This window comes from Xenopus tropicalis, chromosome 3, assembly GCF_000004195.4.
Source record: "Xenopus tropicalis strain Nigerian chromosome 3, UCB_Xtro_10.0, whole genome shotgun sequence".
NCBI classification, from domain to species: Eukaryota; Metazoa; Chordata; class Amphibia; order Anura; family Pipidae; genus Xenopus; species Xenopus tropicalis.
In genome coordinates, this window is record NC_030679.2 from 37,513,842 (window position 1) to 37,626,250 (window position 112,409).

A 112,409-nucleotide genomic window follows, 5' to 3' on the forward strand; every position below is an offset into this window, starting at 1 on the left:
TGCTTGTGGTGCGTGAGCCGGTGGTGGTGGTGGTGGGGGGGGGGGGGGCGGGTGCTTGTGTGCGTGAGCCGGAGTGGGGGGACGGGTGTCTTGTGTGCGTGAGGCGCGGGTGGGGGGCGGGTGCTTGTGTGCGTGAGCCGGGGTGGGGGGCGGGTGCTTGTGTGCGTGAGCCGGGTGGGGGGGCGGTGCTTGTGTGGGTGAGCCGGTGGGGGGCGGGTGCTTGTGTGCGTGAGCCGGGTGGGGGGCGGGTGTGTGTGCGTGAGCCGGGTGGGGGGGCGGTGCTTGTGTGCGTGAGCCGGGTGGGGGGCGGGGTGCTTGTGTGCGTGGCCGGGTGGGGGGGCGGGTGCTTTGTGTGCGTGAGCCGGGTGGGGGGCGGGTGCTTGTGTGGCGTGAGCGGGGTGGGGGGGCGGGTGTTGTGTGCGTGAGCGGGGTGGGGGGGGCGGGTGCTTGTGTGCGTGAGCGGGGTGGGGGCGGGGCTGTGTGGTGAGCGGGGTGGGCGGGTGCTTGTGTGGCGTGAGCGGGGTGGGGGGGCGGGATGCCTTGTGTGCGTGGAGCGGGGTGGGGGGCGGATGCTTGTGTGCGTGAGCGGGGTGGGGGGGGGGTGCGTATGTCGGTGAGTTGGCTGGAGGGTGCGTTGTGTCGGCGAGTGTGGGTGGGAGGGCGGGTGCGTGTTGTGCCCGTGAGTGGGGTGAGAGGGCGGGTGCGTTTGTGCCTGAGTGGGGTGGGAGGCGGGTTGCGTTTTGCTTGAGTGGGGTGGGAGGCGGGTGCGTTTGTGCTTGATGGGGGGAGGCTGTGGTAGTGGGAGGAGTGGTGCGTTGGTGCTTAGTGGGGTGGGAGGGTGGGGTGCGTTTGTGCTTGAGTGGGGTGGGAGGGTGGGTGCGTTTGTGCTTTGAAGTGGGGTGGGAGTGGTGGGTGCGTTTGTGCTTGAGTGGGGTGGGAGCGTTTTGTGCTTGTAGTGGGTGTGGGAGGGTGGGTGCGTTTGTGCTTGAGTGGGGTGGGAGGGTGGGTGCGTTTGTGCTTGAGTGGGGTGGGAGGGTGGGTGCGTTTGTGGCTGAGTGGGGTGGGAGGGTGGGTGCGTTTGTGCTTGAGTGGGGTGGGAGGGTGGGTGGCGTTTGTGCTTGAGTGGGGTGGGAGGGTGGGTGCGTTTGTGCTTGAGGGGGTGGGAGGTGGGTGCGTTTGTGCTTGAGCGCGGGTGGGAGGTGCTTGTGGTGCGTGAGCCGGTGGTGGGGTGGTGGGGCGGGGGGGGGGCGGGTGCTTGTGTGCGTGAGCCGGGTGGGGGGACGGGTGTCTTGTGTGCGTGAGCGCGGGTGGGGGGCGGGTGCTTGTGTGCGTGAGCGGGGTGGGGGGGGGCGGGTGCTTGTGTGCGTGAGCCGGGTGGGGGGCGGTGGCTTGTGTGCGGTGAGCCGGGTGGGGGGCGGGTGCTTGTGTGCGTGAGCCGGGTGGGGGGGGCGGGTGTGTGTGCGTGGGAGCCGGGTGGGGGGGCGGGTGCTTGTGGTGCGTGAGCCGGGTGGGGGGCGGGTGCTTGTGTGCGTGAGCGGGTGGGGGGGCGGGTGCTTTGTGTGCGTGAGCGGGTGGGGGGCGGGTGCTTGTGTGGGTGAGCGGGGTGGGGGGGCGGGTGCTTGTGTGCGTGAGCGGGGTGGGGGGGGCGGGTGCTTGTGTGCGTGAGCGGGGTGGGGGGCGGGTGCTTGTGTGGTGAGCGGGGTGGGGGCGGGTGCTTGTGTGGTGAGCGGGGTGGGGGGGCGGGATGCCTTGTGTGCGTGAGCGGGGTGGGGGGCGGTGCTTGTGTGCGTGAGCGGGGTGGGGGGCGGGTGGTATGTCGGTGAGTGGCTGGGAGGGTGCTTGTGTCGGCGAGTGTGGGTGGGAGGGCGGGTGCGTGTGTGCCCGTGAGTGGGGTGAGAGGGCGGGTGCGTTTGTGCTGAGTGGGGGTGGGAGGCGGGTGGCGTTTGTGCTTGAGTGGGGTGGGAGGCGGGTGCGTTTGTGCTTGAGTGGGGTGGAGGGGTGCTTGTGTGAGTGGGTGGGAGGGTGGTGCGTTTGTGCTTATGGGGTGGGAGGGTGGGTGCTTTGTGCTTGAGTGGGGTGGGAGGGTGGGTGCGTTTGTGCTTTGAAGTGGGGTGGGAGGGTGGTGCGTTTGTGCTTGAGAGTGGGGTGGGAGCGTTTGTGCTTGAGTGGGTGTGGGAGGGTGGGTGCGTTTGTGCTTGAGTGGGGTGGGAGGGTGGGTGCGTTTGTGCTTGAGTGGGGTGGGAGGGTGGGTGCGTTGTGCTGAGTGGGGGTGGGAGGGTGGGTGCGTTTGTGCTTGAGTGGGGTGGGAGGGTGGGTGGCGTTTGTGCTTGAGTGGGGTGGGAGGGTGGGTGCGTTTGTGTTGAGTGGGGTGGGAGGTGGGTGCGTTTGTGCTTGAGTGCGCGGGTGGGAGGCCCACCCCAGTCACTCACACAAGCACCCACCCTCCCACCCCAGTCACTCACACAAGCACCCACCCTCCCACCCCAGTCACTCACACAAGCACCACCCTCCCACCCCAGTCACTCACACAAGCACCCACCCTCCCACCCCAGTCACTCACACAAGCACCACCCTCACCCCAGTCACTCACACAAGCACCCACCCTCCCACCCCCAGTCACTCACACAAGCACCCACCCTCCCACCCCAGTCACTCACACAAGCACCCCTCCCCCCCAGTCACTCACACAAGCACCCACCCTCCCACCCCAGTCACTCACACAAGCACCCACCCTCCCACCCCAGTCACTCACACAAGCACCCACCCTCCCACCCCAGTCACTCACACAAGCACCCACCCTCCCACCCCAGTCACTCACACAAGCACCCACCCTCCCACCCCAGTCACTCACACAAGCACCCACCCTCCCACCCCAGTCACTCACACAAGCACCCACCCTCCCACCCCAGTCACTCACACAAGCACCCACCCTCCCACCCCAGTCACTCACACAAGCACCCACCCTCCCACCCCAGTCACTCACACAAGCACCCACCCTCCCACCCCAGTCACTCACACAAGCACCCACCCTCCCACCCCAGTCACTCACACAAGCACCCACCCTCCCACCCCAGTCACTCACACAAGCACCCACCCTCCCACCCCAGTCACTCACACAAGCACCCACCCTCCCACCCCAGTCACTCACACAAGCACCCACCCTCCCACCCCAGTCACTCACACAAGCACCCACCCTCCCACCCCAGTCACTCACACAAGCACCCACCCTCCCACCCCAGTCACTCACACAAGCACCCACCCTCCCACCCCAGTCACTCACACAAGCACCCACCCTCCCACCCCAGTCACTCACACAAGCACCCACCCTCCCACCCCAGTCACTCACACAAGCACCCACCCTCCCACCCCAGTCACTCACACAAGCACCCACCCTCCCACCCCAGTCACTCACACAAGCACCCACCCTCCCACCCCAGTCACTCACACAAGCACCCACCCTCCCACCCCAGTCACTCACACAAGCACCCACCCTCCCACCCCAGTCACTCACACAAGCACCCACCCTCCCACCCCAGTCACTCACACAAGCACCCACCCTCCCACCCCAGTCACTCACACAAGCACCCACCCTCCCACCCCAGTCACTCACACAAGCACCCACCCTCCCACCCCAGTCACTCACACAAGCACCCACCCTCCCACCCCAGTCACTCACACAAGCACCCACCCTCCCACCCCAGTCACTCACACAAGCACCCACCCTCCCACCCCAGTCACTCACACAAGCACCCCCCTCCCACCCCAGTCACTCACACAAGCACCCACCCTCCCACCCCAGTCACTCACACAAGCACCCACCCTCCCACCCCAGTCACTCACACAAGCACCCACCCTCCCACCCCAGTCACTCACACAAGCACCCACCCTCCCACCCCAGTCACTCACACAAGCACCCACCCTCCCACCCCAGTCACTCACACAAGCACCCACCCTCCACCCCAGTCACTCACACAAGCACCCACCCTCCCCACCCCAGTCACTCACACAAGCACCCACCCTCCCACCCCAGTCACTCACACAAGCACCCACCCTCCCACCCAGTCACTCACACAAGCACCCACCCTCCCACCCCTAGTCACTCACACAAGCACCCACCCTCCCACCCCAGTCACTCACACAAGCACCCACCCTCCCACCCAGTCACTCACACAAGCACCCACCCTCCCACCCCAGTCACTCACACAAGCACCCACCCTCCCACCCCAGTCACTCACACAAGCACCCACCCTCCCACCCCAGTCACTCACACAAGCACCCACCCTCCCACCCCAGTCACTCACACAAGCACCCACCCTCCCACCCCAGTCACTCACACAAGCACCCACCCTCCCACCCCAGTCATTCACACAAAGCACCCACCCTCCCACCCAGTCATCACACAAGCACCCACCCTCCCACCCCAGTATTCACACAAGCACCCACCCTCCACCCAGTCACTCACACAAGCACCCACCCTCCCCACCCCTAGTCACTCACACAGCACCACCCTCCCACCCTAGTCACTCAACAAGCACCAACCTCCCACCCACTCACTCACACAGCACCACCCTCCCAGTCACTCACACAAGCACCCACCCTCCCACCCAGTCACTCACACAAGCACCCACCCTCCACCCAGTCACTCACACAAGCACCCACCCTCCCACCCCAGTCACTCACACAAGCACCACCCTCCCACCCCAAGTCACTCACACAAGCACCCACCCTCCACCCAGTCACTCACACAAGCACCCACCTCCCACCCAGTCACTCACACAAGCACCCACCCTCCCACCCCAGTCACTCACACAAGCACTCACACAGCACCCACCTCCACCCAGTCACTCACACAAGCACCCACCCTCCCACCCCAGTCACTCACACAAGCACCCACCCTCCCACCCCAGTCACTCACACAAGCACCCACCCTCCCACCCCAGTCACTCACACAAGCACCCACCCTCCCACCCCAGTCACTCACACAAGCACCCACCCTCCCACCCCAGTCACTCACACAAGCACCCACCCTCCCACCCCAGTCACTCACACAAGCACCCACCCTCCCACCCCAGTCACTCACACAAGCACCCACCCTCCCCAGTCACTCACACAAGCACCCTCCCTCCCACCCCAGTCACTCACACAAGCACCCGCCCTCCCACCCCAGTCACTCACACAAGCACCCGCCCTCCCACCCCAGTCACTCACACAAGCACCCGCCCTCCCACCCCAGTCCACTCACTCAAGCACCCGCCCTCCCACCCCAGTCACTCACACAAGCACCCGCTCTCCCATCCCAGTCACTCACACAAGCACCCGCCCTCCCACCCCAGTCACTCACACAAGCACCCGCCCTCCCACCCCAGTCACTCACACAAGCACCCGCCCTCCCACCCAGTCACTCACACAAGCACCCGCCCTCCCACCCCAGTCACTCACACAAGCACCCGCCCCTCCCACCCCAGTCACTCACACAAGCACCCGCCCTCCCACCCCAGTCACTCACACAAGCCACCCGCCCTCCCACCCCAGTCACTCACACAAGCACCCGCCCTCCCACCCCAGTCACTCACACAAGCACCCGCCCTCCCACCCCAGTCACTCACACAAGCACCCGCCCTCCCACCCCAGTCACTCACACAAGCACCCGCCCCTCCCACCCAGTCACTCACACAAGCACCCGCCCTCCCACCCCAGTCACTCACACAAGCACCCGCCCTCCCACCCCAGTCACTCACACAAGCACCCGCCCTCCCACCCCAGTCACTCACACAAGCACCCGCCCTCCCACCCCAGTCACTCACACAAGCACCCGCCCTCCCACCCCAGTCACTCACACAAGCACCCGCTCTCCCATCCCAGTCACTCACACAAGCACCCGCCCTCCCACCCCAGTCACTCACACAAGCACCCGCCCTCCCACCCCAGTCACTCACACAAGTGACACCCTTCTAGCTCTCTTTATAATATAATAATAATGTTACCTAATGAATATTAAGATTGAGTGTCTAAAAAGAGTTTACGCTCTCATACAAAACTACAGACTAACCACATATAATATTTTTAGTTTCTTATATTACAAAACATAAATTTAAAACTAGTAAAATAGACTAGAGTTTTATATATAATACATTTTCCAGCAAAGCAAATAAAGCAAAAGTCAAAGGACTTAGTTTCTTTATGGATTATGATAAGTTCTAATTTGGAGCACAAGTGATATCTCTACAGTTCCAATTTGTGTCTGTTATGTCCGGATTCCCACCCAGTATAAGACTTCTATGAGGCAACTAATACTGTACCAGCAGGTGACCTAGACACACGATTAGTTATTGGGGGATTAGCAGGTTTCCCTTCCCATATACAGAATAAAATTAGGTGGCTAATGTAATGAAATGACGAGATCCCAAGTGAACTGTTAAGGTTATATGGATATATATATATATTAATTAAACTATATAGAGCAATTTTAATACTATGTTATTCTTTCATTGTGTAAAATCAATATTTCTGAACTAGGCTGAATCACAACATGACATTCTTAATCAGGGGTCCCCAACCACCGGGCCGGGGACCAGTGCCGGGCCGTGGGCTGTGCTGAACTGGGCCACCTCTGGTCCAAAATACCTGTTATCTCAATTCTCCAATGTATTACACAGCCATGACAACAGCAATTCGAATCCCAGGAAGCTTTCTACTTATTGCGACAAGGCCCAAAGTACTTAAAGTTCCATACTAAGCATCAGAGGATGTCACCCCTTAGGTGCGAGTAAGAAAAGCAAGGGTGCTGGGCGCATCTAGTTGCAGGGAAACAAGCTTAGGTCCCCCAATGAGTTTGAATTATGATGAGCTGTATTATATTGTATGATATAATAATAATAAAATAAAGTGCAATAATAATTACATTTACATCATATATGTAATAATTCAATTATATACTATGCATTGGCTGCGCCACCCCCCCAACCACAACCCCGGTCCTTGGAAAAAATGCCTTGCTTGAAACCGGTCCGTGGTGCAAAAAAGGTTGGGGACCACTGTTCTAAATGACATTTTTGTAAAGTTAAGTAAATAGTAATGTTTGAATTAACTATTGATTTAAGATGTACTGCCAAAACTTGTAATTAGGGGATAAGTCATTTTTGGTTTCATGATGAGTAGTCCTAAAAACTTATACGTGTCTAAAACGTGCTTTAATCTGATTGGTAAGCCAGCTAGGACCACCTTATACATCATGTAAGAACAATCAATATAAATAAAGATCTGCCCACCAATCAGGTAGGACAGAACAACTAGGCTACGTGTCTGCGTCTGTTATCTTGCATGCATACAGCTGACAATCCTTTGGCTTCATATTCTACATTTGACCTTAACAGAACAAATGACACTATTATATTAAAAAAAATTGTCCCATCCGGGAACTTAATTGCCTGTGGGTAGCCTCTCTCTCTGCCATTCCTAACCGCGCAGTTGTATTGGGTCGTCTGACGTCACGCGCCTCAAAAGACTACAGGTCCCCACGGCGGACAAGCTTAGTATCTGCAGAGGACATGGTCAATTCTTTCAGCTCTTCCCTTTGTTCCTGAAATATAAAAGAAAGCAGAAATGTGAGAAATTAATCTATACATTTTTTTTCTCTTGGAATTAGACCTATAAGGGAAGGAATGGAAAGTAAGTTGTATCCACAAAGAGGAGATGTGTCCAGTGAAGGGTCTGTTATTGTTGGACATTTTTTATAGTTTAGCCGAGCAGTATCAGTGCTGTAAGTGTGTGATAGTTGTTGATAGTAAGGAAGGCATACTGTGCAGAACTGAACTACTCTGTACTTCAGTCTTAATACACAGAAGTTTTCACTACCATAGAGCTGCCATATTTTTGATAGCCTGTTGGTTGCTATATAGTCACAAAGGCAAATAGTATGGCAGCTCCCACCTATATGTATGAATGGTAGTGACAGAAGTTGGATGCTATGCAGACAGACAGAGATGCTTTGTACAAATGAAACCAATGAATTTCATTAAGTGACAACATTCTCATCCCACTCATTGGCCTAAAGGCACAGTCAGTGACTCTCAAAATATTAAAATTCATTTTTTGAAATATTTTTAGCTTTAATGCTACTGAGTGAACACCCTAAGATTTACCTTCTCCAATAGTTAAAAATAATAAATCAGGCCCTGTGTCCATAGTAAGTAAAAGTGCCTGTTGGAGGCAAAAAAGAGAAAATACAGTTGGACTCATTTATCATCTGCTCAGTAACCCATAGCAACCAGTTAGTGATTAGGTCTGGTCAGCTAACTGATTGCAGCAAAAATTTGATTGATCACCTTGGATTACTTTCCAGCGTTAATAATTGCCTCCCTGCCATACAAAATATTTAATGCGGGGCAGAGAGATAGAAAAACAGGCCAAATGCAAAATACAATTTGTTATGGGGCTGATAGCATAAGTAATGGGACAAATGGCCACTAAGTGCTCAAGGGGCAACTAGGCCATAGGGCTGTATTACTGGTAAAAAATTAGCAATACATTGTTTTAGTCCATACTGCGTCTCCCAATCCCTGAGTATGGGGCGCCCGACTGAAATAAAAGTGTCTATTTACATACCCAAATCCTGGCTCTGCGTCTCCCAATCCCTGAGTATGGGGTGCCCGACTGAAATAAAAGTGTATATTTACATGCCCAAATCCTGGCTCTGCGTCTCCCAATCCCTGAGTATGGGGCGCCCGACTGAAATAAAAGTGTATATTTACATGCCCAAATCCTGGCTCTGCGTCTCCCAATCCCTGAGTATGGGGCGCCCGTTTGAAATAAAAGTGTCTATTTACATACCCAAATCCTGGCTCTGCGTCTCCCAATCCCTGAGTATGGGGCGCCCGACTGAAATAAAAGTGTCTATTTACATACCCAAATCCTGGCTCTGTGTCTCCCAATCCCTGAGTATGGGGCGCCCGACTGAAATAAAAGTGTCTATTTACATACCCAAATCCTGGCTCTGTGTCTCCCAATCCCTGAGTATGGGGCGCCCGACTGAAATAAAAGTGTCTATTTACATACCCAAATCCTGGCTCTGCGTCTCCCAATCCCTGAGTATGGGGCGCCCGACTGAAATAAAAGTGTCTATTTACATACCCAAATCCTGGCTCTGCGTCTCCCAATCCCTGAGTATGGGGCGCCCGACTGAAATAAAAGTGTCTATTTACATACCCAAATCCTGGCTCTGCGTCTCCCAATCCCTGAGTATGGGGCGCCCGACTGAAATAAAAGTGTATATTTACATGCCCAAATCCTGGCTCTGCGTCTCCCAATCCCTGAGTATGGGGCGCCCGTTTGAAATAAAAGTGTATATTTACATACCCAAATCCTGGCCTGTGTCTCCCAATCCCTGAGTATGGGGCGCCCGACTGAAATAAAAGTGTATATTTACATACCCAAATCCTGGCTCTGCGTCTCCCAATCCCTGAGTATGGGGCGCCCGACTGAAATAAAAGTGTCTATTTACATGCCCAAATCCTGGCTCTGCGTCTCCCAATCCCTGAGTATGGGGCGCCCGACTGAAATAAAAGTGTCTATTTACATACCCAAATCCTGGCTCTGCGTCTCCCAATCCCTGAGTATGGGGCGCCCGACTGAAATAAAAGTGTCTATTTACATACCCAAATCCTGGCTCTGCGTCTCCCAATCCCTGAGTATGGGGCGCCCGACTGAAATAAAAGTGTCTATTTACATGCCCAAATCCTGGCTCTGCGTCTCCCAATCCCTGAGTATGGGGCGCCCGTTTGAAATAAAAGTGTATATTTACATACCCAAATCCTGGCCTGTGTCTCCCAATCCCTGAGTATGGGGCGCCCGACTGAAATAAAAGTGTCTATTTACATACCCAAATCCTGGCTCTGCGTCTCCCAATCCCTGAGTATGGGGCGCCCGACTGAAATAAAAGTGTCTATTTACATACCCAAATCCTGGCTCTGCGTCTCCCAATCCCTGAGTATGGGGCGCCCGACTGAAATAAAAGTGTCTATTTACATACCCAAATCCTGGCTCTGCGTCTCCCAATCCCTGAGTATGGGGCGCCCGACTGAAATAAAAGTGTCTATTTACATACCCAAATCCTGGCTCTGCGTCTCCCAATCCCTGAGTATGGGGCGCCCGACTGAAATAAAAGTGTATATTTACATGCCCAAATCCTGGCTCTGCGTCTCCCAATCCCTGAGTATGGGGCGCCCGACTGAAATAAAAGTGTATATTTACATGCCCAAATCCTGGCTCTGCGTCTCCCAATCCCTGAGTATGGGGCGCCCGTTTGAAATAAAAGTGTCTATTTACATACCCAAATCCTGGCTCTGCGTCTCCCAATCCCTGAGTATGGGGCGCCCGACTGAAATAAAAGTGTCTATTTACATACCCAAATCCTGGCTCTGCGTCTCCCAATCCCTGAGTATGGGGCGCCCGACTGAAATAAAAGTGTCTATTTACATACCCAAATCCTGGCTCTGCGTCTCCCAATCCCTGAGTATGGGGCGCCCGACTGAAATAAAAGTGTCTATTTACATACCCAAATCCTGGCTCTGCGTCTCCCAATCCCTGAGTATGGGGCGCCCGACTGAAATAAAAGTGTCTATTTACATGCCCAAATCCTGGCTCTGCGTCTCCCAATCCCTGAGTATGGGGCGCCCGACTGAAATAAAAGTGTCTATTTACATACCCAAATCCTGGCTCTGTGTCTCCCAATCCCTGAGTATGGGGCGCCCGACTGAAATAAAAGTGTCTATTTACATACCCAAATCCTGGCTCTGCGTCTCCCAATCCCTGAGTATGGGGCGCCCGACTGAAATAAAAGTGTCTATTTACATACCCAAATCCTGGCTCTGTGTCTCCAACCAGCGCTAAGTTTAAAGTCTTCTCCAAAGCCGATTTTAGGGGAAAATTCTCCAAATTCGCTAAAATTAGTGAGAGGATCAACATCTGCTAGTCTGGGGGGGTCGTCATCCAAATATTTCCAGTCTTTTTACAGCTAAAATAAGGTTTATCTGCCAATAAATCTCTCAGAGGGTCTCTGCTCTTAGCTTTCACTGCAATGACAACCAACCGACTCAACCAACCGACAAAACCAACCGACTCAACCAACTGCCACTTCCATTGTGACATGACAAGTGCTGCCATTAAAGAGGCAGTGTACCCTGTTGATGAGAGAGGTTAATATGGCATTTATTTGCCTTTAGATGTACAGTACATACATAGCATTGCTTTGTATGTGTGGCTTTTTGATTAAGTGCAGTTACTATGCTGCCATATGTGTTGGGAATAGTGGGTTCACAACTGAAATAAAAGTGTATATTTACATACCCAAATCCTGCTCTTAGCTTTCACTGCTATGACAACCAACGGACTCAACCAACTGCCACTTCCCTAGGAGTGAAGTCCCCTCTCATCACATGACAAGTGCTGCCATTAAAGAGGAAGTGTACCCTGTTGATGAGAGAGGTTAATATGGCGTTTATTTGCCTTTAGATGTACAGTACATACATAGCTTATTCTTTACAAAGAGCACTGCTTTGTAAGTGTAAGCTTATAGTAAATTAGCCCTTCTATTACCACAAGCTACACTGTATTTTACCCAGGATGAGACTGTATACTTCAGGGGTGAGCCCTCGCTTTATATGGAGGCCAGGTAGATGTGTGTTATATTTCTTAATAAATGGATGCCAGTGGTTCTTAACCTTGAAACCATGAACTGCCCCAGCCCGGGGTACCTGCAGCGCTTCGTCATTCCGACTTTAACAGAGAAGTCGGCTTCTCACTCTACTGCGCATGCGCCTATTGTGTTAGTCTTAGCGAAACGAAGCCGGAAGGAGGAAGCGCATCGCTACAGGTACCCCGGGCTGGTGCGGTTTTCTCCTAACAGGGGCAGCCTGGGGTAAACATTTTGGCACCCCCAAGTGACTTAGCATTTCCTTGTCCTTTAAACGGATTAACATGATCAGAACAAGTTTTTTTAATGCTTTTTATATTTGACCGTGGGACTGTATTTTCTGATATTTTTCTTTTGAATTCCTTCCACCTATGGAACTTGAGCTCTATTATAGCAAATGAGTCCAAAGTTTTAGGCACAAATATGGATCCTCTGTATGGAAGGAAAATTACAGAAAACTGCAACCAGGGAACCATACACAATATGATTGAATGGATCAAAAAATGGCTACAGGGCAAATTTACCTTCACCTGTTACTTTTTCTTTGGAAAATTAATAACTGACCTAAATATATATAGTTATAGTTACATTTAATATATATAGTTATTGTCAGTGTAAATTCCTGTTCCATAGTCGGCTGTAGAACCCATATAAGCTGCGTCTTTGCTTTGCCTCCTCCAGAGATGAAGTGGTAGAATCATGGCTTTTATACCATTCCCTTGTCTGCTTCTGTCTCTCATCTCTCATGCATGCTCTTCTTAATTTATTTATTTCCTTTATTTTAATTTCCTAGTATTCTCAAGCAATATTGTTCATAAATTAAAAAGAAATAAGAATGAAATACCACACAATCACTCACTGCTGCAGCCTGCAGTATACAGTACTGTATTTGGAATTGAGTTTTATGTACCTATACCGTATTTTGTAAAGCAGGATTTAATATATTGTGGTCACCTAAATCAGCCCATATATTATTTGTTCATCTATACTGAAGAAATTATCTATCTAACCAGGTCTGGACTAGGGGGCAAAATAGGCTGGTATCTTGAGTACACAGAGACCCAAACAGGCCCCCACAGGTCCGTCGTTAATGCCCTACACGGGCCGATAAGCTGCCGAATCGGTCTAAGGGGCCGATATCGGCAGCTAGAATCAGCCCGTGTATGACCACCTTTAAACATGTAATGGTATCTGGGCCTAGTGTAACTTTGCACTGTGTTTTTAAATACAGCGTTAAAAACAGGGTCCTGTAATTTTTATACTATGTCTATATTTTTATGGGAATTGACCCTGGATATCAAGTTATCTGCTAGGCCCTAGGAGATCTAGCAAACACTTAATAATTAGTATTTACAAATAGGTTTCAAGGCTGATTAGAGAGCTTCTTTCACATAACATTTTTCCATGTTAACCATGTTGTTGTAGTTGTTGTGCACAGCAAAGTGATAACTCCTGGTGGAATCAGCCACTCAGACCTGATAAGTAACTTACAACAAAACAGTTTGTGAAATGAATTTAATATCTTCTAGTGGAGTTTATAATAGTAACCATTCCCCATTAAGGTTAGTTGGGTGATGTTTGAGCACCTAAGTTTTCAAACAGATTCTCAGTCGCATTAAGATCTGGGCTTTTAATTGGTTTTTATACGACATTCAACTTTTTGTTCTTAAATTACATTATTCATGGTACTTTGCATTTTTGCTTTTGTATTTTTAAAAGACGGGCAGAGGTTCATTTGTAGGTTCTCATTTTAACAATATTTTAATATGGCTGAAGACAGGGAGCCTTACAACATTATGCAAAAAAGACCATAGGTATTGTAGGTATTGTGCAGGTTTCTATTTGCACCACACATATTGCTTTGGACGTTGGTGTATATTTACTCCAGTCTGGATTACATAACTCTGTAGCTCCTTTAGTATGATTGTGGCTTTTAAATTTACTTATTGATTGCTCAGAGATTTTTGATGAAGATTTTTTCTGGGCAATGTCTGGGTGGCTTAATGGAACTTCCGCTTTCTCATAATTGAGCCAACAGTGCCCACTAAGACTCCAAAAATGTAAATATTGGTTTGCACTATTTTTTTCTAGTTTTTTTAGGATCCTTTTTATTTTAGCTTCAGCAAATATATCCTTCAGATTTACAACTCTGCCAATTCTGTAAAGCATTGGTTTACAAAATATTAGCAACACCCCTCTGCCGAAAAGTACCACGAGACAGAAAACTTCAATAATCTCTCCTGTATCCTATGCTTTATTATTTATATGTTGCCATTTGCTGTTAGCAGTAGTTAACAGACAAAATTGCTCTCCCTCACTCCCTTTTTTCTTATGAGGTTATTTATTGTGAATCTACCGTTGTCTCAACTTTTTCTAATTTCATGATTTTTCAGGCAATTGCCTGGAAAATACTGTACTGTATGGGGAGCTAAGCAGGGCTGGGAGTCAGTGCTTCTCGCTGCTCCAGGAGACTCCTAAGTGGGTGTGTTCATTCCTGTGACAGAAACTGCAGTTGCCATATTTTGTTTATTTATGGAATAACATTTTCAGTAAAAGTTGTGGCCGTTAACTTCTCTGACTTGAAAGGCTTGTTTGGCCCCAGGTTATTAAAACTGCTTTTCTATACGTTCATGTAGAAGCAGTGGAAATCACTACATTTACCAGATTTTTTCAGGCCTATTATTCAGATTTTTTGTGCATATAAAATGAAGAAGTATTTATATAGAATTAGCCCTCAGATGCTTCAGTAAGACAGTTCGTTCTGAGTTTGCTGTGTAAGTCACACCTGAGCGGGTTCATACATTCAGCTTTTGTTTGGTATAAAAACACTAAATCATTGTATGCACCTTTCTGTAAATGAAAACTGTGGAGCAATTTTCAAAAGCCCAAATTATCTAAACTGACACCAGGATGATGTTGTTGTAACACCTTAAAATCTAATAAAGTAAATAAAAAGCCTTTTAAAAATTAATTGATTATGCATAAATTATTTTCCTGGGCATCTCTACAATTTCTGCATTGCACAACCTGCATTGCACACAGTTTTTGTATTGAAAAATGCATAAATATATATTACTACTTGTAGTACAGTTTCTCTGTGCAGTTTGTCTATATCAGAGAATATGCTGTGCAATGTGCCCAGATATGTTCTGTGGTACACACAACTTGTTTAAAAAATGTACTGATGATGATTAAGTTAATTACACAATGTGAAGTTATTTGCATGGAGATAAATGAATGCTGTCATATTTAATATCACAGCCTTGAATGGAGAGTTGAACAAACCTCACATATTGCAGCGGCGAGGGCTAATTCAGTTAGCCGGGGCCATTCAGTGTGGAACTGGTCGATGCGCTGTGCATTACATTGGATACGGGTGCCTCTGTGGACTGGGAGGACAAGGAGTGCCAAAAGATAACACCGGTTGGTATGTAGCTTTAAACAGTATGTGATTATAGTTAATAATGACTGAGCTTTCCATTTATGTGACTGGTTATGTTTTCAACTGGTAAAAGGTTAAGGGCATAAAACATATACATAGGTAGACACAATCTAAGCACAGCCCCAGTCCCTGATTCAGGTGAATCCAAAGTGATTTCAAACTCTAAGCTGTAGCAAATCTGACTGTACGCCATAACATTTCTTAGTTTTTATTATTTCAGCTAGTGATATTTGGGTTGACAAGAAGTTGGCCCGCACTGAACCAGCCCTGACCCACCTGCTCTGAGCACTAACTGACCCACCAAGCCATCACTATTTATGTACCCGTGCCCTAACCAGCCATCTGTGATGTCACTGAATGGGGTGGGGTAATATTGCCACAAGCATGTAAATAGCGATGGGCAGAGGTGGGAACAGGGCATAATGATATCATGGGTGGGGTGGGCCAAGGGCTGCCTCCTTTCCTTTCTCTGACCTCTCTTGCTTCTTCTTTCTCTGACTCAGCGAATGGCTACCTGGCCAGGGCCTCCTTGCCCTTCTTGTTCTCTCTTATACTTTATTTTCCTGCAGTTCTACAAAATTCTTTTAGTTAACCTCTGTTTGTTTTTTTGTTATTTCAGATGTTACAGCAATAGCAAGGTTGTGGTCCTTGCTAGCATGGAGTTGAATAGTGTCTTTCAAAATTTAGTACTTAATAGCAAGGATGGTTATTTACTATGCTTAATAAAGCTGCGGGCGACCCTTACCCACTACAAATTGCTGCTGGTGTAATATATTTGTGGGTAGTGTGGTCTGGATGGAAGCATTTAGGGTTCTCAAAGGGGGGATGCATCGCCACAGTCTGAAAGATCCATTTAGTTGGAAAGGTCAGCAAAACTATTCCTGAGTTAGGCACCCAGTCAAGGCTCAGAGCAAATAGATAAAGAATAGTTTCACACAACTTCCTTTTCATTAAATCATTATTACATCTATTTTCAATAAATAATTATTACATCTATTTTTAATAAATAATCATGTCCTTTCTTCACCTGTTCTTTTTTGCTTTAATTATTTTCATATGCTTTATTCCAATAGAGGAGGTGGCATCTTGGGTGCATCTTGTGCATGCCCCCTGTCTTTTTTGTATTTATGTTACCATATGCAAACATGATTAGTCAGGATAAGTAAACATAAAATGTTCCCACCAATCACTTTAAAGATGAAGGAAAGGCTAATAAAGAGTTAATCTCAAGCTGTAGGCCGCCTTCAGTTGTCTCAATAGTGCCCTTAAGTCTCCCCATATTTCACTTGTTCAGATGGTCAGAAGCCAAACAGGAAGAAAAAACGCTGAGCTGTGTAAAGAAAGTTCCCATAATGCCTCACTCCTGCACAGTCACTCAGACCAAGTGAACATGCTCAGTGTGTAAGAATATGAGTCAGCTTCCTGCTGATTGGCTCAGATCCACATTCCTAAGGGGGGGGCACAACTGGCACAGCAATTACAGACACAAAAAATCTTTTCACAGAGAAGTCAGTGCAGCATTTCTGTGAGTGCTTATGGCTGTATTTACATAGACCTTTCTGATAAAGCTTACCTTTCCTTCTCCTTTAGGTCTAATGTTCCATGGAGAGACTAGTCGCCCGTGATAGATCTCTGCTACAGCGGTTGACTAATCTTTCATTCGGCAATAGAGGGTGGTGGAATCACTGGTGGAAAGGCCTGTGCATTCTTTCAGTTTTCCAAAGTCGTATCAAGAGAATAGCCGCTCGCTGTAGCAGAGATCTATCGCGGGCAACTGATCTCTCCGTGGGACATTAGCCTAAAGGAAAAGGAAAGCCTTATCCACTTGGGGGGGGGGGGGTGCCAAAATGTTAGTCGAATTTTTATCACTGTTGATAAGATATGAATCTGAAATGAGTAAATTGGATCTCTCAGTCACTCTTTGGTGCTATATCTAATTTGTTTACACAAATTATTTTACTGCCTAGAATTGTTCTTTTAAATGGCATTCAAGCTTGACATTTGATTAAGAACAACCAACAGCAAATTATTATGGGAAAAATAATTCACTGAAAATGGAAGTTTAATTTACTTCATGTCATAAACTCCTTGTCTTCCTAGATCCTACATGTCAGTACACTTAGGGACACATTTATCAAAGTACAATTTTCGTACCTTTAAAAAGCACGATACAAAAAAATCTTATCAAATACAATTTTTTTGTATTGTGCTTTTTAAAGTATGAAAAATTCGTATTTGAAAATACGAAAAAAATCGATTTTAATCGTATAATGGCCGAAAAATATGATTGTTTCGTATTTTACGATTGTAAAATGCAGGAAAACCTTTCTGACTTTGATCCTTGTGTGCATGATTTTGGAAGTCTCCCATAGGACTCAATGGCACTCTGCAGCTCCAACCCGGCCCAAGGAAAGTCTCCCATAGGGCTCAATGGCACTCTGCAGCTCCAACCTGGCCCAAGGAAAGTCTCCCATAGGGCTCAATGGCACTCTGCAGCTCCAACCTGGCCCAAGGAAAGTCTCCCATAGGGCTCAATGGCACTCTGAAGCTCCAACCTGGCCCAAGGAAAGCCTCCCATAGGGCTCAATGGCACTCTGAAGCTCCAACCCGGCCCAAGGAAAGTCTCCCATAGGGCTCAATGGCACTCTGCAGCTCCAACCCGGCCCAAGGAAAGTCTCCCATAGGGCTCAATGGCACTCTGCAGCTCCAACCTGGCCCAAGGAAAGTCTCCCATAGGGCTCAATGGCACTCTGCAGCTCCAACCTGGCCCAAGGAAAGTCTCCCATAGGGCTCAATGGCACTCTGCAGCTCCAATCCCACCCAAGTAAAGTCTCCCATAGGGCTCAATGGCACTCTGCAGCCCCAACCCGGCCCAAGGAAAGTCTCCCATAGGGCTCAATGGCACTCTGCAGCTCCAACCCGGCCCAAGTAAAGTCACCCATTGGGCTCAATGGCACTCTGCAGCTCCAACCTGGCCCAAGGAAAGCCTCCCATAGGGCTCAATGGCACTCTGAAGCTCCAACCTGGCCCAAGGAAAGCCTCCCATAGGGCTCAATGGCACTCTGAAGCTCCAACCCGGCCCAAGGAAAGTCTCCCATAGGGCTCAATGGCACTCTGAAGCTCCAACCTGGCCCAAGGAAAGCCTCCCATAGGGCTCAATGGCACTCTGCAGCTCCAACCTGGCCCAAGGAAAGTCTCCCATAGGGCTCAATGGCACTCTGCAGCTCCAACCTGGCCCAAGGAAAGTCTCCCATAGGGCTCAATGGCACTCTGCAGCTCCAACCTGGCCCAAGGAAAGTCTCCCATAGGGCTCAATGGCACTCTGCAGCTCCAACCCGACCCAAGGAAAGTCTCCCATAGGGCTCAATGGCACTCTGCAGCTCCAACCCGACCCAAGGAAAGTCTCCCATAGGGCTCAATGGCACTCTGCAGCTCCAACCCGACCCAAGGAAAGTCTCCCATAGGGCTCAATGGCACTCTGCAGCTCCAACCCGACCCAAGTAAAGTCAGGATAATGAAGCTTAAATGAATCCGAAACTTTCGTACTTGGCACAACAATACGATTTTGATGCAATTTTTGTTGCAAAGTATGAAAAAGTCGTGCAAATGAACTAAAAAGTCACAGAAAATACGAAAAAGTTGTAACCTTTAAAAAAAATACGAATTTTTTGTATTTGGACCAGTCATACTTTGATGAATGTGCCCCATATTCATGACCTATGAGACCACTTGCCTCCCTCATCACTGCTGTTATACATTTGTTATTTAGGCTTCATAATTACCAGCTCATATGTATCCACCTGGCACATAAACCCTTAATACATATATCATATAATCCTCTTATAGCAAGTTTAAATCCTCCATGGAGCTGCAGAACTACAGAAGCAGAAGGGCTATCAGGCTAGGCATTGAAAGTACCTATGTCTGCATTTATTTCAAGACCTGCTTACCCCATAAATACTGCGCTGCCTGATTTTGGTTTTTTTTAGTTCTGTCTGACGAGGCGACCAATGTCCAAGGTTTTTTCTGATATCGGTCAACTCATCTCCCACCAAACACACACCGATTATATATGGTGTGTTATATATGCTGTGTATGGTCACCTTTAGTGCTCTAGCCATTGCGTTTAGGGCTTGGTGAATTACCTCTTTTATATCAAGTATGATGAATTAAACAATATCTTCAAAGGTGAATACAGGTATTTAAGTGAAAAACAAATAGATATGCCAAGCACAAAAGACTATTTACCAGCAATATATTTTAATACTAGTGTGTGCCCATTTGTTCATATCAAGGCAGCGTCATTAAAAAAAACCAGGAATGATTGTAAATACAGGTATGTACAACCAATGAAGGCAGGCACGACTGTTGCTATGAATTTGCCGGAAAATATGGGTGCAAAACCAAATTGGGACAATACAGCTGGACTTGTAAAGACAACACTGTAAAATGTGGTAGGTATAATACATGGACCACTAAGAGCTGGCAAAGAATCCAAACAAAATATATAACAACAGTGCAATCCAAAGTGGCTCCAGTGCAGTTTCAAAGAGTCATAGCTTCCTTGTAGTAAACATTGCTGTTCTCGAGATTTCTCAATGCCACATATGAAGAAAGAGACTACAGTTTTTTTTTAACCAAGCTGACCTTCTAGTACAATTAAATTAAAGCCTGAGATTCTACTGAACTGTGTTTAGCTTCCGCTGGTCAGACCTACAACAGCCAATTTGAAGGCTTTGGGAAGGAAGTCAGTTGCAGTAATTACAATGAATTAATTCCAGGAACAGCCGGTGTCTCCTGAAAGATGGTTACTCTAGTTACACGAGTTATCTGTGCTTTATATTTGGTAAACATGCATTTCAGGCACATTTACAGTAGTACATATATCTCTATACTGTATATACTAAATTATTTTTCTATTCAGCTTTCTGAAGACTCCATGAATAAGTAGGACAATAAACAATGTTGTAACATGCTGTAACAATGTTAGCACATTCATTTTACTAAGTGCTATAAAAATACAGAATTCACCTTCAAAATCCTGACCTTGGAGGATGAAAACTGGCCAAGCATGTACAGTACATGCTAATTATATTGTCGAAAAAAGTCATTTTAGAGTATTATTGGTACGTGTACGCTGGCCCACTCATATGTATGCACTAGGAATATTGCTCTGTCATGCCAGTGCATGGTTGGTGCAGATGCAGCTTCTCTCCCTGCTGTTCTAGTTGTTGGGTCCAATGGTGTCTGCTGCGCAGTTCAATTTTCCTTACCCTTTCCTGCCTGTGTTAGTAGTAAACTGCATGTATACATGGGTGGTGGTGGCTTAAGTCCTGAATTATCTTTCTGTGGGGCGCACACTGGAGGCACATTGTACCACGGGATTGTACCACGGGATTGCACCTTGGGTTCAGGCTCTTTGTGCAAACAATTAGAACAATAGGAAGGTGGCCTTATGATGCGTCGCCCTTGTATGCCCTCCAAGGCCTCCATCTGTTTGGCCCATGGGCCAATTGGTCAGAGAGCAAGCTATATCAAAGTATATATGGCCACTAAGTTTACTGGTTGTGGCTTTGGCAGAGTCAATTACAGAAATGTAAAAGTTGTTTTGATTGGCATAAAAACAAAAAAAAACATAGGCATGTGATTGATGGAATATCTGATTCATGGCATCTGGACTGCAATGGCTGCACTCCTGTGGATGTTAAAACACTATAATAGGGATCTGGGGCCCTTGTCCTGTTTAAAACAAAAGGTCCAAGTCATGGTCCCCCCATATATCAGGGTACAGATTATTTATTTTCCAGAAGGAAATAGAAAATGTGTGTCATTTAGATTTATAGATAAAGCTGGGTACATATGGGCCAGTAAAAGCTGCCAATTTGGCCCCCCGTGTATGGAGGGCTTGGTCCTGCCTTCCTGCGACAGGCAAGGACTGCATCATCACAACCATAAGGTCCTCACCCAATGTGTCACTGTACTCCTGCAGGGGCCAACAATCATATCAGTATGATTTGGCCCTGCCCATGGATGGTCAACTAGGAAGGACATCAGCTTGTCTTGGTGAGATCGAAAGCCAGTAGAGGACATATCCATCAATGTTACACATTGGGTCAGCAGGGGTGTCAAGCACTGCAGCCATGGACCCCAGATCACCTCAGACATCTTTGGGCAGCCCTGGGACAGGTATGTCAGTACTGACTGGGAGGGTATAATTCACCAATTATTGCCAAAAGATGAGAAATGGAGGAGCTGTAGACTTCAAGTAAAGTAATATAGCATTTTGTAGCGTTATAGAGGAGTTCAAGTCCCAGGTTATGGGGCATAATCAGTAAGCATACCAGTGGGGACTTGTTACATAGAACATTCAGGGTATAGGAGGTATATTACAGCACTTCTCCCTAGAAACATTGAATGAGGGAACAGTCCTAGAATACATGACTGTAACAGCCCACATCTTGACAACACTTTACAAACTGATCAGAGGTCAGTGGGTACAACTTCAAAAGTCTATACAGTGTAAGATACACTCGATAAAGAAACTTTACTTGTATGTACCTGTGTCGGACTGACATGGTTATAGCAGGAACCTGCTTTTCAATCTCTACCAACAGTTCCTCATCAAGATCCGGTATATCTCCAATCTATTTTTCTCATGATTTGGCCATAAGATGATATAAAACCAGGACATCGGTTTGCTGAGGTCCTCAATTCATAAATATAAATCAAGGGTAGAGTCCACTACTTCATTTGGCCTAGTTGGAAATTAAGTTCTAAAGGCATGCCGTTGAAGATACCGGTACCAGAAAAACATAGACTGAGGTAGGTGGTGACTATCTCTGAGGGTCTGAAACTGCTGTATATCCCCTTTTCAGCTATGTCATGTAGAATTTAGATTTCCTGGGTGGCCCAACAGTTAGTACCTGGTAACACATTAAAATGTTGAATAGACCCATTTCCCCACAGTGACATCCAAAGGGACCGTACGGGTTGCACCTTTTGCAAACGCTTAAGGGTCTTTAAATGCTTGGGCAACTGTGACCATTGTGGTTGTGGTCATAAAAAATGAGGAGGTTCCGCCAAGGCTTCCATTGAGCACTGCACTGTGGCCTTATAATGATGCCCCCACATGTGGATCCACTCCCCTGGCTCTACATACCAGTATGCTGATCAGAATGCTCTACACTACAATGGGAACCCCCAACTGTGATACTGCTCCTACTTTTTATGTAAATGTGTAATTAGCTCACTTTCAACTAGAACTAGTTTTCCAAAGGACTCTACAACTGACACTAGGTTGTTGGCAAGGTATATTGACTCCATGATTAGTTTAACATCTCCTATAGGCTAGACTTGCCTTCAGTGCATGTCCCCATCTTGCTTGGGATAAATGTTATCAAACATGTTGCTTTTTCTAAGCTTCTGCTGAATTATTTGTAGTGAATGGAGCAAATAAAACAATATGATATTGTCACTAACATTCATCATTCACCATATTTGCAGAAGCTTACGGATAAAAGGGCTGTGGTTTATTTGCCATTTATTTTCCACTAAACAGGCACTGAGGTATAAGGGTACTTTTCTGCATTTCTCTCATCATATTGTTTGTGTCCGTTTAAGGGAAAACACTCTTTAACAATGTGCCAATAACAGCGCATCCTCCTATGCACTGATGGTTAGTGTTCATGTTTCGGGCTCTGCCCTATCTTCTTTCCACATCCTGCAAAACAATTAAAAAATAAAATATATTAGTAGCTACTATCAATCTATCTACGATCTATCTATCTATCTATCTATCTATCTATCTATCTATCTATCGAGCACATTGGTTGTAGATATCCTGTCAGACTGACACAGTCATAACCGTTTATCCTGCAAATGATGTGCCCTGTTTCACATAAGCACTACCACAGATGCAGATCCGGTCTGGATATAACGTACAAAAGTTTTATAGAAGCTGCACAGGACTAAGAGGAAGCAGGTACTGTGCTCCCAAAAAAAGAGTACAAAAACTGGTTTATAAAAAGAGTTTTTTTTCATCAGAGATTTCAATATATATTTACATATTCACTTTATCTTTTTCTTTCATTTTATTCTGGAAGCAGTCTGCCAAAGTGCCTTAGCCTACATTATGTACTCTTGTGTTACAGCGAATTAATACACAGGTTTATCAGTACATATTATACATTATAGCATTATCCAAAAGAAACCTTTGTGCACTTACTGATTGAAGCAGCCTGATGAAATATCTTTGAAATGATCGTACGGGTTTTCTGTGGACAGTACAGCAAAGCACAGCCAACAGAAGTATTTGTTACATTTTCTACAAATCATCTTGTTGCAGCCGCCATCTTTCTGTAGAAGTAAACATGCAGTGGGTACTTCTTTATGGTTTATAGGTTGCGCCAGTTTAATAAAACAATTGCAGGCAGTAACACAATGCTCCCAGGGACTTGTAATCCACTGGAAGGTTTGATGCAACTGATTTGTATGCACACATACTGTATAACTAACTATTATTCTTTAACAAAAAATGGAGAGTCGGGCAAGGACTTAGTGCTAAAGGTTGCAGTTTGTTCCTTGACTTGCCTGGATACTGGCATTGCAGTTTGGGCACTGCTGGGTATTTGTCTCCAGCCATTCAGTAGATTTTCTTTCCACTGCTTTTAGTATCATATGCTTGCCATAGCGCTTCTCCAGTAACTTCTTACCAGCCGCATCTGCCTCCAGGTATTCCTCATGCACTAAAATGAGCTTTTCTGGGGTGAACACTGCAAAAAAACAAATGAAATGAATTGCTTTTACATAGGCTGAAAAAAGAGTTTGACCTTTTATATCTAAGTGAAATCTGCTCCATTTGAAGCCTCATGAATTTGCCTCAGAGAGGGAAAAATTCCATTCAGACTCCAAAGTGACAAATGGACTAGTCTCTGGATCACCTTTCTACTAAGAGCTATTTTCAGTAGCCCTGTATTTTCTGGTTTGCTAAAAAGCCATCCAAACTCTGAAGCTATCTACTGTAATACATAGTAACATAGTAAGTTGGGTTGAAAAAAGACATACGTCCATCAAGTTCAACCATAATGCCTATATATATAGGCTACATACCGTATATACTCGAGTATAAGCCGATCCGAATATAAGCCGAGGTACCTAATTTTACCTAAGAAAACTGGAAAAACCTAATGACTCGAGTATAAGCCTAGAGTGGAAAATGCAGCAGCTACGGCTAAGTTTCAATAATAAAAATAAATTCCAATAAAAGTAGGATCTATCAATCTTACTGAACAAATATGTACAGGGAATGAGTATGCGAGATGCCAGGCTCTCCCCTACTGCCTCCCACAGGCTTAACAGCATGATCACCTGGAGAAGGAATCACTCACTAATACCCGTGTTGCTATTGAACCACCCCTCCCCGATTCCCACAAAATGCACAAGGTTGCCGGGGGGCTAATGGAAATTCCCTTCCCTCTCCCCCCTCCCCATTAGACACATAGAAAGACATTCAGGCATCGCTGTCCTTAAACACAGACCCAACGCAGACCTCGTTGTCTATTCCTGCTGCTTCCCAACCTCAGGTTTTCCAACAAACCTCTGCACAGTGGTATCAATGTTAATGCTGCTCCATTCCAATCAATGCAGACTGTTTTCAATATGAATGCACCTGTCCCTCCTGAGAATGAGCCAGAAACACTGGAACAGAACCAGTACCCGGCCAGTTACAACCAGACCTTCCCTGGCCAACCTCATCAAGTGGAACAAACAGAACTTCAACCAGAGCAGCTATAAACAGTTGTAAACACTTACCATGGCAACATCAGACCAGATCCATCAAGCGTCCTCGGGGCACCAGCAGCCCGCACAGCAAAACACTGGGTTCCCACGGAACAGCCAGCCTTTCTACAACAACCGAGGGATGGCCCAAGGAGGTCAGCGAGGTATCCAGGGCATGATGAATGGCTACATGCTTTCCCCAACACTTCAAACAGCGTTTACCCCCAGGCACAGTTTAATGCTGCACATGACTACAGCAACAACTATCAGCGGGACGGATGCCAAAAAAAAAAGTGCGGTGCTGGACAGGGAGATCCTCGGGTCGCATTCTGCTCACCACAACTTCCTAACTCCTTGCGCTGCCCCCAGCATGACGTCACACCTCGTGGGGCGACCCGAGGATCTCCCTGTCCAGCACCGCACTTTTTTTTTTGGCATCCGTCCCGCTGATAGTTGTTGCTGTAGTCATGTGCAGCATTAAACTGTGCCTGGGGGTAAACGCTGTTTGAAGTGTTGGGGAAAGCAGTACGGTAGCCATCATATCCTCCTGTAAAGCTCTCTTCTGCTCGCCGCAACTTCCTAACTCCTTGCGCTGCCCCGGCATTACATCACACCTCGAGGGGCGACCCGAGGATCTCCCTGTCCAGCACCGCACTTAAAGTTTTGTTGGCATTCGTCCCGCTGATAGTTGTTGCTGTAGTCGCGTGGAGCATTAAACTGTGCCTGGGGGTCAGGGAATCAGGTAACAGAGGGTGCAAGCTGTAGGGACTCGAGTATAAGCCGAGGGTTAATTTTTCAGCACATTTTGGGTGCTGAAAAACTCGGCTTATACTCGAGTATATACGGTATATAGCCTATATATAACCTGCCTAACTACTAGTTGATCCAGAGGAAGGCAAAATGGTAATGTATCAGCCAGTGTGAATTCCACAACTTCATAACTCAGTGTAAAAAGCCCTTTCTGAATATTTAGATGGAACCTCCTCATGTTGTGATGACCCCCAACCATAAAATTATTCCTAAGACCATTGGAAATATGTGTTTTCCCATAGTCTTAGGCTACCCCAGTGAAAGGGTCATTCGACCCCCAAAGGGGTTGCGACCCACAGGTTGAGAACCACTGCTTTAAGCTCTTTTGAGCAGGTGTATAAAGCTACTTATTCTACAGTGCTGTAGAATATGTTGGCCCTTTGTAAAACATGTTAATAATAATAATAATAATAATAATAATAATAATGAAGTCATAAGTCATTTCTTTTGGAATCACATTGTTGCCATAGCTCTTTTTCAGTAACTTCTTACCATCCTGGTCCTCCTCCAAGTCTTCCTCAACCAGCTTTTCTGGGGACAATATGAAATGAAAGCCAAGTGAAAATTACTGCTTTTCTTCATCAAGTTCAATAAACTATATATTATATATATTACACACACAAGCATATATATGCAATATAGCAGGACCAGCACTCCATTTGTAAAAAAAAGGGGATTTTAGACTTACCGGAAAATTCCTTTCTAGTAGGCCCGGACTGTTAGTGCACACGTAGAGGTTTTGTATTTTTTTCACCTCTTGAGGCAGGTCAGAAGAACAAGGCTCTTGACTCCTCTTTCCCAATATATGTGCTGGCTGTGCCACTACTTACCAAATCAATGTGAAGCTCAGACAGGTGGAGACAGCACAGTAGAAATATGAGTAATAGCAGAAAAAATAGTGAAAAAGAAAGTTGTTTTGTATGGTCAATATGTGGAATCTTGCATAGGATCTTCTAGCGAATTGACTAACAGACTGGTCCAGCCTATGCTTTTTCCTTTGAGCTTGAAAAGTACTTTTCCACCCATGATGTCCATGATCATTTGCTTAAGGTCGGGGCCAAAAAGAGACACCCTTGTGAATTTAAGGGCAAGTAACCTGTGATGTAGCCAAAGAGCACGTTGTGCCATGACTAAGCTGGCTGCGGCATTTACCACTAGTCTGCCAATGTCCATAACAGCATTTGAGAGGATGGTCAGGTGCAGTTCAAGTTCAGATGTAAGATGATGTGAGGAGGAGGGAGGTTTGCAGGCCAGTTCTTGAGCCCAATGTCTCACAGTGCAAGCAAGATCTGTAAAAATGACTGCTGGCCTAAGAATTGATGCCGTCTTAGTAAAGGACTTTTTTAGAATGGTTTCCATCCTCTTGTCCATTGGGTCCTGAAATGCAGCCTCTTCAGCTTGCAAGATATACCATCTTGCAAGCTGAAGGGGCTGCATTTCAGGACCTTGGACCAGCTTGGATAGTCTGGCCAAGGATGAATCAGTTTTCCCAGTAGGTGTTTTGAGGTTCCCGGTCTGGCCAATGAAGTATGGTCCTCTTCACTGTCCTCTAAGGAGCTAGAATGAGGAGAGTTATTCTGAGTCAAAGAGAGGCTCTGGATCTAAGTTGGAGAGCTGGCCCTCCTCTGAGTTGGAGGATGTAAGTAGGGAGCATGGTTCCCTGTGCTTCTTAAGTGGTGCAGTATTAGTGAGGGAGGATTTAATAGGATGTTTGATACAGTCCAAAAGGCTACCAAGCTGAGGTGACATCGGTGAGGTGGATGATAGAGGGATCTGAGAGTTCTGTGATAGGATGCACAGGGGTCTCCTCAGTAGCTGTAGTGTGAATAGGAGTAGCACAAACAGTTGCAGGGGCTGGATGTGGAGATAATATAGGAGCCTTAGGTGCTTTGGGCTTGCAGTTAGAGCAGAAGTCATTCTTAACTTCCTTAGAGTGCGTTTACTCTTTTTTCACCTAGAAGGCTCTTCAGACTTTTTTAGCTTCTTTGCACTGGCACATGCAACTGGGTGAAGATCCTTCACTAATTCATTAAGAGACTGGTAGCAAGAAATGATACTGACGCGGGTAAGGGAGATAAGGTTGTTTAGTGATGTCTCGATGTGTCTGGAAAAAAGAAACTGGAAAGTAGAGATGGAGCCAGCCTATGTATGTGGAAGAAGGAGTCAGGAATCTTGTAAACTGTAAACCTACCAAGACAAGGCCGTCCACCTAAACTCACAGGCCGAACAAGGAGAGCGCTGATCAGAAATGCAGCCAAGAGGCCCATGGTGACTCTGGACGAGCTGCAGAGATCTACAGCTCAGGTGGGGGAATCTGTCCATAGGACAACTATTAGTCGTGCACTGCACAAAGTTGGCTTTTATGGAAGAGTGGCAAGAAGAAAGCCATTGTTAACAGAAAACCATAAGAAGTCCCGTTTGCAGTTTGCCACAAGCCATGTGGGGGACACAGCAAACATGTGGAAGAAGGTGCTCTGGTCAGATGAGACCAAAATGGAACTTTTTGGCCAAAATGCAAAATGCTATGTGTGGCGGAAATCTAACACTGCACATCACTCTGAACACACCATCCCCACTGTCAAATATGGTGGTGGCAGCATCATGCTCTGGGGGTGCTTCTCTTCAGCAGGGACAGGGAAGCTTGTCAGAGTTGATGGGAAGATGGATGGAGCCAAATACAGGGCAATCTTGGAAGAAAACCTCTTGGAGTCTGCAAAAGACTTGAGACTGGGGCGGAGGTTCACCTTCCAGCAGGACAACAACCCTAAACATAAAGCCAGGGCAACAATGGAATGGTTTAAAACAAAACATATCCATGTGTTAGAATGGCCCAGTCACAGTCCAGATCTAAATCCAATGGAGAATCTGTGGCAAGATCTGAAAACTGCTGTTCACAAACACTGTCCTTCTAATCTGACTGAGCTGGAGCTGTTTTGCAAAGAAGAATGGGCAAGGATTTCAGTCTGTAGATGTGCAAAGCTGGTAGAGACATACCCTAAAAGACTCGCAGCTGGAATTGCAGCTAAAGGTGGTTCTACAAAGTATTGACTCAGGGGGCTGAATAATTACACACACCCCACTTTGCAGTTATTTATTTGTAAAAAATGTTTGGAATCATGTATGATTTTCCTTCCACTTCTCATGTGTACACCACTTTGTATTGGTCTTTCACGTGGAATTCCAATAAAATTGATTCATGTTTGTGACTGTAATGTGACAATATGTGGAAAAGTTCAAGGGGGCCGAATACTTTTGCAAGCCACTGTATATATAGTCTACATTTCACTATAATAAAAAAGGGCAATCCAACTAAGATGCTTTATTCGAGATTATTTTATGCTTTATTCAGAGCTATTCAGACCATTGATATAAATGACTGGAAAAACACTATAAAGTCCTTATTTATCTAATACTTTGCCAATGGACACGCAGTGCCAGTTTTTGAAAAGATGCTAATTTACTTCAATAAGTTTACAGAATGGAGCACCTTTTACTCCAATTTGTGAAACAAATACCACAGTTTAGAGTACACCTTTCTAAATATCCCTTTGAATGCCCTGCCATTCACTTTCCTGGTCCAATATTATCAACTTTAAGCACCAGCACCAATACTTTTAAGAAATTTCGGACAAGATTCTGGCTAATTTGACTTCACACCTCTTGGCCAGAGTTCCAAAATATCTCCTGGTGTACCAAGGCCCTAGTGAGGCAATTCCCATTATCCCTTTTCTTTCTACCCCCAAACCATTTAGCATAACAGCTATTTAACTGTAGGTTTATCTGATACTTAGCAAGAAACATTGCTGATTTTCAATGTAATATCCTTTTCTTATTCCCTGCTCTAGCCACCTTCCCCAAACTTTTTTCTCTCCTGTCTTCTAACACATTATCCCTGCCTTCCCTGATCTCAATATAATCTACATTTCTGGGTTCCTGTTTATTCACTGTGTTAATTTGGTCAGCATGTAATGGGCTAATATCTAATGTCTCCCAACTTAGCTACATGCTATAAAGATACACCATTAATGAATGTACACATACACACAAGAATAAAGAGCACTGTTTATGGGTTACCTGTGCAGGTGTAGCAACAGAAGAGCACTTTGGCTCAGGACAGTTAAGAGCCTGGACCTGCCCATCCTGTATCTGAACTGTATAATAATCCTTGAGGCAGGCGTTGCAGTAGACATGCTGACAATCTTTAAAGTGAGTGCACTCGCTGCCCAGCTTTTCTAAGAAGCAAATGTTGCACATATACGATTTACTATCAAAGCATTTCTTCTGCTGAGCCTCATTAAAGTCCAAGATGCAGTCAATAAGGGTAGTGACAGATTCCACATCCTGGATAACGCGTTTGTCCCAAATCACTGCTTCTGCTGGGCCTGTGGCACTACAGGAATCAGATATCCCCGAGTTATTCTTTATGCACTGAGATCCAAACTCACAAACTTGTATTTCATATGGTGAGTTAATCTTTAAGTACTCCAGAGTCCCCTCCTTGAGAAACTGCATCCAAGCAAACAAAACAACTTCTCCTGCGTATTCCTCCCATAGGTCATCCAAGCGCTGACACAGCAGGACAAGCTGGGATAAACAGAAATACAGAAATATTTATGGCTAAAAGAAAGTTGCGAATCATGTTTGTTTTTAATTTGCAACTGCATTTTCATTTTTCCAACAGCTTTTGTCGCCACAACAAAATGTAATTGCAACCAACCCATACAATATTTTTCATTATAAAAATCATGTTTTGTTGCTATTATGTGAGTATATTTAATAAAAATGCATGGTGCAAGGTTACATTCTGGATAGTGGCACGGTACTTACACACAAAGTACCACTGGCCAGTGGGGGTGCTTAACAAACTCCATGCACCAGTGAATTACACTTTACCTAACCTATAAATGTATCTGTTCATACATGAGATGCTGCTATACACAAGCACTAACATGATCTAATTGTGTCCTGTTCTAGTAACAACAGGGAGCAATAAGCAAGTAACTCTCACAATCTAGTTCAGACAGAAATCTAAATTAATTAACCAGGGGTTACTTTAAATTCAAATCAATATACAATGGCCCTCTACTACCCTTACTCATTGGATACACTGAATGACATTATATATATAATATGAACTCTGGAAGCAGTCTGTGTGTGAGCTGACAGGCAAACCCTACCTGCTAGTACACAGAAGAAAGTGTATCTGATGTGTGTGCCATTAGCTTTAAGCTTTAGGAAGTAGTACATTTCACAATAATAAATAATTAATTGAACTAGAATTTAATAGGCATCTATAAAGCTGTAATAAAGCTCTATAATGCATTTGTTAAGATGTTACTGGATTCTGTTCCTGTTTCATCTCTGAAGTCACCTATGTGTAGAAGTTGTGAGGAGCCTGCAAGGTGTGTACTTTTGTTTATCTTTTTTTGTTTTACCTGACTTGGAGAAAGCCACTTGCAGCTAAGTGTGAAGGCTGGAGGGTCAGTGGATGGGTATCCTGGAGGCAGTTCAAAGTTCAGTATAATAGGAGGTAGGAAAGAGACAATACTCTCAAAGCTTCCCATGTATTCATTAGATGCACAGTCACCTTGGGTAAGCACAGAGTACAAAGACATTCAATATAAATAAACATTAATAAACCAAGCTACTACACAATGGGAATCCTCGTGCCCAAAAATAATTTCATAGGAACCTTCAAATCTGTGACAAAAAGAAAAAAGCAGCTTAATTTGTCCTTGGCCAAAAAATGTATCTATTTTAATCTATTTTAAAAAAGACAATTGCTTGTATTAAGATGAGAAATGTTTCACCATGAGCTTGATAATGAAGAGTAACTGCATTAAATGTCTCCTCCTCACACAGTTTCTCTAAAGAACCAGAAAGTTGCAATATGAAGGAGCTTTCTGTTTGTGCGCCCTTACATGCAATAAATAATAAAAATCATATATATTTCTTAATTAAAGTAATGGAGAGGTATGATTATTGCAAGCCCTATTCTTTGAATTCATAAAGGAGTATACTGACTCTGTAAAATATAATATGTCTTCCCAAGAACAGAACCAGAAATATAGTATTGATCAGAAAAAAGGAAATGTTTTTACATTCAGTATCTCAGTGTTTTTTAACCTTTTTTGGGCTAAGGCACACTTGTTTCATGAAAAAAATCACGAGGCACACCACCATTAGAAAATGTTAAAAAATGTAACTCTGTGCCCAGCAGCAGTGCCCCCCTAGTACATTGGTGCCAAGAGCAGTGCCCCCCTAGTACACTGGTGCCCAGCAGCAGTGCCCCCCTAGTACATTGGTGCCAAGAGCAGTGCCCCCCTAGTACATTGGTGCCCAGCAGCGTTTAGCATAGCTGTGCAGTTTGCCAGTTTGGACTAAAAGACATTTGCCTATTTTGGATTTACCAGAATGTTTACTTTAAAAATATATACGGCTTTATGGGGTCTTCCTACTGTTATGGGATCTGGGATGGCAAACTGCACTGCTATGCTAAACGCTGCTGGGCACCAATGTACTAGGGGGGCACTGCTCTTGGCACCAATGTACTAGGGGGGCACTGCTGCTGGGCACCAGTGTACTAGGGGGGCACTGCTCTTGGCACCAATGTACTAGGGGGGCACTTATAGAGAAAATATGCCTAAATATGACTGCTAGAGGGCATTTCAATAGCTTTTTGCCTGTTATGCATAGTATAGCATGTAAGGACCCTAAAATCAAAATATTCTATATGAATTTCCTTTCATACCAGTTCAACATCTGAAAAAAAAAAAATCAAATTTGTGTCATAACACTATCTAAAGTAAGAAGATCCCAGAACACATTTGCTGTTAAAGAGGAATATAAAATTTGCTAATATATTTTTCAAGTCAGACAACATGCCTGCAGGAAAAAACTTCTTGCAACTTCAGAAAACTGAAACAATGCATAGGGCTTTCCACCGGCGATTCCCTTTGTTCTCTTTGTTTAGGTGGAAAGGCATTTCTGAGATCTGTCACAGGTAACTAATCTCTATGTAGGACATTACCCTTAAACTGTGCAAATTAAAATTAATGTCCAAAAAAAAGCTAACAATGTGTGTAAATGCATGTCTACCTTTTTTTTCCTGAAAAGAAAGGACAATGGCATCAATGGGGGGTTGCTATTGAATGCCAGCATAACAGCAGACACATGATTGTCACATGCCTGGTGTTTCCTGTGATGATCCTGACAACCCCCTTAGCTTGTTGCCAAGAGGCTTGTCATTTTCCCCTGAACCTTGTTTACATCATCCCTGGCTCCTTGTGTTTTCACCCTTGAAAGCTCTACAGAGAATGTAGCTACTATGTTTTTGGCCTAATAAAAAGTAAAACATACTAAAGTATATGGCCATTAAGCACACATGGACTAGAGCAGTCCAAAACTTGCAGCCTGCGGGTATACCTTGTGCAGCCCGACCTCTCCCTCTTTGCCACTACAGTCCCTCCCTGCCCTGTTCCACTCCTGGGCAAGGAAAGTGCTTAAATTCTCCTTGCCTTTAAGACAGGGTTATTTATAACATAATGCCACCATTGGCATCTCATTGTGCTTCTCCTTGCATCTAATTAAAATGTAAAAATGTATATTGCTTTCATGCAGTATACATTTCATAACATCAATGCATGTTACTTTAATGCTACTTTACAATTACATGTTGGGCAGTCAGTGCCATATGATGACAGATGTTACTGTACAATTTAATGTTGGGTGGTCAGTCTCTAGTAGTTTGGCCTTAAAGGTGGTTGTGGTAATGTGGGCATGGCTTAAAGTAGGTATTGTTTAAAGACTAGACATGGTCAACACTGATGTCCATTATCAGCCCTCCTACACGTAGGTCAGAAATATTCTGGCCCTTGGTACACAAAAAGTTGGACAGCACTGGACTAGAGAAACCTTCAGCATGTTAGGGCACTGAAGTGGTTACCTGAATATCAGACTCACCTTTTATGGCTACGCTAAAGTTTGGAGGAAGATCTAGACAGACACATATTTCCCCTCCTGGCGCAGTCTCCGATCTCTTGAATTCATCTTCAGAGTATATACTAGCGAGTGCTAGCAGTTCATCCTCCTGCGCTTCCTTGTCTTCTCTTGCCATTGGTTGTCTGTGCAAATCTGTAATATATTACATCCGTTAAAAAAGAGCAGATATGTCTTTTGCCATTATGGTGGGTTAAAAAGAGTAATTCATAGGAATCAATACAGTGGCTGTCTCTTATCAAAGGAGAGCTAAACCCCAAATAATACATTTATGCTAACTTATTGTGCCTCTGTGCTTATTTACAGTTTACATTTATTTTCCATTTTAAGTGGTTCTGAGATATTCGCAGTTTTAAACTGTTAATATAAGACTAGGATCACTGATATTCTAGGCATTTAAAAACCTGTTAGCAGTTTAAAACCCCTAATATATAATAAACCACTAAAAATAGAAAAGTGCTAAGAGAAGCAATCTGAGTAAGTTTACATTATTTCATTTTTGGAGGTTTAGGTCCCCTTTATGATATAAGCTGTGATGTTGGTAAATAAGCTGAACACGATAGTCAGAAAATGTTTCAGAAGAAAAGGAACCCAATATGGGCCAACATGAAAGACTAATTTACAATTTACAAATACACTGATGGTTAAGCACTTGGCTAAGGGCAGTGGCACACTGGGTGTTGTAGCACCTGATTCATCATCATTAGTTGCTTATTGTGTGCCCTCTATTTATTGTGTTGTTTCCAATAGTAATACTGCCTTCCCACAGGGCACAGGGTGCTACCCCGGTTACTTTTTTTTGGTGTACTTTGTATTTCTAAATTACACTGTTTACATAGCAAATAATTCACTCTTCCATTTAAAATTTTATTCATGAACCAATATTGGTGTGTAGGCAGCCATCTCAGTGCATTGTGCCTGAGTCTGAGCTTTCAGAAGGAGCCAGCGCTACACATTAGAATGGCTTTCTGGTAACCTATTGTTTCTCCTACTCCCATGTAACTGGAGGAGTCCCAAGCCGGACTTGGATTTGTTACTATTGAGTGCTATTCTGATACCTACTAGGAGCTGCTATCTTGCTCCCTTCCCGTTGTTCTGCTGATCGGCTGCTGGGAGGGGGGTGAAATCTCTCCAACCTGGAGCTCAGCAATAAAGTGTGACTGAAGTTTATCAGGACACTTTTATATTTAATTAAATATATTTAAAAAATCTGTGTTTTTGAAAAACAGATTTCAATGCAGGATTCTGCTGGAGAAGCTCTATTAACTGATGTTAATCAGTTAAATATATGTTATGTTAAATATATTTTCCCATGACAGTATTCCTTTAAGTAGTTCAGGAGGCAGCACCAAACAGTCCCTGTTACCTGAAAGCATTCCTGTGAGCCCTTGTCATGTAATTGTCTCTTGGAAATATGGCAGTCCAAAGTGCAATCACCTGACAAGCACTGGCACAACATGTATGTATGTATATCTTTATTTATGAAGTGATACGTATGTACGCAGCGCTGTACAGTAGAACAGATTAATACAAACCGGTGGTTATTAAAATAATAATAGATAAATACAACATATAACAATAAATACAAATAAATACAAGGTACAGTTGCAATAAGTTAAGAATCAAAGAGACAAGAGGATGGAGGTCCCTGCTCCATAGAACTTACAATCTAAACAGGCACAAAAATTAAATCCCCAGCGTCATTAACCCTTAAAATCATCTTGTTTTAAACACAGACTTCCAAAAGGTTTATTTAAACAGTACTTGCTAATAGAATATTTAAGTATGTAGTGGAATTACGTCTAAAGCAACTGGACTTTTTGAGTTTGTTGCAAAAGACTGGTAGGGCATTTCCCCACATGTAAACCCTTTAATTAAAAGGTGAACTAACCCTTTGAAATGAGGTAATAGGTGTGAAATGTATTTGCCCTTCCTGCGGCGCTTCCGCATTATAACCCGTCCCTCAGCTGCGCTTCCCAATGCTTGGGATATAAATGCTCACTCACTGTAATACACACCCTCTGGCCAGGGGGAATTTACAGTACAGTTGAACTACTCTGACTGCTCCATTATTACTCACTGTAACGCTGATAATTAAATCTACCTGGTGCTGCACCGTGTGGGCAACTCTGTCCCCGTCCCACCAACCTGTGTAAATGTTACCGTATCAGCCGCTTTCCGTGTACATGTATTCATGTATGGACTGCACTGTCAAGGCAACACTGCGGGAAACACTGCCACCTGCTGGCTCATCATTTGTTGAGAAGGAAAGTAGTTAAGTAACGCAGCGTTTTTCAACCACTGTGCTGACTGGTGTGCCGTAGGCAGGGCCGCAATTTTTACTTTCAAAGGGGGCCCGGCGATGCTACAGTTTTTCTTAGTAGCTCGGGCCCCCTTTAATAAAATCCGGGCCCTGTCATTGGTTGCGCCCCGTGTGTACGGGTGACGTCAGTACGCACGGGGCGCAACGTTATAAAAGGGCCTGTGTGCGGTCGCGTGTAGGCAGAAGTGAAGAGGCGGCGCGCCTGAGGGATACGAAGATGCTGCTGAAGCCACCGGAGAAGCCGCCGAAGAGCAGAAGTAAAATGCTGCTGGGCACCAATGTATTAGGGGGGGCCACGTGGCACACTGACTTATGGGGGCACTGCTGCTGGGCACCAATGTACTAGGGGGGCTGGCTCTTGGCACCAATGTACTAGGGGGGCACTGCTCTTGGCACCAATGTACTAGGGGGGCACTGCTCTTGGCACCAATGTACTAGGGGGGCACTGCTGCTGGGCACCAATGTACTAGGGGGGCACTGCTCTTGGCACCAATGTACTAGGGGGGCACTGCTGCTGGGCACAGAGTTAAATCTTTTAACATTTTCTAATGGTGGTGTGCCTCGTGATTTTTTTCATGAAACAAGTGTGCCTTGGCCCAAAAAAGGTTGAAAAACACTGCCATAGAGTTAACATGTCCCTATGGCTTTAAACCCTACAACTTCCTAGTTTGTGCTGTTACTGGGCGAAGACCTATGTATCAGTTTATAATTTTGCATTTGTGTCTTATTGGTTAACAGGGAGACCACTCCCTTGGCACTCTGAAATAGTGCTTAGCAGGGGTGGGGGGGGGGCTGCCTCTTTGGCTGCCTCTGTGTCTCAGGTGGGAGTTCCTCTGAGCCTCGGATCAACAGGGCCCCAGTAAAGCCAGCCTACCCTAGAGAATCCATCTTATCTCTAGAGAAGTCGGGATAGGGACCCTGTGAATGAGGAATAGCAAGCATAGAAGAACCTTAATAGCACTCTATAGGAGAGAGGAGGCGCTATACACAGGTACTATACACAGGTAAAATACACAGGCACTATACACGGGTACTATACATGGGTACTATACACAGGTACTATACATGGGTACTATACACAGGTACTATACACAGGTACTATACACAGGTAGTATACACAAGTACTATACGCAGGTACAATACACAGGTACTATACGCAGGTACTATACATGGGTACTATACACAAGTACTATACGCAGGTACAATACACAGGCACTATACACAGGTACTATACACAGGTACTATACACAGGTACTATACACAGGCACTATACACAAGTACTATACACAGGTACTATACACAGGCACTATACACAAGTACTATACGCAGGTACAATACACAGGCACTATACACGGGTACTATACACAGGTACTATACATGGGTACTATACACAGGTACTATACATGGGTACTATACACAGGTACTATACACGGGTACTATACACAAGTACTATACGCAGGTACAATACACAGGCACTATACACAGGTACTATACACAGGTACTATACACAGGCGCTATACACGGGTACTATACACAGGTACTATACATGGGTACTATACACAGGCACTATACATAAGTACTATACGCAGGTACAATACACAGGCACTATACACGGGTACTATACACAGGTACTATACATGGGTACTATACACAGGTACTATACATGGGTACTATACACAGGTACTATACACGGGTACTATACACAGGTACTATACACAAGAACTATACGCAGGTACAATACACAGGCACTATACACAGGCACTATACATAAGTACTATACGCAGGTACAATACACAGGCACTATACACGGGTACTATACACAGGTACTATACATGGGTACTATACACAGGTACTATACATGGGTACTATACACAGGTACTATACACGGGTACTATACACAGGTACTATACACAAGAACTATACGCAGGTACAATACACAGGCACTATACACAGGTACTATACACAGGCACTATACACAAGTACTATACACAGGCACTATACGCAGGTACTATACACAGGTACTATACACGGGTACTATACACGGGTACTATACACGGGTACTATACACAGGTACTATACATGGGTACTATACATAGGCGCTATACACAGGTACTATACATGGGTACTATACGCAGTTACTATACACAGGTACTATACACAGTTAGTATACACAGGCGCTATATACAGGTACTATACACAGGTACTATACATGGGTACTATACACAGGTACTATACATGGGTACTATACACAGGTACTATACACGGGTACTATACACAGGTACTATACACAAGAACTATACGCAGGTACAATACACAGGCACTATACACAGGCACTATACATAAGTACTATACGCAGGTACAATACACAGGCACTATACACAGGCGCTATACACAGGTACTATACACAGGCGCTATACACAGGTACTATACACAGGTGCTATACACAGGCATTATACACAGGTACTATACACAGGTACTATACACAGGCACTATACACAGGTACTATACACAGGCACTATACACGGGTACTATACACAGGTACTATACACGGGTGCTATATACAGGTACTATACACAGGTACTATACACAGGCACTATACACAGGTACTATACACAGGCACTATACACGGGTACTATACACAGGTACTATACACGGGAGCTATATACAGGTACTATACACAAGCACTATACACAGGTACTATAGACAGGTACTATACACGGGCACTAAACAAGGTACTATACACAGGAGCTATATGCAGAAACTATACACAGATACTATACGCATGTATTATACAGAGGTACTATACACAGGTACTATACACAGGCACTATACACAGGTACTATAGACAGGTACTATACACGGGCACTAAACAAGGTACTATACACAGGAGCTATAAGCAGAAACTATACACTGATACTATACGCAGAAACTATACACAGGTACTATACATGGGTACTATACACGGGTACTATACACAGGTACTATACGCAGGTACCATACACAGGTACTATACACAGAAACTATACACGAGTACTTTACACAGGTACTATACATGGATACTATACACAGGCGCTATACCGAGTACTATACACAGGTACTATACACATGTACTATTAGCAGGTACTATACACTGGCGCTATACGCAGAAACTATACACGGGCGCTATACGCAGAAACTATACACAGGTACTATTCACGGGTACTATACGCAGGTACTATACACAGGCGCTATACGCAGAAAGTATACACAGGTACTATACACGGGTACTATACACAGGCGCTATACGCAGAAACTATATACGGGTAGTATACACAGATACTATACACGGGTACTATACGCAGAAATTATACACAGATACTATACACAGGCACTATACGCAGAAACTATACACAGGTACAATACACGGGTGCTATACACAGGTACTATACACAGGCACTATACACAGGTACTATACAGTTCTAAAGGCTGAAACACTAGCTGAAATTAAATTATTTTTTTGTCACCTGACATCTGTAATATCTCTATCACCTACCTTAACAGATGGATGCGGGGTCGGACCCTGTGGGCCCCAGTGTCCCAGACCCAACCCTATTGCTGCTTCCTATGGCCTCCGATGTCCTCAGGTGCATGGCGGGGGCCCCCTGCGGGGTACCTAGCCAGAGGAGGCACCTTGGGTGTTGTGGGGCGATAGCCCTGGTGGGCCCTGCACCCCACCCCCCGGTCCAACCCTGGATGGATGGATGGTAATGGAGGGACCCATAGAGTTAACATGTCCCTATGGCTTTAAACCCTACAACTTCCTAGTTTGTGCTGTTACTGGGCAAAGACCCATGTATCAGTTTATAGTTTTGCATTTGTGTCTTATTGGTTATCAGGGAGACCACTCCCTTGGCACTCTGATATAGTGCTTAGCAGGGGGGGGGGCTGCCTCTTTGGCTGCCTCTGTGTCTCAGGTGGGAGTTCCTCTGAGCCTCGGATCAACAGGGCCCCAGTAAAGCCAGCCTACCCCTGGGGTGTGGTCACAAAATGGGCATTGTCAAAATAAAAGTTTATACTGGGGTGTGGTCACAAAATGGGCATTGCCAAAAAGAATTTTGCCATGCTATTTTTGTCTCTTTCCATTTTTTCCCCCCAAAAGTTGGGAGGTTTGTTATTTGTTATTAAAGAAACTTTTACTAGCCATGTTACTAAAATACTGGCCAGGTGACAACCCCCCCCACCTCCCTGCAGTTAAGGGGTCCTGCTCCCTCTTTTACAACTTAGTTGTTCGAAGGCAACACCATGACAAAAATAAATGTCAAAAAAATGTTTCAAATGCTCTGTTTCAAAAGGTTAATAGTCATAGTGGGTAGAGATAACCATTCAGAGCAAATTGTGAAAATTAATTTGTGGTCATAATTTAATTTTAATACATTTGTGCAGTTGGTCATTACAAATCTACCATAGCCCCTGCATGGATGGGAAGCAAAAGTCAAGGACTCAAATACCGCCCTAAAAATCAGTATATACGGGCAGCTGGGTACAGTTGAACACTCATTCAATGCTTGAAGCTCTGCTGTAGTTGAGTCTAGCACTTGATTATTCTGCAAACGTCTTATCTTACACCAAAGCGAATTAGTCGCTTGGCCACCATGTTGGTTAAGGGCATGCTAGGCACACCCTAGAAGCGCTCACATTGGCTTCTCTAACCAGCTCTCTCAGCTAGTGCGTCTGGCTCAGCCCCTATTGGCTAGTAGGCTGGATTGTGAGAGGACTGCTGATGTGATTGGCTATCAGGCTGGCCCCTTTTCATTTTTTTGCGGGAGAGGAAGATCCAGTATTTGTATATATATATACTGGGGTATTGCTGGGGGAGCGGTTAGGCCACTGAGGTAATTTTGCATGGCAACGGTTGTTGATATGGAATGCAGGTCTTGCTTCTTTTTCAGTTTTTCGCTGTTAAAGTTCCTCTTACTAATTTTATGGCTGATTGTATGCGGACGGGCAGGTCTCTTAAAGCGATATCATTTATATATTTCCTGCAGTCTATTTAACCCAAGAAGTGAAAAGCCTCACTCAAAATTGCCTCCCTGATGCAGGCAGCTTTGGGCAGATTTAGAAATGCGATTGGTGTGCAGCCCACAAAAATATATTTATAAATATAAATATATATTTATTTAAATGGTGCTCCACTGTGGTAAAATGAATTTGAAAATTTTACATCTATTTTTTTTACTGCAACTGACCAATCAAAGCTTATTATGGAGTGCTATGGGTTACTGCCAGTGAGTTAGTTTACTTTAATTCTGTAAAATAGTGATGTGTGGGCCACACCAAAACCCACAGATTTGAGCCAGAAACCACAAATCCGTGGCAAGCTACGTCATTAGCCCTTCCTGCGGGTAAAGTCATTATGTTCAGCCTCAAGCAGTCACTATTTATATAGTCATTACGGCTTCAACGTTCCCCCATAGTGATGTCATAGGATGGGTGGTCGGGGACGTGTATTTAAGTCAGGGATCCTCAAGCTACGGCTTGCAGGCTGGATCCATCCCCCCAGGGTAATTTACTCAGCCCCCTCAGGGGGAGAGGGATGACAGATGGAGCCGTGAGGAGCTGGAAGAGGGAAGACTCAGCGGGCAGCGGGAGGGAGGAACTGGGAGAGGGAGGACTCAGCGGGCAGCAGGAGGACTGGTAGAGGGAGGACTCAGTGGGCAGAGAGAGGGAGGAACTGGGAGGGGGAGGACTCAGCGGGCAGCAGGAGGACTGGTAGAGGGAGGACTCAGCGGGCAGAGGGAGGAATCGGGAGGGGGAGGACTCAGCGGGCAGCGGGAGGGACTGGTAGAGGGAGCACTCAGCGGGCAGCGGGAGGGAGGGACTGGGAGAGGGAGGACTCAGCGGGCAGGGGGAGGGAGGGACTGGGAGAGGGATTGACCCAGTCAATCCGTCCAAAATTCAGGCTGTTTGGTTTAAAAATAGACAGGTGGAAACCCTAAAGGTCCTTTAGAGCTTTATCTGCCCATGAATGGGCAACACCGACGGGCCTCCCCGACCGACATCTGGCCTGAAATCAGCCAGATCTCAATCAGGCAGGTTTGATTTTTCCATCGGATTGGGGACTGTTTAGGCTCGTTGATGCAGTCCCTGAACCGATGGTGCCTATGCCCGGGGATGTTCTTTTTCTCCCATAAAAAGAATTGGTGCACCAGAGGCCCCCCCTTTAGATTAGAGGAACGTAACTTTCAACGTCAGTGTATAGATAGGTCAGTATGGGTCTGTATGTGAGTGTATAGATAGGTCAGTATGGGTCTGTATGTGAATGTATAGATAGGTCAGTATGGGTCTGTATGTGAGTGTATAGATAGGTCAGTATGGGTCTGTATGTGAGTGTATAGATAGGTCAGTATGGGTCTGTATGTGAATGTATAGATAGGTCAGTATGGGTCTGTATGTGAGGGTATAGATAGGTCAGTATGGGTCTGTATGTGAGTGTATAGATAGGTCAGTATGGGTCTGTATGTTAGTGTATAGATAGGTCAGTATGGATCTGTATGTGAGTGGATAGATAGGTCAGTATGGGTCTGTATGTGAGTGTATAGATAGGTCAGTATGGGTCTGTATGTGAGTGGATTGATAGGTCAGTATGGGTCTGTATGTAAGTGGATAGATAGGTCAGTATGGGTCTGTATGTGAGTGGATAGGTAGGTCCGTATGGGTCTGTATGTGAGTGGATAGATAGGTCAGTATGGGTCTGTATGTGAGTGTATAGATAGGTCAGTATGGGTCTGTATGTGAGTGGATAGATAGGTCAGTATGGGCCTGTATGTTAGTGTATAGATAGGTCAGTATGGGTCTGTGAAAACTTGCTTTTGCCACCTATTTTGCAGGTGATCAGTTTATTGTTTATATCATCTGGTTGCTAAAATAAGTAGAGGAGGCTGAAACATTGGGCAAATAGGCTATGGTTTTTTAAAATCTACATGCCACACATTTTGATAATCCTATGCAAACTGGACATCAAACTGTTGATGCCCCCCCGTGTAATAAAAACACTTCTATTGGCCCTCCTGTTAGTACAGACGTAGACGTTTTATCTTCCTTCACCTCTGGAGGCAGAACAGAAGAACAAGATTCATGACTCCTTCTTCCACATTTATGGGCTGGCTCCATCTCTACTTCCCAGTTTCTTTTTTCCAGACACATCGAGACATCACTAAACAACCTTAGGGCTGATTCCCCCCCCCCCCCCCAGTGCGAACGTGCGACAACACCCCCCCCCCCCCAAACGGAGCAGTGGGGAGAGGTCCGACTGCTCCGTATGGGAGCCAAACTTAAATTTTTTTTTGCGGCATGCCGCCCTAGGCCCGGGCCTTTGTGGCCTCTCCACAAATCCGGGCCTGCTTAGATACCATGGATGACTCCTGCTCTACCCTTATGTCTGCACTGACAGGAGGGCCAACTAGAGAAAAGGGGATTTTAGACTAACCGGTTAGTCTCACCGGTCCCAGGCTGTTTTCAGTACATGGTCTTGGGTCTATTCCTTTTTCGCTATCATTTCTGCCATTGTCTCTTGCTCATCTTTCTACTGTGCTGTCTCCACCTGTCTGAGCTTTATATTGATTCGGTAAGTAGTGGCACAGCCAGCACATATATTGGTAAAGAGGAGTCTTGTTCTTCTAACTGCCTCAAGAGGTGAAAGAAAGACAAAACCTCTACATGTGCACTAACATTCCGGAATTTTCCGGTAAGTCTAAAATCCCCTATTTTTACCAAGGGAGTTTTGGTCCTGCTATATTGCATATATATGCTTGTGTGTGTAATGTATCATATATATAGTTTCTTGAACTTGATGAAGAAACAGTCATTTTCACTTGGCTTTCATTTCATATTGTCCCCAGAAAAGCTGGTTGAGGAAGACCTGGAGGAGGACCAGGATGGTAAGAAGTTACTGAAAAAGAGCTACGGCAACAATGTGATTCTAAAAGAAATGACTTATGACTTTTTTATTATTATTATTATTAACATGTATTTACAAAGGGCCAACATATTCTGCAGCACTGTAGAATAAGGGGCTTTATACACCTGCTCAAAAGAGCTTAAAGCAGTGGTTCTCAACCTGTGGGTCGCGACCCCTTTGGGGGCGAAAACACATATTTCCAATGGTCTTAGGAATAATTTTATGGTTTGGGGTCACCACAACATGAGGAACTGTATTAAAGGGTCGCAGAGCGCTAGTCGAGCCCCCATCTAGAATATGCAGTGCAGTTTTGGTCTCCAGTGCTCAAGTGGGATATTATAGAATCAAAGAGTGTCCAACTAAGGGCAACTAAGCTGGTAAAGGGTATGGAATGTCTCAGTTATGAATAAAGACTGGCCAGGTTGGGGTTTTTTACGCTGGCACTTAGGGGATATGATAACTATGTAGAAATATATAAAGGGACCGTATAATAATCTGCCTAATGCTTTATTTACCAATAGGTCCTAGCAGACACAAGGGCATCCATTCTAGTTAAAAGAAAGGAGGTTCCATCTAAATATTCAGAAAGGGCTTTTTACACTGAGAGTTATGAAGTTGTGGAATTCTCTCTCTGAATCAGTCACACTGGCTGATACAGTAGATAGCTTCAGGGGTTGGATGGCTTTTTAGCAAACCAGAAAATACAGGGCTACTGAAAATAGCTCTTAGCATAAAGGTGATCCAGGGACTAGTTCATTTGTCACTTTGGAGTCTGAATGGAAATTTTCCCTCTCTGAGGCAAATTCATAAGGCTTCAAATGGAGCTTTTTGCCTTCTTCTGAATTAACTAGCTGTTAGGAAGATTTCACTTAGATATAAAAGGTCAAACTCTTTTTTCAACCTATGTAAAAGCAATTCATTCAATTTGGCTTTTTGCAGTGTTCACCCCAGAAAAGCTAATTTTAGTGCGTGATGAATACCTGGAGGCAGATGCGGCTGGTAAGAAGTTACTGGAGAAGCGCTATGGCAAGCATATGATACTAAAAGCAGTGGAAAGAAAATCTACTGAATGGCTGGAGACAAATACCCAGCAGTGCCCAAACTGCAATGCCAGTATCCAGGCAAGTCAAGGAACAAACTGCAACCGTTAGCACTAAGTCCTTGCCCGACTATCCATTTTTTAACAAACAATATTTGTTAGTAATAAAGTATGTGTGCATACAAATCACTTGCACTGAACCTTTCTGTGGATTACAAGTCCCTGGGAGCATTGTGTTACTGCCTGCAATTGTTTTATTAAACAGGCGCAACCTATAAACCATACATTTCTTAATAGTACTCAGGGCCGGAACTAGGGGTAGGCAGAAGAGGCAGCTGCCTAGGGCGCAACGTTTGAGGGGCGCCAGGCAGGAGCCTCTCCTGCCTACCCCTAGTGCTACTTTGTCATTACCTCCGCCGCTTGTCATTAGCGGCGGAGGCAATGACCGATCTAATCGCCCCGCCCCCCCTGCAAGAGTACATAATGTAGGCTAAGGCACTTTGGCAGACTGCTTCCAGAATAAAATGAAAGAAAAAGATAAAGTTAATATGTAATTATATATTGAAATCTCTGATGAAAAAAACTCTTTAGAAACCAGTTTTTGTAAATGATAACATTTATCCCAAGCAAGATGGGGACATGCACTGAAGGCAAGTCTAGCCTATAGAAGATGTTAAACTACCGTATATACTTGAGTATAAGCCGACCCGAATATAAGCCGAGGTACCTAATTTTACCCAAGAAAACTGGAAAAACGTATTGACTCGAGTATAAGCCTAGGGTGGGAAATACAGCCGCTACTGCTAAGTTTCAATAATCAAAATAAATACAAATAAAATGACAGCTCCCCTCAGCGTCCTCCCCAACATCCTCCAGCTCTCCTCAGCGTCCTCCCCACCATACTCCAGCTCCCCCCAGCATCCTCCCCACCATACTCCAGCTCCCCCCAGCATCCTCCCCACCATACTCCAGCTCCCCCCATCATCCTCCCCAGCATCATCCAACTCCCCCCAGCGTTCTTCCCAACATCCCCCGGCTTTCTCTCCAACATTCTCCAGCTCCCCCCAGCATCCACCCCAACATCATCCAGCTCTCCCCAACATCCCCCAGCGTTCTCCTCAACATCCTCCAGCTCCCCCCAGCATTCTCCCTGCTGTTTCCCCCGTGTCTTTCTAATTTTGCAGCTCAGTTCTTTTATTAGGTTGCGCCCCATGCGTGCTGACGTCACAGGTACGCACGGGGCGCAACCAATAAAATTACCCGCTGACCACCAATGAGCCAACGGAGTGTAACTCTTTAAAGGGGCCTCCTTTAAATCCACGATCTTTTGGGCCTGGGGCAACTGTGCCCCCCTGGAATATTAATCGCGATTGCAGGCAAGTGAGACCTCTCTGAAAATCTGCTTCGGGAAATCGCCCCTCCGCGTCTGCCATCCCGCCGGCGACTTACATGTTCGCCGGTGGGATGGCAGAGGGAAGGCAACTCGGGGAGATTAGTCGCCCGCGAGCAGGGAGTTTTGCCGCGGGCGACTAATCTCCCCGTGTACCAGAGCCCTTAGCCGAGGGTGAATTTTTCAGCACATTTTTGGTGCTGAAAAACTCGGCTTATACTCGAGTATATACGGTAATCATGGAGTCAATATACCTTGCCAACAGTCCTTTGGAAAACTAGTTCTAGTTGAAAGTGAGCTAATTACACATTTACATAAAAAGTAGGAGCAGTATCACAGTTGGGGGTTCCCATTGTAGTGTAGAGCTTTCTTATCAGCATACTGGTATGTAGAGCCAGGAGAGTGGATCCACATGTGGGGGCATCATTATAAGGCCACAGTGCTGTACTCCATGGAAGCCTTGGTGGAACCTCCTTATTTTTTATGACCACAAGCACAATGATCACAGTTGCCCAAGCATTTAAATACCCTTAAGCGTTTGCAAAAGGTTCAACCCATTTGGTCCCTTTGGATGCCACTGTGGGGAATTGGGTCTATTCCACATTCTAATGTGTTACCAGGTACTAACTGTTGGGCCACCCAGGAAATCTAAATTCTACATGACATAGCTGAAAAGGGGATATACAGCAGTTTCAGACCCTCAGGGATAGTCACCACCTACCTCATTCTATGTTTTTCAGGTATCTCCAACTTTGGCATGCCTTTAGAACTTAATTTCCAACTAGGCCAATTGAAGTAGTGGACTCTACCCTTGATTTATATTTATGTATTGAGGACCTCAGCAATCCGATGTCCTGGCTTTACATCATCTTATGGCAAGCCTGCCTGATCTTCTGGCCAAAGCACGAGAAAAATAGATCGGAGATATACCGGATCTTGATGAGGAACTGTTGGTAGACATTGAAAAGCAGGTTCCTGCTGTAACCATGTAAGTCCGGCACAGGTACATACAAGTAAATTTTCTTTATCGGGTGTAACTTACACTGTTTAGACTTTTGAAGTTGTACCCACTGACCTCTGATCAGTTTGTAAAGTGTTGTCAAGATGTGGGCTCTTACAGTCATGTATTCTAGGACTGTTCCCTCATTCAATGTTTCTAGGGAGAAGTGCTGTAATATACCTCCTATACCCTGAATGTTCTATGTAACAAGTCCCCATTGGTATGCTTACTGATTATGCCTACTGATTATGCCCCATGACCTGGGACTTGAGCTCCTCCATTTCTCGTCTTTTGGCGATCATTGGTGAATTATACGCTCCCAGTCAGGACTGACGTACCAAAGATGTCTGAGGTGATCTGGGGTCCATGGCTGCAGTGCTTGACACCCCTGCTGACCCAATGTGTAACATTGATGGATATGTCCTCTACTGGCTTTCGATCTCACCAAGACAAGCTGATGTCCTTCCTAGTTGACCATCCATGGGCAGGGCCAAATCATACTGATATGATTGTTGGCCCCTGCAGGAGTACAGTGACACATTGGGTGAGGACCTTATGGATGTGTTGATGCAGTCCTTGCCTGTCGCAGGAAGGCAGGACCAAGCCCTCCATACACGGGGGGCCAAATTGGCAGCTTTTACTGGCCCATATGTACCCAGCTTTATCTACAAATCTAAATGACACACATTTTCTATTATTTCCTTCTGGATAATAAATAATCTCTACCCTGATATATGGGGGGGGGGGGGGATCATGACTTGGACTTTCTGTTTTAAACAGGACAAGGGCCCCAGATCCCTATTATAGTGTTTTAACATCCACAGGAGTGCAGCCATTGCTGATTCTCTTTTTATTATGATTATATTTCTATATGGAGTGTTGGATGGGCCAATTCCCAAAGAATTTGTGGAAAACTCAACATATGTTCAAATCCCAACAGGGACATAAATAGGGATATTTTACTGCAGGGGAGACAGACTCTAGAACAGGTGCTGCCCACTTGATCCGGTACCAGTAACTTGACATTGCTCTACTGTTACAGAAGGGCCATTATTAATTTATTGGTATTTGGATGGTTCAAGGTTTTGACTTTTAACCATGGCTGGCAACCCAGCTAAAACGTTTGTCAGTGAACCAAATTTTTTGATCACTTTGGGTACATTATACTTTGGATATTATCAGGTTTTCCAGATATACTTGGTTCCAAAAACAGAATACCGTATAAATTCCAGGGGGCTTTTCTGATGCTCAGAATGCATAGAAAGGATCAGTTCAGTATAAAAATGAAACTGGGCAAAATGGATAGCCTGCACAAAATAAAAGATATTTGTAATGTAGTTAGTTAGGCAAACATGTAATCCATAAAGGCTGGAGTGAGCAGATGTCTAACATTATAGCCAGAACTTTACTTCCTGCTTTCAGACCTCTTAGTTAGTCAGTGACTTTAGGGGGGCCACATGGGACATAAATGTTCAGTTAGTTTGTGAGCATGCAGGTCAGATTCAAATGCAAACTAACTGAACAGTTACTGTATATACTCGAGTATAAGCCGATCCGAGTATAAGCCAAGGTACCTAATTTTACCTAAGAAAACTGAAAAAACATATTGACTCAAGTATAAGCCTATTAGCACCACAATATGAACGGTAATGCATAGGAGACAGTATAGGCAGCAATATCACAATGCATCCTTATCCAACCGGCACATCAAATACAATAATTTGATTCTATTCTTATAAAATTTGAGCCATCACCAGTATCCTATATCCAAGCCTTGTGGCTTTCACACTCACACCAAAGTTGCAATATAACCTATATTATACCTGGAAGAGGCCATGATGGTGAACCACTGACAAAGTGCATGAAAAGTTAACTGCAGATTCAGCTATTTATTGTATGTTGCTGCCTTCGACCTACTGGTGCTGATGACAATCAGTTCTGCATTCTGTCTCCATATCACCATGCAGCCTTGTACATCCCATAGTCACAGCGCACGCACACCTCCTGTAACTCATTTCAATAGAAACTGCCTGTAACCAGGGTCGGACTGGGTTGGTTGGACACTGGACAAAAAAACCCGATGGTGTGGTGTCACCATTGCAACAGACAATTTTAAACCCCAATATGCTCAAATATGTATTTTGTGCCAAAAGTGCCTGTTACAAGTGGCAATAGATGTCTTCCATTCACATGGGTGTATCAGGAGCTTCTCAGCAGAATTAAATATTTAGTCTATGCCATATTCTACGTAAGCCATAAGCCTTACGCCTCCATTACATGTCCTAAAACGATTATAATGGAACAGAACATAATGTGGTTCTATGTGGATCACAATAGTGCCTCCAAGGGAGGATTTGCATTTAACGTAGAATATGGCATTGACTAAATATTTCATTCTGCTGAGAAGCTCCTGATACCCCCATGTGAATGGAAGACATCTATTGCCACTTGTAACAGGCACTTTTGAGCCTATTGGGGTTTACAATTGGTTTAAAATAAAAGGAATATGCCATTTTACTCACTGTATTGGATACATCTCTGTTTTGTTGGCACGCACACCACCCCCCCATGAGCCACCTAGCACACACACGCATGGTGTTCTTGCAAGACGCGACGTGTGTACATGCTGACGCGGCGCATGGAGGGGGGTTGTAGTAGGGTGCGCACGTCCTCCTGAGGGCAGTGGGGGATGAGAGCGAGCGCAAACGTACCTCAAGGGGTGGAGAGTGCAAGCGAGCGCACGCCCGCTCGCGAGCACGAACATACTGCACCGGTGGGGGGGCGCACGCTCGCGGTTAGCACATACGTCAACAGGGGAGGGGTGGGAGCGCAGAACGCAAACTACCATATATATGCGAGTATACGCCAAAGGTTCCTTTTTCAGCACATTATTGGGGTTGAAAAACTCGGCTTATACTCGAGTATATATGGTATGTCACATATGGTCCCCCTCAAGTCACTGATTGACTACTGACTGCTAACAGCCCATTTTCATTTTTACACTGAACTGCTCCTTTAAGGTGGATTGATTCTGCAGCTTATCTGGTATCGATATACATAAATTGGCCAGATCCCGATCGAGCAGGTTTGATTTTCCGTCGGATCGGGGACCGCACTGGCTCGTTATTAGCCCAATATCACCCACCTTTAGGTGGGCATATCTGGAGAAGATCCACTCACTTGGCAACCTTGCCAAACGAGTAAATATTCCAGTGTATTGCCACCTTTAGCAAGAAAGGTGGCATGTAGAAACCACAAGATGACACTTTGGGTGCTGCAAAACAAATGCAGTGCTTCATTTTAAAAAAGTGATAAAAGACTTGAGACCTGGGAAACCTTATTTTTTGGGGGGAAAGTACATATTTAGAACAATCTAAAATGGGTTAATATGTCGTTCTACTCCAATTAACCAAGCTGCAAAGCTTTGCTAAGGGCTCTGGCACACGGGGAGATTAGTCGCCCGCGACAAATCTCCCTGTTCGTGGGCGACTAATCTCCCCGAAATGCCATCCCACCAGCCATCCCCCTGAAATCGCGGAAGTTGCCTTGAACAGGGAGATTAGCAAAAGTTTAAAGATTTAGCAAAAGTTAACCCTATTATATAAATATATAATTGGTCAGTACCCTGCCAGCTCACATCGGCAGCTGCATAATAGCACCCTTTCCCTTTTATTGTACATTATAGAGGTAATCTACAGACAGCATACTGTAAGGAGAATAATTTATTATAATTTAATAAATTATATTTATTTTTTAAGAATTTTTTAAAAATAAAAAAACAGCATTTTTACTTAACATTAAGGTGAGTACTCTGGTAAAACAACTCAGATTATTCAGTATGGCTGTACTTTCTTTCCTTTTAAAGGAGATCTAATGAGCCCCCTCCCTGTTCCCTCTGTTTCACTTTGCACTCAGAGCTGTTATGTGCAATTCTTTCTGTCTATAGTATGGAGTTCAAAGAGTAGTGCCCCACAGTGACTACCATGCTGGGGAGCTCCAGTTCTGTGTGGGAGGAACATAGAAAACTTTTTGTACACCCTTTCCTTGCATGTGATTCACCCAGAGCAGGAAAGGAGCATCAGGGGATGCAATATGGCAAAAATGTGCCTGCTGCACACACCCTCCTACATAACATTCTTCTTGGCCTCTTATGTGTGGGTTCTTGTTTCATGGGAACAGGCCAAGCATAAATCATATAATTAAAAATATATAGTTCTGAAACAGATACTGCCCAGGATGTTAGTAGAATATCAGAACAGTGTTACAGTGGGGATAAAGCAGAACCATTTAATTCACTTATTTAAAGGGCAAGATGATACTACATATTTATAATATATTTATATTATAAATATGTAGGATCATCTTGCATTTCCTTTCCACAAACAAAAGGTACTTTTAAATTTATCTATATTGTATTTGACTATCCAGGGAAGAAGGAGCAACAAATAATACAAAGTGTGGAATGGTACTGATATACAGTATGCAATGACTCCAACAGGGTTCAACTGGGGTGTCCCTGCCACGGCCCCCACACCAACCCAGGCCCCCCCCCCCCCCACAGCCTGATCAAACCCCTCTCCCATCGGTATGCTTACAATATACTTTTTTTACCGCAAGTATCACTTTAAAATTTCCTTTTCAGCATACTTCGTATTTACACCTAGGATCCTCATACTGTTTGCTTTGCCTCAGCAAAATCAGAATCTTCTCCTCACAGGTAAATAAAGCAAAATCTGCAACTATGTGTACATTATACAGGCCTTGTTGCTAAAGTTATGCATGGAGACTGTTCTATTGTACCCCAGATAAGGAAACCAATATTATGGATCCCACTTATTTGCACAAATGCAAACAGATATATATCCTATGTTAATAAAAATCAGAACAAAATCTTTAAAAGTACCAATCATAAACAATTTATAAATAAATGTATAAATAAACAATTTCTCTTAGGGAAAATACATGCAATATATAGGTGCCAATAACAGTGCCATTTCTGGAAATTTAAGTACTGCTCCTCAGTCTTCATTCCATGGTTTCCCTGTCCACTTCTGCGCCACATGACAATCTACAACAAAATTAATAGAAAATTATATATAGATAATCAGCCTTGGTTCCTTTTGACTGTCTGACAGATGTCCTGTCAGCCATAAGTGTTTATCCTGCAAATTATGGGCCCTTAAAGTATCCTGTTATAACAAAATCTAAACACACAAATGAAAATCTAGAGCACTTACTGATCAAATCAGCATAATGAAGGGTTACATGAATGACTGTGCGGGTCTCCTCTGGACAGTACAACCGAGCAATTCCAACAAAAGTTCTCCTTACATGCTGTACAAAACATCACAAAGCAGCCACCCGATTTCTGTAGAAGTTAATGTACAGTGGTTACTATTAGTAAATGTATGTTTTCATAAAAACAAACAATCTCAGGTAGGAACAATATCCACCCAGTGAGCTGGAATCCTGCACTAAAGGGTTCATTGCATAACTTTAACCAAACAGAATAGTACTAGTATCATTCAGGCAAGCATGGCTCCTGCTTAGTGTTTATGACCTTGCAGTTTGTCCCTGCACTTGCCTCGATATTGACTCTGCAGTTTGGGCAACGCTTGGAATTCTTCTCCACCCATTCAAAAGACTTCATCTCCACTGCTTTAACTATCACATTCTTGCCATAGCGCTTCTCCAGTAACTTCTTACCAGCCTCATCTGCCTCCAGGTATTCCTCACGCACTAACAGAAGCTTTTCTGGGGACAGAATCAAAAGAAAAACACGTGAAATGTACTGCTTTTCTTTATCAAGTAAAAGAAATTTCCATATTGAATTGAAAAATTCTAAATGTCATGTTTATCATTATAAAAGAAACATATCAGATACATATTTTATCACAAGCGCAACAATAAAACAACAGAAAAATAATCCAAGATGGCAAATCTTCTGTCTTCTAAACAGTATGGGTGCCATATATTCATAGAGTTACCAAAACATGTGACATGTAAAGACCCCCAAATTAAAATAGTGCATACAAACATACTCAGACTGGGATTAGAAATAGGCCCTGGCATTTCAAGTGCACAAAGCCCAAACAGACCACTAAATAGTGACTGTCTATGGGATCTTACAGCAGCCCCTCTGGCATTTGCCAGAACCCACAGATTGCCAGTCTGGGCCTGCATTTTCATGGCTGTGATGGCATGGAAGCAGCTACTGCAGTTTGGCTTTTGCAAAATGCAGTTTATGTATCAGAAGAGGCAGCAGGCCACCATACATTTTTGGAAAGTGCACCTTCAGATGAATCCAGAATGGGATTATTTCTTTCTAGTCTAAACTACCAAACTGCTAAATTCAGAGGCTTTTATCAAAAGCCTTTTTAAAACATGTAATCTGAAAGTTTCAATTCATGTCCCACACGGCAAAGAGTTAAAACATCTTAAATATGAATGCCAGGGGTCTTCCAAGCAGTTTGATGCCCAGTATACAAATAATTACCTACCTATTTGACAAACACAGACCCCTAAATAACGACAGTTCATACAAATTTTTATAGTTTACAGCTACTGGGCCATTTGCAAACACAACTGAAAGTGCATAGTGCTAGTTTGGACACAAAACTGAGTGTGAATTGGCACTATTTACAAAAGGTTCTTGCAACCATACATTCTCCTAGTGACTTGGGGGCTGGGGGAGCCAATTTGACTTTCCAATCTTATTTGAGATAGTTACTTATTGCTGAATTTATTTTATGGAATACATATTGATTGTATATTTATTGCCAAGACTACAATTACAATTATTTAAAGTAGTTGGGCTAGGAAAGGGTTACTAGCATAAGCACAAAGTTCTAGGAAATGGTTAATGGGTCAAGCCTCATTTCTATGGCATGGTGTATATAGGTAGGTTACATGGCAGCCAGGCTCATTTGCCAGAAGAAGCAAATTGTTTCCACAAAACATATTGGAAAGGAAGAGTTGTATTCTATGGTGTGCTCTGGAGGTTAGTGTATTCCATTAAGTACATCTCTTATAAATAAAGTATATTTTTACATTTGCTACACTTTGAGCCAGCTTTCATGTTGCTTTTATAGTGCAAAAAGGCCAGTCTTTCCCACTTAGAAGGTATGCAAGTATCTCAGCAAACACTGTAAGATGAAAGCCAAAGTTAAATGGATCTGTTTGGTAGAGGTATAAATACTGTTCAAGTGCCTGGTCCTTTCTATACGACCATGGTTTAAGGATGGTGCCAGAAGAAAAATCATTTGTTCTGGAGGTTTTACACTCCGGTTGTACTGAGGAAGTATCCAGTAGTATGCCTTTGCAACATCTCATTCTCAAACCAAGGGTATTAATATGAAGTTGAACATGGAAATTTCACATGGGGCTAACCATATTCTTCATTTCCCAGGGTGCCACAGCCATATGACCTATGTTTTTATAAACTTTAGTCACACTTTACTGCTGTGCTGCAAGTTGAAGTGATATCACCCACCTCCAAGAAGCCGATCAGCAGAACAATGGGAAGGTAGCAAGATAGCAGCTTCCAGTAGATATCAGAATAGCACTCAATAGTAAGAAATACAAGTCTGGCTTGGGACTTGTAGCGCTGGCTCCTTCTGAAAGCTCAGACTCAGGCACAATGCACTAAGATGGCGCCTACACACCAAAATTACAGCTAAAAAAATACATTTGTTGGTTCAAGAATAAAATTTTAAATGGTAGAGTGAATTATTTGCTATGTAAACAGTGTAATTTAGAAGTTAAAAGTACACCATAAAAAAGCCCCATTTTGTCTAATTAATCAATACTTTGCTTTCATAGGGGTTTTTGGTTTATGTCTAGCAGGCCCATTTTTAATCTTTTAGCTCGAATCAAGTAGGAACTATGCATGACTATTTATGTCTTGTACTTAGTGAACCACTTTATATTTTAGGCTTTGTAAGTGCCCAACCCTTATCTGATTCCACTAACCTTGTGTTATATTACAATATGCGACTGCATGGTAGGCCAGTTTGCAGAGGGTACAGAAAGCGTACTTGCAGCTAGAACAAATGCCCATTTTGGCCCCAGGTTCCAGAATAAATGGAGTTCGGCAGTTTGGACGTGGGCAGTAGACCACATCTGCCATCAGATCCAGGCTGGACTGCAGCAGGAGACGGTCATAGCGGCTGAAAAATTCTTCCCCAACCAGCAACTTCACCTGGAAAGAAAGTGATATTCAGCTAAAGTCTAGTCACAAATTTCCATCCTGCAGCCTCCTTTATCCTTGGGTATCACATGATTATATACTAATATTTATGTTTGTCACCACACTCTTGGAAGAAGGTTGGAACATATTTATTAGGGCTCTGGCACTCGGGGAGATTGGTCGCCCTGACAAAACTCCGTTCGTGGGCGACTCGAGAGGAAACTTGCACGATTTCACTGAAATCACGCCGCCACGTATGCCATCCCACCGGCGATTTATATTTTCGTCGGTGGGATGGCATTTCGGGGAGATTAGTCGCCCGAGACACAGGAGATTTGTCGCGGGCAACTAAGAGCCCCTATTGTAATGTCAAACACAATTGCAATGCTGGTTAGCACAGATGTTTTACTTGCACCAGAAAAAGCTTTGCAACTGCTTCAATATTCTGTCAGGCCCCTAATAATTTAGTGCCCCATGTCAGTAACAGCGACACATTGCAACAAAGTGCAATAAGCATGGCATACAGTCGTTTGTGATTATGATGAAAACAAGACACAAGACAGAGTGCTATTGTAATTGCAATTTGTACAGTTAGTTTAAAGAAGGATTAAAGGACAAGGAAAGGCAAAGTCACTTGGGGGTGCTAAAATGTTAGGCACCCCAAGTGACTTAAATCGCCTACCTTTTACCCCGGGCTGGCCAAACTGCCGAAGTCTACTGCGCATGCGCCGGTCCCGGGTGCTGTTTTCTCCTAACAGGGGTACTAGGTAAGCGATTAAAGTCACTTGCAGGTGCCTAACATTTTGGCAACCCCAAGTGACTTAGCCTTTCCTTCTCCTTTAAACCTCAACAATGAATTGAGTTAGAAATGCAACACCTAGGCTCTGGGGTTCTCTTCCAGCCCAAGGCTGCCACAGTGCTTTAGCAGTAGCAGTGAAGGAGCGCAGTGTGCACAGAACACACTGAGCATGTTTGACACTCAAAAGATGGCAGAATAACATCAGAAGATTAAAAGTTGCTTCAGACAATTAAAAAGTTGAATTCAAACATTTCAGAAGGCATGGATTGTTACTGTTACAGGGCTGCTGAATCTCTGGACTGGTATAGTATATAAAATAATAGCTATATTTTTATTTATATGATTTTATTATTTATATTTGTTTTCTCCTTTAAATAGAGATAATGAGCTCTGTATAAAGGAAACCACCCTATCCTCAGCTACAGGGAGACGTTTTTTGCTAATTTGTTACAAAACAGAACAACACCAGCTGTTTATAAAACTAACTATGAGTATATCTAGCAGCAAAGTTGTATGCAGGTAATCCAGGAAATCAGCAAAGTGTTCAAGATTAATTCATCACAATTGAGCTGCAAACATACTTTATAAACACAGAATTACCGAATGTACACATACACACAAGAACAAAGAGCACTGTATATTGGTTACCTGTGCAGGTGTAGCAACAGAAGAGCACTTTGGCTCAGGACAGTTAAGAGCCTGGACCTGCCCATCCTGTATCTGAACTGTATAATAATCCTTAAGGCAGGCGTTGCAGTAGATATGCTCACACTTCTTAAAGTGAGTGCACTCGCTGCCCACCTTTTCTAAGAAGCAAATGTTGCACATATACCATTTGCTATCAAAGCACTTCTTCTGCTGAGCCTCATTAAAGTCCAAGATGCACTCAATAAGGGCAGAGACAGATTTCATATCCTGGATAGCACGTGTGTCCCAAATCACTGCTTCTGCTGGGCCTGTGGCACTACAGGAATCAGATATCCCCGAGTTATTCTTTATGCACTGTGGTCCAAACTCACAAACTTGTATTTCATATGGTGAGTTAATCTTTAGGTACTCCAGAGTCCCCTCCTTCAGAAACTGCATCCAAGCAAACAAAACAACTCCTCCTGCATATTTCTCCCATAGGTCGTCCAAGCGCTGACACAGCAGGGCAAGCTGGGATAAACAGAAATACAGAGAATTATTCATGGCTTATTGTCTATTACTTATCATCTCCATGTACCTGCAACTAGGCAACATCTAATTATAAAATTAGTTGAACTCAAACAGAGCAATCGTAACTGATTAAAAAAATGCAAAAGCACTTTTTTTTTAAAGGACAATTAATGTGCAATTAGTGGGGGTGGCAATTTGTTAGGCATTCCTCCAGTGAATATAAAAGCTAATATTGGACCCCAGTGCTTCTTATAGTGTTTCTGAAGCAAACACACATCTTTTACCAGTGCAGGACAATAGTATGTTTTTTAGTGCTTCTCTGTCAAAAACACATCAGCAAAGGCTACTTTACAAGGGAGTGATATGCCACCTAAATTATCTAAAGATTCATTGCAACTTTCTATGACCTCCTTAGGGAGTACATGGGAACAATGGGGGAAAATCCATGGCGCAACTCATAGACATGGGTGACCAGGTTACTGAAACCGAGTATAATCAAAGCTTAATCCAGTCCATCTTAAAACCAACAATGCATGACACATGTCATACCTTCTGGCTACTTCAAGGAACAGTAACATCAAAAAATGAAAATGTATCAAAGTAATTAATATAAAACGTACTATTGTCCTGCACTGGTAAAAGATGTGTGTTTGCTTCAGATAGACTATTATAGTTTATATAAAGAAAGCTGCTGTGTAGCCAGGGGGGCAGCCATTCAAGCTGAAAAAAGAAGAAAAAGGCACAGGTTACAAAGAAGATAACAGATAAGTAAAAGACCATTGTATTCTATAGGGCTTATCTGTTATCTGCTATGTACTCTGTGCCTTTTCTCCTTTTTCCAGCTTGAATAACAGCCAACATGGCAACACAACAGTTAATCTATATAAACTCTAATAGTGTTTCTGAAGCAACCACACCAATTTTACCAGTGCAGGGCAGCAGTACCTACACTTTTTTGTGTTACTGTTCCTTTAAATCACAAGGAAAGCCACCCCAAAGCACTGATGACTGCAAGGTAAGTAAATGGCAGCACAGTTTTTCCATGGATTTGTGCAGTTTATTCTAAAAAGGAGCACCAGTTAGGGCACCCCTTAGTGAAATAGGCTTCCCTTGTCCTTTATTGATAGGAATCAATAAAACTTTGATTTAACTACTTCATTTCCAGTTCTCTCTCTGAACTTCCCTATGTTTAGGAGTTGTGAGAAGCCTGCAAGGTGTGTACTTAGTTTCAATTTGTATTATCCTAGTCTTTCTGTGATTGCTGAAGCTATTTTTTTTTACCTGACTTGGAGAAAGCCACTTGCAGCTAAGTGTGAAGGCTGGAGGGTCAGTGGATGGGTATCCTGGAGGCAGTTCAAAGTTCAGTATGATAGGAGGTAGGAAAGAGACAATATACTCAAAGCTTTTTGCGTATTCATCAGATACACAGTCACCTTGGGTAAGAACAAAGTACAAAAATAATTAAAAAAACAAATATATACATATATATATCTCAAAATTTCATTAACCAAGCTAGCACAACTACAAAGTAGAAACCCTTACGCCAAAAAAATAATTGATAGGAATCCTTCTACAGCACAGATACAGCCTATACAGAGTGCCCCCAGATTAATGCTATAACCTGGACATCAATTCAATCAGCAATACAAAGTAAATAACTCTGACAGCAACTTAGACCTGTTTACATTCTGAAGTTACAGGCATGAGATCCCTTACCTGGAAACAAATTATCCCAAAATCTCCAGCTTCCCTGTGTTGCTTCTCCATAAATTCACTCACACTATTAACACCTAGCTTGAACTAACTACATATTGCTTCATTTCTACCTCCAGCCATTCATGCTTTAAAAACTAACTTGTATATTCCCCAACACCCTAGATGGACTATTGTGCATATTATAACTGGTTATATGTTGAATGAATTGTCCTTTGATTAACTGGAATGTTTATGACCACTGGAAAGTTTGTGCCACTGTTTTGTTAATCTTCCTCTCACAATAATTTTGCTGCACTTTGTCCTTATTGGTCACAGAGAGCCCGATGAACAGTAAAACATTCTGAAGTTACAGGCATGAGATCCCTTATCTGGAAACAAATTATCCAAAAATCTCCAAATTACTGGAAAGCCATCTCCCCTGAAGTCCATTTTAAGCAAATAATTTCCATTTTTAAAAATGATAAAATAGTGACTAATTGGTGACTAATTGGTGACTAAGCTGCACAATCCAATTGGGTTTATTTAATGTTTAAATGATTTTAAAAGACTTAAGGTCTGATGATCCAAATTATGAAAAGATCCCAAGCATTCCAGATTATAGATCCGATGCCTTTATTTGGCCATTAAGCACACATGGACTAGAGAAACCTCTAGCACAGTGCTGTCCAACTGGTGGCCCGCAGGCCGCATGCGGCCCGCGACCCCCCTCTGTGTGGCCCCCCACCTGTCTGGCTGCTTTGATGGCTTACCTTTGTGTAAACTTTAAATAGTATCAGTATTGGGATTAACTGGCCCCCTGCATGGTTCTCACCTCAGATTCAATCTGTAATCCCTCTGTATTGTTTAAACATTTAATCCACTGTTTTTTTCACAACTTTTAGTTTCTGCATTGTTCACCCCCTGCAGTGTTCACACCTCAGGCTCAGCCTGTAATCATCCACATTGTTCCCCTGTTCACACCTCAGACATTGTATGTAGTGCCTGGACTATGCTGCCTGTGTATATGGCACACACAGACAGCATAGGGTAGGCAAAGTAAGGCACATAGACAGTATAGGGCAGGGAGGGTATAGAACACACAGGCAGCATAGGGTAAGCATTGTATGGCACATAGGCAGTATAGGGCAGGCAGGGTATGGCACACACAGACAGCATAGGGTAGGCAAAGTATGGCACATAGGCAGTATAGGGCAGGGAGGGTATAGAACACACAGGTAGCAGCATAGGGTAGGCATAGTATGGCACATAGGCAGTATAGGGCAGGCAGAGTATGACACACACAGACAGCATAAGGGAGGCAGAGTGCTGCCTGTGTGTGCCATACTTTGCCTGCCCTATGCTGCCTGTGAGAGGTGAACCTGGCAGGGGTTTGTTCTGGGAGTTTGTTAGTAGTTGGAAACAGCCATTAAATGGTCCCTAAGGTGTGTAATTATGTTGCTGGGGGTTGCTGTGCTATCCACAGGGGAGGAGGAGGCATATGGATTTAAGGGTATGTCTTAATATGACATAATATAATTCTTTCATATATGAATAACTGTTGATATCCCCGCAGCGAGGACCAAGCATTTGGGTTTTTGCTGCACTACCACCATTGTGATAAAATAGGTGTGGTTTGAAGTGGGTGTGGTTCAAAAAAGGGGAGTGACCAAAACTGGCTTCCATTAGCGGCCCTCCACCATGTATGCTAGAGAAATTCCGGCCCTCGGCACCACAGAAGTTGGACAGCACTGCTCTAGCATGTTAGGGCACTGAAGTGGTTACCTGAATATCTGACTCACCTTTTATGGCTACGCTAAAGTTTGGAGGAAGATCTAGACAGACACATATTTTCCCTCCTAGCGCAGTCTCTGATCTCTTGAATTCATCTTCAGAGTATATACTAGCGAGTGCTAGCAGTTCATCTTCCTGCGCTTCCTTGTCTTCTTTTGCCATTGGTTGTCTGTGCAAATCTGTAAAATATTAAGCACAACATGAGCTTCCATCATCAACAGCCTCAAGAGCAAATATGTCTCCTACTATTATGGTGAGTGTAAAAGCAATTCACAGGAATTAAAAATTAAAAATATATTTTTAAAAGGGAACTAAACCCACAAAAGGACTTTATGTAAACTTAGCAAAGGTGCTTTTTTACGCTCATTTACAGTTTACATCCATTTTGCTAATAGTGGACTTCAGCATTAAATGCAGAGGCAGTTACGATGACTGATAGTCTATGTCAGTTATCCCCAAGCAAAGGCTCGTAAGCAGGATATTGCTCATTACCCCCTTTGATGTTGCTCCCAGTAGCCACAAAGTATGTGCTTATTTTTAAATCTCTAACTTGGAGACAAGTTTAAAACGCACAGAGACACAGTTTTAAAAATATATTTTTAAAAGGGAACTAAACCCACAAAAGGACTTTATGTAAACTTAGTAAAGGTGCTTTTTTATGCTCATTTACAGTTTACATCCATTTTTAAATCTCTAACTTGGAGGCAAGTTTAAGAAGCACAGAGACACAGTTTTACTCCAAGCACTTCTGCAGGCTAGCATTCCATGTGGGACTACCAAACAGCCAATCACAGCCCTTACTTGGCATCCCCAAAGAACTTTCATCATGTTTCTGTGGCTCACCAACACGTTCTACATTTGAGTGTGGCTCACAATTAAAAAAGGTTGGGAGATCCTTGCTCTAGATCTTTAAAAGCTGTTAGCAGTCTAAAAATGCTTATCTCAGAAGCCATGAAAAATAGAAAAATAATGTAAATTTAATTGCTCAGTAAGTTTCAGCAATTCATTTCTTTTAAAGCATTAGCATGGAAGTTAAATAAGCAGAACAATTTTCTCAGAAAAATCTTTCAGCCAAAAAGGAACCCAATATTGGAGACTAATTTACAAATTCACCAATGGCTATTTACAGTATTTGAGTATAACAAGAAAAACCAGTTAGCATAGCACATCGCTAAGGGCAGTGGCAAACAGGGTGACTGTGGACACTTTGGAGGCAGGCCCGGACTGGCCTCTGCCTGGGGCAGATGTTAGGGCAAATGCCCGATGGGCCTCTCTGTTTTCTCTTAAAGTGTGCTGCTCAAATCTACGATCTGTGGATAAAGGGAATGAAGTGGATAAAGCAGGCATCCGCAAACTACAGCCCGCAGGCCAGATACAGCAACCCCCACTATGATCTGATGTGAGGACACAGTGGGGAGCCAGAGCACAAAGCGGGGAGCCAGAGAATACAGGGGGGAGCGGGGAGACGCAGGGGGGGAGCCGGAGGATGCAGGGGGAGCTTGAGAACGCAGTAGAAAGATGTATTTACCCATTTTTGTTTCATTAGAATGTGTTCTTTTGGATGTGAAAATTCATATGCACTATTGGGTATTCATTTGGGTGCCTCAGTAGGCACATCGTTTGGTAAATCCATGCATATTTGGTATCAAACTGTTTAGCTTTATGGAGACATATTTGTTTGGTGAAAATGTAATGTTAGGTGATATTTATGTAACCCCTATTTGGCTATAAAATAGTCCAACCCAGGCTAGTATAGGTTTAGAATATGGAGTACATGCGACTCTCTTACACAGGATGGACCTTCGCTAGATGGAAGTGACCTGCAGAGCTACGGGGGTAGTGAAACTACAACTCACTCTAGCTGTGTGCAATGCAAATTAGCAAAGATGGATGCCAGAAGGTTCTTACAGTTGAACTATAGACAGATTTATTGTCAGAGACAAATCAATATGCAGGATTATACTCAAAATGCAGATACAGATGTTAAATGATAGTAGTAGGACAGCAAAGAGAGGATGCACACTGGTTTATCCCACCTCCTTTTAGAGTCTGGGCAGGGTAAATGCACCTGGTCAGCTTGACACCCCTTTGGAAGCAGTCAGGATAGATACCTCAGTCCTCACGTTGATAACCTCTAGCTTTAAGAGTCCTACAGCCGACTGTGGATCAGGGTTTAGATACTGCCTGTCTCCTATGTCTTAACCGTGGTCTGAGGCAACATTGACTGTATGGAAGGATACTTCCAGCTACTTTCCTTGGTGGACACGAAACTGCTCTTGCTTCCTTCCCTCTCTATCTCACTCTCCTAGAGAGTGCTCTTACAAGAGTATCTATCTAACTCAGGGATCCCCAACCTTTTCTACCTCTGAGCAACATTCAAATGTAAAATGATTTAAGGAGCAACACAAGCATGAAAAATGTTCCTGGGGTTACAAATAAGGGCTCTGATTCATGATTTGGCAGCCGCTATGTGGACTGGCAGCCTACATGAGGCTCTGTTTGGCAGTACAACTGGTTTTTATGCAACCAAAACTTGCCCAAAAGCCAGGAATTCAAAAATAAGCTCCTGCTTTGAGGCCACTGGGAGCAACATTCAAGGGACTGGGGAGCAACATGTTGCTCACGAGCCACTGGTTGGGGATCACTGATCTAACTGGTCCTTGGGGCCCTGTCCCCGACTTCTCTAGAGCAGATGGTGACTCTAGGGCAATAATGGCTTTACTGGGGCCTGTTCTGATCCCAGGCTCAGTGACCTGTTCCTGAGACATGGAGGCAGCCAAAGAGTAAGCCACACCTCCTTGCTAAACGCTATATTGGAGTGCAAGAGGTGTGGTCAACCCAAATAAACTATTAAGGCATAAGATAAGGGTGAACTACATACATGGGACTTTGCCCAATAACAGTGGAAAAAAGGAAGTAGTAGGGTTTAAAGCCATAGGGGCAGATTAACCCTATGGGTCCCTACATTTATAAGAGTAGAAGACCGCTGTGTGGTTATATGCAGTGGCGATCCTGGGGCTGCTGCCTTCTCTCCAGCTCCGAGCTTACAACTTTAGTGTTCTGCTATTGTGTTCTCTGCACTAGCAGAGCCCAATGCAAAAAATGAAATTTTACCACCCCTGGTAACTGGCTGCTCACTGCCGCCTGAAGCAACTTATTTATATATATATATATATTTTTTTTTTTTTATTTATATATATATTTTTTTGCCAGGACTGCTTTGTACTCCAGCCCAGTTTGGTGGCCACAATTCTGAGTAGATCAGGAGAGAGCACCAAACAGTCCTGGTGCCTGGAGGCATTTGTGTGAGCCCTTATCAGGTAACTTGTCTCTTGGAAATGTGGCGGTCGCACCCAGGGCGCAGGGCGTTACACTCGCATACGGAGTAGTGGGGGAGAGGTCCCCATTGCCCTGTATGGGAGAAAAAGTTTAACGTTTTGGTGCGGCGGAGCGGCATGCTGCCCCCAAATTTGTGGCGCTCTAGGCCCGGCCCTTTGTGGCCTTTCCACAAATCCGGGGCTGGGTCCAAGCTTTCAAGCAGCAGCCATGTGACCAGCACTGGTACAATATGTGCAAAATTGGGCAGTTTGGTGCTGCTCCCTTGATAATAATCACAGGCACAAAAATGACCAAATCCCCCGTTTGTCAATAACCCTTTAAAACTGTGTTTTGTTTCAATCCCAAACTCCCCGCAAAATTTTTGAACAATGATTTCCAAAGGAATATTATAGTATATTAAAATATTCTACCCCGTCAAAGATAAAATAATAAAATAAAATCTGCTCACTCAGTACCACACACCTTGATTAAAATGAACTTACTGTACAGTCAGTAACTACCCTACTGCCCCAATTCCAAAATGCCGTTATTCTCACCATTAAAAGAAAGCAACTGGTGGGGGCTGCACCATGAATAAATATCTTTCACAGTCCCACCAACCTGCGCAAATGTTTCTGTAGCAACTTCCCTTCCGGGTACAAAGACCAGCCGCACTGTCATTTCTGCGGGCTGTCAGAGAGCAACACTGCGGGATAACACTGCCACCTGCTGGCTGAGCCACTCATTTTATTTGTTGCCAAGGGAAGTAGAACAGGTATTTGTTGTGTGTTCACTGACCCGTTGTCTCTTCATTCACAGTATAAAGTATTTGCAGGTCTGAAATGTATAATGTGGGCGCTTTTCTCAGTATTTTGGGGGTGTTGGGGAAGCTTATTGTGTGCTGTGAGTTTTATATAGGTGTTGCCTGCTAAGAACTGTATGGGAGGTTGGGGAGTCATACTGGCTGATGCATTATATACTGTAGCTCCAAGAAGGGGTTGGATGGCTTTTTAGCAAGTGAGGAAATACAGGGGTATGAAAGATAGCTGGTAGTTGATGCAGGGACTATTGCCATCTTGGAATTTTCCCTCTCAGAGGCAAATTAGAGAGGGGTCAGAAACATGCTTTGCCTTCCTCTGGATCAACTAGCAGTTAGGCAGGTTATATATAGGCATAAAAAGGTCGAACTTGATTAAAGTGTGCCTTTTTCAACCTAATTTACTATATTACTATGAGAACTGTATGGGGGAATTGTTGAGAGCTGTAGCAGGTGTTGACTGCTGTATCTGGTTGGTTCCCACTGCTGTGTCAGGGGAATGCTGAGAGCTGTATCAGGGGGCCCCTTGGTATGTCTATGACCTTGGGGCAGGGTGTATGTTCCTTATATACACTGTATGTCTGACTGTGGGGCAGTGCTAGTGGGTCTATATAGACTTATGGCTGCAAAGACATGTGGGACTGAGTGTGATGGGGGCAGAATGTGGGGCCCTTGGAGGTAGCTGGAGGATGCTGGGGGGAGCTGGAGGATGCTGCAGTGGGGAGCAGCCCATAGTATGGGGACACTAGGGGTGGATCAGCAATGTTTCAGGGGGCCCTGGGCTGGCTAGCAGTGTTTTAGGGGGTCCCTGCCCTGGCGCCAATACAAAACATAACACCTGGCTACTAATGTTTTAGGAGGGCCCTGGCTACCAATGTCTGTGTGTCCTTTGTACTAATGGGAGGGGCCACTGGGGGAGGGGCCATTGGGGGACAGGGCATAGGAGGAGCCCAGAAAATTTTGTTGTGAGGGGCCCGTGATTTCTGATGGCGGCCCAGGGCTCAGTTCTCCTGCTCCAGCTATTGCTTTTAAGTATTTATACCTTAAATCTTTCATCAAGCACTGCAAATTTCTTATCTTGAATGGAGCATCTGGGAGAACTAAGGGAGGATGTAGGGGTAATAAGGCCGAGGAAAGGGGGCTTGATAAAATGCTAAGAAAAAACAGTGTAGGAAGGTGCTTGAAGAAAGATTTACACCGTTGAAAGTGGAGGGAGGGGGCATAAACACTAAAAAGGAATGGCAGGACCCAGCCAGAGGATTGACCTCAGGGGGGTTGTCAAAAAGCTGAGGGGGGAGTGCATAGGGAAAAGCAGTATGGGCAAGGAAGAGGTGCAGAAGCTGAGGGTCAATATGTAGCATGGGATGCTTGTGCTACACTGAGTCTGTCATGATATACAGGTGCCACAGTGCGTAATGAAATCCTTAGGGCCACTGTGTCTGTCTCCTGGCACACATTGTGCATGTTATGCTTTTCATGTGTGGTTTTGTAAAATGGGCCTGTTTTGGGGGCGTGGCAATAAAGTGGGCACAGTCTGAAAAAAAATTTTTGCGGTATTTTGGCAGGGTGGGTGTTGTAAAATTAATTTCTAATATTTGTTAATATGTTTGCCATCTTGAAGTGGCTTTTCTTGGGTAAAGGCAATTGTTGTAGCTGCTAGTAGGAGCCATTTTCAGTTGCTAATATGCATCAGGATCATGGTGTAAGGTGGCCACTTTGGGGTAATAGTCCGCTGGGCCTGCTCAGTGAATAAAATTACCCCATGTTTTCCCCTGGATGGTGGCCAGGTAAAAATCAAATGAAGTGCCTGTCACTGTCTTACTTACCCTTCCCAGGCCCCTAGTGCAGACTTTTGCATGTCGGGTAGCCAAATGTCGGGATTTTACTGTACTGCACATGAGCCAGGGTAAGTCTGCAGTTTTAACCTGTCGCAAGATGCAGTGTGCAGCCATTGCCAGTGTGGCACTGGGACCCTCCACAAAAAAAACTTCAGAGAGGCCCAGTACGCACAGCAACCCCTACCTACTTTCCCACCCAGCAGATGTGCGAAATTTCAGGTAGGAGAGCAGTTGGGGAAAAGGTATTTCTACAGTAGCCGCTGCAGTCTGGGCTTCCCCCTGTGACCACAGGGCCTGCTTCCTCTATAGTTCCACTGGCAATATTGACCCCTGCTTCCAGCAATCAGTATATATGTGGGATAAGCACCCTTGTGTGTACAAGTATGGGACCTGTTATCCAGAATGCTTGTGACCTGGGGTTCTCCAGATAAGGGATCTTTCCATAATTTGGATCTCCATAACTTTAGTCTGCTAAAAATCATTTAAATTTTGAATAAACCAAAATAGATTTTTTTTGCCTCCAATAAGGATCAATTATATCTTAGTTAGAATCAAGTACAAGGTACTGTTTTATAATTACAGAAAAAAAGGAAATCATTTTTAAAAATTAGAATTATTTGCTTACAATGGAGTCTATGAGAGACGGCCTTTCCATAATTCTGAACTTTCTGGATAACGGGTTTCCAGATAAGGGATCCCATACCTGTACCTGTTATTGTGAATTAGCTCTAGCTTTTCTGCTAGGGGAACTTGATAGGTGATTTTGTAATGTAGCATATAGAACTATCAAAGATGCCTCTAGTAACTATAAAATGTGGTGTGTTCCTGTCACATATAATAAAACTGCTTAGGTCGATTGTAAAACATTTTTACACAGTACTTATGCGCGATACAGTACTCTGGGCAAAGTATCTATTCAATATGGTAGCTATCTATTTGGTATACTGAGCGAGAAAAAGATTACTGGGAAATTGTTAAAGCAATTGTATTTTGAAAGAGAATAAAACAAACACACACCTTTGGCGCTCACAGAATTTTATTAAGGGCCACTCAGTGGCAATACTCTAGAACATTCTTGGATTTATGGGACAAGAGTGTAACTCAGTGCTGATAAGAATGGCTGAATTTAACCCAAACTGAATTAAAATGTGCAGAGCTGAGAGAAACCTGGAGCTGGAGGAGGCATCTAGCATGGAAGGGAGGCACAAGGGTGGAATATAGGCATAACCTTCACATGTCCCTTGTTTGCTCATCATTAACCCAAAGCAAGAGAGGAACACCAGGGAATGGAAGGCACATCCAATGTGGCACTTAGTGCTGTCCTGGATCTTCCATCCAGTGCACAAAGGGTAGGTAGTGGAGGATGTTTCAGTTCAGTGTTAGCATGCTATATGAACCCTAAAATAGATTCTGTAAGTGAGATATACCAATAGAGCTATATATGACAAGCACTGGTGGTATAATGGGGGTCACTGAATTGTTAGTGGGGCTAAAACAGATGAATACATATCATTTAAAGGAAAAGTAACACTAAAATATTTTAAGTAAAAAAGCTATTCTACCCTGCACCAATAATTGCCCTATCTTGCAAACCACTTAGTATTTTAAATGCTTTAAGCCAAGTTTTAGCAGGTATTTTCTATTAAAATACTAAGTGGTTTGCAGGATAGGGCAGTTATTGGTGCAGGGTAGAATAGCTTTTTTACTTAAAAAGTTTTAGTGTTACATTTCCTTTGAACAGCACCATTATAGTGTTATGGTGGAGGTGAGGCACCAGGTATATCATCACCATCCCATTCCTTTCAAACGGAAAAATGTAAGTGAGTGTGATTATCTTGCATTTGCTTTCCTTAAACATACAATAACTAATAAATAAGGTATATTGTACCTGACTGTCAGTCAGTATATGGTACCTGACTCTACTCCCCACCCCCAAAATATAATTATAATTATATAATAAACTCTACAACTGACATCAGGTTGTATGTAAGCCACTGGTTCTAAAGGAGAGAGTGATCCTCTTCCTTCTTCTGTCTTCGTGACACATGCGCAGTAGAGTGAAAAGCCGAACTTTAACAAGAAAGTCGGCATGTGTCAGCCCCAGGATTTGGAAGAACAAAGACAGACGGAAGAGGATTGCTTGTTTGCAGCTACCCCGGGCCACTGCAATTACAATCACTGGGGGGTGCCTAACATTTGGCACCCACCAGTGATTTTACCTTTCCTTCTCCTTTAAAGGTGAACAAAATATTCCATCACTGCAAAGTTCCAATTAGTTAGGAACTCCCACAGTGACTTTAATTAATAACCTCTTATCCCAGGCTTGTTTGACTCTTCTTTAAAAGAAACAGACACAGTGTATTTCCTGCAGAGTGCGTCACTAGGCCTTAGATGCTGATGGTAGTGGCAACTAGTGCAGGAAGGTTCCCAGGCTGTTTAAGAATATAAAAAATTGAGGCTAGGTCTGCCTCATGTTTGTTTCTGCTCTAAGCACTGAATGTAAGGTTTTGTAAAAGGGCGCGCCCATCACTTGCAGCAACTGTTTTATTGTACCTCTGATTAGGCAACCAACATGATGGTTCACACCAGTGTGCAAAAAGGTGTATCCAATGAAGGCAAAGAATGGACTTTAAAGGAACAGTTCAGTGTAAAAATGACACTGGGTAAAATGGATAGACTGTGCAAAATAAAAAATATTTGCAATAAAGTTAAAAAATGCAATCTATAAAGGCTGGAGTGAGCAGATATCAAACATAATAGCTAGAATACTACTTCCTGCTTTCAGCTCTCTAAGGTCTTAGTTAGTCACTGACTTTAGGGAGGGCCACATGGGACATAACTGTTCAGTTAGTTTGTGAGCATGCAGGTCAGATTTAAAGGGGAACTATCATGAAATTAATAATCTCTAAAATTAATAATCACAACAAATGTTTAAATTCTCCAAATATAATGTATTACAAATTCTAAATAGTTTTCAAGATATATGAGTTGTTATACAGTCCCCCCCTTGCAGCTGCACTTCTCCTACCCGGCTTCTGGCCAGCTCTGAAGTCGGAGTCGGGTACATTTGCATGACAAGTCTGCCCTCAACCTCATTGGTTGTTGGGCTGTCAATCAAACCCTCCCTATTCACAGCCTTTCTTCTTAGTTTTCTGAGCGCACAAAAATCTCCTGCTCTCTCCCCTTTGATGCCCCCCTTCTCTCAAGAATGAGATGTGTAAAGTCAGTCAGTAGTAAAGTTACTTTTAAAGCTTCTTTCTCCCTCTGCCGATGCACTGATAACTCCTGCTCTTAAACTCCGCCCCCCCACTTCCTTTTACTCGGCTTGCTGCTTTATCAAACCCTTCCCCCTGCACAAGCACCACCTGAGAGTCTCAGCATAAGTACTAGGGAATGTGCTGCAGAGAACAGTGAAGGAAGGCAGTGAGCTACTGATTTTCTATGTCTTTCTTGGGGTAGGGGGAGAGTAGGAGTTTGGTTTTCTTTAGGATGCTTTTAAACTTCCTTCATTACAGATACTGCTGGCTTTCCACTTTAGGGGGCAAAGAAGGAAATGTGTGTGTAGGAACAAGGATAAGATAGTAAAGTAAACTATAGTTTAGTACTTAGCTTAATTGTAGAAAAATAAAATAGATAAACTATATTACTATTAAAATGAAAGTATACTCCATAAAAGTGCCAAAACTATTTTTGATGCAGAGAATTATAGTTCTACAATAGTTTAAACACTAGGTACCTCTCCAGCAGAGCATGTTAACAGCAATAAATGATGATATGATGTCAGAAAACTCATTCTGTTATAGAAGCATTTGGACTGTAGTGTTTAAACTACCACAGAACTATAAGTCTCTGAACCTAAAATTAGCTTCTTGGCAAACTATTTGGTAAACTATGCCTTATTCATTATAGAGTTTTCATATTTTATTTTTCCACAGTTATTATCACATTTTATAGTGTTTTCTTTCCTATCTCCTCCTTGCTCATATTGACCACTAGTTTTTTTTGCAAGTCCATCTTGTTGAACTTTAACCCTTTAAGTGCTGCAGAACTTTCTGTGGATCAAATTCTCTAGGTACCACATAGCCCCTAGGCAATGGGCTTAATCAGGGAACAAGTGGGTCTTTGGGCATAATCATAATCATGCAGTTGCCCTAGACAGCAGCAGACATGTGGAAGCTGTACTTCCTGTGGCCCCTATTTTGGATTTGGCCAAATGTGTACTTTTGGGGTTCTCGTGCCATAAAATGCAGAAACCACACACCACCATTAGAATGAGATTCCAGTGCCTGCAGCTGTTGGGAGGATGCATTGCATTCAGCATAGTGGGAGGGCGGGACATTGCTACTGGTTTTATGACATCACAGCAAGGTGTTGCCACTCCCATTCAGCGATCACTTGAACTGGCTCTCAGGGAAAGGCTCTTGACAGTCTGTAATATTATTCCTTTTATTTTAAAAAGTAAGCATTTTTGGTAAACAAATACATTTGAGAATATTATTATTTTCACCATATCTGTCCATTTAGACAATTTATTTTTCATGATAGTTCCCCTTTAAAAGCAAACTAACTGAACAGTTAGGTCCTATATGCCCTCCCACAAGTCACTGATTGGTTACTGACTGCTAACAGCTTAGAGAGCTGTAAAAGAGGAAGGAAGTAGTTCTCTGGCTATTATTGTAGACATCCGCTCACTCCAGCACATTCTATCTATTTTGCCCATTTTTACACTGAACTGTTCCTTAAAAATAGCAACCCTAAACAACAAACACCTTCTGGGAAAGGAAAACAAATACAAGATAAAGCCTCTTCAGAGAAAGTTGACAGTTACTGTGCTATTTCAGTATATCTTTGCTAGGATCCTGTGTACTGATGGTCAGTGTTGCTCATCTTCAATCAAAGGTATCCCATCCACCTCCATGCCAAGGAACAATCTGCAAAGCAATTCATGCAAAATATATATAAGCAGTCATTAGAGGTATACATATAGTCTGTCAATGGCTCATAGCAAATTGTGTGCTCCCTTTTTCTAATTATCACTGGCAAACGCTTCTGAACCAGTATATTTTCAGCCCTAATAAAAATCACATGGAAGTGAAGGAAGTGAGTCCTTTTAGGCCAAATATTCTCTGGTCTCCAGGCTAAAAAGTGCTCACAGCTGCACTTCTGGATGGCTACACGCACTTTTGAGCTGGATGAAATAATGTTACTGATAAGTGCTGCAAGTGCAACTGGCCTAAACACAAGAAAGGCACATATCAATTTGACATTTCTCAGACCTACAGTCTCAAGTTTGGTCAAGCATTACCATTATTGTAATACTGTAAGTCTCATAAGCGGAACCATTATTACTCCAGAGGAACTTAATGGGGTGGTCCACCTGTAGGTTAATTTTAAATATGTTATAGAATGCTCAGTTCTTAGCAACTTTTCAATTGGTAATTTTTTACAGGTTTTGGATTATTTGCCTTCTTCTGCCTTCCTTCCAGCTTTCAAATGGGGGTCACTGACCCTGGTAGCCAAATAGCTATTGCTTTGTGAGGCTACAATTATATTGTTACTTTTCATTAAATATCTTTCTATTTAGGCCTTCTCAATTCATAATCCTGTCTATTTTTCAAATCAATGCCTGGTTGCTAGGTTAAATTGGACCCTAGCAACCAGATAGCTGCTGACATTTCAAACTGAAGAGCTGCTAACAAAATGCTAAATAATTCAAAACCTGCAAATAATAAAAAATGAAGACCATCAGTAGTAGGAAAGCTTTTGGAAGGGGTAAGATATTTGAATACTTTGCAAATCACAATACTGTTAGTTTGTGCCAGCATGGGTTTATGGGTAACAGCTTTAATTCTCTTTTATGAGGAGGTGAGCAGGAACCTCAATGCTGGAATGGTTCTATTTTTGCTGATGATAATAAATTGTGCAAAGCTATAAGTTCCATGCAGGATGCTGCCACTTTGCAGAGCGATTTGACTGAATAGGACAACTGGGCAGCAAACTGGCAAATGAGATTCAATGTTAAAAAGTGCAACGTTATGTGCTTTGGTAGAAATAATATAAATGTGTGTTATAGCGTTATACACTAAGGGGCTGATTTACTAACCCACGAATCCGACCCGAATTGGAAAAGTTCCGACTTGAAAACGAACATTTTGCGACTTTTTCGTATGTTTTGCGATTTTTTCGGATTCTGTACGAATTTTTCGTTACCAATACGATTTTTGCGTAAAAACGCGAGTTTTTCGTATCCATTACGAAAGTTGCGTAAAAAGTTGCGCATTTTTCGTAGCGTTAAAACTTACGCGAAAAGTTGCGCATTTTTCGTAGCGTTAAAACTTAACGCTACGAAAAATGCGCAACTTTTCGCGTAAGTTTCTTACGCAAAATACCGATCATTACGAAAAAAACGCAATCGGACTCCATTCGACCCGTTCGTGGGTAAGTAAATCAGCCCCTAAATGTGCTGTCGTATAAAAAATGGTAATGGCTCAGGGAACATATAAGAACATAATTTTGCCTCTTTATAGATCTCTGGTAAGGCCTCATTATAGGCAGATAGGGGGTGATTTTTTTCCCAATAAAAACAATCAGCGCACCAGAGGCCCCCCCTTTAGATTGGAGAAATTGAACTTTCATTTGAAGCAGTGTAGGTGTTTTTTACAGTGAGGGCAGTGAGGTTGGGGAATGCCCTTCCTATTGATATTGTTTTTGCAGATTCTGTTAATTCTGAGTTGTTTTGATGATCTCTTGAACAAGCATAATATCCAAGGCTATTGTGATACAAAAATCTACAATAAATACAGATATTAGTATATATAGTTTATATATGTGAGTGTATAGATAGGTACAAGTCTATATACGTGCACTGGGGTTCGCTTGGTGGGGTTGAACTTGATGGACTGGTCTTTTTTTCAACCCAACTTAACTATGTAACTGTGTAATTGTAAAACTGTCTCAGAATAGCATTCTCTACATCATACTAAAAGTTAATTTAAAGGTGAACAACCCCTTAATTTCTTATCTTTTTTACAAAAATAATTTGCAATGATCAGGTTACATCTTGCACATTATGTTACAGATGGTGAATTTATTCATAAGGCCCATAGGTTTACGATTCATAGCATCATAGCATCCTATTAAATCATCCAAAATAAATGTTGTGAACTTACTGGTTAAAGCAGGCTGACGAAGGGTCATTGTAATGACTGTATGGATTTGCTCTTGACAGTACCCCCAAACACAGCCAACAAAAGTATTGCTTACATCCAGTACAAGTCAGCTTGTTGCAGCCTTCTGTTTTCTGTAGAAGATTATATACAGTGTTTACTGTTAATAAATGTATAGTTTGTTAAACCAATATTAAAAAATCAAACAGACACCTCAGCCAGTAATAGTATACTCCCAGGCAACTGGAATCCTTCATTGAAAGGTTCAGTGCAACAAACATTAATAATCAAGCTTGGTATCACAAACAAATTTGTTTAACAAAAATATAAATAAATAAAAAAAAGAAAGCCAAGCAAGTATAGCTAATGTTTAGTGCTTAGGACTTGCCTGGATGTTAGTTCCACAGCGTGGGCAGCTCTTGGCATTCTCCTCCAGCCATTCCTTAGATTCCATTTCCTCCAATGCTTTTTGTATCATCCGCTTGCCATAGCGCTTCTCCATGAACTGCTTTCCTGCCTCGTCTGCCTCTAAGTATTCATTACGCAGTGCCATAAGCTTTTCTGGGAGCAATATCAAAAGAAAAGACAATTAAAATGTAATCATTTTCGTCATTATACAGTAACAGGTGCCTTATTTTAGGATATGAGAAGCACCAATTCAAAAGATGCACACAATGCTGGGAGAGCTGGCAGGATGGTGCAGCCACAGTTTAATGAGCAACGGTGCAGGTGGATTCTTAACTAAATTCAGATTTTTACCATTGATGTTTAAATAACATGGAAATGTAGCTCCTGTGTTGCTAGCAGGCTGTTAGCCTCTTGTCAACAATATAATTACTACATTGTTATAGAAATTGTTAAAGAACAGGGCAACTCCAAAATGTAGGGTTTTTAAACAGTAAATATTTATTTTCTTTTTACAACCGTATAATGTGGCTATGGATGGCTTAGACCTATTTTTTTAATTAAGCAGAATATATAGTATCACCATGCTTACAGACTTTGTACGGTGCTTTTCAAAATGTTAAAGGGCCCATTTGCACTACTCCCTATATGGCGCATAAATGAGAACCCAACACTCATCCAGGCCCGGATTTGTGGAAAGGCCACAAAGGCCCGGGCCTAGGGCGGCACAAGTTTAGGGGCGCCCCGCCGCAACAGAATTTTTAAATTTGGCTCCCATACGGAGCAGTCGGGACCTCTCCCCACTGCTCCGTATGGGAGTTTAAATGTGCGAATGCGCATTGATCGCGCATGCGCACTCAGGGGGAGAGGGCGCCGCGCGATTGTGCATGCGCACCCGCGGGGGCGGCCTCGGGGCTCTGCCAAGTTAAATCTGGCCCTGCACTTATCTAATTATACTGACCTGCTGATAATTTACAAGCTGACACTCCATGGTAGGTCATTTTGCAGAGGGTACAGAAAGCGTAATTGCAGTTGGAACAAATACCCATCGTGCCCCCAGGCTCCAGCATGACTGGAGTTTGGCAGTTTGGACGTGGGCAGTACACCACATCTGCCATCAGATCCAGGCTGGACTGCAGTAGAAGACGGTCATAGCGGCTGAACAATTCTTCCCCAACCAGCAACTTCACCTACAAACAAGGCAATAGTTACTGTAAAATATATTGATCAGTTTCTGTCCTGCAGCATCCTCTTTGGGAATCCCAAGTCATATATAATGACATTTCTCAAAAACAGTGCAAAACTGGTTGCTGTCTGTCCTGAACCTCACAGTTTTCTATAGTCAAAATTAGACACAAATCTCCTTTTAAAACATAATCAATTTTATTCTGCTTCAGAAATGAATAATAATGAATCCTGTAAGATCCAAGATGGAGAGCTGCAGTGTACACCTTTAAATGCTTGAATAATTATAGTGCTGCTGAAGCTAGGCTGGTGCAGGAAGTTCAGTACATAAAATACAGCATTTCCATCCATAATCTTTTTAAGCTTTATCTCTCTTTAAATTCTAATGCCTCACAAGTTATCTTTAAACATACAATATAAATATTATATATATTTAGGTCAAAATATATGGGGACCTCTCATGTTCCTTGGTACTGAATACCCTGTGTTATTTTAGGTTACCACAAATCCTTCTTTTGGACATGGAATGCAATAAAACGTTTCAGGTACCGTCCTCACATCCAAAAGAGGGTCAACTACTACTTTTCACTGTGCCATTCCATAGTTTCAGAAAACTTCTCACCAGTGCATTATTGCAAAGGAAAAATATATATAAGGGTTTTCAACCATACATAGCTTACATTTTCCTCAACAAGTGTAACATAAATGATTGTACACACAACAGTAAGGAGCATAGTATATTGGTTACCTGTGCAGGTGTAGCAACAGAAGAACACTTTGGCTCAGGACAGTTAAGAGCCTGGACCTGTCCATCCTGTATCTGAACTGTATAATAATCCTTGAGGCAGGCGTTGCAGTAGACATGCTGACAATCCTTAAAGTGAGTGCACTCGCTGCCCAGCTTTTCTGAGAAGCAAATGTTGCACATATACGATTTACTATCAAAGCACTTCTTCTGCTGAGCCTCATTAAAGTCAAAGATGCACTTGATAAGGGCAGCGACAGATTCCACATCCTGGATAGCCCGTTTGTCCCAAATCACTGCTTCTGCTGGGCCTGTGGCACTACAGGAATCAGATATCCCCGAGTTATTCTTTATGCACTGAGATCCAAACCCATAAACTTGTATTTCATATGGTGAGTTAATCTTTAAGTACTCCAGAGTCCCCTCCTTGAGAAACTGCATCCAAGCAAACAAAACAACTCCTCCTGCGTATTCCTCCCATAGGTCATCCAAGCGCTGACACAGCAGGGCAAGCTGGGATAAACAGAAATACAAGATTTATTTATGGCTTGTTGTCCTCTATTTATCATCAGTCAGATGTACCTGCAACTAGGAACATCTAACTATAAAATGGGTTTCATTTAAAGACAGTGATTTCAACTTAATATTAAACAAACAAAACAACACATGCTCAGAGACTGTGCTGGTCTACAAGAAGCCAATAAGTTGTTAGTTATCGTTAGTCCAGATCAGTTCAGTTCAAGTTAAAAGCAAATGTTTAATTGGTTAAGAAGATACTTGATCAAAGCTTGCCCATGTTACTATATCAGAAAGTTTGTATTTTGGTCAAACATTGCCTAAACTTAAGATTTCTGTGATTGCTAAATCTAGTTTTGTTTTACCTGACTTGGAGAAAGCCACTTGCAGCTAAGTGTGAAGGCTGGAGGGTCAGTGGATGGGTATCCTGGAGGCAGTTCAAAGTTCAGTATAACAGGAGGTAGGAAAGAGACAATATCCTCAAAGCTTTCTGTGTGTGCAGCAGCCGTACTGTCACCTTGGGTAAGCAAAAAACAAAAAAGATATTAAAGATCTAGTACATACTTACATTTCATAAATTAAGCTACTGCAATTGAACAGTCGAAATCCTTATGCCCATAGGAATTCTCAGACAATTAGTATACAATATTTGGGTGAAATAATAACAAAATGCTGGTGCTGATAGCACACAATACATTTGTTACATAGAGGAAAGTCAAACAAGCTCTTCTATTTTCCACCTGTCACAGGTACTGCAGTACTCTGTGCCACTGTTTTGTTAATCTCCTTAAAATAAATTTGCTATACTATATGCTACCTGGTCACAGTATTTGGCCATTAAGTACACATGGACTAAAGAAACATAGCATGTTAAAGCATTGAAGTGGTTACTTGAATATCTGACTCGCCTCTTATGGCTGCGCTAAAGTTCGGAGGAAGATCTAGACAGACACATATTTCCCCTCCTGGTGCAGTTTCTGATCTCTTGAATTCATCTTCAGAGTATATACTAGCGAGTGCTAGCAGTTCATCCTCCTGCGCTTCCTTGTCTTCTCTTGACATTGGTTGTCTGTGCAAATCTGTAATATATTAAGCACAACATGAGCTTCCATCATAAATAGCCTTTAGAAAAGAGCAGATATGTCTCTTGCCATTATGGTGGGTGTGAAAGCAATTTACAGAGATTAATACAGCAGATGTCTTTTATCTAGTTTTAGGACTTGTGAGAGAAAAAGATCATATTTAGGTCATATTTATGCCTCAAAGGACCCCTTAGGCAGCACTGCCTTAACAACCAATTTTAGTAGTTAGTGCAGAGCTGACAAATTATTGTAAGCTTAGTGGGCACCAATCAATCATACATCTAGAGATCTTCATCTGATATTGATCAGAAAATCGATCAGGCAGGTTTGAAAATTTTTGTCATTATAAATTACATTTGGCCATGCAGATAGTTTTCCTAACCTCAACTAGATAATATCGCATAAAATAATCATTTTTGTTGACATGCAAATCATACTTTTAAACAATTGTTTCAGGATAAGCTTGGTCCGATGATAAAAGATCCTTTGCGTATGGCCAGCTTTACAGTTACAAACTAAAGTGATAAGGAAATCAGTGTAACCTGTGGTCAGGCAGGATCAAATAAGTTGTTTTATGAGAGAAAATGAGACTGCGACTTATGGAATGCAACATTAGGGGCCATGAATCACTAAGACACCTCTGTCACTTGATATGGTATGGGGTTTTTTTGCCTTTGATGCAACTAATAAATGTTTTTACATGTGACTTTGGCACTAGAATTTTATGCTCTCTATGCAGGTCCTTGGCAGCCCATCATAGGTCCTATATACCCGTTTATGATGCTCTATATTGAATCCAACCCATTGTCAACTAGGTTAGCTAGTGCAGTGTAATTTGCAGTAACATTTTTGAGTCAAAGTACTTGCTAGATGCCCTAATAAAATGAAATACTTTCATGCCACCTCACTGCTAGCTTGTAAGCTCGGGTTTTCAGGGCAACATCAGAACCAAAGCAGCCAACAGAACCCATTTTTACACATGTACCGTGTGGCTCCATCTTATAGCGACTCCTATAAACCCACGCCCCCCTCCCCACCAATCACTGCGCTGCTCAGAACATTTTAATTGCTGGAAGCCAACAGGGTTCTTCTGAGATGGGTGAATAGAAACGAAATGAGTTTGCGCTTAGTGCAGCGCTAATATAAACTGATGAACTGGATAACTATGATGCACTGGATAACTATGCTCCCTCACAGTAGCGCACACCTTGGCTAAGAGGAACTTACTGTACCGAATAACTCCTCTTACTGCCCCATTAACACTCGCTGTAATGTCCCTAATGAAAGTAAAGCAACTACTGGGGGTTATTCCGTGTCGCATTAATCCTGTCACTGTCCCACTAACCTGGGCTAACGTGACTGCGCCAGCCGCTCTTCCGGGTACATAGATCGCCGGCTCCAAGGGGCAGTGATGCGCTTCCCGGCAACTCTACAGCGATACATTGCCACCTGCAGGTTGGGAGGATCGATTCGTTTTGCTGGTATCAGACTTCATCCTTAGCCACTTTTCCTTTAATGTGACTGACTTGGGACATATGAGGTTTGGAGGAGGGCTGAGAATGTACATACGAGAAGGAATGAGGCAGACAGGAGGAGGAATGATTTGAGGGCAGCAGTGTGAAAGGTAACATGTGTATATAAAGGTCCGCAGACAGAGGGAAGGCTACTCCCATGAGCAGTCTTCTAGTCACAGAACAGAAAATGACAACTGTTACAGATTTCGTGTCAAACTACTGCGCCCCCTGCTGGACGTCAGGAGATCAGGGCGGGAGGAACGAGCTGAATCAGCTTTTCGTGCAACCATGTGACCTAAAGTCATATGACTGGCTGAGGAGAGACTGTGGGCTTCTGCCGAGCCAGTGAAGTTTGGAGCGCAGGACTGGCGGTGAGTGTTATTTGCACTGGGGCTGGGACTCGGGGGTTGTGTTAGGGCAAAGCCTTATTGTACATCAGCTGGCAAGTCTGGCCTACGTACCTGCTCTATACACTGTGCAATGGTCAACTGGGGTAGTTTATCAACACTGGCCAAATTTGCTACTGAACAATAACCCAAGAATTTGATAGGTTGCCATGAGTAACTGTACAGAAGTAAATGAGCCCTGGCATGTGGGGGGAGTTGGAGGATTTAGTTCACAAGCATTATGCTAGTTTAAGGCCTGCAATATTCAAAGTTTTAAAGTTTTTTTTATTTATTTATATATATATATATATATATACACACAAATATAGGGTGGCACTCCGCTTGTGTCTTTGTCTTGGGTGCAGGGTAAACAGTTTAAATATCGAAAAAAAGACCAGCAACACCGAGTTTATTGCAGAAAATCAGTTGTGTATTAAAAAAATGCATGAACAGGCTGTTTATTATTTGCAGTAAACTTGGTGTTGCTGGTCTTTATATATATATATATATATATATATATATATATATATATATAACAGGACCAGAATTGTTGTGAAATGGTGTGCTGGTCCTGTTTATAGGTATTTACAGGTATAGGTATTTTGACTTCAGCACCCATCTGTTAAACTGGTTTAGAGTGCAGACACACAGCTTGACTATATATATATATATGTGTGTGTGTGTGTATAAAATACAGAGGGAGCAGACATCACTGCCAAGACTGGTACAATCTAGTCTTGGTTCGTGTAAGACCTTCTCTTATTATATGGTACCATGTACAGTTCAGAATATCTCATGCATTGATCTGAGCTGGATGGTGATTTAACTGATTGTGAATCTTCCTCCTGCGCTTCCTGCCTCTCCTCCCTATTTCCTGTTTATAGAGAATTTTGTGCTAGAGAGCCTTGCTGACAGAAAATTAAATGGAACACCCTGTAATGAATCCACTGACAGCAAAGTTTTATAGGTTGATGTAATAAAGAGCAGAGTTTGTTGTGGTCCAGTATTAAACCAATGTTTGCTTTCATACCACTGTTGCACTGATCCTATATATTTCACTATTGTAAGTTTGTTGGATGCCGTCATTCCCTGCATTGGTGATACACCAACGGTGCAACCATCACTCTGAATATATGTGTTGTGCTTAACGGGAAGCTATGTCTGGTCTGCTATTATAACGTGTATAATGTGTAACTGCGAATGTATCAGTTTAGACTGTCACCTAGGTACCATGTTGATGTTTTTTCCGTATTTTCTATCTTTTAAGTTAATCTGCTAACATGAAGCTCATTATTCTTGATGATTATGACCAAGCCAGCGAGTGGGCAGCTAAGTACATAAGAAATCGCATCATCCAGTATAATCCAACCGCTGATAAATACTTTACTTTAGGGCTCCCAACAGGTAAGATGCCTGCAGTGATTTCACTATGGCTTTTTCACTGGCGCACCCCTAACAGCTGGACAATATAACCCTGCAGTTTGTAGCTACCTCCTTAGAAAACCAAACTTTATTGTAGAGGGACACTAAGGGTAGCCTCTTCACCTGTCTGGCCATAACCTAAGAAAAAAAGAGCAGTATAGATGAGTGAGACAGACAGAAAGAAAGACAAGAGAATGAAAAGTGTAAGGGAAGTCATACAAAAAGGACAATAAGAAGAAGCTTACAGAAGCCGCTGGGTGGGAAAGGCAAATCCACAACTAGAATTTAGTTTTCCATGACCATTTTTTTAAAGGAACTAAAGCCTAACTAAAGAAGTAGGCTAGAAATGTTGTACATTATTTTGGACTTCTGTACCAGCCCAAGGCAACCTGCTGATTCCCTGCACATGCTCTGTGTTACTGTCACTTACCTGAGCTTAGGGACCCACTCACAATATACTGTGTATATAGAATATAAATGTCACAATATAAGGCTGATTAGTAATTGATTCATATTCTCGTTAAATGGCAGCGACAAAACCAGCGCAATTGATAGTAGGGGATAGCAAGCTATTATAGAACATCAGTCATGCATTCTGATGCTTTTGCCTTACACTTACAGGAAGCACCCCACTAGGATGCTACAAAAAACTAATAGAGTACCATAAAAACGGAGATCTCTCCTTCAAGTATGTGAAAACATTCAATATGGATGAGTATGTGGGTAAGTTCATTGTTTCTATGTGTGTTGGTCTCTACATCCGATATGTAGAGCCTAGATGTGAAGCCAGATCAAATACAAACAATTTGTCAAACAATTTATGTCACACTAAATTATTAACCAACTCAGGTTGTAGCCACCAGTCTATTAATATAAATACCAATTCACATAAATAGTGAGTTAGGGGCTCCCTAGCTCCATTAATCATTTGCGTGACACAGTTCCTTGTCTTTATATTTTACATGGGACTGTTTGTATTAGATTATCGCAGTATTGGTTCAAGTGCATCCAGATGCGGCTGTGTGACTGTGAATCATTGAGTTCCGGTCCTGCTTGGGTTATTTAACTTTTTAGGCTGGGGAAATTTGGGCTTTTGGATGATTTGGGGTTTCATTTTTGTGTTTGGTTTTAAACCCTTTTAACCAAGTCTGATATACATTGTTTGATATATACAATAAAGGTTGTCTTTCTATTGATTTATTTGAGTGTTTTTGCTTTGGCTCCGTTTTCTCCTGGCCTATTTTGTATATTTGTAGTTTATTTGAGTTACATCTGTGTATCTGATCTATGCAATATTGGCCTAGATGATACTAAACTATCTCCATGGCCAGTGTAGCTACTACTGTATCTGTGTTCATCCTGTCTGAATATGTTATGAGAGCAGCTATCTGAATGAATCCTCTGGCACACAGGCCTTCCCAGGGAGCACCCTGAGAGCTATCATTCCTTCATGTGGAACAACTTCTTTAAGCACATCGACATCAGCGCTGAGAATGCCCACATCTTGGATGGAAATGCCACAGACCTTCAGGCAGAGTGTGACCTGTTTGAAGAAAAGATTCGGGCTGCTGGTGGGATTGAGCTGTTTGTTGGAGGTGAGGACAGAACCACAAAGTGCTACAGGTGTTTAGCCTTGTAAGCTTATTTAGTAAGATTATAGATGGTGACTATAAAGAAATCCAAATACATGTGACTGCCCTAGCAAAAAAAAATAAAAAATGCATGAGAAACATGCTTTAAATTAGGGATGCACTGAATCCCGCATTCGGTTCCGAATTTGAGCCGAATCCAACCTCCATAAATCCATAAATTTGCATATGCTAATTAGCATTCTGAAGGGTTAAATGGTAGGGGGGAAAAAATTCGCTGCACACCCACCAAATTTTACCCCTTGTCAATCCTAATTAGCATATGTTAATTAGGATTCGGCAGAATTTGTCAGGGTGGGTTCGGGGGTTCAGCTGAACCCAAAAAAGTGGGTTCGGTGCATCCCTACTTTAAATAGTACAGGAGTTATTTCAGTCTTTACTTTCCCTTTACAAGCACATATTGTGTTTTTTTTATGGATGTTGCAAAATACTAACATTTGTAACATGTACTTTGGCCACCATTATTTTATTTTTTTATAGACACTGGGAAGGACTAATAATGCTCCGTGCCTTGCACCCACGTTCCTTTGTTTTAGCAAATTGGCATGTACAGTATTCTTCAGGCCTTGTGGCAGGTGCCAGTTCCAGGAGGAAATGTTCTTTGATATGTTGGGAAACGCCCATTACTTGGCAAAGTATTTATCCTTTTAGTGCCCTAGGCTTTTATTTGGCAATATTCACATATACATATTCCCATGCAGGCTTATTACTGCTGTTTTGTGCCAGTACGGCTGCCACTTCTCTAGAGTCACCTTCATAACCAGTAAATGCTGGCACAAATAAGTGTACATTTTTGGTATACATAGCCTGAGCCAGATTCTTGGGCCATGGATTTTTTTTTATAGAAAATCCAATTAATTTTGACAACATAAATGCTTATTATAATTAATAATTCATCTGTACACTATCTATTCATCATTATACAAAGTGCTGGAATCTCAGTCTAGTTGTAATGACACCGTATTGTGCTTGTGTATACCATACCTTCTGTACCCCTTCCTATGTAGTTTTCTAATATTACCACATAAAATAATATCCTGCATTTATTATTACGTTGTTGTGTGTCATTCCTTGGCTAAACATTTTGGGCACGAAATTACCTTCTTCCTAAGCTTCCAAGTGTGTGTGACACAAGCCGAAGTCTTGTTTACAAGCATGTTCTTTTAGTTTCTTGTTGATTTTTACATAATACATAATTTACTTCTGTTAACTACAGGTATTGGTCCTGATGGCCACATAGCTTTTAATGAGCCAGGGTCAAGTCTGGTCTCCAGGACCCGAGTAAAAACATTGGCCATGGATACCATTCTGGCCAATGCACGGTTCTTTGACGGCAACCTCTCCAAAGTGCCAACGATGGCCCTGACTGTAGGTGTGGGGACTGTGATGGACTCCAAAGAAGTAAGACCTTTTACTGACATGCTGTTTCATGGGGAGGTGACAAGTGTCTGTGCATGCTTGAAGCTTGGGTGTGTATACATAATGAAAGCTGTGGCATAACATCAATTGGCATAGTCCCCCTGCAGGAGAAAAACATTCTGGTCTCCACCTCTCAGCTGCATCAATTTTCACTCTTGACCCAAGAAGCAGGGGATGTTGAGCCATATAGCAGACCCTACAGCCCTCTGGGCCCTGCCAGGGTCTGCTGTATAATAGTTATCCCACTGAATAAAATGGTATTGAGAAAAGAGGGCTTTTGAGATGATAGTACTGCCTCACACTGCATTCTGTGTTTTTCCCAGGTCATGATTCTAATCACTGGAGCCCATAAAGCATTTGCTTTGTATAAGGCAATTGAGGAAGGTGTAAATCATATGTGGACAGTTTCTGCTTTTCAACAGCACCCAAGCACTGTGTTTGTCTGTGATGAGGATGCAACTCTGGAGCTTCGTGTGAAGACGGTCAAATATTTCAAAGGTGTTGAATTTTTTTAGTTAAAGAAGCGCTAAACTGGCCATTGTTTTAACTATTAAGCCCTCTTCCCTAACCACCGATCACCTCCACAAAAAAAAAAAAAAAAAAACCTGCTGCTGAAGTGCAGAGCTATACAGTGGGATTGGTAGGGACCACATTTGTCCCTGGCTTCATTGCAGGAATAGCTGGGCCAGGACAATGGGTTGGCTTCCAATGTGCAATGCTCCTGATCAGTGATCACCACTAGCCTCACCACACTGATCTGACTTCAGCAGCTCATAGAAGAAACAAGCTGTATGCATTGAGTGTATTTTTCCTTTTAACATATTTATGCGTGAGTGTCCTCATAATGCATGAGTTCACCACATTTGGGGGCCAGATTATAACACATTATTAATGTCCTACAAAGAAATCAGCCAAGCCTTTGAACAGCCCTGCAATACAACAAATATGCTTGTGGATCTTACGTGAGCCAGCCCTAAGCTAAATAGCCCTTTTCTGAGGTGCAACAATCACTTATGGAAGCCATGAAACATTACTCATTCTTTACTGTATATTAACAGGTTTGATGCATGTTCACAACAAATTGGTTGATCCGCTGTACAGCATGAAGGAGAAAGGGACTAAATCTGGGCAAACTCAAAGGAAGCCCTACAGCGACTGAACCAGAAAGAGACTTTTGTGCCAGGGAAACCGTGTAATTCAGACGGGTACAAGAACAACTGGCAGCGACTAGGATGTTACAAGCCTCTGTACTAACAAAGTGCTGCTTGGGAGTCATTAACTGCACATCCGTGTACAGTAGTTTATAGGAAACACTATACTCCGTATAATCCAGACACTCCATTGGAATACTGTGTGCTTGCTACTCTAGGTTTTGTATTAAAAGGAGTACAACTTGGTATTTAGTCTTTTCTTGGTTTTTTTTTTTTAAAGTGTAACACTGGCAGATAACATTGTACATGTGTAGATGTTGAAGAGGCTGAAGACACATCCTGCCTGTGGCAGGTGAAAGTGGAGCAAGCATGGTCATGCTCTGTCTCCCTGTCCTCTCCAAGAACTATATCTAGCTGATGTTAAAGGGAAACTATACCCCCAAACATAGCTGGTCTCTAAAAAAACATAACTTCATATAAACAAAGCATATTTCATGACAAATATACCTAATACTTGCACCCTCTGGCTCATATGAGGGGCAAGGTGTTCACGCGTACATGCTAGGTTACATCACTGAGCTTTGTCTTAAAGGGTTATTCTTTAAGTTAACTTTGTGTGATGTAGCCATTGATATTCTGAGACAAGTTGCACTTGGTCCTCCTTTTTATTTGTTGTGATTTTTCACTCTGTTCGGTATTTTTCCAGTTTGGCATTTCAGCAGCTGTCTGGCTACTGTGGCCTTTTTTGACCGTTCCAACTAGGCAGTGGTTGGAATGCGAGATTGGAATATGAACTGATTAGGAATTTAAGTTTAAAAAAGTAACAAAGAAAAATTGTAGCCTCGCAGAGCTTGGCTGCTGGAGTCAATGACCCCCATTTGAAAGAAGAGAAGAAATATAAGATTACAAATAATTCAAAAACTGCTAAATCAATAGGAATAGGACATCCTACCCCCGCCCCCCACAACCTTTTTAACCCATGAGCCACATTCAAATGTAAAATGAGTTAGGGAGCAAAACAATCATAAAAAAGTTCCTGGGGTGCCACATATGGGCTGTGAATGGCTACTTCATAGCCTTTACGAGGAATGGCAGCCTACAGAAGGCTCAGTTTGGAATTACACTGGATTTATGCACCTGCTTTGAGGCCATTGGGAGCAACATCCAAGGGGTTGGTGAGCAGCATGTTGCTTCCGAGCCACTGGTTGGGATCACTGTCCTAAAATACACTAAAAGTTAACTTAAAAAGGTGAACCACCCACACTTCCTTTTGTTACCACTGGGGCCTGTGTTGTTTCCTGTCAGGTGATCAGTAACAGGAAAAAAAGGTATCTTGTTTCAAGGGCTACCAGAGACTCTCTGGTCTTAGTTTGCCTACTTTGGAACCACCGGATTCTTAAAAGAGTTCAACAAATACTCCTATTAAGGTCCTCACAGCCTTCCACATGCTGTTAAGAAACATGAGTCTACAAGTAACTTTAAATTCATTTGTGGAACTTGAGATGAGCATTGGCGAGGCTGATGTGGAAAAGTTGATCTGAGTTTGAAGGATTTGGCTGGCAAGTGTTCTATAAAACAACAATGAAATACAATGGACACAAGTTGCAACCCAGCAATGTTTATTTTGAGACAAGAACTGCTGTGTTTTAGAGTTTTGGTTATGTAACAATCATAAAAAAAAATTACAAAGATGGATTTTCTATGGGGGTATGGTAACTGGTTACTAAATCAGCATCAATATTAGGTGTAAATTATGCCTGTGACTGTTTCCGCTTCCAACAAACCTTCTTGAGGCAAGAATTTTAGCCAACATTCATGTTCTATAATCCAGTTGTCTCATGGCACCAATATGGCAGCCAGAATCCTATAAAGACAAAAAACAATTCCCAAATACTTGCCCCATGTTTAAAATCACATGACATATGATTGACAAACTAACTGCATTGCATTGGCTTAAGCGACTCCCCTGTCCATTTCATGTGATGCTGTTATATTAAGCCTTAGTTATAAAGCAATACTTGCTGCACCATTCCCCCAGGAACAGGGCTATATGCATGTAGTTCTTTTAAAAATCCAGCATTGAAGATGGTCATTCGTGGCTTAGTCTGAATTAAACACTAATCAGAAACAACAAAGGCCATTAAACTATTGAAGCTTTTCGTTGTGACTTCCATAAAGCGATGGCGAACGGTACCTATCAAACTGTATATAGAACTCACACCTACACCTTAGTAATGGAAAACATAACGGGATCAAGCAAATGCCAGTACAATAAACTCAGGGTACTACCTAAAGGGAAAGCTGCCAGTGCTGGGTTTTAATACTCTGGTTTCTTGTTGCACCACCAGGCTGCCATGCAAAAGGTTTTGTTAATGCAGGGAACCAGCTGTCAGTGAGGCAGAAGTGCAACATACAGGGAAAGATGCAAACCAAGACTTTAGGATCTGGAGTAAAAGTTTAAAGCGCAGAACACAGGAGTGTCCTTTGATTGTGGCAAGAGCTTTTCGTAGCATTTCAGCTTTCTGTAGGTAGGTAGGTAGGTAGGTAGGCCTTGAGTTCTGCTATTAAGCTGCATACCTTTTGTAGCTTCGGACACATTGGCCTTCTGGCTAATGTGCAAGTTACAGCCAACACTAATCAGTTGTAGCAACAAGGATTTACGCTAAAGCAACATAAATAGAAAAGAACATTCAAACAAACAATACGAATGTCAAATGATCAGTAAAAAATAAAAAAAAGAAATGCGGAGGGGAAATAAAAGGGTGGCTAGGTAACTAGGAAAACTGCTGTCTCTTTCCTCAGACTGGTACTCTGAGCCGTATGTGGGTAACAACTTAAAGCTTTATTATACTGTTTTAGAATAGAAATAAAAGATGGAATTTATTCAATGTCCATTTCAGGAAGCTTCTTCTCTGCCTCTGTAGCAGCTGGATCTGGATTCGGCTCAGCAGCCTGTGGCCCTTGGCTGTTTGCACTACCATCAACTGGTCCATTCTGCTCATTTGACTGCTCCTCTTTTGGTGGCTCGACCTTGGGCTTCGGTTTTGTTACTATTGGGTTGCACAGGTTTATTAACTCCTTCAAATCGACAGATGTAAAGGGTAGACAAAAAAAAAAATAAAAGGAGAGAAAAAAAGTCAACAAATGTTATATTTATGTTCTTCTGATAACTGCCAAGTCAAAAGAATGCAGGCAAGGGTAGCACAAATCACATATACAGTGCCTATCTGGCGGGGATAATGCCCTGGTGTGTGCAGCACAATAATGTGAAGAACTACACATCAGCGCACAAACAACTAATTCAAAAGGAGTGGGAGTGTTCCCTATATCATCAGTTACTGTGCTGTGCTTCTGTTTAACCCTAGAGGCTCAGAACAGCCCACAAAATATAAGAAAGCAAATAAAACAAACAGGAAATGTTATGGGGCATTGAAGGTGATGACACTTCCTGTTAACTGAGTAGCCGGTCAGCAAAAAGGTTTGTACAATGCTTTGAAACAGATAACCTCTCTCTAAGGTGGCTTGATACACCACAAAATGGCAGAAAAAGACACAGACAAAAGTGCAGTAAACTCACTTTAGTTTTGCCTTGGATTTCCTTGGTCTTCACTATTGGGTCTGCAGTAGGATCTTGCTTCATCTGTAAATTCATTTTGTTATTCAGCCATTCCATGGCCTCATTTACACTCTTTTCCATTTTTTCCATATCAGCAGGATCCAAGTGATCGTATGCCTCTTCCTACAAACACGTGACAAAATATACATATTTTGTTTGCTTTTTTTATATTCCAAATGATATTCAATTGGTTAACAGAGCCAGAAACAAAAACTGGAGCTTGACCTCTGATAATTCCTCTAACAAAATTTCAATACTTGCCACTAAACTAAAACAAAATCTAACCATTTTACTGTAAATGGAGGATACATTTATGTTATGTACTTAAAACAAACTAAAATTACGGCTTTAACTGATAAACATTGACATACTGCCAATTTAATCAGGTGCCACATAACCTGCCTTTCTCTAGGATCTCAGCAATAAAAGTGCAACCCACAAAGCGGCAAACCTTACCTTATTTTTGAAGGCATTAACAACTTTCAAGTAGAGTTGAATTTGCTTCCCCAGTTCATCAAAAGCTTTTGGTCTTTCCTCATATTCCTGATTGCGTATCTGTATAGGGTTCCCTAATTTCTACAAGCAAAAGAAAAGTATGATTACAGGCATTGAGATGGGCAGATCTGCATATCTTATTAGTAGTAACATTTAGGGTCAACATAAACAGCTATATAGTGCTTAATCCATTAAGTGTCACTGTTTTAGATTCTACATAAAAGTACTATTGTGCTGATGCCATTTGAGTTTCCCTTCTGCTCTATGGATGAATGTTTACTGGCAATACACAAGGTAGCAAGGCTATAAAAAAAAAAAAATTATTGACAACGAGAAGGGTTAAAGAAAAAATTGCTTGTAAAAACAAAAGGATGTTCAGATTTTTACCTTCAAATCATTTAATTTATCAATATAAACTTGTTTGGGCTGATCTTCCCCATCTTCATACAGCCAGTTTTCAGTGTCCTCTAGTTTTAGAATGAAGCTGTTCCGGTCCTATTAACAAAAGTGCAGACACAATAAACCAGGGTTCTCAAACTTGTAGTACTCCTGACCCACAACTAAATGCAGAAAGTCTTGGGAAGCCATACCAGTGTGAATAAAGTTTCTAAGGAATGCTGAATTACAAGGCCTATAATGAGTTATTTACAGCCAGCCAGCAGTAGCCTTTTTCTGGTGGCAATTGTGCCTTTGTGCTTCCAAGTCAAGCATATTATCCGTTCCATGCCTGTATTTATTCGCAGGCTGAGAATCAGCCCATGTGGCATTAGCCTACAGGCTCGAGGCCTATACGGGTTTTAAACACCTATTTATGGTGACATTCCAAAACAAACATAATACGTTACAGATTTTAGAAAAAGGAGATAAGCAAAATATTTTATCAAACTTATGAAGGCTATTGTGATACTAATATCTACAGTTAGTACTAGTGGTTGTATATATAGTGTATGTATGTGAGTGTATAGATTGGTAGGTGTGGGTTAGGTGTGCTGGGTTTACTTGGATGGGTTGAACTTGATGGACACTGGTCTTTTTTCAACCCTATGTAACTATGTAACTATGTAACTATGTAAGCAAAATATTTTATCAAACTTATGAAGCTGGCATGGTACCAAAAAGAAAAAAAAAATGTGCAGACTGCAAGTTATGGCAGTGGCACAAAGTAACTTTATTATTGCTCATGGGTACCGCAGCTCAGTACCTTTCATGTTTATGTATAAATAGTTTATAATTATATGCAAACAATCAATGAGTTGTAATGTATCAAAGCTATCTAAGACAGGTCTGCAAAAAAGCAAATAGCTCCAAGTGATTTTTTTTTTTTTAATAGCGAATGATGATGTAAGTTTGATAAGACTAGCAGAACAGACCTCAAACAAACCATCTTATATTTGCATTTGCACTGTGAATAAGGCTGCATTGCAATTGGCCACCCCTAAGGGCCATGGCCCGCAGGGAGATTAGTTGCCCATGGTTAAATCTTGCCCACTGTAGGTGACTAATATTCCACGGGCAATAAAGTGAATTGCTGATAGGAAGGCATACACAGTGCTTTGTTTTTCAAAGTTTCCTCCTGCAGAACAAGCGAGTTCTTTAGGGAAGTGGCTGCTGCTGATTCGCTTTGTAAAAAGGACAATATTTTCCATGCGCAAACATGAACAAATACATTTAGGCCCTGAGCAAGGATATGTGGAGTCCAAACGAAATATTCTTCATCAGCCTACATAATACTATCAATTTCATTAAAGGAAAAAGAGTGCGTAATTCCTCATAAATATATAGGCAGCAAAAACCTGACACAAGTAGAGAAATATTACAGAATATGTCCAATATTTATATAGGTGTGGTGTGCCCAGGAAGCTAAATGTGTCTACATTTCCTCAGCCATAAAGTTGCTGTACTGCACCTAGTTAAAAGGGTAGTTTACCTTTAAATTAACTTTTAGTATGACATAGGCAGGAATTTCCAATCTGCAATTGACCTTTATTTTATAAGTTGTTAACTTTTTAATTTCAGCACTTGCCTGAATGCTAGGGTTAATTACCAATAGCAACCAGGCAGCAGTTAAAATCAGAGGCTGGGACATGAATAGCTGGAGCCTGAATAGTAAGATAAGTATTTAAAAGTAATAATAAAACCTCATAGAGCAATAGTTTTTGTGGCTCCTGGACTGAAAACAATAACTTCCTGCCCACAGAAAAATAAGTAGATTTATGCACAAAGTAATATACTCACATCTTCGCTGACAAACTTCTCATAGATTCCACTAAGCTTGTCCCTCATCTCATACACATATTCTTCTACTGCATTCTTGGCATCGTTCCGTTCCTTTTCCAATTTGTCTTGCATAATCATCTTGCCCTAAGGAGAAAAGAGTGAGAAGACTATCAGCACCTTAAACCGAGGCTCTAACATTTAATGCTATTCCACTGAATGCCAGCTACACTTTTTATGAATTTAAATACATTACAGTGGCAAAAAAAACAAATCGATGTTTGCGTAGCAAGTTCATACCTCATTCTCAACAAACAAATTAAGCATGTCCCTGCCAATCTGCCATGGGGGGTAGTGTTCAATGGGCAAGTCAACTGTGCTGGTCTTCACTTTTGCTTTCTTGGCTTGGGGAGGCTGATCGGTCTTTTTATCCTTGGTCCCAGGTTGTGAGGTCTATCAACAGAGCAAACAGAACTTATTATAAACAAAACTTGTTGTTTGTGTTTCACAGGCCTGGCATAATAATTCAAAGCTTCTGTTGAGTAAAAGTAACATTTCCAGCTCCATCATTTATCCAAAAAAGGTCAAAATCTCCATAGGATTGTTTCCATTACACAGAAGGAGGGAAGGAGAATCCAAAGCAGTCACTGCTAGGAGTATGTAGGAAAGCATATAGTCATGCTAAATCTAACCATAACTGGCTGAGTTACATATCTACATATATTTGGTCTATTTTACAAAAGGATGCATTTTCTTTAAGGAGACGGAATGCTTGAGAAGATTTTACTCTAAACAGAAGTAAAAATAAGGATCTAGCGCTGAAATAAGAACACACAAATTCCTATCCTCACAAAAAGCAGAAAGATATGACCTGTCAGCAGATTTTCTGTTTCTTTACAGCACCAATTTATATTGTGATAATAATGGTTTTCAATACAAGGGACAAGCTTAGATTATATGTACCTCCATCTCATCAGGGTTCGTCTTGCTTTCTGCTTGCTGGTTCTCTTCTGGTTTAGCTTCTTCTTGATCAACTTGCATTTTCTGCCAATAGAGATTCAGAGACACATCAGAAAACATGCATTTCTGAAGATATTGTTAACTGCCATACATACTATGTATCTAAATCTTTGCTTATACACCAGTGAAAAAGGACAGGTGCTTGACAACCATGGCTACAGAACATATAGGGTTATGCAGACACATAAGGTTATGCAGCATGCATGAAAACAATAAAATGTTTCTGTGTGATAGCCAAAGATATTAGAAAATGAACTATTCAAAAGATTTAAAGAGAGGGTGAAATATATTTTGCTGTAAAGTCCATACTAACTGGAATCTGAGAAAGTTTGACATCAGTTTAAAAGCAGCATTCACAAACAGATTAAGAGTGAAGTCAGGAGGACAGGACATTAATTAAAAAAAAAAAAAAACACTCATACAGCTGTGCATGGAGAACTTTGCCACCAAAAGCTCCTCAGAAAGCAACAGATCCAGCTTGTAATGCCTTAAGATGTTTTCTCATTGAATGTGCTTTCCAGAAGGAGGAAAAGTCTTTTAAGCAAGGTTTTCAGAGAGCATTATTGGTTCCATTTATTAAACACACTACTCATTGCACTGTGAAATGTAACAAATAAAGAATCACATCTGAAGGATGTGCTCTATACAAAGCAAGCACACTTGGACATCTTGCTTTTGCTTGCAGATAGCTTTCTTATTGCTGCCCTTAGCCCTACCATTTTTGTCATAAAAACCTTAATGGAATTAACAAGTGGGGTTTGACCAGCTTCATAAAGACACAATGGAAGCATCCATTGCAGGAACAACTGCAAGAATAAAATTCTCCTGCTCTAGGCAAAATACTGCAGGAAGAGAGGGTCCTGTGGACCTTTAATGCAGACAAACATGAAAAGTACTATCCAAACTCCTTTTAAAATCTTCTACCAAAAATTCTAAAATTAAATGAAATGGATAAACACTCACTGAGGCTTGCTGTATTGCTTTACCTAATTCACTGACAATACAACTATATAACAATGCCTTTATTTCAGTTTCAGATACCAGGCTTAAAGGAGAAGGACAGGTAAAAACTAAGTAAGCTTTATCAGAAAGGTCTATGTAAATACAGCCATAAGCACTCACAGAAAAGCTGTACTTAATTCTCTATCAAAAGAAACACAGGATTTCTTGTCTTCTTTTGAGTACACGTGTTCTACAGTATCAGATTTCCTCTCCTTTAGGGCTCCTCCTTTTTTGTTCCCACCTCCCATAAGAATTCACTCCCCCTCCCATCAGAATGTATGATCTGAGCTACCAAGGGCTAGAGCTACAGCAAGGAAGCGACACAATCTACATCTGTACACGGTATAGAGTGGTGAACACCAATAAGAACAAGTGGGAGGACTTGAGCAGACAAAACTGGTGAGCCCTGTGCACAGTGCTATATTCAGAGGACGGAGAGACTTGTGTTGCTATTGTGGGTGAGATTGCTGCTTGGGGTCTGGTCAGTGATTATCTAGAGCAGTGCTGTCCAACTTCTGTTGTACCGAGGGCCGGAATTTTTCCGACCTACGTGGTGGAGGGCCGATAATGGAAGCCAGTTTTGACCACTCCCCTTTTTGAAACTGCACCCACTAGAAACCACACCCATGTTATCACATGACCATACCCATATTAATGGTTGTAGTACAGCAAAAACCTGCCATACTCTGCCTGCCCTACCCGGCCTGCGTGTGCCATACTCTGCCTGCCCTACCCGGCCTGCGTGTGCCATACTCTGCCTGCCCTACCCGGCCTGCGTGTGCCATACTCTGCCTGCCCTACCCGGCCTGCGTGTGCCATACTCTGCCTGCCCTACCCGGCCTGCGTGTGCCATACTCTGCCTGCCCTACCCGGCCTGCGTGTGCCATACTCGGCCTGCCCTACCCGGCCTGCGTGTGCCATACCCGGCCTGCCCTACCCGGCCTGCGTGTGCCATACCCGGCCTGCCCTACCCGGCCTGCGTGTGCCCTACCCGGCCTGCGTGTGCCCTACCCGGCCTGCGTGTGCCCTACCCGGCCTGCGTGTGCCCTACCCGGCCTGCGTGTGCCCCTACCCGGCCTGCGTGTGCCCTACCCGGCCTGCCCCTACCCGGCCTGCGTGTGCCCTACCCGGCCTGGTGTGCCCTACCCGGCCTGCGTGTGCCCCTACCCGGCCTGCGTGTGCCCTACCCGGCCTGCGTGTGCCCTACCCGGCCTGCGTGTGCCCTACCCGGCCTGCGTGTGCCCTACCCGGCCTGCGTGTGCCCTACCCGGCCTGCGTGTGCCCTACCCGGCCTGCGTGTGCCCTACCCGGCCTGCGTGTGCCCTACCCGGCCTGCGTGTGCCCTACCCGGCCTGCGTGTGCCCTACCCGGCCTGCGTGTGCCCTACCCGGCCTGCGTGTGCCCTACCCGGCCTGCGTGTGCCCTACCCGGCCTGCGTGTGCCCTACCCGGCCTGCGTGTGCCCTACCCGGCCTGCGTGTGCCCTACCCGGCCTGCGTGTGCCCTACCCGGCCTGCGTGTGCCCTACCCGGCCTGCGTGTGCCCTACCCGGCCTGCGTGTGCCCTACCCGGCCTGCGTGTGCCCTACCCGGCCTGCGTGTGCCCTACCCGGCCTGCGTGTGCCCTACCCGGCCTGCGTGTGCCCTACCCGGCCTGCGTGTGCCCTACCCGGCCTGCGTGTGCCCTACCCGGCCTGCGTGTGCCCTACCCGGCCTGCGTGTGCCCTACCCGGCCTGCGTGTGCCCTACCCGGCCTGCGTGTGCCCTACCCGGCCTGCGTGTGCCCTACCCGGCCTGCGTGTGCCCTACCCGGCCTGCGTGTGCCATACCCGGCCTGCGTGTGCCATACCCGGCCTGCGTGTGCCATACCCGGCCTGCGTGTGCCATACCCGGCCTGCGTGTGCCATACCCGGCCTGCGTGTGCCATACCCGGCCTGCGTGTGCCATACCCGGCCTGCGTGTGCCATACTCTGCCTTCCCTACCCTGCCTGTGTGTGCCATACTCTGCTTGCCCTATGATGCCTGTGTGTATGGCACACACAGGCAGCCTACAGTGACACAATGCTGGCACTGCTCCTACAGTCTGCACAATAACTATATATTAAAAATTTTTTAATTGAAGTACCACCTCAGTATATGTTCTTTTTGTAGTGTGCAGGGATTATTTGTGGGTTTCTACTGCTCCTGAGGTGTGAACAGGGGAACAATATGGGTGATTACAGCCTGAGCCTGAGGTGTGAACACTGCAGGGGGTGAACAATGCAGAGATTAAAAGGTGTGAACAACACAGGGGATTACATATTTAAACAATACAGCCTGATTACAGCCTGAATCTGAGGTGAGAACCATGCAGGGGGGGCAGTTAATCACAGTACTGATACCATTTAAAGCTTACACAAGAGTAAGCCATCAAAGCAGCCAGACAGGTGGGGGGCCACACAGAGGGGGGTCGCGGGCCGCCAGTTGGACAGCACTGATCTAGAGTAAAGTGTGATTCTATGAGGAGAGACTTGTAAAATACCCCGTTGGCAACAATAATTAACTCAATAGATAAGTTAAGTTGATTTTAGTGAGATAAGATTTTTTGGTTTTTGAATTATAAAATCCTGATCTATTGAGCTAATTATAACATTTATGAATTGAAGTGAGACATAATATCAAGTTAATGAATATGAATAAAAAATTGTGATTTTTAAATGCATTAGTAAATCTCAATACAAATAAAATTGTAGTTATATTGCCTATTCAGTTGAAGGTGGCAAAGGTGGATACCCACCTTTTAGTACTGAGGTGTAGGTCGCACAATACTGGGCTATATGATTAATAGGTTTATTGTGCAATAACCATGCACATTGTAACACTAAAGGCCCTAAAGTGGCTGAAAAAAAATTTATTAGCACGCAAGCACCAGTATAGCTCATGTTACCTCCTCAATCAGAAAATAAAGTTTGGCAAATGTACCTCCTCCTCCTTTGTAACCTGGTCTGTTTCCATGGGTTCCTCACCATCTTCTGTTTTGTGGATTTCAACAAGAGAGGCACTGGATACACTAAATATTCCATGGATATTGACTCGTACTTTCACCTTTACTTTAGAACTGGACCCATCAGCTTGTGGGATGACTTTCTGAATATGAAATTGACCTAACAGACAAAACAAATTGAAACCTTATCATAACGGAATTTCTTTTGCTGATTATTTGCTTAAAACATTTTATACAAAAAGCCTGACTTATGTACTTTCTGAATTTCTATCTAATGCCGATAAAAGAAAAAGCACTTCTCTATTAGGGCAAACGCTCAAAGATAAGTTCAGTTACTACCGTCTGAGTCTTAAGTGCCCTAAGTTACAGGAAGGTCAAGAATGACAAAAACATTTCATGGGCTGTAAAACACAGGATAGAAAGGGAACTGTTTTGTTGCCCATGCTGGAGGATTAAGTGCAGGTGACAAATTACCCCATGTGCCACAATCCTAAACCCTCAAAAACTCATATTTAGAATATAAAAAGTGCAGTGCTAGATGGTACACTACCATGAAGTAGGCACATCATAAACTTGCACCCTATGATAAAGTCTGAGATAACTGATATGCAGTTTATCTGGATTCTATCAAGCAGTTTATCTTCAAGTTCTGCCTGCTGATGTGTAAAATATAAGCCCTTAATTTCAATGACCATTTAAACAAAAATAAAATAAGCAATTATAATTACCTAAGGATGGGTCTGGATAGGGCAATTCCTTGGGAGCACTGTAGTAAGCATCAAGATTGAATGACTCCTTCCTGTAGAAAGTAAGCACTTTGGAAAAGGGAGCTGCATGATTCTTAGGGAAGACTTCACAATCACTGAAAGTAAGAGCAACAAATCGTGACATTTAGTATAAAGGGAACTCGACAAAACTTGCCAGTAGCGTATTTTCTGACACCAGTTCAGTTCATATATGCACAGTCTGACAATAAAACAGAGGTCCATGTAATGTTCACTCTAGGAAGAAATCAAATTTAAAGGACAAAAAAAAACAATTAAACGAGTTATAAACCTTGAAGTGTGTGACTAGGCTAGGTTCAATATTAAACTGTTGTTTCATGATATTTATGGGCAATGGCACACATTTCAATACTTGAAACTTCCTTAACACAGACCCAAAAAAATCACCTAAATGAGACTATTTCACACATTAAAAAATGCAGGAGGCAAGTCTCTAAAATTGTTACTGTACGCAAGTTTCTAGCCCCCCACCAAACAAAACACAAAATAAGATTAATACTGTAAAAAGGAACGTTAACTGTCAATAGTTACCTTAAGCCTTCCTCAGCTGGAGAATTCCATTTTAATGATATAGGATATGGTACTAGATCTGTGATGGAAAATTCTCGCACTTTAAAAGCTGGGGATAGGATTGCACACTGTAACAGAAAGAGAAAAAGTCACTCTGTAAACTGTATATAACATAACAGTAACTTAGATAAGTTCATAAATCTTAAAATATCAACAACGTTTAGGCTTTTGCCTTGAAAAAAAGCCCAAAGTCGGAGCCAAAACTTAGTAAAATGAACAGAATAAACCACCTTAAAACATGCAGCAATTAAAGTGCAAATCAGTGCATGTGTATTTTGCTTCCAAGTACAAAGTAAAAGCAAATACATCTTACAGTTTTTAAATTTCCCATTTATTTTCCCTTGTGTGCACGCCTACATACTACCTTCTCTGTGCATTTGAATTTAAACATGAGCAGAAGTCAGAAATAACAGCTAGAAGAAAAATAGTCGTCCTGTGTACGTATCATTTCAGGCTAAGCTGAACAAAAAAATGCTCATGCCATTCTATACAAAAACACATCAGAATTCTTAAAATAACATGGGAAGATCTTAATACATGTTAATAGGCCCATTTATTATGGTCATTCCATAAAACGTTTAGTCCTAAGTCTATAACCAGCAAAAGTCTGGGCTAAAAATCTTATTTTTCTGTAATGAATTGCTTTCTGATGTTATTACAGCATTTTTTCCTGATCCAGACTCCTGATCCTTAATTTTGGGGTCCTTCCACCTGCAAAGGTGCCCAACAACCCTAGTATTGCCAAAAAGGATATTCATCTTAAAGAAGCATACAAACGTAAGTAATCGAACAACTAAATTACACTTATTGAATGTACTGTTCTAATCTGCTCTCTCAAATCTGGAATGTTTATGAAATTCAATTGCTAGATCAGTGATGGCATCAACAAACATACTTTGAACCCAGAATTGCTATAGATTATTATTGTGTATCTTTCTATCCAAGCTACTTTTCAGCCTTCCAGCTCCCTGGTTACTAGGCTGACCCTAGTAACCAGGTAGCTGGAAGGTTTAGCAACTGGAAAACAGCTAAAATGCTGAACTGTAGATGGAAATATAGGAACTCAAACTTTAATGTACAAGTACACTGAACCTAAAATAAAAAGTAGTTAGGGCTTGAAAGTAAATTAGATGGCAAACTACTGTGAAGATGGCAGCTTTAACTTACAGTTTACAATGTGACTGCAGAAACAAAATCTTAATTTTTTACTATGCTAGTCTATTTCAGTGTTGTCCTTTTTTAGCGGTATTTAGCCGCCAAGTGTTTGAGGTTCCTGGTATATCGAAATAATGTTACTATTGTACTCCAAACCCTGTTGAGAGCCACATCTGACCCAGGAGCCTTTTACTTGATACCGGTGCTCTTTTTAATGTAGCAGTAGTGGTAATTTTAAATGGTTATATAAGGTATGTATTCCACAATAAGGCTTTGTAGATTATTTTTCTTTTTTTTTTTTTTTTTTTTTTTAATACAGTCTGGCTGCATGTCCTAAATAATATGTATTATATACTGCCTTTACTGAATATTATTCCTCCTCCCCATCTTAAGTAGTCACTGCATTTTAAAACAAAACATTATTGTATTGCTACAGCTCTGCAACAACATTTTGCAGACACAGCACTTCAAAGTAATTTATCAGGAATTACACTAAGCAGTCAGTTTTGGCACAGAGATTTTTTTTTGTTCACCAAATCAATATACAGACTTTGCAGTATTCAAGCTTTGGTAAAGGTGGTTCACTCACCTGCAATGCACAGCCTCGGGCTACAGCTTCATCAGCATTCAGTGTTGTACTGACTTCTTTACCAAAGAACCTCATTATTCTCTCCTTCACAGCAGGGATTCGAGTGGCACCGCCAACTATCTCTACTGCATAAATATCTTCTTTTTTTAGTTCTAAGATTATAACACCACAAAATCACTGCTCTGTACGGTTTACACATTATATTACATTATATTATTTATACAAGTTTGAAAGAAAAGTTTGCTTTGGTCTTTATGAGCACTTCCCAAAAAGGAGGGTACTGACTTATTTCCCTTAATCAACTTCCCATACTCAGAGATGGATCAGCATTAACAAGGGTGAGGACAGGGACTAATTATAAAGGCCCTCCGACTAGAAGAGGAGATAATGGTGCAGAGGGTCCACCAGGGCACTGACTAATAAACTGTCTCATGACCAAATTTAGGGAGCTTCTAAAATGATTCTGTTGTGGACCTCAGCATGTTGTAGTTAAGACTGTCTCTTCAGTTACTGCTACTAATATTAACTGTATCTATCAACTATAAATGACTGTGAAAAAGGTAAAAATTATCATGGTAAAATGTAAAAAAAAATGGGCAAGGTTACTTTAAGTTTTGTCTGAGAACATGCGACTTATTATGAAGCATCATACTTTGAGAGAGATATTGTGTTGGGAACCACCTTTGCGATTAAACATATATATACATATATAGTTAGAACTGCTTTGTGTCTGCAGCTTATGGATAGGTGTTGGCAATATTCTGTGAGAAAGTGTGAGAAGGGTATCCGCAACAGTAAAACATCATACTGCATGATTAACAGTTTATTTTAAAACTGAACAACTCTCAGATATTTTTTCAGAGGAACAAGATCTTATTCCCTTTGCCCCTTTTTTGTTTTCAATTCTATAAACATTCTCACTCTTCGATTTCTGTGTTAGAAAAATTGAGCCATCTGGAGACTTAGTCTTTATTTACTTACTGGCTTGTTCCAAAACACTTCGTAGTGGTGGTTCAACTCGAGATAAAAGGCTGTCACACATTTCTTCAAAATGCCCTCTATGTTATAAAAAATAAAGACATAAATCAGTGATATTTTAGCATTATGTACAAGATGCTGTTCAGTCTATTTAACAAGGTCAGAGATGAAGAAAACAAAACCCCATGTTTAACTAGGACACTTGTAGAGATAAAAGAGGAACAGGCCTTTCCTTTTTTACATACAAAAGGTTAACAGGTCATTTCCGTACAGACCAAGGGAACAGCTTCTGAAGTTGCTAGCAAAATTCTTAGTATGCCATATTGCTGGCGATTTTTAAGTTAGTTATAAAATCTCTAGTACATCACACAGGTGGGCACTAGTAAATGACATGTAGCCATCTTTTAGTTACTTAACATAAATTAGAAGTTAGTTTATATATGATAGATTCTACTTGTGCTATAAGCCGCTAATGTTAAGGAACAAAAAAAAATAAAACTGGGTAAATAGATGGGTTGTACTAAATAAAATAATATGTAATCTAAGTCTGGAGTGTATGGATATCTAACATAACAACAAGAATACTACTGTACTTCTACTGAAAAAGATAAAAAACAAACAAAAAATAGAATACATCCAGAAGACAGGTGAATATCACACATATGGGGAAAGGCTATTACCGATTCATAGATCCAGTCACATCAATGTCATTCATGAAACATTCAATATTAAGTGGCAGTTCCGAAGCATTTGCACTCATCAATTTCTTAAGCTTCTCACACTCCTGAGCAAGACGTAGCAAAGGCCTAATCTTGGACTTGATATCCAGCTTGTATTTTTTGCCAAATTCTTCAACGAAATAGTTTACCAAAACGTCATCAAACTTCCTGCCACCCAATGTAGGGTCAAATGATGTGGCAAGGACCTGTAAAAGCATTTGCAACCAAATGTAGTTAATGATGCAGTATTATAAGTATACATCAAAAGGCTTATTAAAACACTTAAGTCCCCTAATAAACATTTAGGAAAAATTTAAATCATTGTGGGTCTGGAGATGCTTAAACCTACATAATAGAATGTAAACAGAAAGCTCCAACCAATTAAATACTTTAAACAGTAATACCTACCTTGAGTTTGCCCTTGTTAAATGCACAGACAGACACTTGATAGGCGGAATGTCCCATATCCGCAAAGACCACAATTCTGGGTTTCTCTTCTGGAGCAGGCAAGTCTTGCTTATAAATACCATAGGCCAAAGCAACTGAAAAGAGTAGGAGAAGCAATTAAGAAAATCAGTGTCCTAAGCACTTCCTATTAGGACTTGTGTATTGTTTTCTTGTACTCCATATTGCTCTGGTTTATAAAGTTAAATCAAAGTCATATGTTACATGGAAAAAAGCTCCTGTTCCTTGCAATGCGTACAAACTATAAAAGTTTGCTTTGTCAGTATGGAAACAAAATGTCCTTCTGCCATTACCTGCAGTTGTTTCATTAATAAGGCGCAAACAGTTCAGCCCTGCAATCTGTGTGGCATCAACTACAGACCGCCGTTCTGCATCCGTAAAGAAAGAGGGAACCTGGAATAAGACACAGTTTAAATTTAGTGCACAAGTTTCCTACATACGCCCCAGACTATAGAATTGGTTTAAGCCCCTGCTGTGATTGACATGTGATACTCAACAATCATAAAAATCAACACTGAAACAGGACAAATAAAGAGAAATACTATTTGGTTTATGTTTAGAAAGCAACTAAACGTTAATACATTAAACAGTGTTTTTTCATACAAGTGGTGATTTGACTAGTGGTGGGAGTACTTAAGGGAGACTTACACAAACAGGCACAACAGAACCTGATGGACAATCCACGGACTTTGATCCGGTTTCTACTTTATGTGTGCATGTTACAAAGCCATTCCAATCATTATGCTCTACATCAGTGCTGTCCAACTGGCGGCCCGCGGGCCGCAAGTGTCCCACCTGTCTGGCTGCTTTGATAACTTACCTTTGTGTAAGCTTTAAATGGTATCAGTACTGGCCCCCTGCACGGTTAACACCTGAGATTCAGGCTGTAAACCCCTTGTATTGTTTAAAAATGTAATACCCTGTGTTATTCACACCTTTTAATCCCTACATTGTTCATCCCCTGCACTGTTCACACCTCAGGCTCAGGCTGTAATCACCCACATTGTTCACACCTCAGAGGAGCAGTAGAAACCCAAAAATAAACCCTGCACACTATAAAAAGAACATATACTGAGGTGGTACTGCAATTAAAAAGTTTAATATATAGTTATTGTGCAGACTGTAGGAGCAGTGGCAGCATTGTGTCACTGTAGGCTGCCTGTGTGTGCCATACTCTGGCTGCCCTATGCTGCCTGTGTGTGCCATACACACAGGCAGGGTAGGGAAGGCAGAGTATGGCACACACAGGCAGGGTAGGGAAGGCAGACTATGGCACACACAGGCAGGGTGGGGCAGGCAGAGTGTGGCGCACACAGGCAGGGTAGGGAAGGCAGAGTATGGCATACACAGGCAGGGTAGAGTATGGCAGGTTTTTGCTGTACTACCACCATTAATATGGCTATGGTCATTCGATAACATGGGTGTGGTTTTAAAAAGGGGAGTGGTCAAAACTAGCTTCCATTATCGGCCCTCCTCCACGGAGGCCGGAAAAATTCCGGCCCTCGGTGCCACAGAAGTTGGACAGCACTGCTCTACATAAAAATACACACGAGGCAAGTGCAGAAAACCGTTCATATGCCCTTGTAGAGAGTCTGTTCAAAAAAACCCCACTGGCCCAACAATATTAAGTAGGATAAACCTTCCAATGCATACTGCACATCTGTAATACAATTATAGTCATATTACTCACAGCCACAACACAGTCCACTACAGGTTTTTTCAGTGCACTCTCTGCAGTTTCTTTCAGCTTGGTTAGCTGCATTGCAGTCACCTGTTCAATGGTAAAAGATCTCTCCTCTTCCAAGTATACAACCTACAATTAAGAAACAACAAACTAAAAAAGTAGCAGAGCTACAATATGTTCCACAGGCAGCATTTTTACAATGGCAGCCATCCCATGAAAAGACAGTGGTCAAAATACCATTCCCCAACCACGGCCATGTTCTATTTAAAATAAATAGGCAAATACTTAAAAGAGAACAAAGTGAAAAAAAACAATGTAATTTTGGGTGACCACCTTGTCTCTTTGAAACACTTGACCCTACACTGTTTAATCCTTTGAAATACTCACCTTGATTCCTGCAGAGCCTGTCGGCAACTCTACGAGTTCAAAGGCAAGACCAGGCTTTTCTGCTTGCACAAATGGATCTGTGTATGCCCGCCCATGGAACCTTTTGAAGCCTTGTAATGTGTTCTTTGCGTTTGATATTACCTAGAGGAAGAAATAAATCAATGGCTAAATTACAAATCGGCATAAATGAGTGTTATGGTATATTTAGAATTTTAATGAATAGTATTTTAGCTTTTCTACATTAGATAAAAGGAAGAATTTTGTTTAGTTAGAATAATTATTTCATATATTAGAAAATCAAATAGCAATGTATAGGTGAAAAAGAAATGTACTGAAACACATAAAAACATATTGAATAACATCAGTTATTAGTTCACAGAAAGAAAGAGGACAATGCCTTCAAATAACAGAGAAATTGAGTTTTCTTGTCATTAAAAGAACAATTCCCCTGTGTGTTATTTGAAGGGTGCAAAAACACCTTGTCCTTAAAAGAACAGTGTTTTACAGTCTTTCACTGCATCCTTAAAAAACACTGAAAAAAAAACTACAGTGTGCTTGGCACTGACTAGTCTAGAATAGAAAATTGCTTGTTATGTGTAATCATGTATGCTCAAAAAGGACTCCACCCAAAAAAACGTAAGGGTGTGTTAGTCTGAAATGTGTCTCTTGACTAGATGCATGAAAACGACACAGGAGGGCCACAGGAGCACTTGGGGACCGCAGTGTACTTCAAGATGGCAAGGGGGCTCTGGATACAAGGATAACAGCAGTAAATGCCCAGGCATTCCCAGCTTGTTGCGGGGGGGTTTAAAACCTGGTTAAGCACTTTTCAAAACCAGTACAGGTGTGGGACCCATTATCCAGAATGATCGGGACCTGGGGTTTTCCAGATAAGGGGTCTTTCCTTAATTCGGATGTCCTACCTAAAGTCTGTTAAAAACATTATTTAAACATTAATTAAACCAAATAGGATTGTTTTGCCTCTAATAAGGATTAATTATATCTTAGTTAGGATCAAGTACAAGGCACTGTTTAATTATAACAGAGAAAAGGGAAATCATTTTTAAAAATGTGAATTATTTTATTAAAATGGAGTCTATGGGAGATGGCCTTTCCGTAACTCGGAACTTTCAGGATAATGGGTTTCCCGATAAGGGGTCCGATACCTCTCCTACTGTGGATTACAGAATCAACAATGTGTGTCACTTTGTTATTTATGTCCTCTTATCCACAAACCTTAAATTCTACATTATGTGGCACTAAAAAGGGTTAAAGGCACCCCTAACAAGATCACCTTGTACATCAGCACCTACTACCAATCATACTGGGAGAACTCAAACTGGCAAGTCATATAGCAGGCAGTGGTTACATGGCATAGCACAATTTGAGAGTAGTATTTAGTATGATTTGAGCAACTTCTTTGGAATATAATATAGGTAGATATATTAGACATGGTTATAAACACATAACAAAACATACTTGACTTTTGGCTGCTGCTCCAATAGATCGATTCTTCGGACCAAATGAAATACATGCTCTGTAAGATAAATATATACATTTATTAACGAGGGCATGCATTTATTGGATAGCCAAGATACTTACTTACTACTTAGTGCACTCTAAAAACTATAGTTGTTGTGTGGTTTTAAAAGGGAACAGGGTAGAGAGAGAATTTCTAGCCCTTTAAATGTAAGCTTACTGTGAGCACAGACCAATGGCTATTTGCATGACAATATGAAAAAACATGTTTAGGACCACATGATTTGCTAAAGGTATACTCTATAAAAATGTAATCGTTTAAAAACATGCTTGTCTTGATAACTTGTATATAGGCAAGAGAACCGTTAGTTCTGGAATTTTCATTACAACCTTTTATATTTGAAATGCAAGACTCCCATAAGAAGTAGTCTTCCTGTGACGCTCCATTGTCTTCCTAAATGAGGATTACAACACAATAGGCAGCCTATGGGAACTATACTGTGGCGGTTTAAAAGGTAAATACAAAACACCTCTTTGTCATTCCATCAGAGACAAAGGAGAAGCCATGTCAAGGCTTCCCTGGGCGGGAGTAAAAAACATAAGGAAGAAAAAAAATAAACAAACAAGGCCACAATATTGGCACACCACAGCTGTGCTTTAGATCTTTCTATCTACACTACAATCTACAAATGCGATCACCCGAACAGCATGTGTTGACAGAGATCCATTCTCAGCAGCCTGCGATGAGACTCCTCAGTCAACTGCATGTGATACACGTCTCATTGAGTGGCCAATTATAAGGAACAAGGCTGCCTTCCCTGTACAGAATCATACCTCTTATCCATAAACATAAAAATCTCCTAGAACTACTTAACCGTGCTACTACAGAGGAATGCATATGAAAGGCTTCATTTTACCCTCCTTTTAAAGGAACAGTAACACCAAAAAATGCAAGTGTATAAAAGTATCTGAAATATAATGTGCTGCTGCCCTGCACTGGTAAAAGTTGTGTGTTTACTTCAGAAAGTCTACTATAATTTATATAAATAAGCTGCTATGTAGCCATGGAGGCAGCCATTCAAAGGAGAAAAGGCACAGGCACATAGCAGATAACAGATAAAACACTATTGTATTCTACAGAGCTTATCTGTTATCTGCTATGTAACCTGTGCCTTTTCTCCTTTTTTCCAGCTTGAATGGCTGCCCCGGTGGCTACACAGCAGCTTATTATATAAATTATAGTAGTGTTACTGTAGCAAACACACCGGTTTTACCAGTGCAGGGCAACAGTGCATTATATATTTATTACTTTAAAGCTCTTTCATTTTTTTGTGTTACTGTTCCTTTAAGTAGGGGCCATGCTCAAACTTAAGGTGGCCATACACGCACCGATATTATCGTACGAAACCTCGTTTCGTACGATAATCGGTGCGTGTATGGTATGTCAGCGAGCCGACCGATGTCGCAGGAAGCTGCTGAAATCGGTCGGCTCGTCGATCGGCCAGGTTAGAAAATTTTGATCGGGCGCCATAGAAGGCGCCTGACCAAAATTCTCCCTTCAGAGCTGAATCGGCAGAAGGAGGTAGAAATCCTATTGTTTCTACCTCCTTACCTGCCGATTCAGCCCTGAATGGTGTGTGGCGGATCTGACGATGTTTCGTGCGACCGATGGTCGTACGAAACATCGTCGGATCGCCACGTGTATGGCCAGCTTTAAGGTTGTGGACAGCACAAGTCTAGAAAATATCAGAGCAAGCAACTAGGAGAATTACAATTAATTATGGTAACCTTCTTTTGCTTAATAATGCTAATATTTTCTCACTTTGTTTTGCAGTTTTTAAAAAGAATGTAGTAAATTCTTACAATATATGCCTTTAAAGCATAAGGCTAGAGGGCAGTATTCAATTATATACAGCATGGCTGAAGGTGCAACCATTAGTGCAGAACAGTTCCACAGAAATAACATAATAGGAACACAAATAAGTCACTCATTACTTCTTATTAATCCTAAACACCAGGAACATCTGGTTAAAAAGTGTTTCCCAAAAACACAATGCTTATTTCATTATGGCCTGAAGACATATATTTTAAGCCTTAGCGACAAGGTTGGATGTTTTAATGGTAGCGTCCAAACCTTACATTTACATGGATATCATGCAAAAGATGATTCTGCAGTTGTGAAAGTCACAGCAATAAAATGTAGACAGTGGTGTTGTAAGGCTATTTGCAACTAGTCTTTGTTGTGCACTTGCCAGGTTTAGAATGTAAACTGTTAACTGGTTGCTATGACTTAATTATTCTAGCAACCAAACAGCAGTTTTGAAGTTGAATTGTAAAACTAAAAGAGAGGCTGTAATAAGAAACAAGCAGTAAAAAACATAAGAACAAAAACTGTACTCACAGTTTTGGTTGCTACACTTGCAATGCATCAGTCGCACACAGGAAAAAGGCAGAACAGAAAGGCTGCAGACCCATCCTATTGATGGTACAGTTTCTTGTGATATACATTATTGGCTATTGCCATATTTGTAATATTGTCAGAATATACAGATAGCCAGTCCAATCCTTTGAGCATCTACTCAATTGTCTACAGAACTGTACTGGGCTTAGGAGACTAGATCAATACCAAGAGAACACCTGTCCCCAAAAACTACATATCACTAAATCCTGTAAAAGACCAAAGCAAATATTCCAGATTTATGTAGTTTATAACAGGAGTTTTGCTATGCAAACAGTGAACACTAACTTCACATGCTGAATACCTGAAATGCCCTGCCCAATGTATCTCACCATTTCCTTGATAAAAAGTAAATAAAACAATTGAAAAAAATTATAACTATTTACAAGGCTTTTGATCCCTTTGCAAGATTAGCTTTTTAAGAGACACAACTTAGCAATATCTACAGGGAGAAGAACAAACACAAAAGTTAGTTTACACAAGCATACCTAAAATTTAAACCCAACGAGATTTTTAATACCTCCAGGCCAAGATTTATAGAATTATTAGGAGTTAGAAGGGAGCAGCGTATATAAATTGTACATACATGCATCACAACTTCAGGCACGTGGGTAACAGCTTAAGCTGGCCATACACGCACCGATAATATCGTACGAAACCTCGTTTTGTACGATATTCGGTGAGTATATGGCAAGTCGGCGAGTCGACTGATATCACAGGAAGCTGCTGATATCTGTCGACTCGCCGATCGGGCCAGTTAAAAGATTTTGATCGGGCGCCATAGAAGGCGCCTGACCAAAATCTGCCTTCAGCGGTGAATCCGCAGAAGGAGGTAGAAATCTTATTGTTTCTACCTCCTTATCTGCCTGTTTCAGCCACCTTTTGTCTTAATACTCAACTTGGGTGTGATTTAAGTGGGGTATTTATCTTACAATATTATTAGAATAGGGGACTATACATACATTGACTGATGTCAGTGCCTCATTTACATGTATACAAATATTGTATTTTAAATACAAAATATACTATACATGAAAGAAGGCAATGACAGGACATCCTATGATACTCATTTAAAAAAAAAACCTTTTGTGAATTGTAAATAAGAAAATAATTTAATGGATAACCTATAATATCTAAGCCATCCAGAAAGACACAAACTAGTAGTAGCAGCAAGAGCAAAAAAAAAGCTATGCTTTTAGGAATGAGTCAAAAAAAAAAAAAAAATTACGAAATTTGAAAACCATAAAACCTGTATACAGATGTCTTGCAGACTGATCCAAGGTTACTCCCACATACAAGAGGTGACTCATTCAAAATATAATCACTGGGTAAAGCACAGCAAACATTTTACATAAAAAAACTGTACCACCAGTGAAAGTTTAACTGGCTTTTAATTTAACTGCTTAATCTTAAAGTTATTTTGTGGCAAACTGGCTAAATAAATTACTGAATGAATAGGTCGGTGCTTTGACTTATTATATTTGGAACTGATGCTGAATTGAGACATGACTATGTGTCCGATCTCTTCTCATATTATATATATTGATCGAAAAGTGGCCTTACATGGCCCAATATTGGCTGCCAATCTGGCCACAGACTTGCTACCTTTATGCGTGTCTAAAAGGAATAAATGTCAGCCTCCTCATCCTATTTGTAAGCAAGACTTTGTCATTTATCAAATTGGAAACCAGTAAAATCCAATTAAATAATGACCATATTGAGCTTTGGTCTATAGGAGTGGTCCACTTCCAGCAGGTCTGCATTTTGTTTGGCAAACTCAAATAATTTTTTCAATAGTTCTAAAGATCTTTAAAGTAATCATTTTCATACCACCTCATTTACATTTAGGTCTGGACAGCCACTGAATTTGCCCGACTATTCTCTGAATGAGACTCGTTAGGTGGCTACTTGGATGTTTCTGCTCCATCCAACACTAGCAGCTGGATCATGTGCTGTGCCTGGACCCAATCTATTGGATGGCATGGATGTCCAGTAGTAAGAACTGTTTGTGCAAATATGACTATAATAAATATAATTTTAATTTGTGTGCTATTTTGCATTCATATGGATTGATTAATGCGAGAGATCCCAAATGTTAAGGATCAGGTCTCCCAAACTAAAAGCTCCATTAACCAGCATAATTCTGCTGAAAAAAATGGACATTATGTGAGAGAGATCAAATTCCAGATCAGAGAAAGAATTCTGACACCAGAGATGGATAAAAATAAGGTATCGTTTTAAGAACAAAGACAGATCTATTAGATTCACTTGCTGGTGTATTTATGGTTGAAGTGATAACACAAAGCATAAGGGTGAAGACACATGGGGCTACTAGTAGCAGCTACTAAAATAGACAATGCTGATCAGTTACTGTTAATTGTCTCTATGTGTGTTTTAGCAGAGGCAATTCTCAGTATTGTCTATGGTAAAGTATTTTCTGGAGTTTAGTAGTATCTACTACTAGTAGCTCAGTGTGTCCTCACCCTTACCTACATCATTTTCTATCACATTTATCTCATTTAAATTCATTTGAACTGGGTTTGTCATGCAGCCAATGCATATCTTTGTTCATGTATATATGGTTATGGCATTAGATTTGTGACATACTTAAAATTGGCCAGATATTTACCAAATGGTTTAGAAAATGCTCAGTGGGTGAGACATTGCTTTGTTCATGTCATGCTCTGCCAACAGGTCTGCATTATGGTTATTGATCCATGCTGCAGGGATGGATTCTGGGACTTGAAGTCCATGTCCTTTTCATGGTGAGTGGTTCACATATTGGCCCTGAAGTGTTTTGCATATGACACAGGACTATAACTGCAGAAGCCAGATGAAGAATAATGAAAGTGGTATGTACTGTTTTAAAGAGGATACCCATCATTTGTTAACAGTTAATTTGGTTCCATTTGTGTGGCAGTGGTGATTAATTATTAGGCCAAGTGATGTTTTGACTGTCTGTATCATCCAGCTAAAATAGCTGCAATTAAAACACCAATTGCTGCTCATACTGTTGTTAAACAGAAAGAACTATGGGTGATGCAAAGAAAGCAGTGACAGCCAGATCCCCGCCTGAAAATACCCGGCCAAGGTCCAACTGTTACCACTCTCCGTGCAACAGCAAAGGAACTTCTCACTAAATACTATTACAAGCACTGAAAGGCAGAAAGGAGCATCTTGTCCATTGACTGATGGCAGCAGCAAGCAAAATGCCCCATGTGCTACTAGCCATAAAGGCAACAAGGTGTCATCATTTCACCTACTGTTATATGCAATGTCAACAGGGACCCACACAACTGGAAACTGGTAGCTGGCTAGGGACAAGACATATTTTTCAACTAGTATAATTAACTTCTAATTATAAAGGCAATAAGAAGACACAATGTTATAAAATAAGGGAGAAATGAATGAAAAAGAGCATAAGAGCCATTTCATTGCGTGCACACAGTTCTCATTAGGCCCCCAGGTGTAAAACCCAGGAGGAGCCACGCTGCAGTTCCTGTGGGAAACATATCGGTAAATAGGGCAGTTCTGCAAGAGAGCTCATGTACGGACAATTCATGTGTGACACCACGAGTTGTGCGTAACGTGTGCCTATGAAGCAATAGGAGCACAGCGCTATGTAACACGCACAGCGCTATGTAACACGCAGCCTTTCCAGCCGCAGGGAGACCTATGTAGCACTGACAGACAGCATGGCGGCGCCCGGCAATATACTCACGGGGTGCTGCGGTCGCTGTATTCATTGGCCACCGTTTCGATACCCCCGGCCCGAGCGACGGCGACATAGCAGCTCAGGAATCCCAAGTCAAAGCCCACCACCGACATGTCTACAGCACAGCGACAAGCAGGGTGGACGGCGGAGGGGCAGCGGGAAGCACTGAGATCCGGCGGGCAGCCGCACTGTGCTATTCTCCGCAGGGGGGAGATGAATGGAGCCGCGAGAGATCTCGAAAGTTCTCGCTGTCACAGGAGGAGGGAGAGAAAAGCGGCAGCGCCGGGTGATATCGCGATATCATTACGTCACAAGCCGGGCCTAAACTTACCAATCGTCGCTTCCCTGCGCTTGTTGGAGGCCAATAGGCAGTGATGAAATCCTCTAGACGTCAGCGAGAGAGTGGGCGGGGCTTAGTGACTAAGCGCCCTCCTCACGCTAGGTTTTCC

At 42.7% G+C, this 112,409-nt stretch overlaps 5 protein-coding genes across 9 annotated transcripts; 1 reads left to right on the forward strand and 4 right to left on the reverse strand.

Annotated features, from left to right (window-relative positions):
* Positions 1-22,638: 22,638 nt before the first annotated feature.
* LOC108645237 (E3 ubiquitin-protein ligase RNF14) lies at positions 22,639-34,576 on the reverse strand. Of its 2 annotated transcripts, XM_031898805.1 has the most exons (7): positions 33,681-34,576; positions 31,154-31,305; positions 29,793-30,302; positions 26,211-26,249; positions 23,843-23,902; positions 23,356-23,486; positions 22,639-22,851 (listed from the first exon to the last, which is right to left on the reverse strand). In XM_031898805.1, the coding sequence occupies exons 1-5, from the start codon at positions 33,832-33,834 to the stop codon at positions 23,876-23,878; spliced, it is 882 nt and encodes a 293-aa protein (XP_031754665.1). In that variant the 5' UTR covers positions 33,835-34,576; the 3' UTR covers positions 22,639-22,851; positions 23,356-23,486; positions 23,843-23,875. The 2 variants fall into 2 exon arrangements, with proteins under 2 accessions (XP_031754665.1, XP_031754664.1); XM_031898804.1 differs by lacking the exons at positions 22,639-22,851; positions 23,356-23,486; positions 23,843-23,902; positions 26,211-26,249 and having other exon boundaries at positions 29,037-30,302.
* Positions 34,577-51,677: 17,101 nt separating this feature from the next.
* rnf14.4 (ring finger protein 14 gene 4) lies at positions 51,678-65,125 on the reverse strand. Of its 2 annotated transcripts, none has more exons than XM_031898807.1 (8): positions 64,911-65,125; positions 61,044-61,214; positions 58,831-58,982; positions 57,040-57,549; positions 55,376-55,604; positions 52,989-53,158; positions 52,642-52,772; positions 51,678-52,472 (listed from the first exon to the last, which is right to left on the reverse strand). In XM_031898807.1, the coding sequence occupies exons 1-7, from the start codon at positions 65,032-65,034 to the stop codon at positions 52,650-52,652; spliced, it is 1,479 nt and encodes a 492-aa protein (XP_031754667.1). In that variant the 5' UTR covers positions 65,035-65,125; the 3' UTR covers positions 51,678-52,472; positions 52,642-52,649. The 2 variants fall into 2 exon arrangements, with proteins under 2 accessions (XP_031754667.1, XP_002935316.2); XM_002935270.5 differs by having other exon boundaries at positions 64,975-65,052.
* A 6,440-nt stretch (positions 65,126-71,565) lies between these two features.
* Positions 71,566-79,550, reverse strand: rnf14.5 (ring finger protein 14 gene 5). 3 transcript variants are annotated; one of them, XM_004912833.4, is made up of 8 exons: positions 79,453-79,550; positions 77,934-78,104; positions 77,391-77,542; positions 76,513-77,022; positions 75,541-75,769; positions 74,563-74,735; positions 74,178-74,308; positions 71,566-71,939 (listed from the first exon to the last, which is right to left on the reverse strand). In XM_004912833.4, exons 2-8 carry the CDS (start codon positions 78,085-78,087, stop codon positions 71,882-71,884), a joined length of 1,407 nt encoding a protein of 468 aa, XP_004912890.2. In that variant the 5' UTR covers positions 78,088-78,104; positions 79,453-79,550; the 3' UTR covers positions 71,566-71,881. The 3 variants fall into 3 exon arrangements, with proteins under 3 accessions (XP_004912890.2, XP_031754668.1, XP_012815222.2); XM_031898808.1 differs by lacking the exon at positions 79,453-79,550 and adding an exon at positions 79,011-79,417; XM_012959768.3 differs by lacking the exon at positions 79,453-79,550 and adding an exon at positions 78,545-78,984.
* Positions 79,551-79,591: 41 nt separating this feature from the next.
* On the forward strand, positions 79,592-85,896 carry gnpda1 (glucosamine-6-phosphate deaminase 1). Its single transcript, XM_002935258.3, has 7 exons — positions 79,592-79,992; positions 81,275-81,411; positions 82,051-82,152; positions 82,842-83,024; positions 84,295-84,479; positions 84,821-84,995; positions 85,556-85,896. Exons 2-7 carry the CDS (start codon positions 81,288-81,290, stop codon positions 85,654-85,656), a joined length of 870 nt encoding a protein of 289 aa, XP_002935304.2. The 5' UTR covers positions 79,592-79,992; positions 81,275-81,287; the 3' UTR covers positions 85,657-85,896.
* A 1,354-nt stretch (positions 85,897-87,250) lies between these two features.
* hspa4 (heat shock protein family A (Hsp70) member 4) lies at positions 87,251-112,190 on the reverse strand. Its single transcript, NM_203921.1, has 19 exons — positions 111,967-112,190; positions 105,788-105,845; positions 104,309-104,449; positions 103,928-104,050; positions 102,531-102,630; positions 102,181-102,314; positions 101,734-101,978; positions 101,057-101,133; positions 100,076-100,227; positions 98,293-98,399; positions 97,705-97,838; positions 96,955-97,136; positions 92,937-93,017; positions 92,274-92,426; positions 91,995-92,120; positions 90,147-90,254; positions 89,721-89,840; positions 89,226-89,387; positions 87,251-88,726 (listed from the first exon to the last, which is right to left on the reverse strand). The coding sequence occupies exons 1-19, from the start codon at positions 112,071-112,073 to the stop codon at positions 88,529-88,531; spliced, it is 2,508 nt and encodes an 835-aa protein (NP_989252.1). The 5' UTR covers positions 112,074-112,190; the 3' UTR covers positions 87,251-88,528.
* Between the last annotated feature and the right edge of the window lie 219 nt (positions 112,191-112,409).

Coding starts and splice junctions, on each gene's coding strand:
- gnpda1 (XM_002935258.3), top strand. CDS start 81,288: ATGAAGCTCATTATTCTTGATGATTATGACCAAGCCAGCGAGTGGGCA. Junction 82,153..82,841: donor CAATATGGATGAGTATGTGG/GTAAGTTCATTG, acceptor TCTGGCACACAG/GCCTTCCCAGGGAGCACCCT. Junction 84,480..84,820: donor CTGTGATGGACTCCAAAGAA/GTAAGACCTTTT, acceptor TGTTTTTCCCAG/GTCATGATTCTAATCACTGG.
- rnf14.5 (XM_004912833.4), bottom strand. CDS start 78,087: ATGTCAAGAGAAGACAAGGAAGCGCAGGAGGATGAACTGCTAGCACTC. Junction 77,543..77,933: donor CTTTAGCGCAGCCATAAGAG/GCGAGTCAGATA, acceptor TGCTTACCCAAG/GTGACAGTACGGCTGCTGCA. Junction 77,023..77,390: donor AGTGGCTTTCTCCAAGTCAG/GTAAAACAAAAC, acceptor TGTTTATCCCAG/CTTGCCCTGCTGTGTCAGCG.
- hspa4 (NM_203921.1), bottom strand. CDS start 112,073: ATGTCGGTGGTGGGCTTTGACTTGGGATTCCTGAGCTGCTATGTCGCC. Junction 92,121..92,273: donor ATTTGTTTGTTGAGAATGAG/GTATGAACTTGC, acceptor TTTTCTCCTTAG/GGCAAGATGATTATGCAAGA. Junction 89,388..89,720: donor TTAATGCCTTCAAAAATAAG/GTAAGGTTTGCC, acceptor ACGTGTTTGTAG/GAAGAGGCATACGATCACTT.
- LOC108645237 (XM_031898804.1), bottom strand. CDS start 33,834: ATGGCAAGAGAAGACAAGGAAGCGCAGGAGGATGAACTGCTAGCACTC. Junction 31,306..33,680: donor CTTTAGCGTAGCCATAAAAG/GTGAGTCTGATA, acceptor TGCTTACCCAAG/GTGACTGTGCATCTAATGAA. Junction 30,303..31,153: donor AGTGGCTTTCTCCAAGTCAG/GTAAAACAAAAA, acceptor TGTTTATCCCAG/CTTGTCCTGCTGTGTCAGCG.
- rnf14.4 (XM_031898807.1), bottom strand. CDS start 65,034: ATGACAGTGCGGCTGGTCTTTGTACCCGGAAGGGAAGTTGCTACAGAA. Junction 57,550..58,830: donor AGTGGCTTTCTCCAAGTCAG/GTAAAAAAAAAT, acceptor TGTTTATCCCAG/CTTGCCCTGCTGTGTCAGCG. Junction 53,159..55,375: donor ATATTGTAATATAACACAAG/GTTAGTGGAATC, acceptor TTCTGTCCCCAG/AAAAGCTTCTGTTAGTGCGT.